General features: G+C 39.9%; 2 protein-coding genes and 1 long non-coding RNA gene across 17 annotated transcripts in view; 1 reads left to right on the top strand and 2 right to left on the bottom strand.

The window, feature by feature from the left end:
• Positions 1-12,878: 12,878 nt before the first annotated feature.
• Positions 12,879-70,208, bottom strand: SEPTIN10 (septin 10). Of its 15 annotated transcripts, none has more exons than XM_072844300.1 (13): positions 69,343-69,364; positions 52,913-52,981; positions 46,761-46,881; positions 46,161-46,356; positions 40,960-41,146; positions 37,331-37,492; positions 35,777-35,873; positions 34,414-34,582; positions 20,293-20,425; positions 16,262-16,449; positions 15,655-15,737; positions 14,446-14,519; positions 12,879-13,113 (listed from the first exon to the last, which is right to left on the bottom strand). In XM_072844300.1, exons 2-13 carry the CDS (start codon positions 52,964-52,966, stop codon positions 13,105-13,107), a joined length of 1,473 nt encoding a protein of 490 aa, XP_072700401.1. In that variant the 5' UTR covers positions 52,967-52,981; positions 69,343-69,364; the 3' UTR covers positions 12,879-13,104. The 15 variants fall into 15 exon arrangements, 14 of the variants coding, with proteins under 14 accessions (XP_072700401.1, XP_072700405.1, XP_072700403.1 ...); XM_072844306.1 differs by lacking the exons at positions 12,879-13,113; positions 69,343-69,364 and adding exons at positions 69,090-69,202; positions 70,057-70,195 and having other exon boundaries at positions 13,459-14,519; XR_012039388.1 differs by lacking the exon at positions 15,655-15,737 and having other exon boundaries at positions 69,343-69,363.
• Positions 70,209-70,585: 377 nt separating this feature from the next.
• SOWAHC (sosondowah ankyrin repeat domain family member C) lies at positions 70,586-74,987 on the top strand. The gene has a single exon (XM_072844298.1). The coding sequence runs from the start codon at positions 70,741-70,743 to the stop codon at positions 72,349-72,351; it is 1,611 nt and encodes a 536-aa protein (XP_072700399.1). The 5' UTR covers positions 70,586-70,740; the 3' UTR covers positions 72,352-74,987.
• A 40,557-nt stretch (positions 74,988-115,544) lies between these two features.
• The window catches only part of LOC140642250 (uncharacterized), a 6,976-nt gene continuing 624 nt past the window's right edge, over positions 115,545-121,896 (bottom strand). The window contains exons 2-3 of the long non-coding RNA XR_012038744.1: positions 121,245-121,471; positions 115,545-117,932 (exon numbers count right to left, since the gene is read on the bottom strand). This is a non-coding gene — a long non-coding RNA (uncharacterized lncRNA). The remainder of the gene's footprint in view (positions 117,933-121,244; positions 121,472-121,896) is intronic.

Genomic DNA, 121,896 nt, shown 5'->3' with positions numbered 1-121,896 from the left:
TATGCCAATTATAACTCAGTAAGACTGGAAAAAAGTAAAATATCTGAACAATGAAAACTATAAGACTTTGATAAAAGAAACTGAAGACAGATGAAATTTATTCCATGTTCATGGATCTCAAGATTGAATATTGTTAAAATGTCTATACTATCCAAAGCCATTTATAGATTCAACGAAAGCCCTACTAAAATTCCAATGGTATTTTACATGGAAATCGACAAAACAATTCTAAAATTTGTATGGAACCACAGAAGATCCCAAATAGCCAAAGCAGTCATGAGAAAGAGCACAGCTGAGGCATCGCACTTCCTGATTTTAAACTACTACAAAACTATAGCAATTGAAACAGTATAGTACCAGTATAAAAGAATACACACAGACCAATGAAACAGAATACAGAGCTCAGAAACAAACCCCTGCTTTTGATAATATTTGACAGGGAGTCAAGAACACTCAGTGTAGAAAAGATAACTTCTTTGACAATGGGGTTGGAAAAAACTGGATAACTGCATGCAGAAAAATGAAATTGGACACCTATCTTATTTACCCCACTCACAAAAATTAACTCAAAACTGATTAAACACTTAAACATACGACCTGAAACAATAAAACTCCTAGAATAAAACATAGGTAAGATGCTCCCTATGACTTTGATCGTGGCAATGATTTTTTAAGATATGACACCAAAAGCAAAGGCAACAACAGAAAAAGCCACCCAGTGGGACTACATCAAACTTTAAAACTTCTGCACAGCAAAATAAATGATCAACAAAATGAAAGGGCAGCCTCTGGAATAGGAAAAAATGTTTGCAAACTACATATGGGATAAGGTATTCATATTCAAAATATATAAAGAACTCCTAGAACTCAATAACCAAAAAAACCAAAATTACAATTAAAAACAGGAAGAACTAAAAAAAATTAAAAATAAAAAAGATAAAAACAGGCAGAACTAAGTAGATATTTCTCCAAAGAAGACAATTGAATGGCCAAAAAGTACATGAAACATCACTAATCATCAGGGAAATGAAAATCAAAACCACGATGAGATTTCAAGAAGACAAGACACAACAAATGTCGGTGAGGATGTGGAAATAAGAGAATCCTTGTACAGTGTTGGCGGGAATGTAAACTGGTTCACCCATTCCAGAAAACAGTATAAAGTTTCATCAAATAATTAAAAATAGGTCTACCATATGATCTAGCAAAAAATAAAACTACCATATGATCCAACAATCCTACTTTTGGGTGTCTATCCCAAGGAAATTAAAAGAGAATATTGAAGAGGTATCTGCAATCCCATGTTCACTACAGCATTGTTCACAATAGTCAAGATATGGAAACAACTTATGTGTCTGCCAGTGGGTGAAGGGATAAGGAAGATGTGATCTATGCCTATATACAATGGAATATTATTCAGATAAGTCAGGGAAAAACAAATACTGTATGACATCACTTACATGTGGAATCAAAAAGAGCTGACCTCCTAAACACAGAGAGTAGAATGATGGTTACCAGGGCCTGGGGAAACGGGGAGATACTGTTTTAGGATGAAACTTGCAACTAATAGTAGTCCGGGAGATCTCATGCACAGCATAGATTATACAGAATAATACCATATTATAAACTTCAAAGTTATAAGAAGACTAATTTATACTATGTCAATTATATCTCAATAAAATACATTTAAAAATAAATTTAAAAAATAAATTAAAAAGGAAAAAACATAATCATTTCAATAGAGAAAGCATTGAACAAAATCCCCAGCCTCCAGTCCTGATTAAAACAAAAGAAGGCTAATTCACCATCCTTTAGACTTCTGCATGGGTGTTAATTCCTCTGGAAAGATTGCTTGAGGCTCCACCAAGTTCAGATTGGGCATATGCCATTTTACGAGTTTTGGTAGCATCCTGAGCTTCCCCATCAGAGCCCTCAAACAGCGGAGCTCTGAGCTGTGCCTGCTGGCTGTGTTATCATGCCTCAAACTTTAGCCCACATAGATATCTGGAAACTGAATAAATGGATAAATAAAGTTATGGGCTAAGCTTTACAAAATATTCCTCAAAGTAGAAGAAAAAATAATTAGAAGACCCGTATAGGAACTATGTATGCTTGTTTAAAATGTATGGTCTGCCAAATTCGAAAACAAAAAAGAGATTTTGATAAGCTTTATAGTAAAAACATATACACAAGTAAACATGGCAGTTAGTTTTTTTTTTTTAAGCTATTAGAAACCTTACAGAGGAAGCAGGGAGGTAAATTTATCAGGAATTAAGAACAAACTTATTAATCTTATTGGGTGCTGAATTGATCTTTGAGCTCCCTAGTAGCCAAAGCAAAAAGAAGAAGATATCAGAAGGGACTGTAGAATTATCACTGGCTCAAAAGGAAGGCAGAGCCTAATTAGTAGCATAAATAAGCTGCTTATACAGATAAGAAGATGGGGACAAGTTAGTCAAGGAAGGCCATGACAAGGATTGCCATGTCAACAATTGGGGACTTTTCAGACAGTAACACTACCTACAGATCATTTATCTCTCCTGGGCCTCCAGGCCCCCATGTTAAAATCAAGATTCCACACGAGCTATCTATCCATCCCCTAGAATAAAAGATAAGCATTTTCTCTATTTAAATATCTTTTTTTTTTTTTCTGAAGAAATACAGAATGTATCTTGTGGAACTGTAGAGCCACTTAGTTGGACGTGGATGACTTTTGGTTGTTTTCTGTGAATCATCCATGTTGACTTGCTTCTGATCATGGCACATTAGCTCAGCACCCCCGTGAAGCTGGCATCAGTCTGCCCGTCCCTGGCTGTGTAGTGCTAAACCATGTCATGCTCATTAAGGAACCAGAGATAAATGATGTGTGAGTCTGCTGACCACACCTGCTTTTGTGTCTTGGATCTCTGCTAAAGGAGGATCAAGTTCCTTGCCTGGGCAAGGTGAAATTTGAGCAACTGCCACCTTCCTCTGAGAGGAGCAGGTGGGGTGACTCCATACTTCATGCAGGTACTTCATGGGGTGTAGCCCAGCTAGCTCAGGGAAACACTGGCAGAGGAAGACCCAAGTGCAAGGATCCTGTCTCACGGAGGAAAGAGGTCAACAACAAGGTCAGTTCTTCTGAAGGTAAATAAGTAAATAACAACAACAGCAAAGGCTACCTAACTGATAGATCTTGTGTACTTCTTGCTTAAATAATAGATACTGTGTCAACCATCAATAAACTGTCTCTCAACTTCAATTTCACCCTTCATCGCCTGTTCGTGAAAATTAAGATGATTCCTTTAAGTATTTTTTCTTTGCCGGCTGGTGCCACATTCATTTGTCAGTTGAGGGCATTGGGGAATGGTGCTGGTGCCGTGCAGTGCCTTTGCTGCAACACCTCCCTGAGAACAGCCTTCCTGGCACACTATCGGGTGGGTTTCCAGCAGGTTTCCCAGGGAAGCACCACAGAAGCCACTCCCTAAGCCTGGCAAGGACCCTGGGGTGGGAAGCTGGGTCAAATCTTGTCCTTGGCAAACAAGGAGATATCATGAATCTCATCTAAATTGTATGGGAAGGGGGATCTTGGCAGAAAGTCATTTCCGGGAACACAAAAAGCGGGGTTTTCCCAGTCTTCAGTCTTCACTTTTTCCAGGATCACAGGCTTGGATAAAGTTTGACTACCACTTTTATTTTTGATGTTCTCTTGGATTTTACCACACAAGGAGAGAGAGAGAGAGAGAGAGAGAGAGAGAGAAGGGTCAGTAGACTGGTGCTGACCTTACCCTGTCCTGATTTCTCAGGCCCTGCTGTGGCTGCTGACCACCACCAGCTTCACATTCAAACTCGTTGGGACAGTCTCACTGGTTTATAAGCCCAAGGCTCACACCATCCCTCCCTTCTCCTCCTTTGCAACTCCATAGCCCATATTTTAATTTTACAGCACCTTCTGATTAGGCTTTGCAGAGGGGAGCCAACGGAGCACTGCAGGGCGAGAGGGGGCAAAGGCAAAGCACCAGTCACTTGCCGTACTCATCAGCATGGCCCTTGGGCACGCTGGAGCTACCATTTCAATGTTACTCAGAGTCCTCCTGTGTTCTGCAACACCTATATAACCAGTTCCCTCTATGACATTCCTTCTGAGCTCCCGGGTTCCCCTCTTCCTGTCCTAACTGATCTGGACAGTTAAGTTGCTGTTAAATGCAATGTAAGGCCCTTATTTCATTCTCTCATCCCAGAGAGGTTAATCCCACAGGATACTAGTCAGCCTTGGCTGGTCAGGAGCCCTCCTGGGTTGAACCAGCTATGGTTACAAGACCATGTGGACCAGGAGGGGAATTCTCTGGGCACAGTGCTACCAGAGGCTGGTGGGTAGGTGCCCAGGGCCTCACAGCCTCCTTGGCACAAAACTGAGGTTCCCCAAGGACCAAGGGGATCCCATGTGGGAGCCTCTGGAGACAGGTTTGAACAACTGGACAGATGGTGTTCCATTAACCAGACTAGGGTACCCAGAAGGAAGAGCAGGGAGCGGATATGAGGAGGCCCACTTGGGACTGCTGAACCGTTGGTACTGGGTAGATATTTCCAGTACATGGTTAGAAATATCGATCCAGTGCTTAGACGAGAGATGAAGGCCACAGTACAAATATGGCACCATGGGCATGTGGCTGAAGTGAAAAGTGGAGGTGAGCACACACAGGAGGACCAAGGAGGGGAAGGAGAAGGAACGCTGAGGATGGAACACTGCTGACACCACTTCAACAGATGAAGGAAGCTGGTCCAACACAGAAGGGGGAGTAGAAGGGGAAGTAGGTGGAGAGGGAAGAGAAAAACAACTATCTTTTGGAGTATGCTGAGGATAAGTAAAATAATAATATAACAACATAATGCATCCACATGGTGCCTCACACATAGCATGTTAACCTCATTACATGAAGAAACACACAGGTCCAAGGCCCAGGAAAAGCAGGGGCTCCACTCATTCATATTGACAGTAGAGCCTCAGGAAGACCTCAGTGGACATGAGAAAGGATTAAGCCACTTAGCAGATGGGTCATAGTCCTGTCATCCAAAAGGAGAGATGGTAATCTGTCCATAGGAAGACATCAGAAAAACTATAAGGTCAACAACTTGTCTAACGCTAGAGATTATTTTTATGGTTGGTCTGTCATTACGTTTGCTTATGAACACCAGGCACTACTTAAGGTCATTTGTCGCACTTAAGTATAAAGAATCTCATATATTTACCCAAATGATAGATTTCTAAAAGGGATGGGAAGCTACTCAAATCAACCATCTCTGTGAATATCCCACTATACTTTGGCACACTCTTAAAAACCTCTCAGGTATTTCCTGGACAGCCTCAAGTGACTTACTAAATTCTTACCTCTCTCACAACCCACTTTGAGACTGGGTAAACCTTACATTTGTTCAGAAATTTGCACAAAATTAATGCTAGTCATCAAGAAGACAGCCATCCTAAACCACATGATTAAGACACGCAGCCACATACAACTCACAGTGATCACTTAGCAGCATCTGCTGGTGGAATCATAAACACTTGGATTTGAAAAGGAAATTATCTTACTTATGACAAACTGCCTATATATTTACTAGGAAAAGTCTAGCACCTCAGAAAGATTTTATTATTTTTTGTTGTTGAATGAGGAGGAAAAAAATAGAGAAAATGTTTCATGTTTAAATGGATGGTTCTTAAGATGTTAGCATTTGAAAAATCAATATACCAAGGTGCACTGTGAGTTGTGTGCAAACACGTGTGAACTGGAGCCCACAGGAGGACTAGCAAGACAGGGACTTCCTTTCTGTTACTGTGCTATTCTCTGTATTTTCAAAAGATATATTAGACACTGATTTTTCCCTTGGAAGACACAGATTTTTATCTGCATCTGCTACTCAAGAACAACAAAACATCCATCTTCTATGGCAGAAAATTTTTTAAGAATAAAGATTTTATTTATTTATTCATGAGAGACATAGAGACAGGCAGAGACACAGGCAGAGGAAGAAGCAGGCTCCCTCTGGGGAGCTGATGCAGAACACCATCTGGGGACCCCGGGGTCATGCCCTGAGCCAAAGGCAGGTGCTCAACCACTGAGCTACCCAGGTGTTCCATATGGTGGAAGTTTTGATGTGGAGTTCCATGGGAAATCTTGATCAAACTCAGGCTGTGCAATGGGATAACATGGGTGTGAGGTAATGTCTGCATTCCAATAATATTCTCCACTCATGTCACATTCGTGTATCATTTTTTCTTACAGAATAACCTTTAAAACATTTTTAAAAAGGAAATAGGCTCTTAGCAAATAGAGAAACAGCTAAGTATTAGAGTGATACAGTGCCATATGAACTATGAATCCACTAAATTCCTGTAAACACAGTTTCTAACCAGTAAAAAAACAGCCTTTACTATGATCATATTAGAGAATAGGAGATCTTGGGAGGTGCTTTAAATAATTTCCCATCTAGGGGCATCTGGGTGGCTCAGTAGGTGAGCGCCTGCCTTTGCTCAGGTCCTGATCTCAGGGTCCTGGGATTGAGCCCAGTGTCAGCTCTGTGCTCAGCAGGAGCCTGATTCTCCTTCTCCCTCCACCCCTCCCACTGCTCCTGTGTGCTCTCTCAAATAAATAAAATCTTCTTAAAAAAAATTTATCATCTACTGGTATTCCTGGAATCCCATCACTCAAACTTGTTCAAGTCTTGAAGATTCTTTCATTCTTAAAGCATCTTTTTAAAGCTAGCATTTCTCTCTATCTGGGGTAAGACCTTGAAACACTGAAGTTAACAACTCTGCCATAAGAAACTGGGACAAATAACTGAGGGATCCAGGGTCAAGCCCTGGAGAATGCTAGCAGGTGCTGGCAGGGGGAGGCAAGCTGCCCTCCCTCCTTTGGTGTCTAGCTTGAGGGACACTATAACTGCTTTCCAGATGCCCAAAAAGAAATCCTCTTCAGATCTCTGCTTCCTGGAGACATTCTTTCTTTGGACAAGACTGTTGGTATGACTGTCAGGGACAAGTTTTGTGGACAAACAGCTACACTATTAACTGAAAAGACTTGGAAATGCCTGGTTTCCTCAACCTGGAGTACAGGGCAATACAGCAGGAGACAAGGGCGGTCAGTAACAGGCACCCACCTGCTGCCTGAGTCACATAGGAGCACAGACATTAGAGCAGAGTCTGAAAACTACTAAGTGCTTTAAAAGCAGCTGAGAGGGCACCAGACTCTGCAACTGCTTAAGCCAATGCTACTGAAATGTCTGGGACCGAAAGTTTCTCATTTTTCTATTTTACCTGATTCAAGTCAGGCAGTTTAGGGGAGGTGATAGTGGATGTAACTCTGAGAAGGCCGGCATCATCCAGCACTGCCTGGGTGGGTGCAGGGAGGGGGATTCTCCCTGGTTGTGGGCTCCGTTTAACAAGCGCATCTGGCTCTCATAGTAGTAAGCTTAACCTTTGTCGGCAATAAAGGTGACATTCTGGCTTCCAGCTGCCTATTTTACTTTTCAATTTCTTTCAGAACTCTGGTGAGGAAACTGGGAGCTATTTATTAGCCCCTGGAAAACTTTAACTGGTCAGGAACGCTGAGAAATAACAGAGAATGGACTACGTGGACCAAAGGAACTCGTGAGGTTCTGTGGGACCAGGTGCATGGACTCCAGAATGCAGCACTTCCCCTCCTTCTCTTCTTCCTTACCACTTGCTAGAGTATTGCGGAAAGTGCACAAGTACAGCCTAACAAATTTTCATGAAACCCATGTAACCAACACCAAGATCAAGAAATGTTCCGGGACCCCAGTGTCCCTTCAAGCCCCCTCCAGTTACCACTCCTTGCCTGGAATGACTGTGACTCAGACTTCTAGCTGCACCCATATGATATGGGTGGGTGTTGTGGCGTGGTGTCCTGTGGGGTATTTCTGGCTGTGCACTTGACTTTACACTTCTAGACTTGGAAGAATCTAAGGTTTACAGCACCTGCTGCTTTGACCTTGTGGGCAACAGCTACTTGGAGCTAAGAGAAGCAGGAATTTAAGTAAAGGTCAGAAGTCTCACTTGTATCTCCTTGGGCTAAAATCAAAGAATCAAAAAACAAGCAAACAAACAAAAAACAAAGAGCACAGCTGAGTTCCTTCTGGAGGCTCCAGCGGAGAATCGTTCCTCACCTTCTCCAGCTTCTGGAGGCCTGGGCGTTCCCTGGCTGTGGCCCCTTCCTCCATCATCAGAGCCAGCAGGGCTGTGTCCCTCGGATCCACTCTCTGCCTACAGCCAGGAAAGGCTCTCAGCTCTAAGAAACTGAGTGATCAGATGGGGCCACTGGCACAATGCAGGCCCTCAGTCTCTTACAGCAGAAGAGGGGACAGCTTCCCAGGTTCAGGACATCAGGGCACAGACATCTTCAGTGGTGGGGAGAGGGGAGCGCCATCCTACCTACCACAGGGGGAGTACTGAAAGAATGCCCGCCTCTTTAAATGTCTGGTACGAGTCTTAGGTGAAGCTATCTTGGCCTAAACTTTATGAGGATTTTAATTATGGATTATCTGTTACTATGAGACTTCCTATTAATTTTTGTTAAGTTATTTTTAAAATGAATTTATCATTTCTTCTGTATTTTCACATTTATTTATGACATTTTAATGTCTAACAGGATCTGTATAGTGACACTTACTTTTTTTTCATTCCCATTGTTCCTGCCTCTTTAGAGTTTTAAGAAGAAAAATCAGGCTTAGTTGAGGTCTGTGGAGTTTTTCCGCCACTCCGAGAGGTTTCCCTGTGTGCCTTTGAAGTCAGTCTGCTCCCTCCCCTTCACCAAGCCCAGGAACCACAGCTCAGTTCTGTCCTGATAGTTTTGCTCTGACAAAAATGTCACATAAATGGAGTCACACAGACATCTGAGTCTGGCTTAGCATAATACTTTTAGGTTTATTCACGTGTCTACATGTATCAGTGTGCTCCTTTTCATCGTACGATGAACCACAACTTGTTTATGCATTTACCAGTTGATGGACATTTGGGTTGTTATATGAGTTTGGCAGATTATGGGAAAAGCTGCTATGAACATTTCAGGATAGGTCTTTGTATGGATAAATGTTTTCATGTATCTTGAATACATTTTTTAGGACTGGAATTGCTGGCTTGTACGATATGGCAGGCAGACCTCAATCTGGGAGGGAGACATGCCCTCCCCCTACCGCCCCAGACCTCAATCCCTGTGAATGTTAGGTTACATGGCAAAGGGAAAAACTCAGGTTGCTAGCCAGCAGACCCATGCTGTCACCAGGGTCTCTGAAAGCTGAAGAGAGAGGAAGAAGAAGAGGTCACACTGAGGCCCTGTGAGGATTCAACTCACCACTGCTGACTCTGAAGACGGAGGAAGCTTCATGAACCAAGGAATATGGGCAGCTTCCAGAAGCAGGAAAAGGAAGAGGGTTCTCCACTAGGGCTTCCAGGAATACAGCCCTGGCCACACCTTGATTTTAGCCCTGTGAGATCCATATCAGCTTTCTGTCCTCCTAAACTGTGGTTTTTAAGCCACTAAGTTTGTGGCAATTTGTTACAGTAGCTGTAGAAAACACACACATATGGTGAGGGAACGGGAAACCGCAGACATCCCACAATGGCTGAACATTTTGCATTCCCACCAGCAATGCTCTTCACAACCTTTCTCCCTCTCTCTCTCTTTTTTGTAATGTCAGATTTGTTGTTTTTAATTTTAGCCATTCTATGCCTCTTTCTTTTCTTCTTGGTCATTCTTCCCATGGTATATCAATTTTAATCATCTTTAAAAAATATAAGAACTTTTGATTTTTTTCCTACTTTATTAATTCCTGTTTTCATCTTTATTGTTTTGTTTTGGGTTGAATTTACAATTTTTTCCCCAACTTCTTGAGATGAATTTAAACAGCACTGGTTTTCAGTCTTCTTCCTCTGCTAATACTAGCATTCAAGATTATGAATTGTGACTCTAAGAGTGGCATTAGCTGCTTCTCACAAGTTACGACGTATGGTATTTTCATTATCATTCAGCTCAAAATATTTTTCTAATTTCCTTTTTTACTTCCTCTCTGAAGTAAGTAAGTCCCATGAGGGACTTAGAAGTATATTTTTAGTTTCCAAACAGGAGAATTTCTGTTATTCTCTGTTATAATAATTTATATATATTATATTTATAATTTAATTTTAATTTAATTAAAATTATATTTATAATTTTCTGTTATTCTCTGTTATTCTGTTATAATATTCTGTTATTTAGTATACTTAGAAGTATATTTTTTAGTTTCCAAACAGGAGAATTTCTGTTATTACTGATTTCTATCTTAATTATATTATGATCAGGGAACACAGTCTACATGATATAATTCCTTTAGAAGGTACTCAGGCTCACTTTGTAGTCAAAATGTCCTAGTAAGTTTTCATAAATGTTCCCTGTGAGCCTGAAAGCAGTGTGTGTTCTGTGATTTCGGGTACACTGCTCTGTAATTGTTCACCAGGCCAATGTGCTTGAATGTTTTCTTCAAGGCTCCCATAGCTGTACCAATATTGGCCCACTTAGTCTATCATATACAAGAGGTGTCTGAAAATCTCTCAGAGTATGGATTTGCATACTTTTCCATGTATTCTCATAATTTCTGCTAAAATATGCTAAAGTTGTTACGTATGTACAAATTTGGAGTTGTTACATATCCTTGTATTTGAAGTATCTATCTCCATTTCTAACAATGCCTTTGCCTTAGAGTTTTTTTTAATATATAGAAAATACAGCTATACATTAGCTTTTGGTTAGAGTCTACATGATGTATCTTTTTCTATCTTTTGTCTATGAAGACAGAGAAAGTGTCAGACCAGTAAGATGGTTAGAGCTGATTTTTTAAAGACTTTTATCTTTAAAAAAATTACAGCATGTAATCTATGTAATTACTTATTTATTTGGATCTAAATCTACCCATATTACTAAATGCTTCCTGGTTGTCATATCTGCTTTATCTCCTTTGTTTTCTTTTGGATGAGCATATTTTGGACTAGTAGTGTTCCTTCTACTGGCTTCAGAGTCAGACACTTTACCATGTCTGTGTGCACTCCAAGCCTCATGTTACCAGGCTAACTGGGACTCTCAGTTAACACAAGAACCTGAGATTACATGATTTACCCCTCCCCAATTTATATGCCACTCTAGTTTTGTATTTTAGTTCTCTCTATATTTCCATCTCCACAAGACATTGTTTTGCAGTCACTATCCATTTAGATTTAACCATATGGTTACCACTTCCATTACCATATATACCTTTCTGCATCCGTATTTTTTTAAACACTACTTATCTATTCTACTACACACTTATTAAGAACTGCTTGTCTGGACTGCAGTCTCCCTGAGTCAGCCAGCCTGGGTCAGCTCTAGCTCCACCAGTACATCTTTCCTGCAAACCCTGGAGGAGTATTATGTGAGGCCAACTCTTTTCATGGCTCCTACTGCCTGTGACACTGGGTTTATAAAGCTCTTTCACATAGACTATGATTTCAGCTTCAGAACAACACAAAGGGAAAAAAGTGCATATGGGGGTGAATTCTTTTTTTAAATGATTTTATTTATTTGAGAGAGAGAGAGAGAGAGCAAGTGCAAGAGAAAGAGAGAGCAAGCATGGGAGGAGGCAGAGGGATGGTTCTCTCTCCCACTGAGCAGAGAACCTGATATGGGGCTTGGTCCCAGGACCCCATGATCACGGCCTGGGCTTAAGAGAGATGCCTAACTGACTGAGCCACCCAGGTACCCCTATCCCATACCTAATTCTAAAATCTCATCCTTATTTATGCCCCACAGTGCCCCTATACTCTCTACTCATAGTTAGAGATTCTCTGGATTACCCGGATTTTATAAAAAAACTGCTGTTTTGTAACCTGGATTGCTCCATTCATGTGTCTGAAATACTGCTTCCAATCTTTTAAGACCCAGTCACTTCCCAGGATGCTTTCTTGTGCTGTGTGGGTGGAGGCTGAAGCCCTTCTGAGAGCTCTATACATAAATCTACTCTCTTATCTTGTTACCACTCTGGTTGCTCCATGAGGGCATGGCTAGCCTTAACAATGTGTATCTCTATTTCCTAGCCCAGTAGGAAAATGGAGCCAATATTGAGTTCATCCTCAAAAAAGGGATAATAGTCCCTGTAACGCATTTTGCCCCTTTGTGTTCTGAAGCTGAAATCATAGTCTATGTGAAAGAGCTCTTAAAATCAGATAAGTAGGGATCCCTGGGTGGCGCAGCGGTTTAGCGCCTGTCTTTGGCCCAGGGCGCGATCCTGGAGACCCGGGATCGAATCCCACATCGGGCTCCCGGTGCATGGAGCCTGCTTCTCCCTCTGCCTGTGTCTCTGCCTCTCTCTCTCTCTCTCTGTGTGTGTGACAATCATAAAAAAAAAAAAAAAAAAAAAAATTAAAAAAAAAAATCAGATAAGTATGTAGAGATTAATGGTTGGTAGTACGACAAAGTTGTTTCACATGCTTTATGCTTTATGAAAAAAAATCTAAATTAAATATGTCTAGATTTTGTTCCCAAGAAATTTATTAATTCCTGGATCATAATTACTTTGTAAACTTGTGCCTGAATAGTGAAGAATAAATCAGCTTTGTAAGGAGAATGTGAATGTTATACTTGTTCTGGAAATTTTTTTCCTTGCAGGATAACTCTTTTAAAATAAAATCTTACATGGAATCCCAAAAATATTAAGTAAATTAAAGATTCATGTTGTGACTGTGACTGAAGCACATGTGGTGAGTGTCTCTCACAGCAGAGTCACTAGTAGTACAAAATGATTACCCTTCTGGTAAGTTCAGAGTCATCTCTTCAACTAGAGAACTGAATAACTTTGTTTTAACATGCCAACAACCAATCTGGCATTTAAAAGTAACTTTATTAAAGTTGAGGATAGTTGTTGATACACAGTTGGATATAATAAATCTACAGATAACCACCATTCACATCACATAATTGAGCTTCTGAGATGACACTCTCCTCGGCTAACGCTCAGCGCTGTGGCAGTGGCTGGGCTCTGTACGACAGGCTACCTGCTCTCATGGACTCACGGGCTCTCCTGCTGCCAATTTCCAGAACTTGGACATTACTGATCCTGAGAAGAAAGTTCAGAGCTTTTTCTGTGATACTTATAACTTACTTTACTAAAGTTTTAAAAGGCTAGGAGACATTCATGAATTTCAAGTGTAAAGCTGGAATTTAAAGTGTTTGTCCAGATAAATTGTACTATGAAATGAAAGGTTTTATTTGCAACTTATACAACTTCATGAAAAACTACACTGCTCAGAATCTGACATAGGCTAAGTGAAACATTTTATTTTCTGAAAAATACTGGAAATATATATCTGTCTTAAAATAGTTCAAACACATGATTAAATGAACTAATTTTGATAAAATGTTTAAGATGACAGTTTGTAAAAAGAAAAATAATTTAACCACATATTAGTAAATATATTTTATTTGTCAAAAGTAAATGCCAAGTTTATTTAGGATATTCAAGTACAAAAAATGAAAAATTATATACCTATGACTGTTAAGAAAAAGTTAGAAGGCATTAAATTGTTATAAGAATACTACAAAGGCACTGAATTCAACTATAACTTAATATATGAATTATCTAAATTTTAATATCTTTAATGTTCAGTTGCTCACAGTTATTTTCTTAAGAAATATTTTTAATAAGATGATTCAACCTTATGATTTTTCCCCTGGAAGACAGAGTTTTAAACAACAAGTGTGTAAAACATCCTAATGAAATAGAGTGGGAATATCCCAGGCTCAAAGGTACTCATCACTAAAAAAAGGATTTATTATCCAGAAGCTTTTACTTTTAAACACATCTTTTTTTCATCACAATACATCTACCACAATAAGGCACTTCATTGTGCCTTATTGAATGCCTTATTGAATGCCTCAATGAAGTGCCTTATTGTGCCAATTTTACACAATTTGATAAAAAATGTTTAGGATTGTGTTACCAACTGGATAATGATATCAAAAATTTTTAAAGTTTCATGAAACTATTAAGAGGTTAGAGCTTCAGATACACAGTACATTTTAAAACATATCCCCCAAATTTTACCTTTAGTATGTACAAAAAAGGAGTTCATCTTGGAATATAAATGCAATCAGATAGCCATAAAATGAATGACTTCTGTATTTTCAATGGCACTGACACTTTGCTCTGTGGTACAATGCATATAAGTAATAATAACTGGGCAGCAGGAAAACAATCTAGATTCATCACAAACCAGCAACTTGGAAACTTCTAACAACAGTGAATATAAAAGTGGTATCATCCACTGTGGCTTATGTATTAACCTTATACTTAAAAATATTTTTCCATAAATGGCAGTAACTACAGCCATTTGCCAGATATAGAATAAGTGATACAGCAAATAAAAACAGCAAGAAAATCAAAGCATACTTCTAACATTTTAATAACTTTTGCTTGTGATGACCTTCTGTGATCTGGAACCTTTGTTTTACATAAAATTGGAGCTGGAAAGAGAAGAAAAAAACCTTTTGATTGATACAATTAAGAAACTATATAGGAAATAAAAATTACTAGAATCATTAGTTTTATAAAGCTTTTACAGAAAGAGTAAGTATATATCTAATATATAAAAGAATCTTTGGAAAATAAAAAACCATCAAACCCTATTTTCTTGTGTATGAATTTCTGAGCTCTCAATAAAACTATGGGCTTGGGCCTGACTTTATAAACGAGCATATGCTAATAATGGTCATGTTAAATGGAGTCAGGTGACCATTTTTACATAGCAAATGTAAACTGTCTTTCATATATGGAATAAACTTGAGGAATCCAATTTTAGTTAACACTGGATTAGGAGGAAAAGATAAGAATAGGTAAAAGGTCCCTCAGCTTTATAATTCAAAGCTTATCTTAAAGCAGTAATAAATTTTATTTATAGTTTATCTTTTAAAATTTAATGACTGAGTAAAACATAGCTATTAATAGTCATATTCATTCTTTTGACTAGTGGCTTGCCCACTACATAGCAAGCACTTTTGTAGGCTCTGGGGATAGATGCATCAATGAACAAAACAAAGATTGTAGAACTTATATTGAAAGATCATACATGAGAATTTATTCCTTCTTTCTTCCCCCAAACTATGAAATCCACAGGTCAGCTAAATCCACCAGAACCTTGTGGATTTACTTCTCCACAGTTCAAAAATGGAAAGCCGTCATGAACCAACATTATGTTTTCCTAATTATTTTGAAGTTAAATTATAGTATTCTGAAAATGCTGGGTTTGAAGGAAGATGTAATGATAAAACTGAACCAGAAATATTGCAGTGTGAGGAACAAAAGGAGAAGTGGATGCTGCCAAAGCAGAGATAGTTGGAGTAAACTAAGGCAGAGCCACCAAGAAGCACTGTCAACTGAACAAGTCAGTGATAAAGTTCAAGGACGGTCAAATAGGCAAAATGACAAGGACACTCTGAGTGGGAGAGATAAAGGACAGAAAGTATAGAAAAGGAAAAATAAAACTTATTTTCTAAAAATTTGGTAACTTTGATTTTTAACACATACCCCAAACCCTCAAGCCTCGAGATTATCATCCATATGCTACTCATGGCCGCCCCATTGTACCGAGGCCCTCTCTACCTTCCTCTGCATCTTTACGTCCACCATTGGTTTCACAAGCTCTGACATCAAAGCACAGGAGTTCGAATCGATAGCCTGGTTCCCTTATTAAAATAAAAATTCTCACAAAATTATCATCAGTAGAATTTATTTAAATAAAAGTAAACCTAAAAATTTGTTTTTTTATCAGATATTATTTTACTTCTAAGATTCCCCAACAAAGTATATAGCTTCTATTTAGACAAGAAATTCAGCATAGCTAATGGCAGGTCTGCAGTTACTAGTTATGCACTAGAAACAGGCTGGACAATGAAATAAGAGCAGTCATTTTTCCTCTCAGGTAACTGACCCTTTTTAAATTATGATGTATTTAGTTCATTCATTTATTTGCTCATTTGGCAAATATTCACTGAGCACCTAGTGTGTGCCCAGTGTTGTTCTAGATGCTGGGGAAACAGCAGTGAACAAGAGGGACAGGTCTCTGCTCTCAAGGAGCTGACATTTTAGTTGCAAGCAGCTGATAATAAACAAGGAAATAGACTGTTATAAGCACAAGATCAAACAGGGCAACAAGACAGACAGTAATGGGGAGGGGGCCACCAAAGTGGGGGCTTTGGGGGTAGCTTACTTCTTACGGTCCTTGTCTTTCCTCAGGTTGCTGCCTGATGCCATGTAGGACTGGCTTTGGTATATCTCTGAAGTAGCTTTCTTCTTTGAGAAAGCAATTATTTCTTCTTCCAAGAGTCTTCTCTTCTCTTCAAGCTTCATTCTCTCTTCTTGGTGAACTCTTTTAAGGTGCTCAAACTTGGCCTGTAGCTGTGAAACAAAGGTGCAATTCCCATCAACGACACAGTGTGGCAGCACATGCACAAGAACGTTCTCCAGTTTAGCAACCATTGCTGAGGCTAACCTACACAGTAATCTACAAATTATCTGGATGTTGCAAAAGTTCATGCTTAAAGTAAAAATGTACATATGAAATTGCCTTGGTAACGAGTTCCCATGCAAAAAGATGCATGAATAACAACAACAAAACAAACTATAGCCTCTAAAAATCTCCTTTTAAAACATTTGACCTTTTCTTAGTTTTTATTTTCTTGCTCTATATTTTCCTCACAAAGCCTCTTCAAATAAACTTTCTAAAATCCATGCTCAATAAAAGTGAGGGACACAAATACAAAATCAAGTTATCAAAAAAACACCTTATTTTTCAAATAAAGTTGCCAAGTATAGTGAAACAGTTAAAAGCTACATTGTAAACCTGGTTGGAAAGTGCCAGTTATCAATTTAAATCAAGAACCTGAAAAATCTATTAGATTTTTCCACATTCACCTTCTTGAAATCTAAACTAAATCAAGAAATCCTAAGTTAAATTTTATTCATAAAAATACTCACTGTAGTAGAATTTCACCATAGCCTGTGTCTAATGAAGTCAAAAAATAAATTTATGCGAAGTACACTCAATGCAGCCATTAAAATGAGTTTGTAAAAGGTGTTTTTTTTTTTGTAAAAGGTTATAACACTATAAGATGAAATTTCCCTTTGTTGTTTGTTGTTTATTGGGGAAATAAATCTAGAGACTTGAGCAGATTCTACATGAATCAGCTGCAAGCCTTGCCTGCCAAGAACACAAACACAGCATCCAGAATCTAGATCAAAAAAGGCAACTTCTAAAATTCTCTAGTCTAGTCAGATTAACTTCAGTATTTTCAGTTCTGTGCAGCATTCATATAAAAAAACAGGACTTGGTTTCTAGAAAAGATGGCATAAAATAATTGAAGAAATACTTTGCTAAAAATTAGAGGTTGAGGGTGGAAAGTGAAGAGCTAAACTCTATCCTAATAAAAGTTAATGGTTTCAAATATGGAAGAGGTTGTCTTGTGTGCCAGTAAAGCTTGACAGATGTATTGAAATGGAGACAGAAAAGAATTGAAACAGATTAAGTAAGACCCTTCTACCCTAAGATTCTTTTATTCCTGAGGATGGAATTTCAGAGAAGTATCAGTTCCTTAGTATTTATTTCAATAATTCCTGCTTTTAAAAAAAGCTATGTGAGTGTGTATGTATGTAAAGGGTGGGGTTCATCTAGCTGTCATTCAAATCAGTGGTATAAATAAAGGGAGTCACAACTCTCTGAGTCTGTGTGCATCTCCTACAAATGTGGGAGAGGAACTGAGTAAAGCCAGGAAAGACAGGATCTAGGAGTGAATTTATATGATGTGAATGAAGACATCTCTGATTACTTAAATGGAGGCTGCATACTCTATGTGCATAGTTAAATACCTTGAAAGGTTATAGGGTACTTTATATGTCATTCATGAGGTTGGCTAAAAATTGCAGAAATACTATAAAGAGAAAAATATTTTAAAAGGGGAGGCAAGGGGAGCCTGGGTGGCTCAGTGGGTTAAGCATCTGCCTTTGGCTCAGTTCATGATCCTGGGGTCTTGATCTCCTGATGCAGCCCAGTGTTGGGCTCCCTGCTCAACGGTGAGTCTGCTTCTGCCTCTGTCCCTCTACTCTGCTTGCGCTCTCTCTCACGTTCTTTCTTTCTCTCAAATAGATAAAATCTTTAAGAGGGGAAACAGGGGTAGGTGTGACTATTATTCACATTATGTGGAGTTCACATATACATACTTGTGGTTCCATGATTCAGTATAATAGGCATTTAATTCAAACATATTTTCAAATACTCTGAAGTAATGTTTACAAAAGATACAGCAGTGTGCCATATTGGTGATACTGTCTTAAGGGTGTGGTGAGAAGTTATCAACAGCACAGAGGTCTCCTGTTTTTCCGACTTTGACTCTTAAGTATTTAATGATACTGACTTTACAGTATAAAACCTGGTCATGAGGTTCCTGGTAATATTAATAAAAGAGGTCCGGAATCTACTGCCTCGAATGCTATATAACTAATATGTTTAGAACTCTTGTGAGAACTTTGGTTGTTGATGCCTCAGGCTTACATTAACTACATTTTTTGTGCTTCACAAAAAAGCACTTAACCATAAAAAATAAAAGTCTACAAAGGATCTGCTGACAAATAGTCTTTTTCTTTTTCTTTCAACCGTGTGGTCACTCTGAATTTTCTATATCCTTTTGAATAATACACATTTAAGAAAAATATTCTTATGTGGGATTTTAAAAATTAAAAACTCAACTATAAACCACTTCTACATCTTTTCTCCTCAGTGAAGAAACTAAAAATCATGATACGTGAGAGATAAACTCTTAAATAGTTTTACTCTACCATCTTAAAGATGAAATCTACTAATGAAAAAAATATCAGCAACCTTATTCCTTCTCATCACAACTCCTTCCTCAATATTCATAGAGACAAACAGACAGAATACCCAAATGTGACATGAGAATTGCGACTGAATTCCAGTTCAAAAACGAAAACAAAATCACCAAATTAAAAACAAACAATAAAAGGCCATATTTGGACAAGTGGGAAATGTGAATGTGATCAGGCATTCCCATTAATTTTCTTAGATGTAATACTGATACAATGGTTATGGAGGAGAATGTGCCTAAGCTTCAGAGATGCACACTGCAGGGCCTAGGGATAAAGTGTTGTCATGTCTACAACCAGTTTTCAGATGACCAGGGAAAAATATATATCCTCCCCTTGGATATGTACATACACATATATATAATACAGAGGGCAAATTCCTTTTTGAGCTCATCCTTTTTGACCATCATCCTGAATGTGACCATTGACTTAAAAGTAGCCATTGTGGTTAGGTCTATAGAAAATAGCTTAACTCAATAAAAGTAAAATTATGACTTGAAGAACTAGAAGCAATCCAAAGGTCATGTGACCACCAGACTCCTCTGGAAAGCCTGACTTCAAACTCAAAGTTACTTAATTGCTTTCATAGTTAGCCACTAGGTAGCAAGCATCAATCCCAACAATCTCCAGAACTCTCAAGAAAGGCTTTATGAAGCCACAGCTGAAACATTTCTGGTTTAAACTTAAGGCATTTATTTTTAATTTTTTTAAAGATTTTATTTATTTATTCATGAGAGACACAGAGAGAGGCAAAGACATATGCAGAGGGAGAAGCAGGTTCCCTGTGGGGAGCCCAATGTGGGACTTGATTGCAGGACCCTGGGATCAAGCCCTGAGCTGAAGGCAGATGCTCAACTGCTGAGCCACCCAGGAATCCCCTAAAATTAAGGCATTTAAAACCTAGTTCACCTAACTCTGGGAAACGAACAAGGGGTGGTAGAAAGGGAGGTGGGTGGGGGATGGGGTTGACTGGGTGACGGGCACTGAGGGGGGCACTTGATGGGATGAGCACTGGGTGTTATTCTATATGTTGGCAAATTGAACACCAATAAAAAATAAATTAAAAAAAAAAAAAAACCTAGTCCAACAAAACCTAGGTTAACTTAGTTAACCTAGTCCAATGTAAGTTGTTGGTGAACCACTTCAAATGGAAGACTAACATTTGCCAAAACGTTGACAAAAAGGCCAACGTTTTTATTTGAATTCAGATTTTTTAAAGTCTGTATGCAAAGACCGTATGTTAAAATAGCTACTTTTTAATGAACAAGTAGTCCCCAAAAGCATCTCAGCTAAATTCTTGAGATAAATCTCCCAAACAGGACACCTAAAAAACAAATGCAGATCACATTAAACCAGTGTACTTGCCTCTCTCTCAGCTTCTTTCAGTATGGCTTCTTTTTCCTTTACTCGCTGCACAAACATCTGCTTCATTTCTTCTTCCTTCCTCTGACGTTCACCATAAAATTCATGTCTTTTGGCTTCATAGGTCTCTTGAAGACTAAAAAGTTATTTGTGGTACTATCATGTTAAAAATGATGTAGGACACTTGCAAACACAAACTTCTCAGGTTAAGCCTCAGTGTTAACTATAACACCCTCTTACACAGAGCAAACATGACATTTCCATAACACAACATTTCCTACAGCACAAGACATAAAAAGCCACCAGTGCTGTAGTGCTATAATAAATAAAGAGTACTAGATTTCTGAAATCTCTGCTTTATCAAGTCCTTCACAAGAAGTATTCTCACTTTACTCCAGATAAATTCTTTCAGCCTTGGTTAATTAGCATCACTGTGTCTGGAAACCTTTGAGGTCTTGAAGTCATCCTTGACTCTTCCCTTACCTTCTCTCTGTATTTGATCACCAAGGTCTGGGAGTTCAGTTTGTGACCCTGACATCATTTTATTTTATTTTTTTAAAAGATTTTATTTATTTATGCTTGAGAGACAGAGAGAGAGAGAGAGAGGCAGAGACACAGGCAGAGGGAGAAGCAGGCTCCGCTCCATGCAGGGAGCCTGACATGGGACTCGATCCCGGGTCTCCAGGATCCCACCTTGGGCTGAAGGCGGCACTAAACCACTGAGCCACCAGGGCTGCCCTTCCCTTCCCTTCCCTTCCCTTCTTTTTCTTTTCTTTTCTTTTCTTTCTTTTTTCTTTTCTTCCCTTCCTTTCCCTTCCCTTCCCTTCCCTTCCTCCCTCCTTCCCTTCCCTTCCCTTCTTTCTTTTTCTTTCTTTTTTTTTTTTTTTTTTTTTTGTTTAGATTTTACCCTGACATCATTTTAATCCAGTCTTCTGATTTCTACAGATATCCTGATACAGCCCAATCCAGTCTTCGTGATTTTCTGCCCTCACTACTACAATAATAACCTAACTCATCTCTGGGCTTTTAGTTCCTCTCTCTCTCACTCTTACTTCTTGCCACTCCAAAGATTTTCTAAAATCCCCCACAGGTCTCATTATCTTTTTTCTACTGCATTAGTTATGTTCTACAAAATAAGGTCCCACCTCCTGTAAGAAGCAATTATGAAACATCACAATCTGGCCTAATTCTACCTTTCCAGATTCATCTCTTACCAAGCATATCCAATCCTCCTAAGGTTTCAGCCATATCAACCTATTCAGTGTTCCTAAAACTACACATTTCATGTGTTAGCTTGTGTATCTCCTGCGCTTCCAAAGCCACTGCCCACATGCCAACCCTCATTCTAACCAGCTGATCCTCTAATTCAAATGCAACTTCCTTTATAAAGCCTTCTCTGGTCTCCCCAGTTGGAACTAACTATGCCTTCTAAGTACTTTCGTGGCACTTTGTACCTCTTCTTTGGCATTTATATCCTACTTGTCTTACTCTTCTAATAGATCATTATCTTTGTAACCCAACTATCCAACAAAGCTCGCTAGCTTTTCAGGCTCTTCATAAATGTTTATTTAATGACAGAAATTCCCAGGAAATAGAGCCAGATTTAACCAAGCAGAGCAAGTACTGTCCTCAAGCACTGTGTCTAGCTGCCCTTTCTTATTTATTGCATTTCAGAGGTATAACAGACCTTATTCGGCAGAATTACCAAGCCCTTCCATTTCATCTTACTATGAGAGTATCCCAAAGATTTAACAAGAAACACAAATATACTTTCCAGCTATGTTGCAGTTAGGAATTTCTACTGCTTACAAAAGTACTTTATATTAAAATAGATACAAATGTGATGAATTAAGGAATTTTACAGTCTTAAATATTACAACTGGAGAAATAAACCTGGTAAGTATAGAATTCTAGAAGTTCACGGAGAATTAGAGTAAGAAATGTTGTGCAACAGCTATTACGGCTGATTGTGTAGGGTAGGTGTAGCAGGTTTTCTGAGGAGGAACAGATCCTAAACATTGTCTTAAGAGAAAAATGTACAAACTGCCATAGATAACCACATAAATGCCCTAAATCTCAAGGAAAAATTTCACTTTCTATCAGGCTTTGTTTTTCTGTGTTTGTTTTGGTCTTAAAGAAGCCTCTATATCTATCAGGCTTTTTTCATCATTTTCAGAAACCTCACTGCATTTTGCTGGTCCTATAGTGGATTGAAAGTCTTTATAAACAAACTTGATTTAATTAAAGTTTTGAATTCATATCAAATGTAAGTTTAAAGAAGTTCTCATTATCTGTTTATGTAAGCACTTGAGTTGCTTAAGAGGAAAATAAATCTAACTGGCAAAGAAAAGACCTAACATTTGTTTAATAGCTGCTACCAGCAAGGTACTTTTCTGGAATTCTTTCTCTACCCAATTCCCATAGCATCCGTGAAGAACAAGCACTAACACTCTGTTTTACAGATAAGAAAAGTAAACTCAGAGAGGTAAAGTAATCAAAGTAACGTAGTTGGTAAGTAAAAAGCTGGAATTTGAATCAGGTCAGAATTTTGTTTTATCAAAATAACCTTTTGATAAAAAGATTATTTTCCATCACGTCACATTGTTTTTCAACCTTGACAACCAAAAGTCAATTGTAAGTAATGTTTAGAAGATGTGTAAGGGAATAATTTATATAGTTAGTGTCATAAGACTAACACAACGATTGTTTACAATCATGGATTTATTCATTAAATGAAAATGAAAAATAGTTTTCTTGCTATTTTAATATAAAATTCTTGCTTTTTCTAGTATAAAAGTATCTTGTTGTCATGAATATTCAATGAAACACATTACTATACTTGCAAATATCAGTGATTTAAAGCAAAGTTGAAAATTAAAGAGGAAGAAAAAAGTTCTCAGATGCTCACGTTCATCAAGAAAATCACTACAGTCCATTCACTCAGGACTTCTTTGTTTCATATACAGTTCTAAAAAGCCTGTTGAACTGTTTCCATTTCTGCTGTAGACTAAATGTAGGAAGTTATTTATTTCTTGAGAGTTCCAAAGACACAAATTTTATTTTATTTTTATTTTTTAAAGATTTTATTTATTTATTCATGAGAGACAAGAGAGAGAGGCAGAGATATAGGCAGAGGGAGAAGCAGACTCCCTGCAGGGGGACTGATGTGGGACTGGATCCTAGGATTCCAAGATCATACCCTGAGCCCAAGGCAGATGCCCGACCGCTGAGCCACCCAGGCATCCCTAATGACACAAATTTTATGACAGAATAAAATTATGTAAAAAATGTAAGCAACTCTAAAATACTACAAAAATCTTCCTTTCAAAACTATATAGGTCCCTCAACACTTCAAATGGCAGTGATTTTGTACTCAAATGTTAAAGATGCCTAACTTGTGGGAATGAGAATGGTTATGTTAATCTAAAATAACTTGAGGATTTAAGAACATTTATAGGGGGAAGGGCAAGATGGCAGAATAGTAGGGTCTCCAAATCACCAGTCCCAACCAAATTACCTAGAAAACCTTCAAATTATCCTGAAAATCTATGAATTCGGCCTGAGAATTAAAGAGATAACACCTGGAATGCTACAGTGAGAAGAGTTTGCGCTTCTATCAAGGTGGGAAGAGAAGGAAAAAGAAATAAAGACACAAAAGGCATCCAAGGGGGAGGGGCCCTGCGAGGAGCCGGGCTGAGGCCGGGGCGAGTGTCCCCAGGTCAGGAGAGCCCCGTCCCGGAGAAGCAGGAGCTGCACCGACCTTCCCGGGCGGAAAGGGGCTCGCGGGGAGTTGGAGCAGGACCCAGGAGGGCGGGGATGCCCTCGGGCTCCCGGGGACACTAACAGACACCTGCGCCCCGGGAGAGTGTGCCGAGCTCCCTAAGGGCTGCAGCGCGCACGGCGGGACCCGGAGCAGCTCGGAGGGGCTCGGGCGGCGGCTCCGCGGAGGGGGCTGCGCGGAGGGGGTTGCGCGGCCCGGGAGCGCGAATCCAACAGCGCAGGCCCCGAGCACAGGGCGCTGGGACACAACCCAGGATCCGGCCTCCCCCGGGACAGGCAGAGGCCGGGAGGGCCCAGGACAGCAAGGACGCTCCTGCCCCGAGCTGAGCAGATCAGCGGCCCCGCCCCGGAGCCTCCAGGCCCTGCAGACGGAGAGCTCCGGAGTTACTGCGGGGGCTGAATCCAGGGCTCCAGGGCTCCAGGGCTCCAGGGCTGGCCCCGCCACTGCGGTTGTTCCTCCTGGGGCCTCACGGGGTAAACAACCCCCACTGAGCCCTGCACCAGGCAGGGGCAGAGCAGCTCCCCCAAGTGCTAACACCTGAAAATCAGCACAGCAGGCCCCTCCCCCAGAAGACCAGCTAGACGGACAACTTCCAGAGGAAGTCAAGGGACTTAAAGTACACAGAATCAGAAGATGCTCCCCTGTGAGTTTTTTTTTGTTTTGTTTTGTTTTGCTTTTTGATTTGTTTGCTTTCCCCACCCTTTTTTCCCCCTTTCTTTTTCTTTCTCTTTTTCTTCTTTTTTTTTCTTCCTTTTTTTTTCTCTTTCTCTTTTCTTTCCTTCTTTCTCTCTTCTCTTTTTCTCCTTTTCCCAATACAACTTGTTTTTTGGCCACTCTGCACTGAGCAAAATGACTAGTAGGAAAACCTCACCTCAAAAGAAAGAATCAGAAACAGTCCTCTCTCCCACAGAGTTACAAAATCTGGATTACAATTCAATGTCAGAAAGCCAATTCAGAAGCACTATTATACAGCTACTGGTGGCTCTAGAAAAAAGCATAAAGGACTCAAGAGACTTCATGACTGCAGAATTTAGAGCTAATCAGGCAGAAATTAAAAATCAATTGAATGAGATGCAATCAAAACTAGAAGTCCGAACGATGAGGGTTAACGAGGTGGAAGAACGAGTGAGTGACATAGAAGACAAGTTGATGGCAAAGAGGGAAACTGAGGAAAAAAGAGACAAACAATTAAAAGACCATGAAGATAGATTAAGGGAAATAAACGACAACCTGAGGAAGAAAAACCTACGTTTAATTGGGGTTCCCGAGGGTGCCGAAAGGGACAGAGGGCCTGAATATGTATTTGAACAAATTCTAGCTGAAAACTTTCCTAACCTGGGAAGGGAAACAGGCATTCAGATCCAGGAAATAGAGAGATTCCCCCCCTAAAATCAATAAAAACCGTTCAACACCTCGACATTTAATAGTGAAGCTTGCAAATTCCAAAGATAAAGAGAAGATCCTTAAAGCAGCAAGAGACAAGAAATCCCTGACTTTTATGGGGAGGAGTATTAGGGTAACAGCAGACCTCTCCACAGAGACCTGGCAGGCCAGAAAGGGCTGGCAGGATATATTCAAGGTCCTAAATGAGAAGAACATGCAACCAAGAATACTTTATCCAGCAAGGCTCTCATTCAAAATGGAAGGAGAGATAAAGAGCTTCCAAGACAGGCAGGAACCGAAAGAATATGTGACCTCCAAACCAGCTCTGCAAGAAATTTTAAGGGGGACTATTAAAATTCCCCTTTAAGAAGAAGTTGAGTGGAACAATCCACAAAAACAAGGACTGAATAAACATCATGACACTAAACTCATATCTCTCAATAGTAACTCTGAATGTGAACGGGCTTAAGGACCCCATCAAAAGGCGCAGGGTTTCAGACTGGATAAAAAAGCAGGACCCATCTATTTGCTGTCTACAAGAGACTCATTTTAGACAGAAGGACACCTACAGCCTGAAAATAAAAGGTTGGAGAACCATTTACCATTCGAATGGTCCTCAAAAGAAAGCAGGGGTAGCCATCCTTATATCAGATAAACTAAAATTTACCCTGAAGACTGTAGTGAGAGATGAAGAGGGACACTATTTCATACTTAAAGGATCTATCCAACAAGAGGACTTAACAATCCTCAATATATATGCCCCGAATCTAGCAGCTGCCAAATATATAAATCAATTAATAACCAAAGTGAAGAAATACTTAGATAATAATACACTTATACTTGGTGACTTCAATCTAGCTCTTTCTATACTCGAAGGTCTTCTAAGCACACATCTCCAAAGAAACGAGAGCTTTAAATGATACACTGGACCAGATGGATTTCACAGATATCTACAGAACTTTACATCCAAACTCAACTGAATACACATTCTTCTCAAGTGCACATGGAACTTTCTCCAGAATAGACCCCATACTGGATCACAAATCAGGTCTGAACCGATACCAAAAGATTGGGATCGTCCCCTGCATATTCTCAGACCATAATGCCTTGAAATTAGAACTAAATCACAACAAGAAGTTTGGAAGGACCAGAACACATGGAGGTTAAGGACCATCCTGCTAAAAGATGAAAGGGTCAACCAGGAAATTAAGGAAGAATTAAAAAGATTCATGGAAACTAATGAGAATGAAGATACAACCGTTCAAAATCTTTGGGATGCAGCAAAAGTCCTGAGGGGGAAATACATCGCAATACAAGCATCCATTCAAAAACTGGAAAGAACTCAAATACAGAAACTAACCTTACACATAAAGGAGCTAGAGAAAAACCAGCAGATAGATCCTACACCCAGGAGAAGACGAGAGTTAATAAAGATTCGAGCAGAACTCAATGAAATCGAGACCAGAACTGTGGAACAGATCAACAGAACCAGGAGTTGGTTCTTTGAAAGAATTAATAAGATAGATAAACCATTAGCCAGCCTTATTAAAAAGAAGACAGAGAAGACTCAAATTAATAAAATCATGAATGAGAAAGGAGAGATCACTACCAACACCAAGGAAATACAAACAATTTTAAAAACATATTATGAACAGCTATACTCCAATAAATTAGGCAATCTAGAAGAAATGGACGCATTCCTGGAAAGCCACAAACTACCAAAACTGGAACAGGAAGAAATAGAAAAACTGAACAGGCCAATAACCAGGGAGGAAATTGAAGCAGTCATCAAAAACCTCCCAAGACACAAGAGTCCAGGGCCAGATGGCTTCCCAGGGGAATTCTATCAAACGTTTAAAGAAGAAATCATACCTATTCTCCTAAAACTGTTTGGAAAGATAGAAAGAGATGGAGTACTTCCAAATTCCTTCTATGAGGCCAGCATCACCTTAATTCCAAAACCAAAGACCCCACCAAAAAGGAGAATTATAGACCAATATCCCTAATGAACATGGATGCAAAAATTCTCAACAAGATACTAGCCAATAGGATCCAACAGCACATTAAGAAAATTATTCACCACGACCAAGTAGGATTTATCCCCGGGACACAAGGCTGGTTCAACACCCGTAAAACAATCAATGTGATTCATCATATCAGCAAGCGAAAAACCAAGAACCATATGATCCTCTCATTAGATACAGAGAAAGCATTTGACAAAATACAGCATCCATTCCTGATCAAAACTCTTCAGAGTGTAGGGATAGAGGGAACATTCCTCAACATCTTAAAAGCCATCTACGAAAAGCCCACAGCAAATATCATTCTCAATGGGGAAGCACTGGGAGCCTTTCCCCTAAGATCAGGAACACGACAGGGATGTCCACTCTCACCACTGCTATTCAACATAGTACTGGAAGTCCTAGCATCAGCAATCAGACAACAAAAAGACATTAAAGGCATTCAAATTGGCAAAGAAGAAGTCAAACTCTCTCTCTTCGCCGATGACATGATACTGTACATAGAAAACCCAAAAGTCTCCACCCCAAGATTGCTAGAACTCATACAGCAATTTGGTAGCGTGGCAGGATACAAAATCAATGCCCAGAAATCAGTGGCATTTCTATACACTAACAATGAGACTGAAGAAAGAGAAATTAAGGAGTCAATCCCATTTACAATGGCACCCAAAAGCATAAGATACCTAGGAATAAACCTCACCAAAGATGTAAAGGATCTATACCCTAAAAACTATAGAACACTTCTGAGAGAAATTGAGGAAGACACAAAGAGATGGAAAAATATTCCATGCTCATGGATTGGCAGAATTAATATTGTGAAAATGTCAATGTTACCCAGGGCAATATACACGTTTAATGCAATCCCTATCAAAATACCATGGACTTTCTCCAGAGAGTTAGAACAAATTATTTTAAGATTTGTGTGGAATCAGAAAAGACCCCGAATAGCCAGGGGAATTTTAAAAAAGAAAACCATAGCTGGGGGCATCACATGCCAGATTTCAGGTTGTTCTACAAAGCTGTGGTCATCAAGGCAGTGTGGTACTGGCACAAAAACAGACACATAGATCAATGCAACAGAATAGAGAACCCAGAAGTGGACCCTGAACTTTATGGTCAACTAATATTCGATAAAGGAGGAAAGACTATCCATTGGAAGAAAGACAGTCTCTTCAATAAATGGTGCTGGGAAAATTGGACATCCACATGTAGAAGAATGAAACTAGACCACTCTCTTTCACCATACACAAAGATAAACTCAAAATGGATGAAAGATCTAAATGTGAGACAAGATTCCATCAAAATCCTAGAGGAGAACACAGGCAACACCCTTTCTGAACTCAGCCACAGCAACTTCTTGCAAGATACATCCACGAAGGCAAAAGAAACAAAAGCAAAAATGAACTATTGGGACTTCATCAAGATAAGAAGCTTTTGCACAGCAAAGGATACAGTCAACAAAACTAAAAGACAACCTACAGAATGGGAGAAGATATTTGCAAATGACATATCAGATAAAGGGCTAGTTTCCAAGATCTATAAAGAACTTATTAAACTCAACACCAAAGAAACAAACAATCCAATCATGAAATGGGCAAAAGACATGAACAGAAATCTCACAGAGGAAAACATAGGCATGGCCAACATGCACATGAGAAAATGCTCTGCATCACTTGCCATCAGGGAAATACAAATCAAAACCACGATGAGATACCACCTCACACCAGTGAGAATGGGGAAATTAATAAGGCAGGAAACCGCAAATGTTGGAGAGGATGCGGAGAAAAGGGAACCCTCTTACACTGTTGGTGGGAATGTGAACTGGTGCAGCCAACTCTGGAAAACTGTGTGGAGTTCCTCAAAAAGTTAAAAATAGATCTGCCCTATGACCCAGCAATTGCACTGTTGGGGATTTACCCCAAAGATACAGATGCAATGAAACGCCGGTACACCTGCACCCCGATGTTTATAGCAGCAATGTCCACAATAGCCAAGCTGTGGAAGGAGCCTCGGTGTCCATTGAAAGATGAATGGATAAAGAAGATGTGGTTTATGTATACAATGGAATATTACTCAGCTATTAGAAATGACAAATACCCACCATTTGCTTCAACGTGGATGGAACTGGAGGGTATTATGCTGAGTGAAGTAAGTCAATCAGAGAAGGACAAACATTATATGGTCTCATTCATTTGGGGAATATAAATAATAGTGAAAGGGAATATAAGGGAAGGGAGAAGAAATGTGTGGGAAATATCAGAAAGGGAGACAGAACGTAAAGACTGCTAACTCTGGGAAACGAACTAGGGGTGGTAGAAAGGGGGGGGGTGGGAGTGAATGGGTGACGGGCACTGGGGGTTATTCTGTATGTTGGTAAATTGAACACCAATAAAAAATAAATTAATAAAAAAGAACATTTATAAGCACTTCTGATCTAGCTTAAATAATTAAAGATCCATTAATTAAGACTAGAGGAGGGTATAATGCCATTTACTGGGACCTCATGACAAGCAAGTGAAAAGTGTTGAGAGATTAGGACACTATGACTCAGCTTAACTGTTCACAATAAAATATAAGTGGCAAACAAGCTAAAGGTCTGACAATGAAAAGGACTGGGTAGTAAAAAGAAATAAAGGTCATCTTCACAGGTTCATATAACTTTTTTAAATTGATATAATATTGAGGGATAGATTTTACATGCCAACCAAATCGTAGTGACTGTTGTTAGGTATACCCCAAATTAAATGGAAAATATTGCCCAGAAAATAGAATGTAACTTCTTGAAACCGTAAAACCGTCCTAAGACATCAAGCTACAACGAACTATAGAAGCTTTATCAAATAATTTATTCACAAGTGAGAAAACACCAAGAGAAGAAACATTCTGCTATTCCTGACTCAAGAAGAAGTAAGAAATGTCTTTTCTCTGAAGGAGAGCAGCCTACGAAGGGCAGAGGACTCAGGCAGCTTACACTGAGATCTAGTTCCCCATCCTTTCCTACTTGTTAACCTGGTGTAAACTGAAAAACCTCATTTTTCCAATTTTCCACTCTTCATTCGATCAGTGAACCAATGTTTCCTGAACTGAAGAAATGCTTAAAAAAAAAAAAAAAAAAAAAGGATGTAAGGATGTTCTAAACAATCTTTGATTCTGATTGCTCACCATCTATCTATACCTCCTTTTTGTACTGTTAACCTAATTACTTTTTGGAGAGCTACCTCTTCCCCCTAGGGATATAGTCTGGTGGGACAATTAATTAGATTCATGCCCACTCTGGCCAGGACAAGGGTACATGTCCTAAGCCAGGCCTGCTGGACTAGGTTATAAACTGTCAACCAGAGAATAAAAAGGCTGGAAATGGTTTTTGAGTTCATTTGCTCCACTCCCAGCATAGAATGAAACTGGTTTCTACCTGTTCTAAGTCTTCCCTTTGAACCTGTAATTCTTGGCTGATGTAGTCTTCCAACTATTGCCCTTTTTGTTTTAGATGGAGTGGTCTTCATTATTTTCAAAGAGCTGTAAAGGAAACAACTGGATTGTATTATTACACTGCTGTACTTCTATATCGAGAACCTGATCCTCAGCTTCAACACAGCTGACCTCTTCTTTCCTAAAACTTTTTTCACTTGGTTTCCAAGACATGACACTGCTGGCTTTTCTCCTTCCTCTACCCAAGGCTTCTCAATCTCTTCTATTTGCTTCTCTGGCTGACAAACAATAGAGTGACTCAAGTCTGATTCTAAGGCACCTTTCTTTCCAGATGTACTTCTGTCTCCCGGCAATCTCATCCATATTCATACATTTAGTTAGCCAACTAAATGCTGATGACTCTTAGGTTTATTCCTTTAGCCCAGCCCTTTCTTCTGAGCTCCAGAAAAATACCAAAATGCCTATTCGACATTGTCACTTGTATGTTTCAGAGGAAACTCAAGTCAGCAGGTCCCAAACCAAGCTTATGCTCTCTATTATGCCCATCACTGCTGCTCCATAAAAAAGGCCAATCCATCCAGAGATACTTATCTCATTGAAAGGTACAACCATCTACCTAGCCAATAAAACTATAATACTAGGAAACTAGAAATCTTCTTTTTAGCAGCGTCTTCTGCTTCTTTAGAACTCGTTATACCCAGTTACTAAGTTCTTTCATTTCATCTTTTAGATATGTCTCAAACATGTCCAGTTCTATTTTCACCACTTTTACTTTAGTCCAAGCAATATTCTCCCATTGGTCTCTCCTAAGCATCTTTGCACACCCCTTTAATGCCTTCTTTGCCTTACAGCTAAAAGTGATTTTTCAAATGCAAATATATGATAACTCCTTGAATGGTTTTGCCTTTCCCCTGGGACAAAGCCCAAATCCCAACCAGGTCCTCTGCAGTTGGACTCCTGCCTACCTGTTCTCTCAATCTTATGCCCCCCAACTTGTCTACTCTCCAGCTGCACTGACCTCCTGACAGAGCCTTAGAGATGTTATTTTCTCTCTGCTTGCAGTCTTTTCATGTCTTGCTCTGATTTCCCCAAATTATTAGCTCAAAACAGTAACTGCCTCAAGAAAGTCTTCTCTAATTTTCCAGAGTAAGTGAGGAAACCCTTCCCCATTATATACTATCTCTTCTCTAGTGTACATTTCACAGCAATGATTAATTGTGCAATTTTATTTTGGCCTCCCCTATAAGAATGTAAACTCCATGAGAGCCAGGTCTATAAGATCTTACACAGTATGATATCCCCAGCACTTAGCCTAGAGCCTTGCAAATATTAGACACATTTAAAATGTTTATGATTTTTCATATTATTCACTGTTGACTCCCAAATTATTAACCCAGCCTTAACTTCTCCCTAAGTGCCAGGTTCATTTATTTAATAACCTACTGAAGCTCTTCACTGGAATATTTATTTATTTAAAAGATAGATAAATTAATTGATTTTAGAGAGAGAGAAAGAGAACACATGTGCATGCATGAGTGGGCAGAGGGGCAGAGGGAGAGAATCATCAAGCAGACTCCCCACTGAGTATGGAGCCTGATGCAGGGCTTGATACCATGACCCATGAAATCATGACCTGACTTGAAACCACACATTGGATGTTTAACCTATGAGTCACCCAGACACCCCTTCACTGCAATATTTAATAAGCAACTTAAATTTAACATGTCTAAAACCTCTCAATTATGAACCATAACCCTTAAAATCTATCCCTTCCCCAGTCTTGCTCATATCAGTAAACATCACTACCATTCAGCCATTCTTCAGGTCAAACATAGTGACTGAAGTTATCATCCTTGATTCCTCTGTCCTTTACATCCCATATCCAAACCATCAATGAGTCCTATTAACTTTACCTTTGAAGTAGATGTCCTAAATGTGCTCCTGACCACTTCTATGCTACCACCCTAATCCAAGCCTTTATGGTCTCATCAGAACTACTGTAGCAGCACCTCTGACACTATTTTCCACGAAGGGCCAGAGTGTCCTCCTCCCACCTCTACCCCAGAAATTCTGTAAGGCAGGGTTTCTGTTTAATCCACAGTGCTTACATACCACTGACTAGCACTAGGTGAGTCAGATGAGATAAAGAGTAAATATCTGCTAAATGAATGGAAATTTTAACTCAAATGCAGATTCTTAGGCTCCATCCCTGGAAATTCTGAACCTGCATTTCTTAATCTTCAACAGATGTCTGATGACTGAACTATCAAGCAACCTGAATCCCTCTTCTTGGAGTACTTCAAGGTTGTCCAACTTGCTCTTACTCAGGATCCGTGTCTTAGTAACATACACTGAGGCCTCTGAATTGACCCTCAGACTTGAAAGAATGAGAAGTGAAGCCAAATCTTCAATAGAGAAAATAATTTCATTAGAACTGGCCCATAATCAAAAGCACAGCTTGCCTAAAATGGTGAGGAGGGGTTAAGTACATATAATTCTTTATTTCCCATACTTCTAGAGTGAAAACATTAATTAAATCCATAGACTGAAAAAAATTTAAAAATTTAACCTCAGCTACCATTAAACCTTCCCGAAGTTCATAGGCAATGGCAGCACTGTTAATGTTCTCCTCCTTCTTTTTGTGTTTACTCTAGTACAAATATTAACAGTCAGGGAAACACCAAACTGCAAATAATGAAATGGAAAATAAATCCTTAGTTGCACAGCAGAGTTTTAAAAAGTGTTTTTCCTAAAGATCTCATGCTTTCTGCCACACAAAAACTGTTCTGGAATGCTACACCAAATCTAATTTGATGTAGTAGGTTAAGGATTAGTCACATATTTACATATCTTAATAAGAAAATAAGTCAGGAATGTGGCTGCATATAAAATTACCCAGCAAGTTGATAACACTGAATGCTCTAATTACTGAGCAAGGAGGTCATCAGGCTCTAAAACTCTTATAACTATCCTGTAATATTTTAAGAAACAGTCTAATCCCTGACTCCCTACAAGCACTTTCATTCTTCCTTTGTAAGACATTTTCCTAAGTTTAAGTCATTCCAAACTTTCATCAGAATTAAAACCAAGGTTTTCTCGGTTTAATATGATTCACATTCCAACTTTTTTTTTTTTTTTTTTTTTTACATTCCAACTTTCTTTTAGAAGAACAGATAAATATACTTTCATCATTTTCAGGAAAATACAAACATAAAACCAAATAATTATAGTTCTTTCCTTTAGCTTTCATTTCAGCATGTACTGAGATCATGGGCTTCTGCCATACGTTTTTTCTTAAACTTTTGAGTCAGATGAGGTGTTAGAGGCCTTTCAAAAGCAAGAAGGCCTCAAGTGATTTGAGAAGTATAATAGTTAATCATAAGCAAATGATTCTACTTCATGATTTGCCCAATTTCTAAAAAACCACATTCTCCAACAGCCTAGCTACATAACAAGGTACTATCTTCTCTAACCTCCTCTTGGTTGGCTCCTCCCAGAAATCCCCATTACCTGAGCGGCTGGTTCTCTGGGCCCAGGTCTGTAAAGCCCATTTCCTCCAGTTTACACCGTCTATAAAGTTCATAATGCCTCATGTGGGTCTGTTCGCGCAGATCTTCCATGTTGGTACAAATGAGCATTTCCCGGAGCTTTACAAAGTCACAGTGGTTTTCATTTTCCACTAGCCAGAAAAATAAGAAAACAGCAACACCAATTTTTAATTCCTGGCACATAGTATTTGTTGAATGAAAGAATCTATAAAAACACATCTGAAATAACAGTGAAATGATCAGTCTAAAATCTATGATTGTTTTATACAAGTAACCAACAAAGAAACTCTTGAATTATACATGCTGAATTATAGGCAATGTAAATGAACAGATTAGGAGACTGCTTTAAATCTAGTAGGCAAGGTATAAATAGGTAAGAAATACACTATGTTACCATATGCTCCAGTTATTTCACTAATATTTTGTTTGCAGTTTACAAACCATCCTCAGGACATTTTACAAAGTGCTTAAAGAGTCTGTAACATTATTTTACTAAAACTTCAAAGTAGTAATTCTGCATACTCCAGATACCATCTGTACATGCTATAATTATCAAAATTTTTTAAACCATGCCACAGTTACAGTACTGTGTTTGACACCATTTAAATCAGTGAATAAATATATTTAGTTCTCCTTACACAGTCCTTCTTCTAGACTTATGATGACCAAAAGACTAGAAATAAATGTGTTACTATACCAATAGTTTTAAGCACGATTACTATTTTTATATTTTTTATACATTAAAAATGTTGTCAGTACTTCTTATTAACTACAAACTTGTCAATTTAAAAAAGCAGCAGCACTGGTAAACCAGTACCTAGTAGGGGTAACTCATTCCCCGTTATTTAGTACCACAAGTAAATGAACCAGACAATACTAATCACTTATTCATACAATGCTAGATAAATCTTAAAATTTTTTAATTGGTTGACTAGTTTGTTTTGGAAATAGTTGGCAATACTCTGATGACTAAAGATACTTTAATGTACAAGATGGTTTATTATGTCTAGAAGTACCTAGTATTTAGTTTATGCATCCTGTTTAAACACTAGTATTTATACTCAAATTCTGTTCAAAGTACTTGACTAGTGTTTCCTACTTTCTGATTGTCTTGTCACACCAGGCACAAAATGTGTGTAGTATAATGCAGAAAATGGGGAAGCTCTGCCCAGCCTCTATAGACTTGGCCAAAACAGAACACATTTCACTTTTCTGATGACTAAATCATAACCCAAAATAAGTATCACCTCAGAGAATGCACAGAAAGTAAACTTTCAGACTGTTAGGTGACATACATATTCCTAGGCATTATTCATGTCATTTACCTTGTACCACACCCCAAGGGTACTGGCGAGCTTTGACCATCTTATTTCCAACTTTTACCTCATCCATACTTCCTACAACAGCAAATGGCAAATGTCCCTGGAAAGGAACCATGATACCAAATCATATCTCACACCATTGTGATAAATGACTAAAAAAGTTTTATGAAAATAACAGAGAAAATTTACTAAATAACAAAGTTATTAACTGAAATGATCCGCTGTGCCTCTGATTTGTAAATTTGGCAGTGAATATGTGCCAACTGTTCTATAAGAGTACATTTTAGGCCCCATAAAGAAAATTATTTTTTGAGCATTCCCCACATGCAAGGTATTATGCTATAGGAATAAGGAAAAAAATCAGTATTATCTCCGCCCTAAAAGACAATGTTAAGGAAATTACACACATACATATACTCACAAACACAAAATAAATAACAAAACTATCTATCTATATTTAGTGTATGCATAGATATACGATATTAATACAATGTCCCAAGCCAGTGCTAAGTACAGTAAATGTTACATAAACTTGGATCACTGTGAGCAGGAAGACAACCCAAACTGGAGATGGATCAAGGACAGTAAGAACTTAGGTGAGGAAAAGATTTTGAACAAACACATAATAGTTAGCTTTAGGGCACAGTGAGTAGACCAGTCTGTCTGAAGCTGAGGATTAATACAGGACAAAAGTCTAATGTAAAACTACTAAGTATTATGTTTAGTAATTGACACTTAGTGTCTTAATTGTGCCTTTCTGAAAAATTATTCGAAGTGAGCACAAAAAATAAAATTAGATCTAAAGACAATATAACATATAGGTATTGAGATCACTTCTTTTCTATTAGTCAGCTTTATATATATTTAAATAAAGTATCTTAATGAAAAGTGAGAAAAGGAAAAGGAGAAGTGGCATGAACAGTTACTGAATGTTACTGTGTTAGGCAGTGAACAAACTATATCCTCACAATGACCCATTCGCAGGTATTAACCCAATTTTGTAGGTAAGTGAACAGTCTCAGGAAGGTTAATAACTCCCACAAGAACTATGGCTAAGTCAAAACCAATAACCCTTTAAAATATAACCAGATACTTAAGAAATTTAGTAGCCCGAAGAAAGTAACACAAAGAACTTAGCCAACTTCAATTATATTAAATGAAAGTTTATGTCAATGTTTAATACGTAAGTCTGACACTGTAAGGAAGGATGAGCTTAACTACCAGATTAGAAAGGTGTCCTTAAAGATTTTAAGATTCCAAAGCATTCCAAGGGAGAGTATAGACTTCCCATGTTTTTAAAGACAGGATAAAAAGCATCTTTCTAAGGCAATTAGTAAGTACAGTACCACAAAAGGAGTATCCCAGCCTTGCCAATGTATCATGTTATTTAGCTGAAAGTAGAGGAAAGAAAATATGCTCAAAAATATATTCTCATATATTTTTTCCAACTCTAGAAGTCTTTTTGGAAGATATAAATGAAAATGTGTTAGTAGGAAAGTCACTTATAAATTACTCTTTCCACATGTAAACAGAATTAACATTCAACTAGGAGCTTACATTCATTGAAGCATTGATTTTAGCAATAGTTTCATCATCTGTTGGGAACTGATATATCTGGACACCGTTGCTAACCAATTCACTCATGAGCTTAATCTTAAACTTCTGTAATTCAGCTTTAGAAATTGCATCTGCTTTGGCAATCACTGGTATAATGTTTACCTATCAATAATAAAGAAAAACAAAATATTGTAATTGAGGATTTACTTTTTAATTCTGTAGTTTTCGCATTCAAAACCACTCAATATCTGACAAACTTCCTTAACCTAGATCAGGGGATGAACACACTATGTATGGTCTAGCTCACTGCCTGTTGATATAAAGAAAGACTTACTAGAACACAGCTAGGCCCATGCATTTACATATCACCCATCGCCACTTTCATTCTCCAATAGCAGAGATAAGTAGTTAACCTCAGAGACCATATGGCCTGTAAAGCTTAAAGTATTCACTGCTTGGTTCTTCACAGAAAAAGCTTATCAATTCCTAACCTAGATAATCACTGGCTGTCAATGTCACCACATTCTCCTACACAATCATTCCTACAGATGCGGGCCGTAATAGTAACTGCTTTTAAAAACAGAGTTCTTATAATTAATCTTACATTTGAATTTAGGGTTAGAAATCTTACATTTTCTTCTCTTTCTCAAAGTCTCTTATAATTCTATCACATACCAAATATAAGCAGGAAGCTGAGATCATCTGCTTAATTCACTAAGTATTTTTTTTAATGTCTAGTTGTTTTTTTTTAAAGGATTTTATTTATTTACTCCTGAGAGGCACAGAGAGAGAGAGAGAGTGGCAGAGACACAGGCAGAGGGAGAAGCAGGCTCTACGCAGGGAGCCTGATGTGGGACTCGATCCCAGGTCTCCAGGATGAGGCCCTGGGCTGAAGGCGGCACTAAACTGCTGAGCCACCTGGGCTGCCCTCACTAAGTATTTTTTATGTCTTAATAATCTAAGCACTAAATAATCAGGGTAATTGATCCCTCGGCAAAACTATGAAGCAAGTGAGTTTCTTCTTTGCCTCTCATTTTGGCAGATCCCCTCCCCAATGGATCCATGTAATCTGCACTCTGTTGTGAGAGACTCCTACCTAGATGTTGAAGGAAGAAAATTTTATAAATACCAACTGAAAATGCTGATGACATTCCCAGCCTTAAAGTCCTATTACTGGCCAGAGAGGAAAAAATCCGGTGTCATGAAGACTAACTTTACAACATTAGTCCCATAGAAGATTAATGTCTCCACAAATGTAGGGGTTTAAAGGCTTTTTGTTTTCTTTTTTTTTTTTTTTAAGATTTCATTTATTTATTTGAGAGAGAGGAGGAGAATGAGCAGTGGGGAGGAGCAGAGAGAGAGGGAGAAGCAAACTCCCTGCTGAGCTGGGAGTCCGACATGGGGCTCAATCCCAGGACCCTGGAGATCATGACCCGAACCAAAGGCAGATATCTAACTGACTGAGTCACCCAAGAGCCCCTATTTAGTTGGTTTTAGTGAAAAACTTCAAGCTAACTAGTCATTGTATCATGAAAGTGAGATACCAATTTAATTTTCAGAATGAAAAGGAAAAGAAAAAAAATCAATCTTATTCTTAAATTTCTTGCTCTTCTCCAATTTCACACTGACTTACTGTGTATATTTGGATTTATTATCCTTATAAATATGCTTCACAGGAAATAAAGATTTTTTCTTTACCCATGAAGACTTACCAGCAATTGTGGGTAAACAGCTTTCATGCTAAATTAGTTAAAGTACATAAAAATTTGATGCTAAGTTCTTGGTTTCAGTATTATATACTTAGATTGTCAATAAATTATGCCAAGTTAATAACTTATAATTGATTCCACAGTGAATAGCAAAAGCACACTGTAGTTTAAGTGCCTGACATTAAGCTTTTCATTGCCAAGGTACTCACTTCAAAGACATGCATGTCGAACAAACATACTGCCAACCCTATGGCACAGCTATTATCAAAACTGAATAAGACACAAAGCCACCACCCCCCTTTTAGGAAACCAAGGTGACCTGGATAACTGAGCACTTGAGTGACCCTATTTCTTCCTCCCCATGCCCTAATCCCACTCTTACGCTTTAAATTTGCCAATAGAGTGTATCTGTGAAACCCTAGATATTTGACCCTCAACCCTAATAAAGGCAGAGCCCAGATTCACACTTGACCTCATCGTGTGGCCCTCCAGCATGTTATGTGCCCTCCAGGACCTGTGAGTAATAGATCTTGTTCTTCAGAGTTCTCTCATTGTATCTGGCTGAGTGCATCCTTGTGTAAGAGTGTAAGAGCCACAAGGGCTGGCCCAGCCATGACACTGGCCCTGGGGAGGATGTCTGTGGGGCTTGCCATGAGTAATATGGTTGGGGGCGTACCTCTGGCATTCCTAGCCAAGAATATCACTGTAATTAGGCTGGGAGGGTACACCACAGGCTGAAAGCTACACACATGTTTATTTGTACATTGGGGGTAGGTAAAGAGATGTTTCACACTGAGGGTAACTTGTCACTGTTTGCATAAGGTAACTTTTATGTGAAGCAGTGGAACATTCTGCTTTTAGGGACAAAAGATAAGCTATCAGTTTAATTAATCCTCACATCGGCCCCTTCATTTTTTATTTTAGAGTTGAGGAAATGGAGGCTCAAGAGGCTATAAAAACTTGCTGAAGAACACAAAGCTATTAAGTGACAGAGCTGATACATAAAACCAGTCTCCACTGACACCAAATTCTATGCTGTTTATAGAGATTATATTATGTTGCTTCTGTCTAGCTAAGACAAACTCACACATGCTTGATTTTATGTTATTTTATGAATTTCCATATAATCAGACTCAACTATGAAAATACTGGATAAATGGTTATAACATCTGATCAGATGAGTAGACTATCACATAATCTTCATCAAGTTTTGGCTAAAGCCAGGGGACTATGCAACTAGTCAAAAGTCAATCAACCTACATACCACAAATTCACTAGCAGCTTTATGCTTTCCATATCGATTTCTACATAGAAAGTAGTACTTGCCAGAATGCCCTTCTTCCTGAATCCTATCTCATAAAATCATTAGCCAGGATAATGAAAGCTGCATTTCTTATACCATCAGAGGTTACGGGAAAACTGTGTGGAGTCTTTTTAGTACAAGATCATAGTCTTCAACCACCTTTTACACAGATTTTTAAATCAAGTAAGTTAATTTGTAGATATTATTTTTCATAGCTCCCTGCATTTATATATAACTCCTTGGTTCAGAAATTAAAAAATAGGCTTTCTTGGTATAGTTCAAATCAAAGCGTAATATACTATAACACATGATGAAACATTAGACCTTCCTCTTTTTCAATGAACTTCTTTTTACTTAACAGCATCATAAAGTAAGATTAGTATCAAATAAATTCTGGCATGCAATTTAATTACTAAAAAACAGGACTAAAATTTTATGTTATTGTATTCTCTTTGCAGCTCATCTTTCAAACTGAGTTTCTCTGGAATAATCGAAGATTGAAACTTATCAAATGTTTTTAAAATGCACAGAATAAAAGTTAAAATATATTTACATGCTATAAAAATATTGTAAATAAATATTAAAGCATGATAAATTCATTCCTTTTCCAAGCCCACCTTGCTGTCAAGGCTCTTCATTGTTAAGAGATCCAGTGTCTTCAGAGAGTGACCTGTAGGTGAGATGAAATAGAGGCACACGTGGATTCGAGAATCATGGTAGTTAAAGAGAGAGCGCTTGATCTTCAGCTCCTCTTGGAGATAGGCCTCAAACTGAGCATCTATGTAGTCAACTATCGGTTGGTAGCTGAAAAAATAAACATTAAAATATTTAATCGAGCTTACTCATGCTACCTTAATAAGATATTTATGTAATTCTAAAGTGTGAGATCTATATTTTTAAGAATAAATAGCTACTATCTTTGCTAAACAGAGAACTTTAGTAATAAAACAAATTGCACAGAACATGCATGTACAAAGGTAGTATTTCAAAACCATCAGTACAACCTGTGCTTTAAATTGCTTTATAGAAACTGAATGTACATGTACTCATTCTTACATATACTGCACCCCTTACATATACTGCACCCCTTTCTGATAAAAGTTCCCATACTTGCCAGAGTGCTGAATGAGGCCAGGCACTGAACTATAACCAAAGTGGACATGACATGTTATTTAACCAACAAAAGTCATGAGTATTAATAACTGAAAAGATATTTAAGTCAAATTCTATGATTTCTTGTTTCTTAAATCAGATTCATAAGACATAAAGAACAGCAACAAAATAAAGATGAAAGAGGAATTTCATACATCAAATGAAAGTAACTAGTAATGCAGGCATGATTTTATCTTTAATTACAAAGAGAAAACACACACACTCTATGTTCTGAGTCCTTGCTTAGATCACTTCTCTCCCTGGCATGCCTTTTCCCACTAGCTACTTTATTCTGTTCATCCTCCAAGATGCGAATCACGTCACACTCCATGTGTATGGGCATTCACCTTAATTTGTGAATGTCCCACTTCATTCTGATATACTAAATCACTACCTACATAATTCAGTGTTCTACTCTTAATTATTCTCATTAAGTAAATCTGGTTTTCCAAGTGAAAATAATAGCAAACTGTTCCTCTGTCAAATTCCCTGGACACTTTTATAATTATTTTTGTAGCCCAAATGGAGCTGTGCTTTGTGCAGCTAAGGTACTCAGTACATGTGCACAGAACTGAATTCTTCCATAAATCTGCTTGATCCTTCTAGTCCTTAAGGATCCCATCACCTCTTTTACTCTCATTGACTACCATGTCCTTCCCATGCAGATGGTAAACAATGTGAGGACAGAGACAGTATCTTATACTTCTACGTTCTCCACAACACCTAGCATATGCTTTGAACATGATCAGAGAGAGTGTTAGGAACACGTGTATTCACTACCAGGAACACCATCCTTGGGAAATTTGTCTAAATATGATCCAACACAATTCCCTCCCCAAAATAATAAAACAGTTAAAATTAATCTATAAGTACATGTTTTTTTTTTATTTTTATTTATTTATGATAGTCACAGAGAGAGAGAGAGAGGCAGAGACACAGGCAGAGGGAGAAGCAGGCTCCATGCACCGGGAGCCCAACGTGGGATTCGATCCCAGGTCTCTGGGATCGCGCGCCCTGGGCCAAAGGCAGGCGCTAAACCACTGCGCCACCCAGGGATCTCTGTAAGTACACGTTTAACATAAAAAGTTCAAAGAGGTATTTATTAATGACTTGAAAGAGATTAGTAACATGACCCATTTTATGACCTAATGGCCATAGACAGTCCTCTACCTGACCATGCTGCATTATGCTTGTCATAAATGAAAATTGAAACATTTTCTGCTAAATAAATAGCGTACCATTAGGAATTCTTCGACAGTAATTTGCCCTAGATTTCCATTTCCAATACACTGCAACTCAGTCTTCCAATGAAACAAAGGATAATGGCTTAAAATATAAAAATCATTGATCTTAATAGCCTATACCTTCAGGCTAAGAATGAACTAGAAATTAACCTACAATTCCTCCCCACTCCCCAGGTTCTGTAGGAAAGGTTGCCCTGGCACTAAATGAAGCAGGGAAAATAAAAGGAAAGGGAAACAAAATAGTCCTTGAGAACTTAAAGCCACAGGGTCTCCCTCACACATGTACCGCAGCCCAGGCTCACAGTGCTCTTCTTTTTTTTTTTTTTTCCACAATGCCTCTTTGATGCTGAGAACCCCAAGACATGAAATGAGTTTAAGGATCCTCAGGGTTTTAATGCCAACAGGGACCTAATATAAACAAATCCAAATCTGTTCAAAGGAAGACAACTTCATCTTGGACCTCAAAGTATCTCTGCAAATAGTATTTCAAAGACCATGAGAACTACAATAAATATATAACCAAGCGTATAAGGGGAAAAAAGCACAATGAATGAGAACCAAAGGGAAAAACAAACATGGGTAAATAATTTATAATCTTATGTGCATAAGGCTGAGAATCAATGAGAAATTAGAGCAAATTAGATCAAAACCCAAAGAAATGTAAATTATAGGTGTAAGAGCAGAAATAAGTAGGAAAACAAACAATATAAAATTGAGAGGACCAATAATAAAGCCAAAATTTGTAAAAGCCAAATAGACCAATAAAGCTTTGTTGAGACCAATCAAAGGGAAAATAAGATAAGCATGAATAACTCAAATCAGAAAAGGAAATGCGGATATCATCATAGAAGATGTAAGCAATCAAAAGATATTAGGAATATATTATCAAATATTTTAAGTAAATATCTTTGAAAATTTGGATGAAATGGACAGATTCTTAGAAGAATGTAATATTACAACTGTCTCTAAATAAAACAACTCTAAATTGGCCTATAATCATTAAAGAAAATTAAATTAGTAATTAAAAATCTCAGAAAACTCCAGACTGAAATGGTTTTATTAGTGAGTCCCACCAATCACTTCAGGGAAAAATAATTGATTTTATACATAATATAAAAAGAATATAAAACTGTACAAGACTAATTTACCAATGAAAACTCAGTTACTATAATTCATCTTGTTAAAGATTAAAGAAGAAAATGTACAATCTTCTCTACAGAATGCAAAAACAAAAATATCTGATAATATTTATTCAAGATTAAAAAAAAACCTCTCACTAGTAATACAATGGAACTTCCTTAGGCCAACTTTAAGAAAAATGCAAATAAGCATTATAAATGGTAAAAATAAAACTCTCCCTTGCATTGAAACATGTCAAAGATAACCCATTAATACCACTGATTATCTAACATACTATAAGTCCTACCCACACATTCAGGTTTTAAAAATGGGAGACAGAAAAGTAAAAACTATCTTCAGCCATGATGAAGTAAACCAAGACTGGATTTACTCTCTCACTCTGAACAACTAGAAACTTGGATAAAATTAAAAAAAAAAAAATGCTTTCAGACACTAGACAACAGGCAATATATAAAAGTGTTTGTTGAGAAGGGAAATAAATGAGAAAAGCTTCATGACTCCTCCAGCTTACTGCCGGAGTTTCCAGGAACAGCACATAAGAGCACAGAGCCTAGCAAACTCACTGAGTTGAAACAGAAACAGGAGTTCAGGGAGGCCAAGGCAACTAGAATTTTAGGCAAGAACACTGAATAGAAGGCAGCTGCACCAACAGAAGATCTAGATAGACGGTGGTTCCCTCCAGTCTGTGGTGAAGCACTAATTTTCACATACATGTGAGGAAAGAACCCAAGACTATGGATATTTCCTATATTATAGTCATGATGGTAGTTACAAAACTATGTATTTGTCAAAATTAACTGAATTGTACACTAAACTCTGCATTTCATTTATTCTATGTAAATGATACATCGATAAAACTTATTTTAAAACAAACTGAGAACAGAAATATAAATTCATTACTTGTAGATTATACTATTATACATACATAGAAAATCTACACAAATTTGGAGATGAAATGTTGGAATTAATCAGAGAATTTACAAAAGTCACTATCTACAAAATCAACTATTTTTCTATACACCAAAACAGAAAATGAGGTATTTCTAAAAGATATCATCTACAGGAGCATCAAATATACCAAATACCTAAGAATAAATTTAAGTAAAGCTGTCTAAGACCTCTACATATAAAATTATAAAGAAATTATAGAGATTTATTTATTTATTTATAAAGATTTTATTTTATTTATTTATTCATGAGAGGCACAGAGAGAGGCAGAGACATAGGCAGAGGAAGAAGCATGCTCCCTGCAGGGAACCTGATGTGGAATTCGATTCTGGAACTCCAGGATCAGGCCTGAGCCAAAGGCAGATGCTCAACCACTGAGCCACCCAGGCATCCTGAAATTGTGAAGATTTAAAGTAACATGTCACAGGCTTTTGACTCTACAACTAACCTGCTTTTTCTAGAAAGTCCACATAAATGTGCTGAAAAGGCAAATATAAGTCACATTAAAGGGAGTCAATTATGCAACTCTTTCCTCTCTAAAGCAAACTTTAGGAAATTAGAAAATTAGCTCTAATAATGAAAATATTTCAAAAAGGAAAAATAAGAAGTTATTGCTTTACCCCAATCTATTTCCCTGTTTCATACTTTAAATTTCATACAGAATCTATAATCATTCTTTATAATACCACAGGAGAAATAATAACATAACATAAAATATAAACAATTTCACTATCAAACCTTTCCTGTAATGCTTAATAATAATGGACCTGGCTGATTTGCTTAGAATTCCACACACACAGAAAAATTCACGCACCATGGATTTGGCCATTATATATTTGCCGTTGTAGGTCTTGTTTGTTTTTTTCCCTCAACAAAGTTAAGTCCTGCCTCAAAATTAGTACATATCACTTATTTTTTTTTAAAGATTTTATTTATTTATTCATGAGAGACAGAGAGAGAGAGAGAGAGAGAGAGAGAGGCAGGTTCCATGCAGGGAGCCTGACATGGGACTCAATCCCAGGTCTCCAGAATCACACCCTGGGCTGAAGGTGGCGCTAAACCGCTGAGCCACCTGGACTGCCCCAAATCACTTATTATACACCAAATTGGCATATGAGAAAATAATTAAGACAATTTTTGCCAAAATATACATTTCTATAATGTGAAGTTAAATTATGCTAAAAAATTAAGACAACTAGATAGAAAAATGTCGATTTGTTAAGAACAAGACATTGCTGAATTATTAAAAAAGAAAAAGTAAAGTCTGGAAGGAAAGGAAGACAAATGTGTTGAAATAAGAAAAACCTGTTTTATTACAATAAGAAAATGTGTACCTCTCTTCTTTGTTTATTTGGTCACCAAATCCTACTGTATTCACGATGGTCAATTTCAATCGAACATTACTTTCATGGAGTTCATATGTCTGGGCTTTAAGTCTAACATGTGGGCAAAAATGTGAGGACTCGTGGTCTTCAAAATTAGTATTAAACAATGTGTCAATCAGAGTTGATTTTCCAATTCCAGTCTCTCCTGAAAGAAACAAAGGTACATCTTCACAGGTGCAGAGGACAAATGAGAAAAAATAGAACTCCTAGACTGGTTTCAAGGATCCCAAATATTTCAAACATTCCAAAGGCTGAGTTGTCTTTTAAAGACATACAAGTTAAGGCTCATCCACCAAGTCATTAGCAGAACATAAAGTGAGTATAGATACTAAGTTACTCAGAACTCTGAGGAAAGCACTAAAATATTCAAAGAACAAAAACGTTTAAAGCAGTACAACTAAAAAAACCAAAACTGATAGAATTTAAGTAACTGAAAAAAATCTGCAATCATGATCTCAAATTAATAGCATGAGCATCATACTGTTTCTAGGAGTGAAGAGAACAGAAGGAATGTAAAGGAATAATTTCAAGGAAGAGTCTGGCACTTACCCACACAGAGAATATTAAAACAGAAGCCTTGCTGAATGGATCTGTTGACCAGCTGATCAGGCAAACTCTCAAAGCCAACATGGCCAGACATAGTTAAAGAACGAATATTTCCCTTTTTTTGCTGAAGGAAAACAAAGACAACATCAATAATTTTAAAAAAATAAAGAAAAACAAAACAAAAAAAACTTTTACTGAAATAGGATACAGCACATCTGAAAGGATAAATACAATTTACCAAAGAAACTAAGGATTTTATGATCATTAGACCTTCACCAAGATACAACTATATTAAGTAAATTTGTGAGGAACCTGTTTCCAGACCCTGAAAACACATACACATTTCTTATTCTCTTCCTACAATGGGAGTCCAGCATTATTTGTAACATTCAAATGTTTTATTTCCAAAAAATAAGAAAATACTCAGGTAAGCTATGGCATATTTACTCACAAAATGGAATGTTTATAAAGTTATTATAGATGTTTATGATAAATATTTAGTAACTTAAGTTTTGCATCAAAATATCACATGAAAAAAGTACAATACAAAATTAAACAGTTTCAGCTCCCGGTAGTGGCAGAGTAACTTATGTCACATTAATGTCCCTACTAATAACAATCTATTCTTCCAAGTCAATGCAGTGCAACCAAAGGCCAACAGACATTAGAAGGAATGATACTCTTAGGAGGAAACCATGTAAGGTGAGATGCACATTTTCTCGGTCTTTCTGAGGGCACACCCCAATCACTGCTGTGCAAAAAAAGACCTCCAGATAGAAGTGGTAGTCTTACTGAGTTGAGAAGTTGGAAGTAAGGGAAGGCAGAAGAGCTGAAAATTGAAGAAGAAAATTCCAGAAACGAGGGAGTCCAAAATCTGCAAATTTTGAGGCACTTGCCTCAAATCTCTGGCTAATCACTGAACTGCACAAATACAGTGGGAACACAAAAGAGCCTAGCAAGGTGGAAATGGAAATTGGAAGGAGCTATGTAGAGTTTTCAAGAATGCCATCCTGGGGGGCTTGAATTTTAGCTCTGTAAATTAAAGGGGCTCAATAAACACTTCAGGCTTTCCACTAAAAACCTATATGGACCACATTTTAGGAGTAAGGGTCACATCCCAGGAAATCAGAAGTGTTCCCTAGTATACAACTGAAATAGACTTGCCCAAATAAAGCATATAACCACGGCTCAACATGAACAACGTAACAAGCTAGTATTTTACTACCTGCTAGAACCAAGGTCAACACTCTTCAGAAGAAGAAATCAGAATCCAGCACTCTGTAATGTACTATCCTCAACAACTACTATACAATAAAAAATTACTACAGAAGAAGCAGAAAGATGTGATTCATAGGGAAAAAAGTCAATAGAAAGAGATCCATAAATGAACCAGATATTGAATCAGCTGATAAGAACTTTAAAATAACTATGATAAATATGCTGAAGAAGAAAAATATGCTTTTTTTCTACAGAAAAAGAGATGGGTATAATGGGTGACAAATTACAAGGGAGATATAAAAGCTTTCAACAACAAAAGTCAACAAACGGAATTCCTAGAAGGAAAAATGCAACATCTGAAATAAAAAACATATTAAACAGTATTAACAAGAGATCAAACAATGGAGAAAAGATTTGTTCAATAGTGATTATCTAAGCTAAATATCCTTATCTATCCAAACTAAAAACCTTTTGTAGAAAAAATAAAACTTTAATAAAGTCCCCTCCAAACCCCCCCAAAAAACCTATGGGACAATATCAAATGATCTTACATACTTATAACTGGAATACCATTTAGAAAAGATGGGGAGAGACTGAGGGAGGGAAGAAGGAAACATCTAATATAGTAACCAAAATTTTTCCAATTTTCTAAACATGCACTCAGAGATCCAAAAATTTTAGCAATTACATGGGGATCCCTGGGTGGCTCAGCGGTTTAGCGCCTGACTTTGGCCCAGGGCATGATCCTGGAGACCTGGGATCGAGTCCCGCATCGGGCTCCCTGCATGGAGCCTGCTTCTCCCTCTGCCTGTGTCTCTGCCTCTTTCTCCCTCTATGTCTATCATGAATAAATAAATAAAATCTTAAAAAAAAAATTTAAATAAAAAAAAATTTTTAGCAATTACAGACAGGTAAAATCCAGGGCAACCCACAACTAGGCACAGTAGAGCAAAATGTTTCAAAACAAAGTTAAAGAAAAACTTTACCAGCAACCAGATGTGGAAAGACATATTACACAAAAGTAAAACTTATAAAATGACTACAGGTTTCTCATAAACTACAATGCAAAGCATAAGACAAGAGAACAACATCAATAAAATGCCAAAAGAAAAAAATGACAACCTAGAACTCTATATCCAATGAAAATATCATTCACAAATGAAAGTCAAAGGAAGATATTGTCAGACAAAAGATAAATTGGAGAAAATTCACTAAGAGTAGACTTACACTATGGGAAATGCTAAAAGTTCTTAAGAGACAGGAAAATGACAATATATAGAAAGGAAAATGACACCAGATCTACAAAAAGGAATGAAAACTAGGTAGATATGTAGGTAAATATAAGAGAATTTTTTTGTTGGTTTTATTTTCTTGAACATATAATTGCTTAAAGCAACAAAAACAACAATGTATTGCAGAATTTGTGATCATGGAGAAGTAGAATGTATGACAGTGACAGCACAACCAATGGGAGAGGGAATAGAGAGCAAGCAACTGTTGTCAGGTTTCTCTATTATACATAAAGTATTATAATATTGTTTGAAGATATGTGTGGTAAATTAAAGCCTATGCCAATTACTATTTTTAAAAAACAAAAGAGCAAAGAGGTATAGATGAAGTCAATAAAGATGAAATGCAATAATAAAAATATTGACCATAAAGCACAGAAAAAGAAAAATGAAAGAATAAGTGGGACAAAGAGAAAATAGCAGCATATTGGCAAACTTAAACCTAGCCAAATCTATAATTACATTAAATGTAAGTAGTCTAAACCAGTGATGGTGGAAGTATTTGGTATCTGAGCAGTACAACAGGAAAGAGCTGATTTTTAAAATTTTATTTTACTGATTTAAATTTAAACAGCCACATGCAGCTAGTGGCTACCATACTAGAGAGTGAAAGTCTAAATGTTTCAGTTAAAAAAAGGAAATTGTCAGACTGGATAAAAAAGCAAACTCAATTCTATGCTGTTAATATAGTAACTGATAAGCTGGTTCTAAAATCTATACGGAAATGCAGATGATTAAGAATAGCTACAACAATTATGCAAAAGAATTGTGGTCTTGTAACAATCTAGTTACTTATTTGTCTACTTCATCAAAATTTAAAAAGTGATCATCAAGGAATATGTAAGTTAGAGATTGAAAGAAAATATATATTTGACACATACATGACAAAGCACTTATATTCAGAATACATACAGAATTCAAATGGTTTAATGACAATCCATTTTTTTAAGTGGGTAAAGATTCAAACAGAACTTCAGAAAGAAGATAACAAAATACCCAATAAGCAAATGAGAGAGTGCTCAACATTACTGGTTATCAGGGAAATGTGAATTAAAACTAGAGTAAAATATCACTGAACACCCACTAAAATAGCTAAAATTTTAAGAAGCTGATAATGTCAAGTATTACAGATTATGAAGTGGAACTCTGATAAATTTGCTGGTGTGAAAGCAAAATGGCACAGTCACTTTGGGTAACAGGTGGGTAGTTTCTCATAAAGTAAAATACACATTACTATACAACCAAAAAACTATACCTGAAGGTACTCAAGATAAATAAAAACACATATGAATGTTCATGGTAGCTTTTTTTTTTTTTTAAGATTTGTTTATTTATTTATTTATGATAGACATAGAGAGAGAGAGAGAGGCAGAGACACAGGAGGAGGGAGAAGCAGGCTCCATGCCGGAAGCCTGACGTGGGACTCAATCCCGGGACTCCAGGATCACGCCCTGGACCAAAGGCAGGCGGCAAACCGCTGAGCCACCCAGGGATCCCCTGTTCATGGTAGCTTTAATCCAAACAGCCAAAAACTAGAAACAACCCAAATATCCAACAGTTGGTGAATGGAGAAATAAAATGTAGTATATCCATACAATGGAATACTAAACTACTGATATATGCCACGATATGGTTAAGTCTCAAAAAGTCTCAAAAATTAAGTGATTTACTTACCTTGATTTGACAAAGAAAATAAAAGTATATTTTTCATATGTTCTCATATACATGAATATGGATAAAAATCTTTCAAGGATAGTGACAGACTATGCACAGTGGTTATTACTAGGGAATGGTCTTGGAGGTGGAGGTGAGAAAGATTCACTTTTTATTTATATGATGGGTAGAATTCTAATACAGTCCCTGGTGTACCCACACCTTCTGTTTTTTTTTCAAACATTAAGTACTGCTATGAAGGGATTTTGCAGATGTAATTAAGGTTCCAGATCAGTTAACCTAAGAAAGGGAGATTATCCTCGGTGGGCATGAGCCCTTAAAAAGGACTGGGAACTTCCAGGTGAAAGAGATGTGAAGCCTGAAGGGGATCTGACATGGGCTTCTCCCCTGTTGTACGGACAACAGAGAGTTATATGGCAAGGATATAAGAATGCTCTTTAGGAGCTGATAGCAACCAGACAGCAAGAAACTGAATCCTGCCAACAGCCTGAAAGAGTTTGGAAGGGGAGCTTCAAATAAGAACCCAGCTAGCCAACATCCTGAGTGAGCCCTGAGCAGAGAAGCCAGCTATGCTGGCGTGGCTTTCTAACCTACAGCACTATGAGCTAATAAAGAGGTGTTATTTTAAGAAGCTAAATTCATGGCAATTTGTTATGGGGCAACAGAAAACGAGTACATTATATTCTCTTTTCTACTCTGTGAATCCCTTTTAGTCTTCTGTTTATTATTAAGAAAGTGAAGAAAAACTATGCTTCCCAGTCATGAAGGTATTCAAGAAGATTAGAGTAATACATGTCAGAGTTTTTACCTGATAAGCACATGCTTATCAGCTAAAAGCTGAACTAAACAGCATACAGAATCCCTTCTAGTTCTAAAGCTGTAAGATTTCAATATCATGGAAATAAAAAAGGCTTTTTTAAAAATGTGGTGGTGGTCACCATAATTTAATGAAGAAGAGGGGCTAGAGAAAATGAGGACTAAACGATGACCGTTCAGTGGATTACTAGTGACTGTGACAGCAGTTTCAGCAAAGCAATGTGTTAGAAGGCAGATAAAGAGTCATACCAAAGGTCTGCAAGGTGATAAAATAAAGATAGGGTAGGCTATTATTACCAATGAGAGAAAAAAGATAAAAAGGATGGTAGTTTGGTGGTCAAACTACAATTTATCAAAACACTGGGGCCCTTAGCATGTGTGAAGGAAGAGGGAAAAACAAGAGGCCTAATGGGCATAGAACTAAAGAAAATTATTTCATCTTACCAAATTACCCATGCTTATATTTGCAATTTTCTATTTAAAGAATCATCAACTCATCTTTTTCATCAAGTTAAATTCACTCCCCTTTAAAATGTAAGTTTTAACATGAGTTACCAAAACCTCCCTCCTATGCAGCCACACTTAGAAGAACCTTTAAGGGCTGATCTCACGCTCAGGAAAGCATCTGACAGCGCCATTCAGGGACTTCCTACACTCTGTCATTAAAGGAATTCTCTCCATCCACCAAGTTCTGCAAGCATGCCCAGCAAAAGCAGTGCTAGTCTTCCTACTCAATGCTGTGGGAGCAGTTAAAGTATTAATTTGCTTTATGTCCCATAGGAAAGAGACACCGTAAACACTTAATGATTATTCAATCCATTATTGATTTGTAATTTCAATCAACATCAAAGTTAATTTACATTCAAGATACAAACAGAAGTCTGTCGGGTCTCTGAATAGTTATTTTAAAATCCTAGAGGGGGGATCCCTGGGTGGCGCAGCGGTTTGGCGCCTGCCTTTGGCCCAGGGCGCGATCCTGGAGACCCAGGATCGAATCCCACGTCGGGCTCCTGGTGCATGGAGCCTGCTTCTCCCTCTGCTTGTGTCTCTGCCTCTCTCTCTCTCTCTCTGTGACTATCATAAATAAATAAAAATTAAAAAAAAAAATCCTAGAGGGGTGTAGAGTACATTACAGATCTATTTAAAAGATATACTCACTTTCTGTTCATCATCAGATACTTGTGAGGACAGACAAGTTGTTTTTGTTGGCATGTGAGACTGAAAGAGCTGGAAAATAAAATTAAAAGATATTACTCCAAAAAACCCTATATCTAAATAATATGTCTATATTAAAAGGAATTCCAGTATTATCATTAACACCAAGTTTTGACTTGCAATCTATACAACTTACTCATGCTTAACACCATGGTTTTCTTGATGGATAAATATATGCAAAAGTAAATATAATATTCAACATATAACATATATCAATATACTTACCCACATATGCAAAAATACTGTAAAAGAGTAAACTCTCTTTTACATCCAAGAAGACAAAGAACATTACTTTTATTTAAAAGACTAAATTTACAGTGGAACCAGAAAAGACCCTGAATAGCCAAGGGAATGTTCGCAATAGTGAGGAATGAAGGAAGACAAGAACAAGAGAAGTGGTAATTTCAAAGCAATCCTGCCTCAAAAACTGATACTTTTGAGTGTAACACAAATACTAAGGAAATGTGGCATTTTTTAAAAAAGTAGTATTAGTATGGATGTAGTAAGAAAAATGTAAACAGTGCCAGTAAGAAAATAATGCAAAATAAGTTCCTTTCCTACCCTTGATTTACTAGTACCTCAGCAGACCTACATATCCTTCCAGAGTCAGATCATGCATGTATGAGTACCTGTGAGTGTGCAGGTGTCTGAATTTATACAAGTGGTAGTCGCCTCTTTCTCTGCATTGTGGTTTCTCCCCTTAATCTCTCATGGAGACTGCTTCACTATTACACAGATCTACTTCATTCCTTTGGTAGTACAGTATTCTGTTTTATATACAACAATATATGTGGATCTCTATTTTTATTTAAGCAGTCCCTAGTCTTTAATTATAATAAACTATGCTGCAATGAACAGCTTTGATCACATGTACGATGAAAGGGAGAACTTTACTACTGCATCAAAAGAAGAGTGTTTTGGCACCCTAAAGTGCCCCCAACCATACACACACATGGATTGCGATGCAATGTCACAGATACACAGGTATGTATCATGCCTGAATTTACAGAATGCTGACAACAACCTCTCTCTGTACGTTCTGGGTAATATAATCTTTTGAAGCTGGCCTTGTGACTTAATTGCTATATATATATATATATATATATATAGAGAGAGAGAGAGAGAGAGAGAGAGAGAGATAGCTAACTGAACACATTGTTCCTTTTTTTTAAAAAAAAGATTTATGTATTTATTCATGAGAAACAGAGAGAGAGAGAGGAGGCACAGACACGGGCAGAGGGAGAAGCAGGCTCCATGCAAGGAGCCTGATGTGGGACTTGATCTCGGGTCTCCAAGATCACACCCTGGGCTGCAGGCGGCGCTAAACCGCTGCACCATCGGGGCTACCCTGAACACCTTGTTCCAACATGAAATGACTCGTCAGTTGGAAGATGTCCTTAGGATTAACACTTAGGTACAGGCTGTATTTTCACAATTTAAAAAAGTGAAAAATACATAATGACACAATGTACATCAAATAGACTTAAGGTTTTGTTTTTTAACTATATGTGCTTCATCCTCCTCCCCTCAGGCAGCTCCCTTGCCCCTAGTCATTGTGCAGCATGCATGCAGTAGCTCAGGTCCCTCTCCTATGCCAGAACATCAATTGGAGGAGGACAATCATCCTCTGGTTTCACTCATATGGGTAATATAAGAAATAATGAAAGGGATTATAAGGGAAAGGAGAGAAAATGAGTGGGAAAAAATCAGAGAGGGTGACAAAACATGAGAGACTCCTAACTCTGGGAAAAGAACAAGGGGTAGTGGAAGGGGAGGTGGGTGGGAGGATGGGGTGACTGACTGGGTGATGGGCACTGAGGAGGACACTTGATGGGATGAGGACTGGGTGTTATACTATATGTTGGCAAATCGAACTTCAATAAAAAAATAAATAAATAAACCCACAAACAATAAGTCTCACCAACTAGCAGAAGTAGCTGGAAAAAAAATAAAAAAAGAAAAACAACAAAAACCAAAAAAAAGAAAAGTGATAGCAGAGGGAAAAGAGCAGTGGTACTTACGGAGATGAAGAAAAAGAGATCATTAAAAGCCAGAACAGTTTTCAGAGAAGACAATGATATTGCAATGAGTCAGGAAAGTGGCATATATAGCAAGAGAGAAGGTGGCATTTAGGGTAGAAAAAGAAAAATCCCTGAGCCACAAGAGGGGGGTAGAATTTAGTATTTGGAAAAAGTAAATAGTGAATATGAGTTTGGTGGGGGGAGGGGGAGTTCATTGCTCTCCTGCTGCAGTAATGAATGAGGTTATGAATGAGGTAGAGAAACACATTAGGGAAAACAGATGAGTAGCTCACTGAGGAATTCTGAAGTGTCCATCTCAAGAATCTGACCTGTTGGTAAAGGCAAGTAAGTGCCACAGAAAATAACTGGGGGCCCTGTTCACAGCCTTGCCTTAGATAAACTAAGTAAGAGAGTAGAACATCTCATGCTCAGTGCTACTTTCTGATGTCAAAAAATTATGGTGAGAAAGAAGCTCCATGGTTTTTATATATAATGACTAGCATATTTTTGTTAAATACTTGCTCAGTAAGCAGTGTGGTTGATAAGTAAAATTTGCTTAAAAAACAGGATAGGTTTTATACTAGTTCATCATTAAATTTTGACTAATAAAACCTAGGTTGTATTTCTGTCATTTATGTAAGTTCATTTCAAAGATCTGCTTGCAATTGTTCATTTCATATGTTTTTGAATACCTGCCAAAAAAAAAGCTACTTAATATCTCTGTGGATAAATGTTTTGATCAGGAAGTATGAATGAGTCACATAAAAGTATTAAAAATAGGTTTTTTTGTTTTTGTTTTTTTTAATTTATGATAGTTACACAGAGAGAGAGAAAGAGAGAGAGAGGCAGAGACATAGGCAGAGGGAGAAGCAGGCCCCACGCACCGGGAGCCCGACATGGGATTCGATCCTGGGTCTCCAGGATCGCGCCCTGGGCCAAAGGCAGGCGCTAAACCGCTGCGCCACCCAGGGATCCCTAAAAATAGTTTTTAATTTTTGCACTGCTACTACCTGACTAGTTGAATTTCCAAACAAGTTTTAGAATAAAGTTTTTAACAAATTAACAAGACATTTTTGAAGGCAAAATAACAAGGGGACAATAGCTGAGCAAGTCCCTCTAGTGGCAAGCCCTAAATTAAAAAAAGACAAATTGGGGATCCCTGGGTGGCGCAGCAGTTTGGCCCCTGCCTTTGGCCCAGGGCGCGATCCTGGAGACCCAGGATCGAGTCCCATGTCGGGCTCCCGGTGCATGGAGCCTGCTTGTCCCTCTGCCTGTGTCTCTGCCTCTCTCTCTCTGTGTGACTATCATAGATAGATAGATAGATAGATAGATAGATAGATAGATAGATAGATAGATAGATAGATAAATAAGACAAATTGGAAGTGGAATTCCAGTCTGCAGTATCAGTGATCGCTTACTATGTGCAAATCACTGTGCTGGGTAATGAGGTCTCAGGGGGCGTAAGACAGAGCCCTTTATCTTAAGAACTTATATCAGGGATCCCTGGGTGGCGCAGCGGTTTGGCGCCTGCCTTTGGCCCAGGGCGCGATCCTGGAGACCCCGGATCGAATCCCACGTCGGGCTCCCGGTGCATGGAGCCTGCTTCTCCCTCTGCCTGTGTCTCTGCCTCTCTCTCTCTCTCTCTCTCTATGTGACTATCATAAATAAATAAAATAAAAAAAAAATTTTAAAAAAAAGATTTAAAAAAAAAAAAAGAAGAACTTATATCAGAGAAATACAAACTCATTGACCACTCTCATTCCAAGGAAAACTAACAAAATCGCCACCTACACTAGATTATGTAGTTTGCTTTTTCTACGGTTTTCATTTTAAATACATATACACATCACACACAATCACATATATATTTAAATCTATACACAAACTATCTAGAAGGAAAAGTAAACAGTACCTTTAACTCCTGACAAACTCTAACACATATTATTTAACTTGTAATTTATAATGAATCATAGAATAAAAAAGTGTCAGAACATTTTGGAGTAGCTGGAGGAAGACTGGGCACTCTTACCTTCTTCAAAATTTCAGTTTGGGAGTATGTGCAATACAACAGGGGGAGCACACAGTTTGTTCTGGGATCCTATGGTAGACATATAGTAGATGACCTTTTCCCTATCAGCCAATTATGGGGAAACATTTGGTGATTCTTTCACAATAGGACCTCAGATAACAAGTTTCCTTACTTGTAAACATTCTTGAAACTGCCCCTCTCTGTAGCTATAACAATGAGCCTTAGAGAAACAGAAAAGTGACTTAGCTTTAGCATAGCTTCATTTTAACTTTTCTGTCCCACAATTTTTTTCTTTATAAAATTAACCCAAGAAATAGAACCAAAATTTTCTAATTGTTCCCTGGTGTTTCCTGGGGTTCTTTAGGGGGGAAAAAAAAAAAAAAGAATGAAAAGCAGAGGGTAGTCAAAATAATTACCTGGGCCTATTTCATGGGTTTCAAGAAGACAGAGTTCTTTGGTTTAAAATAGTACTTTGAAAGATTCCACAAATTCGTTATTTAAAATCATTTTATTTAAAAAAATAATAATAAAATAAAATCATTTTATTAAATCTTCAGGTTAAGGAAACTTTAAAATAAACTTAAGAGTGCTGATCTAGGGATCCCTGGGTGGCGCAGCGGTTTAGCGCCTGCCTTTGGCCCAGGGCGCAATCCTGGAGATCCTGGATCGAATCCCACGTCGGGTTCCCGGTGCATGGAGCTTGCTTCTCCCTCTGCCTGTGTCTCTGCCTCTCTCTCTCTGTGACTATCATAAATAAATAAAAATTTAAAAATTAAAAAAAAAAAAGAGTGCTGATCTAGGGACGCCTGGGTGGCTCAGCAGTTGAGCGTCTGCCTTTGGCTCAAGGTGTGATCCTGGGGTCCTGGGATGGAGTCCCACATCGGGCTTCCTGTGGGGAGCCTGCTTCTCCCTCTGCCTGTGTCTCTGCCTCTTTGTGTGTCTCTCATGAATAAATAAATAAAATCTTAAAAAAAAAAAACAAAACTGCTGATCTATAATTTTCCTACAAACAGGTAATAACATTACCTAATTCTAGAAGTGGATGCTTAATTAGAACCCAGGGAAAAAAGAAAGAATTCAACTGAAACCAGTAAGACTGTGCGTGTCTTGCCTGGATCTCCCCCAGTGAAGTCTCTGTTTAGTTCAGCCTGGGGTAGTCCAAGTCTCATCAAAATATCCCCTCAATGTCACCATCATCTCTAATAAATAAAAAAGAGGATAACTACAAAGTCTAATATTCAGCCTCAAAAGATCAAGACATGGAAATTCTTGATAGTGGTTCATGTAATAAAGAGTTTGGGGTATCAAGCTTAACAAAAGCTTACTGTAACGGAAGCAGGCTTCTGTTAAATGCAATCTTATTTTGAAATTATTTTCCTCCCTTTAATTAGAAATGGGAGGATTTTATGTTTATTATAGGATAAAATACCATTTCTAATTGTGTCATTTTTTTAATAACACTGCAAACAAACATCCCTTTTGTGGTATGCTACTTGGATCTCCCTTCTAGCAAGAACTTGCCCTTTGGTTACAAAGAATGCAGTTGACAGCCTTCAGCTGCAGAGCCTTCACCATCTGTACAGTATTCCACCCAAGACCACTCCTCCCTGGCAGCCCCTAGTGCAGGACTGAGCAGTGAGGGCGTCAGGGCCTCGCCCCTTCTGTGCTATGTAGGCAGCCCTAACAGGCAGTCAGAGAGCTCTCTATTGGGTTGGCCCAGGCTCTACCAGACCCGCATGGCCTCTGAGGCTCTTTCCACCAGGTTCTAGCTTCCCAGCTACTTTCCTTTCATAATTGTCTCCAACTGCATCAGAGCCTGAAGGCTTTTCCTTTCCAGTCCTGCTTCCCCCCCTCTCTTTCACAGGCATTACCTCCACTCCCTACCTATACTACCCCTAATCTACCTCTAACACTCTTAACTTCACCATCTGCTTCCTGGAGGATCCAAAGGGACATACCTGTATAAGCATTAGTCATCTCATACATTTAATAATTTCCTCATGATAAATTCCTAAAATATAGAGTCACTGGTCAAAGGTATGAACATATTGCCAAACTGCCCCTTTAAAAGGCTATATCTATATGTTGGCAAATTGAACACCAATAAAAAATAAATTTACAAAGAAAATAAATAAAATAAAAGGCTATACCTGCTTACATTTCCAAAATCAGTCTGTTCAAAAAACAAAACAAAACAAAACAAAACAAAACAAAACAAAAAAAACCAAAATGTGTATGTTCATTTCATTATATAGTCATCAATACAGGGTATTAACACTTTTTAAGTGTCAATTTGATACGCAAACACTGGCATCTTAATTTGATGTCCAGTATTTTAAACATTTTTTTCAGCATATTTTCATAAACCCATCAGTTCATGTTTTCCCCCCAACTGCCCATCAGGGTATCCTGTTTTGGCTTCTCTTAACAAAAGCTGTTGGATATAACTCTGTGCTTGTCATGGGTATTACAAATATCTTTTCCTGATTTGTCATTGGCCTTTTCAATTTTCAAATAGTCCAATCTATCAATCCTTTCCTTTCGGGTTTCTTTCATAAATGTAAAGCTTAAATTTTTTTTTCACACCCTGAAGTTTAAAAAAATGGATCTAAATTTTTTCCAAGTTCTTTTAGGATTTTATGTCTTACATATAAGTTTCTAAGCCTTCTAAAAATTACTTTCTAACACTGTGTGAGTCAAAGCAATTGGGCTTTTCCCCAACATCCTTTTAGCCTACTGCTCCATCAAGGGACAGCAAAGTATATTCAAACATCTATAGTCTGTTTTAGAGAAATGCATCCCCAAGGGAAAAATTAGAATGCATGAATGGGCTAGAGAGACCAATCTGACACAGCGAGGAGAAATTCCTGAAGGACTAAGAGTGAGTGGCTTGCTCCCCCTGGGGGTGGGGTGGGGTGCGGGATGTCAAACAGTTACACAGTCATCAACTGGGCAGCCAATTCATGCGCTGAGTGGGAAGCAAAAATAATGATCTTCTAAGGTCTCTTTCAATTTAATTTTATGACTGTGTACCTATGAGCAGGCAATGAGGAAAAAGTATGTGATGTGTTGGAGAATGAAGAATGAGTCATGGAAACTGAACGCTCAGACAAAGGGAAGTAAGGAAAGGCACAACAAAACTGCTAGTTGATGTGAAAAGGCTTCTTGGAACAAAATTTCAAGGCTTAATTTAATGAAAAGTAGACAGCTCAAATTTCTGGGAGAGGGGGTATGTTCCATGCAGACTAGGTGATAAAAAAGCCAATCATATTTCAAAAATCATTTATTTAACCCAAGAAAAGCAAATAGAAAAGGAGCTGAAGAAGGAGGAAGGCAGAAGAAACTCATTAAAACAACTTAAAATTGGGATCCCTGGGTGGCGCAGTGGTTTAGCGCCTGCCTTTGGCCCAGGGCGCTGATCCTGGAGACCCGGGATCAAATCCCACGTCAGGCTCCCGGTGCATGGAGCCTGCTTCTCCCTCTGCCTATGTCTCTGCCTCTCTCTCTCTCTCTGTGACTATCATAAATAAATAAAAATTAAAAAAAAAATTGACAAGGAATATCTGAGGAAAAAAAGAATACTGAGGAATCAGTGTGAGGACTATCAATACAGTTTTTCATTTGTTCCACAAATACACGGAATACTTACTAAAAGGCCTTCCATTTTCAGGACAGAATAACAAACCTCAGGCACTGAGGATGATAGGTGAGTAAGTCAAGTATCTTTGCAATTTAAATTTTAGTACAGTGAAGAACAGATAGTCCTTCAACTTATAGACAGGACACAACAGTAGCTCAGGGTATAATGAACCCTGCATGGTCAGAGAAGACACTGCCAAGAGAAGGCTTGAGCAAAGACTTGAAGGAGAAATCTAAATATTCCTAGCAAATGGGAAAAGAAAGTAGAGGAACTGATGTGTGCAAAAGCATGCAAGTATACTTGGAATGACTGGAAAACTGCAGTAAGCTCATCATTTAAGCCATTAGGAGGCCTAAGGTTAAGTGTAAGGACAGAAGAGGTGAGCATAGACAGGGCAGCAGGGGGCTGGACATCCATTCTGCCTTAGAGTGAAGCCTTGCCCACTTTCAGATGTCTTGACCTAAGGTGATTTGGTGGATATTACTGTGAGGCAGGAAAGAAAATGAGATAAATCAGCACAGGTTTGATGCAATTTTGCAAATAGAGTTTAAGGTTCCCATGGGCACTCTGGATCTCTCAGGGAGAGAGAGACCTAATCACCCAAATCTTTAGTTTAAGTATATAACTAATCTTGGGTAACTTTTACATGATTATCAAAAATAAATACAGTGGTAAGTCCCATTTCTCTTGAAGTTTCCATTGATTCTCTATGACTGGAATTCATCCATTCTGGTAATTCTTCCACATTTTAGAGCACTAAAAATTTAGCCCTACTCAGCCATTTAGGCTTACTTTTTAGTCTGAATGTATTACCCATAACAGGCTCCAGTGTAGAAGGTAGTATCCTATTTTTTGTAAGTCAGAAAAGGCTGCAGTGTAGAAGGTAGTATCCTATTTTTTGTAAGTCAGAAAAAGAAATCTTTAAATAAAAAAGGAAAAAGTTGTGTATACATCTACATTGAAATACTATGGGGAATATTATTATAAAAATTGGAAGAAATTATGAAAATTAAGAGAAATAATATGTGATATTAAATGGCAAAATGAGACATTAAGACTGTACTGACACCATACTTGCAAGTTATTTATGCATATGAGCAAGCATACACAGAGTCTGATTCTTGGAAGGAAGAGAATATTACCTTTTTTTCTTGATATCAATATTATTACCTATGTGAATTTAACAAAGGCTAAAAGAAGAATATAAGTATTTTTCAAATATCTGTAAAAATGCATCTGTTCAACAGATATGTATTGAGTGACTACTATGTTCCAGGAAATGTCCTAGGTACGGGGGAAGGATAACTTAACAAAACAGAAAAAAGTCCTGGTTACCAGGAAGCTTCCATTCTAGTTAGGGGAAGACAGGCATAAAGCATATGCTGTGATAATAGAGAATAACACATGTAATAAAGAAAAACAAGGCAAGAGAAGGCAACAGGAAATGTGAAGGTGGTACAGGAGAGGAGGTGCCATTTTGGTTTTGTTTTTAAAGATTTTATTTTTTTATGTAATCTCTACACCCAACATGGGACTTGAACTCATAACCCTAAGATCAAGAGTTTCATGCTCTACTGACTGAGCCAGCCAGGTGCCCCAAGGAGTTGCCATTTTGAACAGGGTGGTTAGGGAAGGTCTAACTAGAAAGGTGATAGTCTCGACCTCAAGGAGTTAAGGGAGCAGAGCAGGAAGCATATTCCAAGCGGAGAGAATTAACCAGAGAATTAACCATTTCAAAGATCCTAAGGCAAGTGTTGCTCTTGTGTATGAGGAACAGCAAGGAGGCCAACCTGGCTGGTGGCTGGAGGGCTGGAAGGGAGATGCAGAGCAGTCACAGAGAAATGAAGTGCCAAATTATGTAAGGACTGGTTTTGAAGGGTTTTTAGCATACGAGAGATATTTCTTTTTGCATTAAAAAGTTTGCTTCAGCTATTATGTTGAAAGTAGACTGAAGAATGGCAAGACAGAAACAAATAGACTGGTTAAGATCCTAACTGTGTTAATCCAGGAAAAGAGATCATGGCAGAATACTACTGGTGGAAGAGGTAAAATGTGATTAAATTCTGGATCTACTTCAAAAGCAGAAGCAATAGGATTTGCTGAAAGTTCAATATAAGATGTGAGGAGATATGGAGAATGGTTTTAAAGTTTTTGACTTGAGCAACATTTTACTAGAACTGGGAAGACAACAGAATGAGAAGGACTGGGGAAGATCAGAGTTCTTTTTGGAACATAATAAATTGGAAATACGTTTTAGACACTTAAGTGAAGGTTCTAGGTAGGTAGCTAAATAGACAAAATGAGAGTGCAGGCATCTCTGGATCACAAATAAACATGCTGAAGTCATCAGGACATGGCTAGTAATCAATGCTGTGGGAAGAGATGAAATCACCCACAGAACAAAGGTATTTAGAAAAGAAAAAGGATCACAGAATTGACCCCTTAGGGAATTCCAACATTTAAAGGTTGGGAAAAAGAGGAGCAAGGAGTCTAAGTGATGGAGAAAGATCAGCCAAAGAGAATGAAAGAAATCCAGAAATGTGTGGAATCCTGGAAGATGTAAAGAAAGCCTTTTGGGGAGGAGAGAGTATGTCACTATCATTGTTTTATGTATTGTGTGTGGTTGTTTTCAGGCCACAACAGCAAGAACTGCAGAGTTGTGACAAAAACTATCCGGCTTAGAAAGCTGAAAATAGTTACTGTTTGACCCTTTAAAGAAAATGTTTGCCAACTCTTGATCTAGAAGAATTAGAGGGCAAATAATTTAATGAAGAAAATGCAGTACAATTTTCAGGCAGCACCAAGGCCTCCAGAGTTCAGTGGTCATGATGTTTAAGTGAGACCACTCAGCATGATTTCCCTCAATCTCATTCAGCTGTAAGGAGAGTGAAGTCTAGGGATAGTGTGTGTGGTTTTTGCCAGGGGAGAATGATGAAGCAAAGAATGGAACTGAGGCAAGGAAATGACTATACATGTTATGAGGAAGGACTTAACAGCTGGGCAAAAAGAGGAGAGGGCATGGGGGATATGAGGGAAGGGAAAAGGTAGTAAGTAGGAGCAGCAGATCCGGTCAAAGAATTGTGGGACTTGGTACCCAGGGGAGTAACCAGGCAAACTCCACAACCAAACAGGTATGGTTAGAGTAGAATGCCTGGAGGGGCTGCATTTACTGGTCATAACAAGGTCAAGGTTTTTAACCACAAGGAGAGGTGAAAGCAGGGGACTGAACATAAGATCATTGAAGAAGAGGCCAAAAACTGAAAGGCAAGGTACTGAAAGGATAATCTATGTGGAAACTGAAGTCACCATAATTACCAGACGTTTAATACTGGAGATCACATGGAGCCAGTAGGTACACCATCAGGCATAGAGGGAGATGAAGGTAACAAAGACAGGTGTGAGCACACCTGAGGACAGCTGAGAGTCAAAATGGAGACTATTTAGGGAGGAGAGGAGAATGATCTGGATGTGTCAAGAGGACTACTGGAGGAGTAAAATGCTCAACTATGACACCTCCAAGTTTCATACTACAAAGGGTGTCCATTAATGACAGGAAGCCTTGAAACACAGTTTCCACAGATCCCCTCTGGGAGAAGTTTGATCACATGTAAAATTTTAAAATATTATTACATTTTGACTAAAATAACAAATCCTAAGGAAGGCTTCATCCATCTTAACCCAAGAAGAGCAGTGGGTGGAACTCTCTAGGGAGCTGTGGAACAAGACAAAGGCAATAAATAAAAGAAATTTGTATTATTTTTTTTTTTTATCCACACTGATAAAGAGGAGTATCATATGTGAGGATGCCCTTTCTTCTCTAGGGTAATCCTTCTGCCCCGGGCCATACTCTCCTTTGGTACTATGGCCTCTCTCTGGCCCTGCAGGATTTGACCACCATCTATCCCTCTCTCCAGCTTCATCTTGATTTTGATGCCCTCCCTTTGGACATGTTTTCAGACATGCCAAAGCTCCACCCCCTCAGGCACTTTACAACTATCATTCCCTCTGCCTGGATACCCTTTCCATCCTCAGTCCCATAAAAAATAAGTTCCTCCTTTCTAAGAGCTTAGTGGAGAGGAGGCAGCTAAAGAAAGAAAGCCGAGTGTGGTCAATGTTTTGAAAGAACAGAGCGATGTGATCCAGAGCAGTCAAAGGGGCAATGGGGGGAGGAGGGAGGGGTAGAGTTCCAACAAGGTGCAAATGCAATTAAATGGAGAAAAGAGTCTTTTTAAAGAATGGTGCTGGAACAACTGGACTCTCATATGGAAAAAAAAAAAAAAAAAAGGAACCTTGTACCATACACAAAAATTAACTCAAAATAGATTGTAGACCTAAAACCTTGTGGCCTTAGCTTAGACAAAAATTTCTTAGCTACAACACCAAAAGTGTGATCCATAAAAGAAAAAATGATAAATTGAAATTAAAAAGCTTCTGCTCTTCAAAACACTATGAAGAGAACAAAAATACAAGACACATACTTTTTTTTTAAGATTTTATTTATTCATGAGAGACACACAGAGAGAGAGGCAGAGACACAGGCAGAGGGAGAAGCAGGCTCCCTGCAGGAAGCCTGATGCAAAACTCGATCCCAGGACCCCAGGATCACGCCCTGAGCCAAAGGCAGACACTCAACAACTGAGCTACCCAGGCACCCCACAAGACACATACTTTGATGAAACATTTGTAAGTCATTTACTCATAAAGGACTTATATGAGAAATATACATATACTTAAAACTTATACAACTCAATAATTACATAATTTAAAAAATGGGAAAAGTTTTGAACATATATTTCACCAGGAATATAAGGATGGCAAATAAGCACATGACAAGATGCTCAGTATCATCAGTCATTAGGTAAAGCCAAATAAATCACAAGATATCCCTACATACCTATCAAAATGACTTTTAAAAAAACTGACAACACCTGTAAAGATGCAAAGCAACAAGGGCTCTCAGTCACTACTGGTAGTAATGCAAATTGGTACAAACATTTGTTTGTTTCTTAAATTAAATACACATCTACCATTCTACTCAGCAATCTTACTCCTAGGTAACAACCCAGATGAAAAGAAAAAATATATTGACATATAACCCTGTATGTGAATATAACCAGTAACTTCATTCAAAACTGTTAAAACTAGAAACAGCCCAAATGTTCCTCAGATGGAGAAAGAATGAACAAACTCAATTATGACACATCTATACAATGGAACAGTACTCAGCAATAAAAAGGATCATGCAACATGGACAAATCTCAAAGATATTCCATTCAGTGAAAGAAGCCAGCTCAAAGGCTATGATAACTCCATACATAGGACACTCTGGTAAAAACAAAATAATAAGGGCAGAAAACTGACCAGTGATTGTCAGAGATAAGGAAGAGGACTACAAAGAAGCACAAAGGAATATGGGGTTGGATGGTGATAGAACTATTCTACATCTTTGTGGTTGTGGTTACACAACTGTTTGTGTTCATCAAAACTCTCAAAACTTTATACTACAAAAGTGTAAATTTCACTATACTAAATTATACCTTAACAAAAAAACATAATTCACAAAGATATAAAAAAATTTTCTAACTAAACGTAAGTAATCAATACATGGGAAAGTAGTAGCTAACAAAAACTTAGAACATCTGAGGATAGGATGATTATGACAACATATTAGTAAGCAGCAATAAAAAGTAAGTATACACCAAAACAAGCAAATGCGAAAGGAGATTAAAATATTTTCTCCAAGTTACAATTCAGCATTAGGTTCTTTTGGCTCTCAGAGTTATATAGAAATGATAGATTATATTTCTTTTCTATGCAACAGAATCTCTGTTATTATATGACAAACAGTCTATCTTCTCCCAAAACAGAGAGCCCTAGAAATGATCTCAAAGGCCCATGTCACAGTAGAGAAGAGCTAACATGACATCAGCATAAATGTATGGCTTAAGAAGGCTGTTCAAATTAAGTGCTTATGGTGGCAACAGATGCAAACTGCTGGCACACTAAGTAACTGCCAAAGCCCTGTACAGGGGCCTGGGACAAGGAGGTACAACGACAACATGAACAAAATGAGAAATCTGTGTCTCTCATGAATAAATAAATAAATCTTAAAAAAAAAGATAAAATAAAATAATAAAATAAAATAAAAAATAAAATAAATAAAATAAAATAAAATAAATAAAATAAATAAAATAAAATAAAATAAAATAAAATAAAATAAAATAAAATAAAATAAAATAAAAATAGTAGGAGATCCCTGGGTGGCTCAGCAGTTTAGCGCCTGCCTTCAGCCCAGGGTGTGATTCTGGGGTCCTGGGATTGAGTCTTGTGTTGAGCTCCCCGTATGGAGCCTGCTTCTCCCTCTGCCTGTGTCTCTGCCTCTCTGTGTATGTGTGTGTGCGTGTGTGTCTCTCATGAATGAATAAATAAATAATCTTAAAAAAAAAAGTCTGACTTCATTTCAGCTCAGGTCATGATCAGAGTGGTGAAATAAAGCCCCACAGCAAGCTCAGTGGGGAGTCTGCTTGTGACTCTTTCCCTCTCTCAGCCCCTCCCTCTGTTCACACTCTCTAAAATAAATAAAACCTTATTTTTTTTTAATGGGTCATAAGCTTAGATGTAAAACATAAACTATAAAATTATTAGGAAAAAACCTAGACTTATGCAGAGTTCTTAGACTTCAAACCAAAAGTATAATCCATAGGGAGGAAAACTGCTAAAACAGATTTTGTCAAAATTAAAAACTTTTGCTCTGCAAAAGAGTCTTTTAAGAGGATGGAGGGGAAAAAAAAACAGACTGAGAGAAAACATTTGCAAACTACATATCAAGAAAGGACTGGCATTCAGACATATTTTTTAAAAAGAATAAGAAACCCTCGGGAAACCTGGGTGGCTCAGCGGTTGAGCATGTGCCTTTGGCTCAAGGTGTGATCTCAGAGTTCAGGGATCGAGTCCCACATCGGGGTCCCTGCATGGAGCCTGCTTCTCCCTCTGCCTGTGTCTCTGCCTCACTCTCTGTGTCTCTCATGAATAAAATATTTTTAAAAACTATTTTAAAAACCCTCTAAAATCAACAATAAAAAATTCCAATTAGTAAATGGGCTAAAGAAATGAAGAGACATTTCGATGAAGAGAATATGCAGATGACAAGTCCATAAAATGATCCTTAGCATCATTAATCATAATGGAAATGCAAATTAAAACCACTATACTGGTCACACATACATACATACCTATCTGAATGTCTAAATAAAAAATAGGAACACTAAATGCTCATGAGGATATGGGGAGACTGATCCCATCTACATCGCTGACGGGAATGTAAAATGGTACAGAAACTCTGGAAAATAGTTTTTAAGTTTCTCATCAAAACTAAACATGTAACTGCCATGTGACCCAGCAACTTATCTCCTAGGCATTTATCCCAGAAAAAGGAAGACTTGTGTTACATTCCCTGTAGCTGTACTGGAATGTTTATAGCAATGTTATTCATAGTAGCCCAACAATGGAGACAACTAGGTGTCTTTGAAACAAAGTGTGGTACATCTATCTCATGGAAAACTATTCAGCAACTAAAAGGAGCAAACTAATGACACATGCAACCACCTGGATGAAATTCTTCAGAGAATTTTGCTCCGTGAAAAAAAATCCAATCCCCAAAGGTTATGTGATTATTAAATAACATTCCTGAAATGAGAAAATTATAGAATGAAAAACAGATTAGTGGTTATCAGGGGTTATGGAGGATGTCGGGTAAAAATGAAGTGAATGTGGATTAAGTGGCCACCTGAGGAACTCTGTGGTGATGGAAACTTCTCTCTCCTCCACGGTATCAATGGCAAAGTCTTGGTTGTGCTCTTGTAGTGCGGTTTTGCAGGGTGCTGTTACTGAAGAAAACTGGATAAAGGTTACAGGGGATGCCTGTTATTTACCAACTGCACCACTGCATCTGAATCCTCAATTACCCCAAAATAAAAAGGTTACAATTAAAGGTAGCCGTGCTATTGCAAAATGAGCACAGCGCTTAACAAGAAGGTCCAACACCAATTAGATGAAGTACTCTGCCCAGGTCTAATTCTGCAGATTACTCTGAATCCGTGTATGAAGCACATTTTCCTCTCCTACACACACGCAAAAGAAGTGTAACACAGTTCAGACACAAGCACTCGGATTTCTCCAAACACGGATTTCTCCAAACTCTGCATAAGTCTAGGTTTTTTCCTAATAGTTTTATAGTTTATGTTTTACATCTAAGCTTATGACCCATTAAAAAAAATATAAGGTTTTATTTATTTTAGAGAGTGTGAACAGAGGGAGGGGCTGAGAGAGCCAAAAGTAGAAAGTGACCTGGCCTGAATCAGGAGGAAAAACCCTGGTCCTGGCTCTACCGAGGAGGAAACCAACTGCGCTGACTTCCACAGGTCCTCTCACCTCTCAGGCTGCAGTCCCAGCTCCATCCTGCAGGCCAAACTAATCTAGGAAGACTGCTTACAGCAAGAGTGCCCAATCCTTGTGGTCTCAGGCCCCACAGAGCTCCCGCTAACCTGGAGTGGAACCAGCAATATTTACAGCATTAGTAAGTAAAGGACACACATCAGCCCTCCGAGAAGCGAGGTCCTTCCACATCGTGCAGTCCCTGGAGAGCTCCACGTCTACTTAGAAAGAGGGCGAAAAGGGCAAGTACCTGGCTGCTATTGTCATGAAAATAGTTGTGACCACAGTTTGAGAACCGATGGAATCTATGCATGTAAGCGGTTGTACAAGTATGAAACACTGAACACATCACTCCCATACGTTCTGTTAACGTCAGGGCGCCAAGGACACACACACACCGCGAATCCCACCGGCGGACACGCTGGACCCCGCAAGCGCGGTCCGGGAGAGCGTACGACTGCGCTCAAGGGCTCCGCGCGGCCAGGGCCGTTACCAGGAGGGACCACGCTCCCTGAGGAGCGGGGGAAGCCGTGCCGACCCCTCCGGGGACTGCAGACCGAGCCCCGGCTCCCGGCGGCCACCGACCGCCACGCTGCTGCGGGAGGAGGAGGAGGAGGAGGAGGAGGAGGAGGGGGGCCCCGCTCCCCGAGGGGTCCGCTCGGGCAGGGGCGCTCACCGGGCCGCGCTGCAGCCGGACGGGGGGGGAGGAGGAGGAGGAGGGACCCCGCGGGGTCCGCCGGGGCGGGGGGGCCCGGGAGGGACTGGGCAGCGCCAGGCCGCGGGGCAGAGCAGGGGCAGCCGAGCGCGGGCAAGCAGGGGCGCGGCCCGTCTGCGCGGCGGGCCCGAGCCTCGGCGGAGGAAGCGAAGTCGGGCCGGGCCGGGCCGGCGGGGCGGGGCGGGGCGCTGGGGGAGGGGCAGGGGCAGGCGGGGCGCGGAGGGGCGTGAGGGGTCGGCGGGGACTCACCGGGTGCCGCGCCACCTCAGAGGCCATGGTCCCGAGCGGGAGGGCTCAGCCCCGGGCCCGCGCGCCGAGCGTCCCGACCACGGAGGGAGCAGAGGGGGGCCGGGGAGGGTGGGACCCGCGGGGCGGAGGCCGGTGGGGCGGGCGGGGCGGGCGGGGCGGGCCTCCGGCGGGGGGAGAGGCGGCGCGGAATGTCCGGGGAAAGGGGAGGAGCCAAGCCCCGCGGCCTCCGAGACGCGGGGGCGCAGAGCCGGGGGGCGGCGGCCCGGCCGGGCAGGGCGCGCGCCGACAACCGCGCCGAGTCGCCGCGCGCGCGCCGCGAGCCTCCCCCGGGAGCGCCCGCCGACGTCTCAGAGAGCAGCAACCCCACGGCCGGCGCGGGGCCGCCGGAGGAAGCAAATCTCAGCCAGCGGGCAGCGGCGAGCGGGACCGGAAGGGGGCGGGGCGGGCGCGGGGCGTGAGGCGGCGGGCGGCCCGCGCGGGGACCGGAAGTGGGCGGGGCGGGGCGGGCGGGGGCGTGTCCGGCCGGGGTGCGGCCCCAGTCGGGCGGCGGCGGCGGCGCGTCCCGCCGCGGACGTCCGGGCGCGGAGCCTTAGGGCCCGGCGGATTGGACGGTGGGTGGGTGAGCCGCCCACGGAGATGGGGCCGGGTTGAGCCTCCGCCGCCGGACGAGCAGGGTGGCCAGGGATGGAGGGGCCCGCGGAGCTGAGCGTCGAAGCGGTGCTGCGCTTCCTCCGGGAGCGCGGGGGGCGGGCCCCGCACGCCGAGCTGGTGCAGCGCTTCAGGGGTGCCCTGGGCGGGGACCCCGAGCAACGCGCCCGCGCCCGCTTCAAGGAGCTGGTGAACGCCGTGGCCACGGTGCGCACCGACCCTGCCGACGGCTCCAAGTTCGTGCACCTCAAGAAGAGGTTCTTGGAGGGGGCCCCGCCGGACCTGCCCCGCGCCGCGGGGACCGCAGAGCCCGCAGAGCCCGCAGAGCCCGCAGAGCCCGAGGCCAGCCGCGGCGCCCCGCCGGAGGTCCCGGACGGCGGCCAGCGCTCCGAGGCGGCGTCCCCCGAGGCGTCCCCGCGTCCGGGCGGCGGGCCGGGCGATGGGGGGCCGCCGGGCGTGGACCGCGAGAGCGGCAGCGGGCCACCCCTGAGCGCCGGGGCCCGGCCCAGGCACCCGCGGCGGGACGCGCAGTCTCACCCCCGGGGGCCGGGCCCCGGGCCCAGCGAGGACCCCGCGCCCGCGCCCCCGCCCCCGCCCCACGGCTGCGCGGAGACGGACGCGGGAACCGCCCCCGGGGTAGTCGGCACCCCGAGGCCGCCCCGCCAGAGCCTCCGAGACCTCGTGATGGGCAGCTCCCCGCAGCTGAAGAGGAGCGTCTGTGCGGGGGGAAGCAGCCCCGGGAGCTCCTCTGGCGGAGGACGCGGCAAGGGCGGGGGCGACTCGGACAGCGCATCTGTCGCTTCTTCGTCTGCGGAGGAGGAGAGCGGCGGGGGCTCGGTGACGCTGGACCCTCTGGAACACGCCTGGATGCTTTCAGCCTCGGACGGCAAGTGGGACAGCCTCGAAGGCCTGCTCACTTGCGAGCCCGGCCTGCTGGCCAAGCGGGACTTCATCACCGGCTTCACCTGCCTGCACTGGGCCGCCAAACATGGCAGACAGGAGCTGCTGGCCATGCTGGTCAACTTCGCCAACAAACACCAGCTGCCAGTGAACATAAACGCCAGGACGAGCGGAGGCTACACGGCCCTGCACCTAGCTGCCATGCACGGGCACGTGGAGGTGGTCAAGTTGCTGGTGGGGGCTTACGACGCAGACGTGGACATCAGGGACTACAGTGGGAGAAAGGCCTCCCAGTATCTGAGCCCCAGCATCGCGGAGGAAATCAAGAACCTCGTGGGAGCCCTGGACGAGGACGATGGAGACTGTGCCGCAGGCGGCGGGGGTGGGCGCTGGAGGCTATCCAAGGTGCTCCCTTCACACCTCATCACCTACAAACTCTCACACGTCCTGGAGGATGGAGGAGACCACCACCACCACCACCACCACCACCACCACCACTTGACCGACGGATGGGCTGGAGGCAAAGTGAAGGATCCAGGTCGCAAGGCCCCTGGCAGCTCTAGTGGACGAATAAAACCCAGACTCAATAAAATACGCTTTCGGACTCAGATCATCCACACTACACCCTCTTTTAGAGACCCGGAGCAGCCACTGGAGGAGGAAGGAGAGGAGGAAGAGGAGGATCGGGCTCTTAAAGGACACTCATCCTCCTTCAAATTGAGGCCGAAGTCCAATGTATTTGGGTAAAAATAGTTTCTTTCAGAAAATACTAGGTTTATTGGTCTTCGGAAATATAATACCAAGTGTACAAGAAACTGAGACTAGAAAAGAAGGTAAATTCTGCATTCTCACTTGGGGCGTTTGAATGGGTGGGAAGAATTCCTTGAACAGCGTTCTGGGTTGTAGTAGGTTTACAGGTGGTTTCATCAAACCTTGCCCTAGGCCCCTTTTCCCCAGGCCACCCCTCTGCCCTGGAGTCCCTGTTTCTGAGGACTGAAAATGTATTTAAATTGGGTGTACAGAATGCATGATTGAGGGTTCCTTTGATTTTACCAATACTGGCTGCCATGCAAAATAAGGAATATTGCACTTTTATATTTCTATTTTTAAAAGTGGTTACTCTTCCAAGAGCAACAAAAAAATGCAAGTTGTAGTGAAATTATACATGTGAACAAAACTACATACTGCCCTGATTTTTGGTTTTTTACTTACTGCATTTACCTGCTAAAATACTACTGAAGGTCAAGTCAAAGTTGAAAAGCAAAAATACTATTTAGAAAATAATGTGAATGAAAATAGTATCCTGTTTGTATCGTAAATAGTGCTCAACTATTTTTTTAAAGGAAATTTCAACTTTAATCACTGAACTAAAGAAATAGGCAACATTCTTCATTTTTGAGGTAATCTGTACTGTGGTTTCCTCTTAACTATCTAGTATCAGTGCACTCAGTATTAAGGTACCTTATTAATAGCTACACACGTTTTTATTTAAAGAGAACACTTAACAATCTATGGTACTTCTACTTAAACATTGCCTCTGGTTCTGATTCTCACTAATTTGTTTTGCTATTCTAAAAGGCCAGTTTTAATTCTAGGAATCATATAACCATTGGTTCTATTTGACATTACCCTATTTGATGATGCTTAGATGTGAATTGCCTACAGAAGCTGTCTCTGGTTTAGATGATTAGCAAAAAGTGGCATAAATGTTAATGAGCCTATGCTTCTGTGAAGTAATTATTAAATCAATGATTCTTACATAAGGTACACTTTTATTTTACTAATAAAATACACTCATAGTCTGTGCTTTGTAGCAATTTTGCAAATGTTTCTAATACTAAAGACTTTCCATTTTCCAATGTTTCCTTGAATCTGTTAGAGATGTACAGTGAAGTTATTAAAAGGCTGGATAATAAATCTACCCAGTTAAAAATAGCACTTTATAAAAGGGGAAAAGAGAAGAGATGGGACCATTTCTTTATTTAAATGCTGCTGGCTATTGAATTATTTTGTATATAAATGAAAAAATACCTTTCATTAAAATTACAGAGTTTAAATGTAGTTCTTAATTATATTTCATTCAAATTTGTTAGGGTAAATGTTTATATAATTATTGTAGAATTTAACTCACAAGCATATTAAGTTGACTTGTAACAGATTCAAAACAACATTGTGGGAGATTAATTCTAACAAATCCTTCTCCCTTAGTCTTTTTGGTCTCCTAACTGCTGAAACCTAAGAATCTGCAGCCCATAAAGGTTAAAGAGTGAGTTAACAGCTTGCAGAGTGAATGAACCAATATATAAATCACACAGAACTGCAGAGTTTAGAGAGTTCTAGATCTTTACTTTCCCAAGTGGGAGAAATTTGTACGAAGTTTGTCACACCTTTCTAGAAAGCAATTGAATTTGTTTAAAGACATATCAAAAATATTCACATAAAATATGTAAACTATTATCCATTTGTGTGCCTTTTTGTTTTAGGATTATGGAAATGGGCTATGTACATTTGAGAAGCACCTTTATCCATACATGTGGGTAAGAACAGTCCAATTTTGTATAAACAGAGGTTCCTTGAAGGTGAAAAACGGTCGCTTGTTTGGAATCCTATACACTACCTGTATCTAGTACAGAACAAGCTATATAACTTCTCACTGAGGAATCTTACGTTTCATTGACATATAAAGCTAAAGAGAACTATAAAAAATAGGTACTTCAGAACCTTCTAAATGTTCTAATGGAGTCAATATTAATCTCAGAACATGTGTATTAGTAATAATTGCACAAAATCTATAATTTACTAGATCTTTAGAGATTGAGTCAATACTTCATTTAACCTGCTTTTCACACTAAAGATTTTTAACTTTTCCAATAAAATCTAAGTTTTCAAAAATCATTCCTGAGGGAAACTACTTCTAGCATTATTTGTCATGATGCGCTCGTGTGCAATAAGTATAGCATTTTTTTCTACTTAAACTCTACATTCTTCTTATTTTTCAATTTCCAAATTGAGATGATTAAAAGCAAAGGATTTGTGTAACTTGATTTTGTGGAGTTGTGTCTGCTGTTAATGGAAATATATATGTCAGTTACTTAGATGTTTGTTGATATGAAAATGTGTCGGGTAGAAAACCCAAGTATGTCCACATGTTTCTTATAGGTACACTTGAAACTATTGAATGTTTGGTCACAGTTCTCTTCACCTTTATGGTATATAAAATGCAGCTAGTTTATACAATGAAAATCTGGTACTATTTTATTCATGACTGAAATCTTAGGAGTCTAGGATGCTAGTCTTATTTTTTAAACAAGTGAAACTTTGGTAGTTTTAGAGTGTATAATTTGTAAAAGTTTGTTTTGTCAAAATAAAAGATTCACACTACATTTTTTTCTCTGAATTGTCTAAATAATTGTAGTCCTTTATGCTTCTTAGCTGTGGTGTTTTGTAGTTCACACAGTGCTTTTTGAAGTTTCCATTTATTTGATCCCTTTCCTGTCCCTTAAAGTTAATAAAGGAATGAAGTTCAATGGCTGTTCAGGGTCATGAAGTAAATGGCAGTTAGTAAGATTAAGATTTAGTGCTTTTCCACAATATATTTTCTGCACTTCAAATTGCCAGATTTTGGCAAAACTACTGTAGTTTGGCTTCAGTGATGGAAGAATCAACTTGGACACCACTACCTTTAAAAAAACAAAACAAAACAAAAAAAACCCTATCGTTCACTCACATACCAGCTAACTGAACCCTTCCTACCCAGACCAGATCTTAAGAAAGATATGGGAATGGAATGTGTTTTTCTATTCAATATCTATTAAGCTTTGGTCATTAAGGAGCTTTGGTTTCCTCACCAAAAAACAACAACAACAACAAAACCACAAAAACTTTTATCTTTATTTTAATGAAATTCACCTCTATTCATATGGTAAGGGAAAGTGTGGGAAGCCTTGATGCTCTCCTGGGAAGATCCAATTATTGCTGCTGGGGATTTTTGTTGTCACTCTTGCTTTATGACAACTTACAATATATTTTTCTGTACAACTGAAGGATTGAAGTCTAGTTTCTGTTTCTAGAATGACTTCAAAGTACGTATCTTAAAAGGATTAACTGAACAGTCCACTTGAAGGTATCTTTGTAATTTGTCCTAGTGAAAAACTATATTTTGCTAAATAAATGGCAATTATTTGGAGTTTCCTGGAAACTAAATCCTAAACAATTTTCCTTAATCCTAAAAAATAAATACTCTGGGAACTTGCTGCAAACCATTGTTCCTTTGGTGATGAGTCAGATTTTCATGAAATAATGTTAGAAGTTAGGTTGGAAAATGAAGAAATAAAATGACACTTTGTGAACTCCTTTATCAAGATTCAGCAGTAGAGTTGTTCGGGTCATCATATCCGATTATTTTACTCTATACTCTTCTCCCTAATCTCTTTAAATCTCAGTTTCATTTTAGGAGTGGCTTCCCCATTTAGTTAAAAAGAATTGTCTATTTTTCCACATTTAAATTGATGAGAAATATGGGACAAGTTGCCAGTCTCGCACAATGCCTGGCATGTTGACGATCGTTAAGTGGGTTTGGGTTTTGGGGGGGTTTTTTTAGTGGACAACACTAAAATATTTCATGTTGTTCCATCATATGGATAATTTGAATGGTACACATTTTTGCCAAATGAATAAGGTAAGTAATTTTCATAGGATCTGGTTCCTAAGTCCTGGCCAACCACTTCATTTACAGACCAGCCAAAAGAACAATCTTCCAACCAGGAGGTAAAATCAGCTTTAATAGGATTTTACTTTGGAGCAACTTAAAAGATTTTCATGAGTAAATTTGATTATCAGAAAGTTTTACCTTACAAGTTGAGATTCAAGTACATAATCCCTGAGAGAATCTACTTTCACTGGCTTTAAATATTCTAAGTATTAGCATGTATACAAATGACCACTTTGTGAAAACCCCAAAACCAAAAGAATAGAGAGGTGAAGTTTAGCTTAGAGAACTTTCTAATAAACATTTTAAACATACCATGGACTTCTCAGGAGACACATCACAGCCCTTGAAGATAATTGATCGAGGTTATATGAGCACCTGAGTAGTTAAAGCAGATCTACGCACATTTGTGACTGATCCTGTCTTTTTTTTTTTTTTAAGATTTATTTTTTTATTCATAAGAGACACAGAAAGAGAGAGAGAGAGAGGCAGAGACATAGGCAGAGGGAGAAGCAGGCTCCATGCAGGGAGCTGAAAGCGGGACTCAATACTGGATCCTGGGATCACACCCTGAGCCAAAGGCAGACGCTCAACCACTGAGCCACCCAGGCGTCCTGTGACTGATTCTGTCTTAATAAACATTGCTCTAGAATGTTAGAATCCTATTCATTCTGTCCAAAGGTTTAGTAAAACTGGCCTGACTTTTAAATAAGTTATCCAGTGAAGTAGCATTATACAATTTTTTAGCCCTAATTTATGCTGTTCTGATGAAAGAACCTGGAAGCAGGTGTTAGGATACTCATGGGTTTCTCAGAAGTTTTTTTTTTTTTTCTCAGAAGTTTTGAATTTAATTTCTATAAATATAATTGAGCTTTCCTGAGATTCATCCAGAAGTTTCAATATTGGTAAGTGTGATCCTTAAGTTTTGTCTCAGTCCATCTGGGCTGCTATAACAGAATACCATAGACTGAATAGTTTATAAACAGAAATTTATTTTTCACAATTATGGAGGCTAGGAAGTTCAAGACCCAGGTGCTGGCAGAGCCCGTGTCTGGTAAGAATCTGCTTCCTGCTTCATGGACAGTGGTCTAGGGGTCTCTTTTACAAAGGCACTAATCCCATTCATGAGGGCTTCATCACCAAATCACTTCATCACCAAATCACCTCCCAAAGGCCTTACCTCCTAAAATCCTGGGGAGGCGGGGGAGGCGGGGGGGGGGACAACATGAATTTTGGGAAGACACAAACATTCAGTCCATAAAAAGTACGTATTCAAGGGGCAATGGTCTGGCTGTGGTCAGCAGTTCAATCCTATGGCTGCATGCAGAGTCTGCACTGAGGAGATTCTAAACCCAGCTAAGAGTTTTCTTTGGCTGTGTGAAACAGTTATTATTTCCAGGAAGCTTACTGTGCAGGCCAGGCAAGGCTTTAAGCACTTTATAAAAAGTGAGCCGTTTTATTCTCCCTGCTCTGTCCCTCCTCATTAGATTCTAGTGTCTCCATTTTATTGATGGAAACACTGAGGTGCAGAAACTGACTATTTGTCCAAGTCTACAAAAGTAGCTGGGAGTAAAGCCTGGCCTTAACCTCAGGCGACTTGGTTCTAGGGCTTGTGGTAAGCACTAGACTCTGCCACTTCTCTGGGAACATAAATTATAGTCAACTGGCCATAAGCTTACAAGACTGCAACCTCATCATGCAGAAAAAAATTCACAGTTCCTGTATAAGAGACCAAACAAAACCACAAGCCCTGATGATTGAGGTGAATACTGACTTTCATATCTGATACTGCTGCACAACAATAAGATGGAAAGTAGATTTTTAGGTGTTTAGTTTTTTCTGTTTTACCTAGGATAAAATTCAGTTGGGTTGAGAAAGATCCTTTTCTTAGCTCAGGATGATAGAGTTGCTAAAATGTATATAGGGTATGGTTAGGTTTCTTTGTTTAGGCTCACCTCCCCTCTCCCCAGCCTCTCCTCCCACTTTGAGCACTAGGCTTTAATGGAAGGGCTCACCGCTTCCACAAAATCATAACATTAAAGGTCAGCCTGAAAGAAAACCAACACATCATCCATTTTCCTTGCCATAAAATTACCAATTTTTAAACAAATGAATCTGAATTTTGAGAACTCATCTTGGAATAGTCATAAACTTGTCTTTGCTATATTATAAAGGGTGATATTTAAATGTTTTAAAGAACGATCTTTAGGGATATTTGCCCTTTGTTTGTAAACTGCTTTTAAAAATGAGTCACTTGGGACGCCTGGGTGGCTCAGTGGTTGAGCACCTGCCTTGGGCTCAGAGCCTAATGCTAGGGTCCTAGGATCGAGTCCCGCATTGGGCTCCCTGCATGGAGCCTGCTTCTCTCTCTGCCTGTGTCTCTGCCTCTCTCTGCGTCTCTCATGAATAAATAAGTAAATAATAAAATCTTTAAAAAAAAATGAGTCACCTCCTACAACTTTGACACCCAGTTAACTACATATGTACTTCAAATGAATAAAAATACCTTGCTTTAATTTATTTCTAAACAAGATTTTATTCATTTATTTAAACAGAGACAGAGAGGGCACAAGCATGGGGAGTGTCAGGCAGAAGCAGAGAGAGAAGCAGGCTCCCTGCTGAGCCAAGAGTCCCCTAAGATGAGAGGCTCCATCCCAGAACCCTAGAATCATGACCTGAGCTGAAGGCAGATATTTAAATGACTGAGCAACCTAGACACCCCATAATTTATTAACTATTTTTATATAAAAATGTAATGTATGCTCATGGATTTAAACAAATGACAGAATAGAACTAGGTAAGGTAAAAAGTAAAAACTACTCATTTCTTCCCATTTGTATTACCCAGTGTAACTCCAACTTAATGGTTCCTTCTATGCTTTCGAGTATTTGACTTTATACTAGCCTCTCTCCTTGGTCTAAAATAGTTCATTCAGTTTTCACTAGATTATATCTAATACAGATATTGAAAAAGTGAAAAAAAAGCTAGTAAACTTTTTTTTCACTCTTAGACTGTTCCTTCAGGTTTCCATCTGAAATCATCTGCAGGTTGCCTGAGAAATGTTACTTGAGATCTCTTCTTTTCCTTTCCTGTTGGGTTGGAGGGGAGTTAGTGTAGTCTAGCCACATTAATTCTCATATTGACTGCTCAGATTCGCTCTTTCCTTATGTCCTTTCATACGTTGCTATCTCTTCTGTTTACACAGAAAATCTTTTTTAAAAAAAAAGATTTTATTTATTTATGAGAGTGTGTGTGCACACGTGCTCTCACATGAGCAGAAGGGAGGGGCAGAAGGAAAGGCAGGAGCAGACCCCCCACTGAGCAGGGAGCCCAATGTAGGGCTTGATCCCAGGCCCCGGATTGTTACCTGAGCCAGAGGCAGAGGTTCAACTGACTTAGCCACCAAAGCACCCCTATATAAGGAAAATCTGTTCAAATTTGGGCTGCATTGAAATTATGCTCTTAACTATGAAGAGATAGTGATTATGAAGTGATAATTATAAAGTGATATTTCGGTAAGTAAATGAAGAGAATAAGGAGTATTTAAGGGAAATGTTGGTAGGTGAAGACTGTAAACCACCGCCACATGTCTTTCATTTAAGGCTAATACTACTATTAGTGTAGGATATTGAAGAGAGAATTCCTGAACTAAGTGGAAAGGTGGACAGGATAAACTTTGAAGTCATTTTAACAAGAAAATTCTGTAATACAGATGCTTTTTCTCAAGCTCCAGCCTAGCTACAGGTCATTCCAGGCATTCATTAATACTGGGACCTATGTTGAAGCAGAAATTTGTTAGCCTAATTTGAGTTTATAAATGGAAATGGATTATATTTGTAACATCTTATAATTCAGATTTTTCTTCAGTTCATGTTATCTGAATGAAAATAGTCAATCACTCAAATCAAACTAGAAATATAGTAAACTTAAAAATGGTGATAAGAAATTATACAAAAACAATATAGTAACTTTACAATAACAACTCGAGAAATAATATTAAATAATGTTTTAAGGGAAAAAGACTTAAAATAGAACATATTTTTAATTTATTTTTTTAAAGATTTTATGTATTTATTCATGAGAGACACACTGAGAGAGAGGCAGAGATACAGGCAGAGGGAGAAGCAGGCTCCAGGCAGGAAACCCGATGTGGGTGAGACTCCATCCTGGGACCCCAGGATCACACCCTGAGCCCAAGTCAGATGCTCAGCCACTGAACCACCCAGGCATCCCTAGAAAAAAATTTTTTAAGATTTTACTTATTATTTTGAGGGAGGGAGGGAGAGAAAGAAAGAGAGAGCATGAGCAGGGGGAAGAGCAGACGGAGAAGGAGAAGCAGACTCCCCACTGAGCAGGGAGCCTGACCTGAGGCCTGATCCCAGGACCCTGAACCCATAACCTGGGTTCAAGGCAGATGCTTAACCAACTGAGCTCCCTAGGCACTCCCCAAAATAGAAAATCTTCAAAAACCAAGTAACTATTCAAGAAATTGAGTTGTTAATAAAAAATTATCCTTTCCCTAAAACACCATAATCTCTCAAAATAAACAAAATGTACACAGACACTTCCTAACATATACTGTTTCAGAGAATATAAAAAGAAACACTCACTTTATGAATTTAATGCAATCTTGATACCAAAATCAAACTGGTAAAGTACAAGAAAAGAAAACTGTAGGCTGGTTTCACTTATTAGAGTGAAAAATCCTTAATAATTGCTTAACAAATTCAGCAAATTCAAATAAGGTCCTTCTCTCAGCAGTGAAAGGTTGGTTCAAAATCTGAAAATCTGTTTGATATGATACACCACAATCTGGTATGGAGAAAAACTGTATAGTCATCTAAACAACTTAAATTCTTATAAAATCAAGTGTTAGTAAAAATGTAGAGTAAAGGGAACCGTCATATGCAGAGAGGGTATAAAGTAGAACCACTGTGCAGAGTAATTTGGAAAAGTGTTATGAAGTTGAAGATACCTATACTCTTTAAGGCAACCATTCCACTTCTTAATACATACTCTACTTAAGAGGTAGCCTCTATTTTTTTTTTTTTTTGAGATTTATTTATTTATTTGAGAGAGAGGGAAAGAGAGAGAGAATGAGAGAAAGAACACAAGCACAGGGAGGGGCAGAGGGAGAAAGAGTGTGGTTTGATCTCATGATCAAGACCTGAGCCAAAATTAAGATTTCGAAGCTTAATTCACTGCACCCCTGGTATCCCTGCAGGCTGTCATTACACCAACAGCATCACCATCACTTTGGAACTTATTAGAACTCCAGAATCTCAGGCCCCACCTAGACTTCCTGAATCAGAATTTGCATTTCAACAAGATCCTGGGAATTGGCTAGCATTGGCTGTAAGGAACTCAAACAAGGGTACTTGTATGTTGTCTGCAGCATTGTTTCTAATAACAACCCAAGAGGGAAAAACCCAAATTTCCAACACAATGAGAACAGATACATTGTAGTACTACCATACAATGACATATTATAAAGCAGTTAAAAGTAAATGAAGTAAAGCCGTATGTACCAACATGGATTAAATTCCAAATTGTAGGGATTCCTGGGTGGCGCAGCGGTTTAGCGCCTTCCTTTGGTCCAGGGCGTGATCCTGGAGACCCGGGATCGAATCCCACGTCAGGCTCCTGGTGCATGGAGCCTGCTTCTCCCTCTGCCTATGTCTCTGCCTCTTTCTCTGTGTGACTATCATAAATAAATAAAAATTTAAAAAAAAAAAGGGAAAAAAAATCCAAATTGTAGTGTTAAGTGAAGAAAGCAAATTTCAGACTGAAATGTAGAGTATGATACAGTTTATATGATTTGAAAATAAAACAATATTCTGTTTCATTTGGGGTTACAAACATATGTCACACAAAAGACTACAAAGAAGGCATGGGGGATCCCTGGGTGGCGCAGCGGTTTAGCGCCTGCCATTGGCCCAGGGCGTGATCCTGGAGACCCCGGATCGAATTCCACATCGGGCTCCCGGTGCATGGAGCCTGCTTCTCCCTCTGCCTGTGTCTCTGCCTCTCTCTCTCTCTCTGTGTGACTATCATAAATTTAAAAAAATAAATAATAAATAAATAAATAAATAAATAAATAAATAAATAAATAGATAAATAAAAAGAAGGCATGGGTGTTATGTACCAAATTTAATACAGTTGTTACCTCTGCAGAGGAAGGAGAATGGAGAAATAACTATATCTGTGGTGTTCTGTTTCTTAAAAAAGAAAATCAGAATCAAACATAGCAAGATGATTAAATATGGTACAGCTAGGTGACAGGTATATATTTTTTTATCATTTTAAAAATATGTTTGAAATATTGCAAGAGAAGAAAAGAAGTACAAAAAAAAAAAAAAAAAGATAGGCATACTTTGATCTCCTGTCATGACTTTTCCATTCTTCCTTGTTTGCTGTTTATCTGAACTCATTCTCAGTAAAATCTAAACAGTAGAATATAGTCCCTGAGAAGGCTACAGCATCAAGCTATTAACAGATGAGGCAGTATTAAACTAAAGAGGCAAGTACCAAGAACATCAGCTAGTGGATGGGAAAGTGAGTTTGATCTGCAGACCCATCACACAACTCCATCCCAACCCCCTGTCCTGTGCTTTGCTCTGGAAACTGGAATATTTCAGAATTGCAGGTATACCTCTAAGACCCTCAAATTTGAGAAATTTTATTTAACCTGACTTCCATCAAATTACTGCTCTGCAGCTTAGGAAGGTCAGGTGAGATGCAGGGTCTTCTGACCCTGTCATTCCACAGTCAAGTTGGGGATGGAGATCTTTCCAGGGGCATGGTCCAGGGGTCCTTAGATTCATCAAAGTCCAGAGCAGTGTGCAGGCAGCCAGTCTGCTCCTGTGGACTGGAGCTAGGACAGTGAGGGCCTAGATTCACAGTTGAGGCAGTGACTTAAAAAAAATTTTGTGGGAGTATATAAAATACTCCATAGATTAATTTTGACTATCTTTGTATGTTATATGGATGGAATTATACAATATAAACTCCTTTTGTCTGTCTTTTTTTGCTGAACAGTGTTTATAAGATTCATCCATAGTATTGATTGCAGATTGGTTCTTTATTCTCATTGCTATATAGTTGTGTGACTGTAACACAATTTATGTATTTTGATGATCAATTGAGTAGTCTCATTCTGGGGGCTATTATGAGTGTGCTATCCTGATGAAAGGCTTTTGGGTGAGCATATGCTGGGCGTCAGGGCATGCATATCTCTAACTCTGGTCCATCTAGGACAGTGACTGCTTGATTCTCCGTTTTCCAGACAGTAACAGGTGGCAGCTCCAGTGGTCTTCTGTGGTGGTATTCTGGGAGGGTCTTAGAAGCTCAGCCTAGCCTTCTCTCTAACACAAAGATCTTCCAGACACCTAAAAGACTGCAATAAATATCCCTTTCCTGATTCCTGTTTCAAACAACTGATCATGAGCCATTAAAGAATATATTTCCTGTTATTCCCATGATAGCCACATTTGGTTTACTGGGGTGATCTCTCTCCTTCATATGCTTATTTATGTTCTCATGTTTTCTAGGTGGGTGCATTTTTCTGCTCCCAATGCTGTCTGCTTGTTTTATATCTTTTAAAATCTATCCACATTTCATTTCAAGATATTTCACCAATATGACATGCTACATTTTCAAAGCAACACATCTCAGGTAATACATTTAATTTACTATTAAATGACAAATTTTATTAACCTTACAAAAGTACCTAAAGAGTTCTGGTTGCTGTGCCTTTTCTTCTTAAAAAATCTCATGTTTTTGGCAAGCAAGCTGGCAATCATTTAATCAGAAGTATCTGACTAAACACAAAATACTTCCGAATGTTTAAATACTACTGAATAGCCACCAGCAAGTACAAATATTACTTGGCCTAAAGTAGTTTTCTCAAAATAAATTATATGGATCTTTCATTTTTCTGGGCCTCATTTTCACAAACTTGAAAAATGATAAATTTCTACCTTAATATAAAAATTAATTTTATATATGTTTACTAAATTGAGAATTGATTTTTAAATCTCAATACCATATTATAATGATAGAAAGTTTCTAAGATAAAAGCCTGAAAATTACATATTAACAATATTCTAAGAGTGATAGTTATTCGAAGCTTAAATGCATGATGCCCTCATTGTATGAACTGGCTGTTGACTTGTGGCAGGCGTAGGGTGGCAGATATGATCATGTCCTGCTCTTGGTTGTATACAGAGTAGAAGAGATAAGGCAAGAGTAACATTGTGGCTGAGCTAGGACTTGGATCTAAGCCCACAGAGTCCCAGCTCAGTACTATTGCCACCACTTAAACTATTTTTATAGTTTGGGTGAATTATACTTTCTTATCATAGGATATTTTGAAAAGAAGTCTTGTTCATAGTCCCAAATCTTTTTGGAAAGTGAGCTAAGTATGTAGATATCAATTCATAAGTTTAAAGGACAACATCTGGGATCCCTGGGTGGTGCAGCGGTTTAGCGCCTGCCTTTGGCCCAGGGCCCGATCCTGGAGACCCGGGATCGAATCCCACGTCGGGCTCCCGGTGCATGGAGCCTGCTTCTCCCTCTGCCTGTGTCTCTCTCTCTCTCTCTCTCTCTCTCTCTCTCTCTCTCTGTGTGTGTGTGTGACTATCATAAATAAATAAAAAAAAAATAAATAAAAAATAAAGGACAACATCTGTCATAACTTGCCAAATCCTTAATTTAGGAAAGCCTGGTTGCAAATAACATCCGAATTTAAGTTGTATGCTGATTTGTGTCCTAAGTCACTTCCCACTACTAATGTGACTTTTGAAAATCTTGTGCTCTGGGAGAAGCTACAAGTTCATTAAGCCATCTCATGATCACTGTTGTATAATAAAGAATGTTTTTGGTCTCTGTCTTGGCTTCCTGACACAGCAGAGTCTCTAAAATGTCTAAATTTCCTAAATGATAGGAGTGTCTTTGTTATACTAATGAGGTGACTCAGAATAGGTCCCTACATAGCTTTAGGATGGGGGCTGCTCACTAAACAAAAAGCCAACCAAGTAATTAGAGGGCTGGGACTTAGAGCCACACCTTTGGGGAGGAGAATGGACCTGGAAATGATTAACCATGTCCATGTGATGAAATTCCAATAGTGTCCCGCCCTGATTTCACAAGGAGAGGGCACAGAAACAGTGCATTTGGGACCCTCCCAGGTCTTGCCTTATGTATATCCTTCACAGTAAACTTATACTCATAAGTATAGTGCTTTCTGGAGTTCTGTTAGTTGTTCCAGTGAGGCATTAAACCCCACTGGGCAGGGAGGAGCCTGCTTCTCCCTCTGCCTGTGTCTCTGTCTCTGTCTCTCTCTCTGTATGACTATCACAAAAAAAAAAAAAAAAAGTTCCAGCTGAACATGCCTTATATTTCTCCAGCTGAACATGCCTTATATTTCTCATCAGAACCCTGCCTAATACAATTCCTCAAAATCCTTTTCTGTAGAGCATGAGTGTAGCAAAAATGGAGTAACAACGCTGATGGTACCATATCAGATTTGAGAGCCAGAAAGGAATTCAAAAGGAAAGAACTCTACATGATAATTGTGTATTTCATCTTGGACATCAAGTCTTGAATAGATAAGATGGTATTGTTTCCACCAAAACTGGTCCAATACCAGTTGGGTACACTGTAATTCAATTCCAACGCTAGCCCCCTGCAGTTCTAGCGTAGGCCCCACCCACAGGTTGAGGACACAACTCTCCACAGGCTGCCCTCATGTTAGAGGAGAGCTGAGAGTCTCAGGGGGTCCCCCTGGGGACCCAGGGATCCCCTCAGCTGGAAATTTTAAAAAGGCTTTTGAATGAAGGTACTCTCAACAAAAATTCCTGGAATGCAAAGATTAGTTATAGGGAAGGAGAAAGCTTTATCGCCCTGCAGTTTACAAACTGGGGAGACACAGCCTCTGTTGAAAAACCAAAAACAGGGATCCTTGGGTGGCGCAGCGGTTTGACGCTTGCCTTCGCCCCAGGGCGCGATCCTGGAGACCCGGGATCGAATCCCACGTCGGGCTCCCGGTGCATGGAGCCTGCTTCTCCCTTTGCCTGTGTCCCTGCCTCTCTCTCTGTGTGACTATCATAAATAAACTTAAAAAAAAAAAAAAAAGAAAAGAAAAACCAAAAACATACCCCGAAATTGATCAGACTCAGGTGCCAAACTACAAACTTCAGAAGCAGAGTGACCAGCAGAGTACAGCCTGCCACTTCTGGTAACAGTTTCAGGATGTGGCAGCAGTCGCTGAAGAGCATGATAAGATATGTTTGCAGGGATCTTTCTGCAAATTTTGATGAATTTTGTGCAAACTTGTTATCTTGGTGCTGACTGGTTTTGTTCCTCATGGTCATTCAGCCTGAGTAAAATTTTATTTTTTTCCCCCTTGACATGAAGGAATGTTGTGCCCAAGATTGCGAATCCGAGAAACCACCAAGGAGCCGACACCGATGCAAACACACGAGGGTTTATTTGCAAGCTCGAGCTTGGGTCCAAGTGTACCCGACACAGCAGAGCAGGGACTTGGACCCCGAGGTGGGTTTCAGCTTAGTTTTTTATAGGCTGGTCTAGGGATTTTCTGAAGGGGTGGAGGAATTTCTCAAGTTCTGTTTACGTTTTGATATGGGGCTTTCAAGGGCATTGAGCTCTGTTCTCATTCTAATAGGGGCTTCCTGCCCTTGGCTTGGGCTCTGTTCTTATTCTAATATGGGGCTTTCTAGGACGTCAAGCTGTAGGCTGTTTTCTTCCTGTAAGTGAAGTAAGGTAAAGTTCAGCTCTTATTCACAGGGGCCTGGGATGGCTGCACTTGTGCTAACGCTAAACTTGAGGTGGAATGGCCTTGAGTTTTCTCGGCCTCCACAGGAACGCATCTTGTCTGTTAACTCTTGCTAATTATTGGGGTGTATTGTTTTCAGAACAATTTAAAAAAGAGTAGATAGGATTAAGGAACCAGCAGGGAAGGCTGAGGCACCCAGGGAAGCTGTTACTACCTTCCTGCCTGAGATATTACCAGTGCCTGTTGAGAGCTGGAGAAAGGGGCTGTCTAGCAAGTCCTTCAGCCCAGAAGGATGCATCCACTGCAGAACCATAGCCTGGGGCAAGAAGCAGGCCGGCCTCCCTCCTGCTATGCTCCTCAGAAATTGACTGGAACTGAAGCAAAATAAAACCCAGATGATCTGTCCCCCAAGTAGAGAATGAATCTGGGGGTGAATGGAGGATATCTAAGCACAGAGAATGACCATAGGACTCAAAATAAGAAACTGCGGGATTCCAAAACTATCACAGATTGGTTCATTTTCAAAAAGTCAGTGGATATTTGTTTTCTCCTATAACACAGTGTTGATACTATAATTCTGTTAAAAACTAATTTGTGCAACAGCTGGTGTCATTTGAATGCTACTACTCAAGAGAAATATGGATTAACTGGTAACTTCACTTGCATTTTGTAGCTAATCATTTTCTTCAGGAAGCCTTTGATGAGTTTGCTACATTTATTTGTAGGTTGTGCTCCCTGTTGCATTTTCCCCCATGCTGCTGTAATTTAATTTTCTACCTGATTATTTTCTGTACTACATAGTGAGCTTTTTCTGGGCATAGAGTTTTTCATATTCCTTTCTGAACACTCAGTACAAAAATGTGAGCAACTAACGAGAGACTATATATTGAATAAGCTTATTTGAAAAAAATTAAAACTTTTATAAATAAAATGTATAGCAATTGAAATTTAAAATGAACAAACCTAATGGACAGTCTGCCTTACACCAGATTAGACATTTCAGAAGAAGAAGAAAAAAATCAACTAGAAGATACATTTGAAGAAATTACCCAAGTGCAGCTCAGAGAGAGATATTTTTTTTATGTAAAAAAGAAGGCAAAACACATAAAGGATAGGATGAGATGTAACATACGTGCATTTAGGATTCCAGTAGGAGATAAAGAAATAATGGTGGAATTTCCTCAAATGATGAAAAATACCAATCATTGATTAGGCAGTCCAACAAATCACAAGCAGAATACATGAGTACAAAACTAATACCTAGGTATATTCACTTAGAGTGAAGTACAAAGACAGAACATTAAAATAAGCCAGAGAGAAAAGGCACATTATCTCCCAAAAATGGACAGCTAGGCTGAGAGCTTAACTCTTCACAGCAATAAGAGCCTTGAGGCCACGGGGATGATGGCTTTAAAGATTTTATTTATTTATTCATGAGAGACACACAGAGAGGCACAGACACAGGCAGAGGGAGAAGCAGGCTCCCCACAGGGAGCCCAATGTGAGACCCAGTCCCAGGCAGGGATCATACCCTGAGCCGAAGGCAGATGCTCAACCACTGAGCCACCCAGGTGCCCCAGGCGATGATAGCTTTAATGCACTGACAAAAATAACAGTCATAACATAATTGAAGATGAAGCGAAGAGCCTTTCAAGACTGACAGCACAATAAGGTTGTTTGCGGATAGGTAAAAATTGAGAGAATTTTACTGTTGTTCTTAAAGAACCATACTGAGAAAAAACCACAATAATGAAAGTTCTGAGACATATGTGGTTCGGTGTGTGTTAATGTGCATATGTTGGCAGATCAAAAGATTATTGACTGCATAATACAGTAATAACAATCACTTATGATGTTAAAAATTAGAACTCACATAGAAAGGAGTTCTATACAAAACAAAAAAAGATCAATGTTCACTATAATACAATTTTCAAGTAATATAAAGTCAAACTAAAAAGGAGTATCTATGAAGACAATGTCTTCAAAAATATCATCAAAGATAAAAAGGGTCTGAAGAACTGTTTCAGATTAAAAGAGATTAGAGAAATGTGACAACTACATGCAACACATGATCCAGACTTTCTTCTGCTATAAAGGACATTATTAAAATAATTGGCAAAATCTGAATAAGGTCTGTAGATTATAATGGTATTGTTTTGATGCTAATTTTCTGATTTTATTATTGTCATTGTGTAAAAGGATGTCTTTCCTCCCCGGAAATACACACTAACTATCCGGGCTAAGGAGCATCATGTCTGCAACTTACTCTCAAATGGTTCAAGAAGAAAAATAGTGAGAGAGAAAGTTAAAGTAAATGTGGCAAAATATTAACATTTGGGGAATCACAATAAAACACATGGGAATTCTATGTGTTCTTAAGGCAACTTACATTAAAAATTAGGTAAAAGAACAAAACTCTCATGCAAGAGTCAAGAGGTAAGATGTAGCACTCACTAGAAGATTAAGTTCATTCAAAGATGGAGTAAACACTAGGTTTGCTCTCAGAAAGTAGTTTCCATATCAGATTTAACCCTTTTCCCTGAAACTTTCATTTTATGTTCCATAAAAGCAAACCCAAGTTCCAAGTTCCCCACCAGATGTGCACGTTACATGTTTGGACTGGTGTGTGTGGTTCTTATTTGTCCTGTACCTAGTTTTGAAAACGATGTTGAAGAGTGGCACTGAGCCATCTGCAAAAAGGTAATCATGATCTAATTGCTGGTCTTTTGTGTGACCTCTTTCCATTGACCAACTTAAAAACCAATCCAGTTCAATTTAGCTTTCACACATATGTTAAGAAAATCAATTTCTGGTTCCCCATCTAATGTCTTAGTAATACACAGTAATACAAAGAGTAGGTGTGCACAGTAATAAAAAATTTAAATGGAGCCTCAGCAACAGGGCTCCCATTATTCAATTTTTAAAAAAAATCTTTTAAAATAAGTTTTATTAATTAATTTTTTAAAGATTTTATTTATTCACGAGAGACACACAGAGAGAGAGAAAGAGAGAGAGTCAGAGACACAGGCAGAGAGCCACCCAGGTGTCCCAGTTTTATTTATTTTTAATTGAAAATTTTGGGGGGCACCCTGGGGGGCTCAGCGGGGCAACCTGGGTGGCTCAGCGGTTTAGCGCCGCCTTCAGCCCAGGGTGTGATCCTGGAGACCTGGGATCGAGTCCCACATCAGGCTCCCTGCATGGAGCCTGCTTCTCCCTCTGCCTGTGTCTCTGCCTCTCTCTCAGTCTCTCTCTCTCTCTCTGTCTCTCATGAATAAATAAATAAAATCTTAAAAAAAAAAAAAACCACTAAACTGTTAAAAAAATCACTGTTAAAAACTAGTTTCAAATGCCTAAGAAGTAGCATTGTTGAAATGATGCTCTTGTAAGATTCCCTTGTTCTTCCGCCAATACTCTGAGATGATGTTTCTTGAAATAGGGGCTGGATACTTTCTACCTCCAGAAGAGTTCTGGCCATGCTCCAAAACAGAGCCTGGATCCAGCAGATGTTGCTACTGGCCAAACCCCTTTATGGCAAATGTGGGAGCAGTTTAAAAGAGGTGTCACCTGGCTTTTCTAGCCAATAATCTTGGAAAGAAGGAGCTGGTTTGCCTAATGCTTAGAATGGTTTTTATGGTCAGACCTTTCACATGTTAAAGTAGTTTTAATCTGCCGCACCTCCTCATTTGCAAAGATTCACTGAGATTTTTTTTCATAATGCTTTTATTCTCTACTTTTTGAATTGAGGAATTAATCGTAGTGATGGATTTAAGCATTAGGTGAAATTTATGCTACAAAAATAAAGCAGCTGTTTCTCCATCTCACTGGACATTGTGGTAAAGAGAATCCCTCCTGAATCTTCGGCAGGTTTTAATTAAGTAGTTATTGAACTCTAGGGGATCCCTGAGTGGCTCAGCAGTTTGGCGCCTGCCTTCGGCCCAGGGTGTAATCTTGGAGACCTGGGATCGAGTCCCACATCGGGCTCCCTGCATGGAGCCTGCTTCTCTCTCTGCCTGTGTCTCTGCCTGCCTCTCTCTCTCTCTCATGAATATATAAATAAAAATATCTCAAAAAAAAAAGTAGTTATTGAACTCTAGAAATCACGTGAGGAAATGGATTGTCAGGTAGAGGCTTAAAGGAGCCTTTTACAAAAGGTTACTACAGGTCACTCCTGTTTTCTAACAGTACTGGATTAGAAAAGAATCCACAGAACTTTCTGGTCAGAAAGGGCTGGGGATTTCCTCTCTTTCTTCATTCTGCTATTTTTTCCTGAAGGAGTGCATTAACCATAGTGGGGCACTCACAGGAATACTTAGAAATTATATGATTTCTTTTTTTTCCAAGCCTGAATCTCTTGTATTTTTTTAAAAGATTTTATTTATTTGAGAGACAAAGTATGAGAGCGCACATGAGCAGGGAGAGGGGCAGAGGGAGAGGGAGAAGCAGACTTGCCCTAAGTAGGGAGCCTGGACTTGGGACCCAGGGCCCTGGGGTCATGACCTGAGCCCAAGGCAGATGGCAGACACTTAACCAAGGAGCCACCCAGGCGCCCCTAAATCTCTTTTAATATTTAATCTTTCCTCACAATGGCTCTGAACAGTAAACATGTTTTACAAGATCCCTTTTCTAAAAGCTGGTAAAGTCAAGCCAGGGAAGGGCAGAGTGGATTAGTCACTGAGGGCCTTCGTGATGCTGCATTAGCACAGTATGTCACTGCAGCCCTTAACTCTGGGTGGCCAGCCTCCCGCTCCTGTGAATCACAGCCACACTCAGCCATTTTTCAAGCAGAGGCTCACATTCCTGGGCTCTGTTTTTACCCTGTCCTACTGCTGTTTACTGAACAGTCATTCCAAATCCTCAAGCCTGGAGACTGAAGCATCTGTTATTCTAAATCAGGCCCAGGTGAAGCAGGAAGGACTGAATCAGATGGCTCAGCACCCATCCATACTTGCCTGGCTCCTGTTTCCAAAACAACTCCAACAATCTTCTGACATTTAGAGACTGTTGCTTTTTATATGGGGCTTACCAAAAGCTAGAGATTGAGGATAAATCCTCTAGAATAACTGAAAAAATAAGAGAAGGGAGAAGGGAAATATTCCTTAGGATGCCTAAGAAGTATAACTGCAAACAGTTTGCTTCCAAACATGGATTGGGCTGGGTATACATGCAAAAGAATTGAAAAATAGGAACTTGAACAGATATTTCTACACCAATGTTCATAGTGTCATTATTCACAATAGTTAAAAGGTACAAATACCCCAAATGGCGTTGGTAAATGAATGGGTAAACAACATGTAATATATTCAAACAATGGACTATTATTCAACCTAAAAAGGAGTGAGATTCTGACATACATTATAACCTAGATTAACCTTGAAGACACTATGCTAAGTGAAATAAGCCAGGCACAGAGAAATATTGTAAAATTCCACTTATGTGAGGTGCCTAGAGTAGTCAAGTTCACAGAGACAGCAAGTAGAATGGTGGCTGCCAGGAGGTTAAGGGATAGAGAATGGGGTGTAATGAATGGGTAATAGAGTGTCTGTTTTGCAAAATGAAGAAGTTCTAGAGATGAATGGTAGTGATAGTTGCACAGCAATGGAATGTACTTAATGCCACTGAACTGATCTAAAAATGACTAAAATAGTAAATTTTATGTTTTTGTGTATTTGCCGCGTTACAAAAAATGAATTAGAGAACAAAGGGATAGTATATCCTAGCCAGTCATATAAATGGCAGAGGCGGGCTTTCTGTTTCTCATATAATCTTTCTTTATTTTCCTTTGGCTATTTGAGATACATTTTAGAAAGAAATTAGGATTAATAAAAGGAACTGAGTAATGTCCATTTAATGAGTGGTTCAGGGTGTTTTAGCCAGATTGTATACTTTGGCAGACAGAAGTGTTATGCTGTAAGCAGGAAATAAAAGTCCCTTGTGTGTGCATAAAATGATACTTTACTTAGAGCACTAGGGGAAATCTGCTAAGATTATCTCTAAGGGCAAAAGACAAATCTTCCCACGCTAAGCTCAAAGTATTCAGAAGGCCGTCACCAGGTAAATTTTTTCCTCTTCTGGGCAGATTGCCTCACTTCTTGCTTTTCTTTTTCCTAACTTTGCTTTCAGATATCACCATCTTTTTCCTTTCAAAGGCTCTACCTCTAGCATCTGAGCCATTACAGCTATTTAACTAAGTCATATTTATTTTTAATCACTTACTATGGACCATAGTGCTAAGTCTTCGGTGTATACCAAAAGTACAAGACAAGGTTTTGGGCTCAGGGACTTATATCCTAGATATGGAGGAAAGTCACATGTATACAGAAAGGTAACTAACACTGTCAGTGCTAAAGGTGAGATACACATATTAATGTGTTACTGATGTTACCAGAAGAAAAAGTGTATTGTAAAATGGGAAGCATTAGAGGAGACAGACTGTGGAACCATGTACACGGTTGGGTCGGTTCCAGCAACAGGACAATATAATGCATGTCCTCAAAGTCTGGGGTCTGTGCCTAACATTGGGAGACAATGAATAGCCCGCTTTGCTTAGAAAAAAGCATACTTCTGAGAAGTAGAAGATAAGGCAGGAAATAGGAATTGCTGTCAAAATACTGTATGTCCTAAGAACCAAGAATACTATAACCCATCCTGGTTAGCTCTTGTTATTATTCCTAACTTTTCATTTTGGAACATGTAAAAAATATGGAAAAGTATATAAGCCCCAATGAACCCACAAGCCAAGCTCCATAGTTATCAGCCTTTGTGTCAAATCCTCTTTCATTTATTTTCCTACCACTTTCCCTTGTCTCATGTTATTTTGAGGCAAATCTCATATGTCAGAAAAAGTAGAGTTCATGAGCATTATTGAAATTGCTTAAAACTGCTGATGGTAATTTAGGAATACAAATTTTGAAATATAAAAGGCTGTTTTCTACTAACTGTAAAAATAGAGACACAGTGCTGCCAAGTTGCATGTCATCAGGGTGTGTCTCAGTGAGGTATGTGGACGTATTATTATTTCTTTAAAATTTTTATTTATTTATGATAGTCACACAGAGAGAGAGAAAGAGAGAGGCAGAGACATAGGCAGAGGGAGAAGCAGGCCCCATGCACCGGGAGCCTAACGTGGGATTCGATCCTGGGTCTCCAGGATCACGCCCTGGGCTAAAGGCAGGCGCTAAACCGCTGCGCCACTCAGGGATCCCTATGTGGACGTATTAAATGCAGAAGGGTGTAGTGCCCAGGAAGCCTTCTCAGTCTTCTACGAAATATTTAGATATGTTTAAAGATTTATTTATTTATTTTAGAGAGAGAGAAAGCTTGACCAGGAGGGGGCAGGGGGAGAAGGAGAGAGAATCCTTAAGCAGACTCCCCGCTGAATGTGGAGCTGGATGTGGGGCTTGGTCCCAGGACCCCTGAGATCATGCATGACCTGAGCTGACATCAAACGTTGAATGTTTGGTTAAGTAATCTTTAAGTTATCTTAACCAACTGAGCTATCCAGGTGCCCCAAAATATTTAGATTTTTAAATTCTTAATAAAACTTAAAATTAAAGAAAAGCTTCTTTGTGTCCCTAAAAGGTAAATGTGTGTATGTGCACACACACACACACACACACAATCACATAGTCACAATATCATTATCACATCTAAGTATCAGCAATCATTCCTTAATATCATCAAATATTCAGAGTGTTCAAATTTCCCTCTTTTTCTCTGATTTCTAAATAGTTTGTTTTTTCAAAACAGAGTCCTAATTAGGGTCATGAATTTCAATTGGTCAATATGTGTTAAGTCTCTTAATTGATAAGTTTCTCTCCCAATTACTGCATCAAAAAAAATTTTTTTTTATAGCTTCTATTTGTTTGCTGAAGAAATTGGGCTATTTTTCCTGTAGAGTTCCTACTGTAAAGATCTTGCCACCTGCATCCCAGTGGTGTCATTTATTTCCTGTCTCCTTATTTTCTGGAAAGTGGTATTCATATTGACAGTCTTGGTTATATTCAAGTTCCATTTTACTGAGAACACTTCATAAGCTGTATTCTCTACTTTTATCAGGAAATATAATATAATCTATTATCTGTACCTATAAGTGTGCAGTTTCCAGGTATTGAAGATGCATGCCCAGATCTGCTATTTCATTAAGTGTTGCCAAATGATTATCTTCTAATTCTATCATTCCTTCTTCAATTATTAGCTGGAATACTTCAGCAAAGAGAAATTTCTTCTCAATAACTATTCAGTTACACTGAAATGTAATTTATATAAGAAAAGAAGGATGGGTTTTATCCCTTTATTTGCCAGTTTTTCCAAACAAAATAGTTTCCTAGAATCTTCCAAAAGTGCCCAGGGAATAGAATTTTAATGATATCTTCATGAATTGTGAACTGTGAGCTTTCACAGTTTCACTGTGGGTTTCACAGGTTTATGAACCTCCCTAATTATTTTTTGATGCTCTAACTTTCATAGCCATCTTGAGAGGGTCCTTCTGACTCTCAAGTTGGCTAACAAACTCACTTTAACAAACCTCTAGTAGTCCCCTGTTGCTTCTGACCTTTGTTTGGCTCTCAAGTTGGCTAACCACTCACTTTAACACACCTCTAGTAGTCCCCTGTTGCTTCTTTGCTTTCTAATATGACAATATGTTCAAATTCTTTTGTTCATTTCCTTCCCCACACCTGGAATTGGACACTTCTCTAGAAACCTCATTTTTGTTTTGTTTTGTTTTTAGTGAGAAACGCCATAGAGACATCTAGGTTCCACACAGCTATTGGGTCTATCATTGTTTCTAGGCCTTTCAGAGGACAGCGCTACAATATCCATTTAAAAAATTAAAACATATTACTAGCGTGAGACTTAAATCAGTTTGATTCACTTCTCTGAGCTCATCAGCAAAATAAAGATGAATAATATCTGCCATCTCATAGGTTTGTTATGGGAATTCAACAAGGTAGTATGTGCTAAGTTTAACTTGATGTCTTTCTGCACAACTTGTAATGCAATTTATAGGTCCACTTAATCTTAGGGCAATTATATGCTATTGGGAGTTGGCAGCCTCGAGGTTTAGTCTATTCCCTTCCAAAGTACTATCCCTTCCTCTTGATACTCATAGATTATCCCTTATTATATGGGGGTCAAGGGAATGTATCTTTGACCTTATCCTCTTTTCGGGTATGACCTGCAGTGAATGGATGGGTTGGGTTGTTAAGAAGACACTAAAGCTAAAAAGACTTAACTCTAGTATCTGCCTCTTCCTAAGAGCCTAGAACTGTCAGCTCCCCTTCATCCTCAACTTCTTGATGACTAACATTCTTTTGACCAATTTTTCTTAAACTCTCAGAACTCAAAACATCTTGTTTCATCATTCTTCTAAAGCATTCAAGAGATGACTGGCCCACTCTTAACAAGACTGAGTTTTTTAGTACTGACTATCCTGTGACGTAGCTGGCATTTTCTCTGTAAAGTAGAATGTAAAAGTCACTGTAACATCAGCAAAATCCCCTTTCTGGCAAAGTGCCCTGCTCCCCCAGTCTAGACATAACAGAGGGCTGGTACAGTAGGGGTGAGGGTCATACCCGGGAGAAAGAAAAGGATGCATGCCAAGGTCAGGAGCCCGTCTCAAGATGGCATCCATTCAGTATCTGACCCCAGTGGTGAGGCAGGTGGCCTGTGATTTTTGAATGCCTTGTTGCTATGTCCTTATCCCTATTCCTTATCTTTAACCAGTCACAACTAATCACGTTGCTTCGCTCTTCCCACTTACTGTGTAGACTCTGGGTTTGGATCACCAAATAGGATTCTCACCGAATTTTAAAAATTATAGCATCATTCCATTAATTTCGTTTTGAAGGCATTCTGAATTATAGCTTATATAAAAATAAATCAGACACTTGAACCTACAGTTCAATCATAGATGCACTAAAACTGGAACTATGGACATTATACCCCCTGGCATATGCAGAAAGAAGTTTTCAGCACCACTTATGTAGTATTCTGGCTGTAAAAATATAACCTAAACTTAATAAAACCTGTAGAACTAGCTACCATCTTTCCTGTAGGAAATAGCAGGAACAGTGAGACAATTTCAATGACATCATGAGGATGTCATCAATCAATTCAGAATGTGGAAAATTTCACGGGACAAATGACTAGGGGACCCCCCCATATTAATGGCATAAAAAGGGATGGGAGATGATTATTAAAAAGATTTAAGGAACAAATTAGCCAAATGCAATATGTAGAATTTGTTTAGATCTTGATTTCACCAAAATATTTGTAAAAATAGGTTTTTAAGATAATACGTACAGTATGAAAGGAGTATGGCTAATTTTGCTAGATATGATAGCACTATGGTAATTGTTTCTTAATTTTACAGATGCATACTAAAGTATTTACAGAAAAAAAAGTGGCATGATAGGAGAGATTTGCTTTTAAGTGTTCTGAAATAAAACAAAATACTGGTGTTTGTGTAAAAAAAAATAAAAATAATATGAGCAAAATGCTGATATTTTGAAGCTGGGTGATGGGTTTATGGAGGTTTATTATGTTATTCTCTCTACTTCTTAGATGTCTAAAATTTTCCATAGTAAAGAGGGTTTTTTTAAAATTTTTTTAAAAATTTATTTATGATAGTCACAGAGAGAGAGAGAGAGAGAGAGGCAGAGAGAGAAGCAGGCTCCATGCACCGGGAGCCCGACGTGGGATTCGATTCGATCCCGGGTCTCCAGGATCGCGACCTGGGCCAAAGGCAGGCACCAAACCGCTGCGCCACCCAGGGATCCCCAGTAAAGAGTTTTAAACATAAAAAAGAGTAAAAATAAGTGAGAGAGAAGGAGGGAGGAAAGCTTTCACAATATGTTAATTTAGGTGAGAAGTGAAGGTGCCTTGCACTCTGGTTCTGTCAGTGAGTTAGTGAGAACTGAATGATCAGAATATATTTTGGAGGAGTAGAGAATTGTTTTCTAGTGGTATTAGGAAAAAAACCAATTATGATTCCTAGGTTTTTGGCTTTGAGCAACTGGGAGGATGGCTATGAACCTGTTGAGAAGAAAACTGGGAGAGGTGCTCTCAGAAGTTGAGATTTGGCCATACTGAGGTTTGAGGTGGTGCTTAGAAGTGTCAATCCACAGTTGGACATTCAGTTCTGGAGCTCAGAGGAGATGATGGAGCTGGGAGTACACAGTAGGATTCATCAGCCAAAGGATGGTATTTAAGACCACAGGATTGGGGATCCCTGGATGGCGCAGCAGTTTAGCGCCTGCCTTTGGCCCAGGGCGCTATCCTGGAGACCCGGGATCGAATCTCACGTCGGGCTCCTGGTGCATGGAGCCTGCTTCTCCCTCTGCCTGTCTCTGCCTCTCTCTCTCTCTCTCTCTCTGTGTGTGACTATCATAAATAAATAAAAATTAAAAAAAAATTTAAGACCACAGGATCAAATAAGGTCACTAGGGGAGAGAGCATGGTTGAAGGAAGGTAGTCTATATTAAGTTAGAATGTTCCAGAATCTAAGATGGGTACTAAGAAATCATCTGCAAAATTTCTGTAAGGCAGAAAAAGAAAATCAGGCTTTTGCAGTAACCATATTCAAACGACAGGAGCTTTGGATTGGTTCCAGTGTTTACCCCAAGAACATTGCTGGGAAAGTTGCAGCAATGCTGCCTCATTGCAACCTTGGACTGGAATTTAAAGCTGAGGCCAGCACTCCACTTTCCAAAGAAGTGGAACTGTTATCCAAACCTGGACTCTGTTTCCTGCCCTGTTTCCTCAGCTGCTTGTCAATATTTGATTTCTAGATCACAGGACCCTATCCACTGCCAAGGTCCGAACCTGTCACTTAGAATAAAGAGAAGAGGAAGTCAGTAGAAACCACTCTGTGCACACTGTCTACTTTTAGGGACTTTTCCCTGGGTGGTTTGTTCGTATTCTTTCCCACCCCCAGGAATAGCAATGCAAGGCTAACTCTGGGTAGCTTTTGTTCACTTCCCGGACTGTGTGGCCCCAAACGACAATGCCTTGATTCAAAAGCCAGTGGGATCCTAAATGTCAGAGTGAATGCTAGTGGCGAAGTTACTGTTCAGTCCACTGGCAAAATTCTTCCACAGGCCTTTGATTTGTACTGCATGCCTTCATGGGCTCAGGGCATTTAATTCCCTGCACACTGTTTTTAAGCCTCCCTTACCAAGTGAGTGCAGGGGTAATCTTGCAAAGTAAAGGAGTTTAGAGACAGATAGGAAGAATGCAGTGGGAGTGGGGCTGGCATTGCAAATCCTTCACCTGAGCCCCACTAGCCTGACGTGGGACTTGATCTGGGGTCTCCAGGATCATGCCCTGGGCTGAAGGTGGCGCTAAACCACTGAGCCACCCAGGCTGCCCCTATATTCATGTTTTTATGTATTTTTAAATGGCTAACAATTTTGATAAAATATTATTAAAGAGATTATTTCTATCAAAGCCTGGAAAGGAAAATGATAATTCTGCTTTGAGTATAAGTAAAATATTGATTTTTTAAAGATTTTATTTATTTATTCATGAGAAACACAGAGAGGGAGAGAGAGAGGCAGAGACACAGGCAGAGGGAGAAGCAGGCTCCATGCAGGGAGCCCGACTTAGGACTCGATCCTGGGTGTCCAGGATCACGCCCTGGGCTGAAGGCGGCGCTAAACTGCTGAGCCACTGGGGCTGCCCTAAGTAAAATATTTAAACTTAAAATAACATTGGGAGTTTTAACAAACCTGTTTCAAAATTTTCAATATTTTTTTTTAACTACTTTAATATTCTGGGGAAAAAGTCCTTACAAAATGCATAAAAACCTGAAGGGGGCACCAACCTTTTCAACTCTTTGCCTCAGGTTCCATTATGGCTGCTCAGCAGGGCCCCGGGCTTGCCTTCCATGCCTTGTGATCTTCGAATATGTGTGTGCATGCGCCTGTGGAGGTGTCAGCCCAACCAAAGGCTCTCCTTACTTAAACACCATTCCTCCACCCCAGCAGCGATCCCTGCAGGTCACAGCTGTCCCAAGTGACCCCCACAAGCACACATCTGAACACACAGCCCACACTGCACCGAGCACAGTAGATATTGCCTGAGTCTCTGCTGGCCACTGCCCAGGGGATATGCCAGCGTGGAGACAGGGGATGGCTGTGGCTGTGTATGCAGAAAGAGTTAGGGGTCCTCAGAAAAAGAAAGATGAGACTCAGCTCTTGTGACAGAAGAGAAGCCCTTTTAGGTCCCTGGCTGTTTTCCATGATCTATCTGCCCTACCTATCTGCTCTACTGGCCCTAGCTGATTCTTGGGGAACTTCCTAGGAGGTGTCAGAGTTACAAAGAAATGCAAAAATCTCAATAGTTAAGGATTTTAAGGGAACAGAGGGAGTGCAAAAACTAACAGCTTCTATGAGGCTTGACACTCACTTGGTAAGGGAGGCTTAAAAACAGTGTGCAGGGAATTAAATGCCCTGAGCCCATGAAGGCACGAAGTACAAATCAAATGAACATGAGTTCACACCTTGGTAAGTTAGAGGTAGAGACTACACCAGGTGGAATTGTCACACAATAGGAACTTTATTTGCAGCAAATAAGGAGATTACAGGGAGTAACGTCCCAACTGTGACTCACCCTTTGAACAGGGGTGAGCAGGTTCTTTTTATTTAGGATTTAGGATGCATATTCAGAGGAGCTTTGTCATCACATGTAAAGGCAGGCGTAAAGTTGCACAGGAGTACTTAGAAAACCCATGCATACATATGTCAATGAAGGTAGTGCTCCTTAGAGGAGCACTAGGGGGTGGTGACTAACACTATAATGAAGTAGGGGTAAGCAGGCAAGGGGCAGGGGCTATGGGCATGCTCCCAGAGCTGGTATAAACTGGATGGGGTCTTGGGCTCCTTATCTCTGTAAGGAATGCAGGGCATTCGGAGTTTCACTACTGATTTATCATCTCTGATATTCTTAAGCTATTTCCTGGTCTGATAAAGCTGTTAGTTTTTGCACTCCCTCTGTTCCCTTAAAGTCCTTAACTATTGAGATTTTTGCATTTCTTTGTAACTCTGACACCTCCTAGGAAGTTCCCCAAGAATCAGCTAGGGCCAGTAGAGCAGATAGGTAGGGCAGATAGATCATGGAAAACAGCCAGGGACCTAAAAGGGCTTCTCTTCTGTCACAAGAGCTGAGTCTCATCTTTCTTTTTCTGAGGACCCCTAACTCTTTCTGCATACACAGCCACAGCCTGTGTCTCACAGCCCTGTCTCCACGCTGGCATATCCCCTGGGCAGTGGCCAGCAGAGACTCAGGCAATATCTACTGTGCTCGGTGCAGTGTGGGCTGTGTGTTCAGATGTGTGCTTGTGGGGGTCACTTGGGACAGCTGTGACCTGCAGGGATCGCTGCTGGGGTGGAGGAATGGTGTTTAAGTAAGGAGAGCCTTTGGTTGGGCTGACACCTCCACAGGCGCATGCACACACATATTCGAAGATCACAAGGCATGGAAGGCAAGCCCGGGGCCCTGCTGAGCAGCCATAATGGAACCTGAGGCAAAGAGTTGAAAAGGTTGGTGCCCCCTTATAGGTCAACAGTTTGCAAAGACACAAAATGGGCCATGTACTGATGGAAATGGGACAAGGCAGACCATGTGGCTGGGAGCAGTACTTGGAAACAGCTTTCTAGGTTCTGGATATTTCCCCATGAAGCTGTGGTGAGTTTCATGATCTACAATGCACATCCTTATCACTCAGTCCTCTTTTATCCCTTTTGCTAGGGTAGGTGGTTTTCCATCCCTTAGAATAAAAAAAAATACTCCGAGGCAAATTAGTAAGGCAAATAGGATAGCGGAGCCCTAATAACACGGCTTCACTTTGTGCAGCTGTCAGGAACAATGACCACAGATTCATGAAGACAATATATAAGGAAGGTCAGAGAGGGAAAACTATTAACAAACCAGTTAGCAGGTGGAAAGTCATACAGAGCAGTTCCAGGAGTGGCTACTTTGAGCCACTGCAGAAAGCCTGACTGGCTAACTATCACCTCTTCAGAGAATATTTCCCTGATTTCCTAGACTGAGATGGATCTGTCTAAAATTACAGAATCAAGTATTTGTGGGAATGTTTTATTGTCTGTCTCCTCTGCTGGAATGTAAACTCCCTGGGGGGGTGGGGGTGGGTGTCTACATCAGTTTAGTCACTATTCTGTCTCCAGTACCTAATACAGTTGGTGACTATGCCAGGTGCTTACTACTAGTTTATTAATGTAAACAAGCACATGCATTGGGTAAAACAGTATCTTACTGTGATATCATGACTCAAGAGGAACCCTTGAACTTTCAAATGCTTGTTACAAGAGACTCCCATTCTTCACAAGTAAATATTTGTTCTTAGAATGAATACTCACAACCAGTACTAAGTAGTACTTCTGTACCAGTGCTATTAGCAGCACTTACCTGAGTTACCATTTTGATCCTGACAGTTTTAAGTGGCAGTTCAGGGGAGGGGTGGGCTTTGAATCAGCCCTCTAGCCTCAGGACTACTCTCTTGGATGGAGTGAATGAGCTGGATGAATGAATTCTGAAACAGAAATGATTCCATTTCAGTGTCATTAGTAACTCATATCTTATGAATAGAACACCTGGGAAAATACAACAGGGAGACCAGAAGAGGATTAGCAGGCCTTGGCACCTGGAGGGGGGAGGAACAGAAATATGGAAGTCACTTATACAACTCACCAGGTTTGCAGTGCTAAAGCCTAAGAACAAAACAAGACTTGCTTTTATGCCCTTCCCTCTCAGAAGACTTTGGAGCATAGGTGTGACTCAGACTTTGAAAACAAGTATCATTCCACAAACCCTCCTTGGTCATCTTACTGCACTCCGTTTCCCATGCAAAGCCCTGTGGCCATGACAAGGGACCCCTGTCCCTGCCCTGGAGTTGCTTACAGTCTGTTAGGGGAGGCAGACAATAAGCAATAAGTGGGCAAATAAGCAAGAATCACACATCAGAGGAATCTAGGGAAGGAAGCAGAGAAGATAAAATAATAGACTGACCAGGGTTGACTTCTGAGGGAAGGCTGACAGGAATCTGTGGATAAATATTTTCCATGCAGTGGAAAGCCTCTGGAAGATTTTAAGTAGCAAAATGACATCATCTTACTTACATCTTTTAAAAGCATTTTTGTGGAGAATGGACCCATGGGTTGGAGGACAAGAGGCAGAGGTAAGACACCAGGTAGCAATCCCAGCAACAATGGAGTCCTGGACCAGGAGAAGGTGTAGAGGCCAAGAGCAAGGCCCAAGCTGGAGATTCATTTTGGGGTTAGCATCCTCAGGCTTACTGATGAAGTGGATGGAGGATGCTAGGGAACACAGTCAGGAATGAATCCCTATTACATTTTCAAAGAGTTCCTATTTTTTAGACATAAACACTAGAATATATTTAGATGAAATGGTAGTATGTCTGGCTGGGCAGGGGAAGCAGATAGAAGTCTCGATGAAAAAAAGCCCAGCCCTGTGTTGATAATCACTGAAGCCTGGTTTTGGATGTGTGGGATTCAGTATGCCATACCTTCTTCTTTTGAATATGAATGAAATTTTTCATAGAGAATTTTTTTTTTTTAAAAAAAGAGTGAGTTAATGTTATATGTCCTGCCAGACACCATTCCGAATGTACAGTATTGCATTTGAATGCTGTATTTATAATCACCATGCCCGTTTTACAGATCAGGAAGCTAAGATCCAATTTAAAACTTAATGGCAGAACCAGGGTTCAAATTCAGGCCACCTGGCAAAAGAGCCACCACAGTGCCTCAATTTCTGTCCTGTCTGAAGGATTATGTTCCAAGTCATTTCACATGACATGCTAATATTTTTGGGACAATCAATAATAGAAATATTAATATGTAACAATCTCAAAGAATATTAAAATAAAGTTTAAAAATAACATATACAAGTAGGTTCAACATTTAAAAATCTAAGAGTAACATATAAATATAAGATACTATCAATACCAATAAGTTTCAGGATGCCTGGGTGGCTCAGAGGTTTAGCACCTCCCTTCTGCCTAGGGCATGATCCTAGAGTCCGGGGATCCAGTCCCACATCGGGCTCCCTGCATGGAGCCTGCTTCTCCCTCTGCCTATGTTTCTGCCTCTCTCTGTGTGTATCTCAAGAATAATAAATAAAATCTTTAAAAAAAAGAAACCAATATGTTTCAAACAAGGCAAATATCCTTGGTCTTGTCTGCTCCTCTGACAGGAGAGTAGGGGGTGAGCTACTGCTGCTCAATGAATCATTGCAATGTGAACACACCGGATGATCACTGTCCACACCAAGAAAGAAAACCTCACCAGGTCCCAGAGCCCCTCTGTGCCCCTCCCAAGCCCTGCCCCATCCACCCCCTCAGCAAGAGCCATGGCTTGCTTTCCAACATCACCAGTTAATTTTGTCTGGTTTGCTTCATGGAGTATGTTAACAAACAAATGATCCCCAGCTTTTTACTCGAACAACTTGTCTTTATGGAGATGATCAGGTAGGAGAAACAAGTTTTATGGGAGAAACCAAGGATTATATTTTAGGATGGGTTAAGTTTGAGATGCTTATCCAAATAGAAAGGTGAGGTAGCCAGTTGGAAATTAAAGCCTAGGGAGGGGTCTGGGTCCGGCCTGAGTGCTCATAGATGACCTGAAAAGCCAGTTTGAGTTCACCTGGCTGGAGTGCAGTCACTGGGTCAGACCACACCCTCCAGCCCTCTGGTAGACGTAATCTGGGGAGGCGGGCAGTGGTGTAGCCGTGAAAGCATGTCCTTTGTTCTCACTGGCAGTAACTGCATGTCACCTGCAAATGCTTGGAGGAGTCAGGCTCTCATGTGTCACCATTTCCTGGGGTCAGGATGGGTGTGTTACAAACGCAATCCTCTCAAAAGCTCAGAGAGATATATGATCCAACTGCTGTAGGGAGGTTGCTGTCCTAACTAGAACACCCTCTTCATCTCTGAGCGAATATCAGAAGATGGACGAATGAGTGCTCCCTCCCTCTGCTAACCCCCAAACACACTAGCAGGTAAGTAGAGGTTGTGACCATGTGCATTGACAAATAACATACAGATGCAAGACAATGTTGATAACCTGGCCACAGGGCAAAACCGTTGCTTTTTCAGTGTGAGTAGCATGGCTAGTCTGTTATTAGGAGGACTTCAGACTCTCATCAGCTTTAAGTTACCAAAAATTCCCAACCAAGTTTTCTTAGGAAGAGTATTTATTATCTCTTATCACATGACTTTCCAGAGGTGTGATGGTCATTTAGTGATGTCACCAGGGATCCAGGTTCATTCTATCACTGCACTCTGCCATCCTTAGACTGCTATGTTCAGATGGATCTCCTCTAGGACTGCAGGTGTGGGCACAGACACTGAAACTGCCTGTGGTAGGAGACCCAGTTTCTCCCTGGAGCTTCCTTTCAAGAGGGAGGAGATTTTTCCTCTGGCCCCTACACCATCCCTACATGCCTCACCAGAAGTGGATCAGTGAGCCCTGGTTTGGGAAAGGGCCTTTATGGTGGCTGTATTTAATAGTCACCTTGAGTCCCTGGTAAGAGAGGGCACACGAGGATAGCTTCTGATCTCAACCACAGAGTACACCAGGCCTGTTGTGCCCTCAAGCCTTCTCTGTTGAGGCTGGCTGCGTCAATTAGAGGGCAATGCTCTTCAGCCATCTGAGGGAGCTCCATCAGGTTGAGTCTGTTTTTCTGCCTATTGTTCTTCTTACTGGGGCCATGAGAAATAATCGTGCAGAACAAAAAGTGCTTCTCCAATGTGCTTGAGGAAGCAAACACGAATTTCCACAGCCTGGTTTTCCTGCACCCATGCCTAGGAATGCCTCCAACAAACTACTGGCCTGTGGTCTTTGGGGGCAGAGGGCAAAACCGGAGAAGAGGAAATAGAAACATTTCTTATGCCCCTCCACATCCTTACCCCTCGAAGCCTCTGGGAAAGAGGAATAACTGGTTTCTGGTCCTGTGGACTTGGGGAATGATAATTACCTCAACCAGAATGATGCAAACTGCTTCCTCTGGACTCTGGTCGGGCAGGAAATGTTTCCTGAGGCTCCCACCTCCCCAGAAAGCAGCAGACAGGTAGGCTACGGGCCCTGAGAGTGCACAGCTGGGGTAAGATGGGGCCCTGGATTCCCCCTACTCCTCTGCTTCTCATCCCTGCCCCTTTCAGCTGGCCTGGAAGACCCCCCGTGCACCCTGACATCAGAGTGCTTTACCTCTGCTAGCAGGTATGTGGCTGCCTTCCCATGTGCAGAGCCACTTCTTCCCAGTTATGCTCAGGAATCCACTCTTTGGAAAGGTGACCTTTCCCTGGTGGAGAAATCTTGGTCTGTCTTAGCCTGTTGTTGTGCTTATTGCCTCACCAGGCAAGTTCTGCAAGGGCCAGCAACTGATCCCAGCTAATGGGCTATACTGAGGAGGCTGCTGGAGACCTCTGGGGAAGGGTCCCCCCTTCTTTAAGGAAGGAGCACACAGGCCTTCAGCTGACCAGGGTCTCCCTACAGCTGAGGTTATGGTTGCCTCCTGGGGTGGTGCCTTGTTGGAAAGGAAGCAGGAGGGAATGGGTGTCTGTGCTGGTATTTCTGGTTTCTGAAGGACCGTGGTGGTCTCTGTGCTTACAGGGTTTGGGGGGAAGAGGAGACACCCTGATTCAAAATAAGCTGTGTGCCCTCCCTATGCAGCTGCTCTCCCAGGTCTGCATGGGGCCCACAGCACCAGAACTCCCTTCTGCTCTTCCATTAGAGCCATGACCTGCCCAAGACAGTCAGTGCTGGAATCCAGACTCAAACCTCAACAGTCTGAATGCTTAGCCATGACCATTGTCACGTTTTTAAATTGCTCTAGTAAAAACCTCTCTACCACAGAACCATGCTTCTCCAGACTTGAAGGCAAATGTGAACCAACTGGATGGAAACTATGTTGAAATTCAAATCCCTGGCTCGGTGGGTCTGAGTTTTTTTTAAGCTAATTTCTAGAACACAATTTTCCTTTAAGGAAGATTCTCCTTCCTGTGTGTTTAAGGGAAAAGAATGGCTACTTCAGCAGAGATCAACTTGGAAAAGCCACCACACTGATAATTAGCTCCTTGGAGGCCATGACCCCTCCCTCATTAGCATGTCATACTAGACATGATTAAAGGACAATTCTAGAATGCAGCCATTTGTTACAAGACAGTTGTGATCTTTTGTTTGGGCAAGCCTGCAATAGTCCTAAAGCTTCCCAAAGCAAGCTTGGTTCTGGATGTTCTTCGCAGGGCGCTGATGTGTGTGAATTTGATTTTTTTTTTAACCAGTTTACAAATGCATGTACTCATTTGGATTTTGTGGGAAACAAAAGTCAAACAGATGATAGAAATTCACAAGACTTAACACAGTACATTCTAGTGATGTGACAGCACACATAGGCTTGGCAAAGAGCCTAAATCACACAGATCAACAGGGAGAATTTAATCTGGGGAATTAGGAGCAACGGGTTAGGGAGCTGATAGAGCAGAGTGAAGGGCGACGTATCCCAGACATTAGTAATTTCAGGAAGCACTACTTCCCTAGGGCAGAAAGGACAAAGAAACAACAAGAAGCCTGATCTCCAAAAGCCAGGACCACCTGTATGTGCGGAACTGAGATTATGGGGGAGAAGCCACCTAATTAGAATTTAGGAGGAGACACTTCAGGAGCAAGGAAAATGGAGAAGAAGTACCCTGATTCTCTCCTTTTCCTTCCTGCCAATCTCTGGCCAGTTCCCATGGGCCAATCCTAACTGGAGGTCTGCAAGGGAGTCTGGGAAATGAAGTCTCATAGAGTGGACCCCGCTGGAGGCTGGGAAGGTATGAAAGCAGATGAAAAATTACTGACACAACCACTCCTCCTGTGGCTCACTCTATTCTCATATATCTAGACATATTTAACTCCCATTCAATAATGTCATTAAATGCAACCACCAGGATCAGGCTCTCCTTAAGATATTTTCTCCCTTCAAAGAGAGAGACACAAAGCCCCAGCGATCTCTGGATCCATCTCAATGTGCATATATAGTTCCATTGGTCAGATCCAGATATGGCTTCAGAGGGGCTCGATGAACTATACAGGCTAAGTACCACCAATTCTCCTTGTCTAAAATAATAGGCAACAGATAAAGTGGACTTGTGTGTATATATAATTTAAAACTTATTTGTGTATGTTTTTATTTGTATTTACAACATTTTCATTGCATTTTATTATTTAAGACTATTATAGTTCTCATCTCTGTAACTGTCACGAGGTCCATGTTATCACTTTCTTTTTTTACCTTCCTTTCCAAATTCCCTTTGCCATCATGTGGTTGGCATTCTTTACCTGTTAGAATGACATAAGCCTTTCTTTCTGAGTCCCCTGAGTCCTCAGTGGTCCTACCTTTAATGGACAGCTGCAGTTTTCTATTAGATTTAATTTTGGACATAGAAGTACTAAGAAGAGCCCACTAAATCCTCTGGGTGCCAAACCTGGTCCTCTCTTATCCCTACTATACAGCACCAACCTAACATCCCCTTGGAATTCAGAATACATTACTCAGACAGCTCATGAAGTTCCCTTTTGTATCTGCCTATTGTTATGAGGCAGTGGTATAAGGAGGCCCCAAATTGCCACATTTCAGCCTGCATACAGTTGGAATATTGTGTATCCCCTGGTAAAGCATTCCCTCCTCTCTCCCCCCCGACAACGCAAAACTCTAAACCTTCAGAGCAAGTTTTCAAGGATGGTGATAGAATATCAGGTAATGGTGAGAGGGTTCTTTAACATTTTCAACCATTGATCCCTGGACCTGTGAATTCCTGCTGTGGAAAAAAAAATAGCCCCATATATCTCTCCCCAGATGAGAGTGTTTTGTAGGATAGCTCCTCTCTTCCAATTTTGTTTTCCACCTCGTCTAATATATATGTATGTATATATATATGACTGGGCTTAAGCAGATTGAGAAGGCACAGTGTCTCATGATGCCTACTTTTGCTGCACTGCTGCCCCTTCCTCCCTGCAAACTTAAGCCTCATAGAAACACCTCATATGACCATATGAGAGGGACACAAAAACTTAGATCTGGTTTACAGATATATCCACAGAACTTGGTGGCACCAACAAGAAATTGACTGCTGATGCATTCAGCCCCTTTCAAGGTGGGCCTGGAGGACAGAGTGGTAAAGAGAAGTCTTCCCAATGGACAGGATTTTTAGCTCTTTGCTGGACAGGAGAGATAGCCAGAGGTAAGGATCGTTAGACAGTGGCTAATGCTTTGGCTGGTTGACTGGGGACTTAGAACAAAATTGGAAGATTTTTGACAAGGAGATCTAGAGAAGAGGTCTGATCTCTCCGAATGGATGGAACATGATGATGTTTGTGTCTCGTTTGATAACTTCTCAATGGCATCTATTGCAGAGGAGACTTTGAAAAGTCAGCTAGACGTAATGATATTAATATGTGCATATTAGCTTTCTCCTCAGCTTGTTCACCGGTCCAGGTACAAAATGGCCATAGCAACAGGGATGATGGCCCAACAAAGAGGACTATCCTTTACCAAGGTTGATCTGCCTACTGCCACTGCTGAGTGTCCAATCTGCTGATGGGAGAAGTCAACACTTCTTCCCCAATAGAGCACCATTTCCAAGAGGGGGTTGGTGACAGCCCAACATGGTGATATGTTGATTATATTAAATCCCTTTCCAGCATGGAGGGGGAAGAAATTTGTTCTCAAGACAACAGAAAACTATTTCTAACTCTGTACTTGCTTTCCCTGACTGCAATGCTTCTGTTAGTCCCACTATTCATGGGCTCAAAGAATGCTCTTTTTACCATCATGGTATCTTGTAAAACTTTACTCTGACCAAGAGACTCTTATGCATCAAAAGAAGTAAGGCATTTCTCACGTGATAAATGAATTCCTGCTATGCATGCACAGCTGTATGACTTTGTGGCTCAGATAGCACCCAGTTCATGATGGGAAGTTGTGCTGCCTACTAACCTGGTGTCCTGTGGTCAAATTTTCAGTCTCTACGAGAGCTCAGTAGGAGACCAGCAGCTGTTTCTCAAAAGCAGAAATTAACAGTTTGTGAGTAGAATATGTTGCAGATTTGCTCTGAATGGTAGAACATGGGGATATTTTGGCTTTCCAGAGATTAATATCAACATATATTTGGTACTTAGTAAACCCTCAAAACTCTCATTTTTTCTCTTTCCTTGATGCTCAGTCACTCTGATAAATGACTTTGGGTCCCTTTGGGGATGGCTTGGAGGCAGACTTATATTATTGTATCTCTGATAGTTCTGAAGTTTCCTTCTTGAGGAGACTTGTCTTCTCTTCATCAAGGGATTGGAGCTCCTGTGAGCTGGCAAAGGTCTGGGAATTGAAAGAGAAGTAAGTTCCTTTTATGGTTACTTGAATTATATTTCTGCTGACCTAGAATTTTTCTGCTTATGTAATGTAATGTTTTAGTAGGGTGCCCATGCTTCTTTTCAAAGAAAAGATCCCAGCAGTTCAAATTTAAAACCGTCTTCTTTCCTTTTGCACATTATAGTTAATTGTACCCAACTTGTCTGCTGGTTAAGCACTCTCAGTTGGACTCATTGCCCTAGGGCCCCATCATTCCCACTGAACCAGAAAGCCCATTTCACTGGAAATTTTCCCACTGTCATTCTCACAGGGCTGTTCAAGGCTTCTGGTCTTCTCCTTACCAGAGCATTTCTCAAAGCCTTAACCAGACTCTGGTCAGTCTCTGGGTCCTCTTGGGAGACATAGTCAGGTGGTAGGTAAGTGAGTTGCACAAAATAATTTCCTTTCAGCTTTCTCATATTTCTAAGTCTTTGACATTATTCCGGGGAAGTTTGAGCCCCTCCACTTTGTTAAATAGAGACTGCTATTGGGCTGACAGTCAACCAACAGTTAACCAACTAATCAAACTGGTAGAGCTAATTCCAGCTTCCAAACTAGTACACGAAGCCCAGAACATTGGATAATAGTACCCACTTTAATAAATGTAGTCCAGTCCCATATATTGTCCATCTCATATTCTTTTGGATATAAACTTAGCAAAATCTTGCTGTTGTTTTGCTGTATAAGATATGTCTAGGAATATACCAAGGATGCATGGCTCTTAATCTAACTATAGGTTTGAAGAGAATGAGCAGAGTGATGGCAAATCTTCAGAACAGACTTTTCCTTGAAAGCCTATTATGTCAGATGAGTGGTCTCAAATGGCATAGAAGGAGGTGTTTGTACAGGTAAGAAAGGCTTAGTGGATTTTGGGGTGCAAGATTCTTAGACTTTTGCAAACCTGTCCAAATTTCTTCACCTCAGTTTCAAGGTCCCACATGCCATACTAACATAACCTAACCTTAATATAAGTCTTGACATCACTGAAAGTTGCACTTGTCTTTTAATTCAGAAGCCTGTACAACAAGATTTTGATCTAGTGTTTAGCGTGTGATATAAAAATAGAAAGTTCTATTAGCACCATCATGGAAATTCTCCATTTCTTTGACAATGTTCTGACTTGAGCCAAGAGTTTAAAGCCCTGAGCTTAGCACTTTCTTCTATATAAGCTCTCCAGTGCCACATGAAGAAGTCAGTCCTTCATTATTAACACAACCATTGTTACTACCAAAACTATCAAGTATAGTAGCTCCTTTATGTCTCAAAGTCTTATTCTCCAATGGCCTTTTACCTCAAGTCAGCATGGATTATAATATACGTCGTTGTGATATCAAAGAATTGGTAAAGCTTATAGCTGCTTTCAAGATCAAATAGGCAAGCATTCTCAGAATCCCTGAATCTCTAAATTTCTGGGACCACTTCTGGGATCAGTCAGGAGTAGTCCGGGTAGGGAATGCACCCCTACCACAGTGTTCTATCACACACTGCCCAGTGGCCATGAACCATAATTCTCTACTCCACTGCTGCTTCCAGTTGTAGTTCTTTGGAACTAAGGAGGACATCATATCAGCAGCTTACAAATGACTGGCAATGAAGGGCTCTACCTAGAAAAAAGAATTGCTCCAATCAAGTCTCTCATTTGAAAAGGAAAATGGATAAGATTCGGAAGCTCTTCAGGTTTGGGAAAGTTGAAGGCCATAGATACACTGATGAAGAAGCAAAAATGACTCCTTCAGAGGAAGAGAAGAATGGAGGAAGAATAGAGCAAATGAGGAGAAGCAGACTAGGGAGACTGTAAGGAGAGAGTGAAAAGGGCCTTCACTGGGTGTCAGCACCTATCCTTTAGGCTTTTCTTGGGTGTCAGCACATGTAATGTTCTGCTTATTTTCCCACATTGGTTCCTCAAGAGGCCCCTATATCTTTATTTTTAAATAAACGAGGAAAAGAAAATCCAGCAAAACAAAACCCTCTTTTTCACTTAAACTGTTTACATGGTCTTTCTTCCTTAAAACCAAAATATCCTAGCCCGAGGAAGAAAAAAACGTCTCTAATACATCATTGCATTAAATGAGGTAATTTGAGTGAAAGCCTGGATATACTGGAAAAAAACCCAACAATTTTGTTTTCAGAATCAGCTTGGAGTTCCAATTCTGGGCCTACCATTTATTATTTGCATGACCTTGGGTCGCCTGACTTCCTTGGTACCTCAGTTTTCTCAACTGTAAAATGAAGATATTTCCATTTGGAATGCCCTTCCAGACCTACCGATTTCCATTTGTGAATACATTCTTCAAAGTCAGGTTCAAGTGAAATCTCCACAAGCCCTTCCTAAGTCCCTAAGGGGAGTCATCTTCCTTCTGTGCCTCAGTAGAGTGATCCTATTCTGCTTAATATACTTTCTTTATATACCGACTTCATCTCTGCTACCATGCCATGAGCATCCTGTAGGTATAGGCCATGTGCTTTCACCCTCTATTCCTCATAGGACACAGTAGAGAGGAGGTGCAGAACAAATGTTTCTGGAGTGAGAGAAGTATCTACTGTCCGTTAGAACCACTTTCTCTCTTTCTTTTATTTTTCAACCCCTTTTCTTAAAAATAAAATTCCAAAGCAAGCCCAGCTTCATTTGCTCAGGTCCTTATCATTATACAGTCATTTCTGAAATATATTTCATATGATAACTAGATAGCAATTATAGAATTAACTAGTCCTTTTCCACTAATTAATATCATGTGAGTATTCTGGGTTTTCTTCGCTTGGATTTTAATGAATGCAGGTACTACCTCAAGGGAATGGAAAAACATAAAAAATTATCTACTATGATTCTGTTAGGATAATGCAAAGAATTTAGAAATGTAGAAAAATTGTAGGAAAAATCAAGATCTCCAGTGAAGAACAAAAAAGACAGATGGTAAAAGTTAATTATAGAATGGGGATGATCTTACAACCAATCATTTCAACACTGGGGACAAGAAAATCCATGATATGATTTGAAAGATGAGGTCATTTCAGGTAACTTAGAAACAATCTCTGGATACTCTGCTTTCATGAATAGTACAAACCTAGACATTACCTAACTGCTAAATGGTTAACGATCATCCTCTGTGGGTACACACAGACATCCCTGCATTTTAACATGCCAAACAGCTGCTAGTTAAGCAGACACTCCCAACCATGTTCTTTCTCTATATTGCCATAGAAAGAAAATCCAAGAAGTGTGCAGAGTGAAGTTCAACTTGAGATAAATATTTACATTGGTTATAAATTCTTGGTCAGTATGTTTAGCTATTAGTAATTAAGAATGGTGTCATTATTGAGGGAGAGGAAGAGTATGTTCTTATAAAAGGGAACGTAAGTTAACTGAAATCTCCAAAGGCATAAATTAGCTGAGTTTGTCATTAGTTACCTAATGTGGAACATTTACCTCAACTTCACAACTCTGAAAATAGCACAGATTGAAATTGATGGTATATAAGCTAATTCTCACTTTTTCTCCCTGAATAAAATAATTTCATTTCTAACAAATATAAATCAGAATCACAACATTCTCTCCTCGTTTAAATAGACTACCATGATATCTCTAGTGATGAGATCCTTTTAGAACAATGTTGAGTTGTAATGAAAGAATCTTTTTATTTTTTAATTTATTTTATTTTTTAAAAAAGATTTTATTTATCTATTCATGAGAGACACACACACACAGAGAGGCAGAGACGTGGGACTCATTCCCAGGTCTCCAGGATCACACCCTGGGCTGAAAGCAGCACTAAACCACTGAGCCACCCGGCTGCCCAAAAGAATCTTTTAAAAACTATTCAGAGACTGACAGATGACATCAGTGATATCCCAGGAAGAAAACTAGCACCCCAGTGGCCTGGGCTCCATTTCAATAGTGAATGCTGGTGACTATTAGAGCCCTGTCTTCTGATGAGGAATGTTCTAATTTATCCTTAGATGGCTGTGAGTGTGGTCTGGGACTTGCTGCTGGGTTGACAGTGGCAGTAATGCGTGGGACATAGCCACTGCAGCAGGGACTGAGTACAAAGATTTTGTCTGGCAGACAAAGTGTGAAAGCCCAGGGCTGAGGGTTAGGCTACAGATGAGGTGGAGGAGAGGGCCCAGGAAACCTGGATATAGGGTCTGTCTGCAGTGGCCCAGTTCTTGAAGCCTAGGAAGAGAACAAAAAGGTAGTATGAGTGGGGACTGATATTCTTGGTGGATTAGGTGGACGAGGCTCTTGAGGCCAAGGGCCAAACCACAGCCCAGTGGCTGTGAGAATTGAGGCACAAGGTGGGGCTGAGTCTCAGGCACAAGTGGACGTCCAGATGGCTAAACTGGAACACAAGATGGGGGCACAGAATAAGCAGCAGGAGCTTAGCTCTTGTCTCAAGTCAGGATTAGCATAGGGAAATTGAAGTCCAGAAGAGCAGAGCCTACAGGGAGGGATCGAGCAGTCACCATAGCCAGGAGGCAGTGGGGGGAACCAGAGGATGAGCAGTCAGCTGGCCAGGCTGCCCAGTGTTGTCCCAGGCACGCTAACACAGGCTGTTGAGAGCCTGAGGAGCAGAGTGCTGGTTCTGGTTCTGCCACCAAATGATCTTAGACAAATCTCTCAGAACCTCATTTTACTCTTTTGAAAAACAGTGGTAATAACACTGGTTCTCCTCACAGTCTGGGTTGACATCTTGTTCTCCTTCCCTGGCTCCTTGTCATCTACCTTGGCCTTTGGATTTAGAGAAGATATTAGCCTGGTGTCTGTCTTCAGCTCTCTTTCATTTTTATTCTCTCCCTATAACTACATCTTTAACTTTGGCCTCTTCTTGGACCTCAGTATACTAGTAAGGATTCATTAGGTTGGTTAGGGCTGGTTTATCTGCTGTAGTAAATATATGATAAATAGGTAATGGCTGAAACATGATAGAAATGTATTTCTTGCTCAAGGAAACACCCATGCCCATGCTAAGGGAGCAGAAGGGCTCCATTCCATGGAGTCATTCAGTGACCCACATTGATGGAAGCTCTGCCACCTTCAACATGTAGCTTCATGGCTGTCCTCGAAGGGGATGCCAATATTGGAAGGAGAAGGGGCATGAGGGAGTGGGAAGAAGCTTATCAGGGCTAGGAATGAAAGTGACACATACTTTTGTTTATATTCCACTGTCTAGAACTCACTCACATTGCTACACTTAACTGCAGGGAAAGCTAGGAAATGTAGTCAGGTCATGAGCCCAGGAAGTAGGGACATAGGGTTTATTGAACAGCTGTAAGTTATTGCCACATTCATCCTTAATTTCCAAGTATCTTCAGGATATATCCCTTGGATGCCCCATAGGAACCTCAAACTAAACCTATTCAAAGTTCAAACTCACTAACATCCCTAATGAAACTTGCTCCTTCTACTATGTTCCTTCCTCTGTATTATCACCCACTTAGAAACCTACCTACAAATTTCTGAGTAAGCTTCTTCTTCTTCAAGTAAGGCTTGGTGGTAGCCATGGAAATGCACTGCTCCTATTTTCTGCTTCAGGGAACATGATTGACTAAAGATCCCAGCTGCTGAAGACCCCTTCTGGGGCCATGTCTGTGTTTGTACTGAGCCCACACTGCCTATGGGCCACTCTACCTGTGACTGAGCATGCACGGCCCATTCCTGCAAGTTGTGGGGCTCTCTAGAGGGCAGCTTTGGCTCAAGGACTTCCCATCAGTACTGCACAAACTTTCTTAGATCTCTACTGAATCTAAGACTCTCCTCCCCAGCCCTCCTTCTTTTCTCTTCTTCACTGAGATAGGATCTGTTCTATGGTCTAAAGTTTCACCCCACCTTTAGTTTTCACACATGTCTCCCCCAGTAAATCTCTTGCAGATAAGTTTAATGCAATGTTGGCATCTACTTTTCAGAGGACTTGAACTAAAGTAGTTTTCAAAACTGTGCTTTTTCACATTCCACTGCCTAGTTCAGTTGTGTCCTCTCTCTCGTACCAATGGAAAAGCTCCTGATGGTTCCCTGCTTCCTGTCTCATTCTCTTCAAGCAACGCATCTACAGTGCCACAGCATTCCATTTCCAAAATATAAATATTAACCAATTACTCCTTTGATAAGTGCTTTCAATTGTTCCCATCTGCCACTTATGAATCCACCTAAATTTCTTAGAACATGGTTCAAAATCCTTCACAATCTCTCCTCTGTCTCACCTCCTCCCACTGTCCTTTCTGTACAGGGAACATTTGCCTTTCCCTATTGTTCTCCCCTTATGTGGCCTCCTCCCTTTACCTGAAATGGCTTCCATTCATTTCTCATTCTATCAAAGTTTTATTCATTCATTAGAATCCAGCTCAAAAGTCTTCCTAATCCTCAAAGACCTACTGTTTCCCTCTTTTTGGTTCTCAACAGCACTTTGCACATAATCCCTCACCCTGCTTATTTATTTAAGTGTATTTCAACCTCCTCCACTAGCTGGAGATCCTTGACGGCAAGGATGGTGATTCATTCATTCAGCAAACAGTTATTTTAGCGCCTACTGTGCTTTAGTTCCTGTCCTGGGTGTTGGGGATAAATCAGCAAAACAGATTTAAGAAATCCTTCCTATGGAGCTTCATTCTAGAGTATAACAGTGTTGAGTGGTGCTCTTGTATATAGCAAGTGCCTCATTGTTTGTTAAATACTGAAAAGGAGATCATTTAAAATACTCTACTGACCTAATGTGTAGCTAATGGCAATGCTGAAACTCACACCTATTTAAGGAGAGAAAAGTGAAATTGTGGCTCAGAATGTCTGCAGAACTTATAGAAGTACTACACAGACAGAAGAGAAATCAGCCACAAATTTAGGCCAGGAACACCTGAGGCAAAAGGTAAAAAGGCTGACAGAACGTCCAAATTAAGGAACAGCTTTTGCGTTAAAGCTAACAAGAATCCACATCAGCAAAGAGACCAGGCATATCTAGGAGTCATTTCCAAAATTAGCTCCTCTTTCAATTGGCTTTGTGGAAAATGCTCCTGTGACACTGAGATGCCTCCCATATATCACTGGGCAGTCACAGTCATCACCTCAAATGTATTAACTCTGAGATCTGGGAGGCATATAGGTGATGAAGACCCTTCATCTTCTGTGTGGACACAAAGTGAGAAAGTGGCTTTTTTGCAGACCAGACCATTCTGTTCTGTTGCTGGGCAGTCCTCATTACATTTATTCCTCTTCTAATACATCTTGGTTTTTGTCCATCCTTCCACTGGGTAAAATGTCTGCTTGTGGGATCCCTGGGTGGTGCAGCGGTTTGGCGCCTGCCTTTGGCCCAAGGCGTGATCCTGGAGTCCCGGGATCGAATCCCACGTCGGGCTCCCGGTGCATGGAGCCTGCTTCTCCCTCTGCCTGTGTCTCTGCCTCTCTCTCTCTCTGTGTGACTATCATAAATAAATAAAAATTTTAAAAAAAATGTCTGCTTGTAACAAAATGGCATTATATTTCTCAGAAATGATGAATGCATTATAGAATTCCAAGCAATAGTACAAAACATTTTAAATCACCCCAAATCCCAAAACCCAGAAAGAACTATCAAGACTATTGAGTCAACATTCTTACAGAAATCTCTTAATACCTAAACATAGATAAAAATAAGTATACCAAAATGAGATACTACAATCTTATTTTTAATTTTAATTTTATTTGAAAGCATTGTTTTGAAGTATAGCATACATACAGAAAAGGGAACAAATTAAAATAATAAATGCAACGAGTTATCACAAAATGATATGTTTGTGTTACCTCCACTTATGTTAAAATATAGAACCTCATCAGCATCCTAAAAGTTCCACTCCTGTCTCCCTGCTAACAGTCCTTCAAATCACACTGTTCTCTCCTTCCCCAGAGTACTCCTATCCTGACTTCTTACACTATAGATTAGTTTTGCCCTTTCTTTTTAACTTTTTTAATAAAAGGAATCATACATTAAGTATTATTTTGTGTCTGGCTTCTTTGGCTCAAAATTATATTTGTGAGCATCATGAACATCATTGCATATATTTATAATTTATCTTCATTCCTGTATAGTATTCCTTTCCATTCCAAAATTGTGTATGCATCAATGGTTGATGGACAGTTGGTTTATTTCAGTTTGGGATTATTATAAATACTAGTAAGATATTCTTGTCATTATTTTAGCAAGCATGTGTGTACATTTGTTAGGTATTCCCCAGGAATAGAATATTTGTTTCACGAAGCATGCATATGCCCAACTTAATCAGAAAAAGCCAAAAGTTTTGCAAGGCACTTGTATCAGTTTACCCTTATGAACAATGTCTGAGAATTCCAGTGATCTCTAACCTTGTCTACAATTGACATTGCAAAGGTTTTTTTATTTCCTTTCTTTCTTCATTGTAGCTCTCCTGGAGTAATGTTACTACATTTCTCAGTTGGTTTTAATTTGCATTTCTCTGAATACTAATAAGGTTGTACACCTTCCCATGTATTTTATTGTCCATTTGGCATATCTGTTTTGTAAAGTGCCTGTTTCAGTCTTTTGCCCATTTTTAAAAAATTGGGTGGTCTGTCTTTTTCTCATTAATTTGTTGGGATTATGTTGCAAATACCTCCTCATGTCCTGTGTGAAGAAATAACTTTCACTCTTACTACTACCTTGTTGGCAGCTCTTCATTGTGTTAGTTTTTACAGTTAATGCATACATCCTATTCTAAACAATAAGCATCGAATGTAAGTGTACTTGAATTTAGCAGAAAAAAAATGAAGTAAAATTGAAGGAATTACTGAATTTCAGATAAATGTTTTCTCACTTTAAAAAGAATACTAGTTTCTAAAATAAACCCACTAAAATTAAGGAAAGGGTTTATTAAAAGCATTTTTAAGAAAGCATTTCTTTTAAATGTAGTATCTGTGAACTCCTTGTTATGAATATTATGAAATTAATATTTGTAGATTTCCTCTTCCCTTCTCTCTCCTATCCTCCAGAGTTTGCCAGCCTTATACTGTTGAGATTTACATTTTATTCTGAAACCACCATTTCTACCACAGCATAATCTTAACCCTGTTTATATGGGGGTCATCTTTCTTTAACAGTCTTTTTATAATGCCTTCTCTCTCCCTTAATTTTTACTTTTAATTTATCTCTTGGTTGCCTGGACTTCATTTTCAACTACATTTATAAAGGCCCTCAAGTGCTTATTTCCTCTGATACTGAAGAGCATCTGTAACCTTCCGAACTCAAAAGGAAAACTTGGCAAAGTGGAAAGTGGTCAGGTGGGCCCCTCGATAAGATCATCCATATACCTCTCACAGCACTCTGCTCTGTAAGTCCAGGGAATGTGAACTAAATTTCCACTCTGTGTTCTTCCTTGGTGCACTGAGAATACTAGGTTCCCAAGTTCCTATACCAATTGGCAGAAGCCAGATTCTAAGTGGAGCAAGAAGCCACAGCAATCTAAGTGGCTCTGTTAATCCCTGCCCCCTTGCTTGCTGTGTCTTTCTTTCTCTAGGGTGGGATCTGCTTGAAAGTGTGCATTGAGACAACCCCAGGTGGATTTCTGGTCTTATAACATGCTCAGTGATCTGTGAGGCCTCTACAGATCAGTTGTTAATGTTTCACCGTGAAGTGAACTGTTTGGTTCCTATGGGAACACAGGCACATGTGCGGATTAGTGAGATTACAATGGCCATTGAGGAAGACTGAATCTATTTATCCAAGTTGTCCATGCATTTATTCTTCCCACAAACATTTATATACAAGGAAGTCCCTCCAGTGTAACATCCACCACAATCTTGCTTTGTGTGTGAGGAACTCAAGAGATGTCTTTTACAACAAACTGGAGGGACCAGTGCCAGCTAATATGATGTCACTCTGCCTGGCCCTTGTCCTCCTGACCTTGCACTCTGTGCTTCTCTACTTCCACTCACATGACCCTGGAAAGCACAGGTAACAATGGGGCCAGACTCTTCCTCAGCGTCTTCATAACCCCTTTATAGGGCAGCCTTTGCCAGCACCATCCTCCACCATCATACTGGACGTGTTCCCACCCGCCCTTCCTTTCCACTGACTAAATAACTTTGCTGAATGCAGTTTAACTGTTGCTCTTAAAGGGAAGCAGCAGACATGTGCAGACACATTGAACACACCCAGAGTCTTGGCCACGCAATATTATCAAGTAAATTTTCTATCTATTCAGCATTGTCAGGTAGAAAACACTGGTTTTGCCCTAAGCATCGGGATTACCTTTGTCAGAGCAGAAGCCATAGAGCTGACAGGATATGACAAGCTCAGGAAATTCCAGCTGAAGGAGGGGTTGTAAACCCAACCATGCAAAGAAAAGGAAGCATTTTTTTTTTTTTGACCCCAGTATACGGAGGCAAGCAAGATATTATAACACAAGTACTTTGCAAACTCTGAGTTTGCAAGGCAAGATAGCACAGTGTGTTCATTCACACAGTAGTGGAATTCTTCCCTGAGCAATGGGCACATCCACAGTCAGAGGCTGATCACAGTTTTGGGATTTGGGGGTGGGATGGGGATCTGCGGATACATGGGGAGAGAGACAGTAGTGGGCTTTTCTTTGGCGTCTGAATCTATATATCTATTTACCTGTCCATCATCTACCTACCTATCTTTAGACACCATGACACTCTTGAAGGTGGACAGGATTATACATGCTGTGAGATTTAAATTTGAGTAAAAATAATAGTAGTCATTTCAGAAGCTGGGATATTACCTCAGGTTTCCATCTCTGTTCCACTCCTTACTGCATGAGACACCACTGCTTTGTGACAAGTTCTCCATTTTCTGAGGTTTGATACCCCAATTTGCAGGTGGCCCTTTGCTCCTGCTGCTTCTCCTCAGCACCTCCTCATCTTCTCCTCCTTCAGCTCTCTTGGGAGCCCCATCCTCTGGATTCCCCTTCCCCTGACTCTCCAAGCCAATCAGAAGCTTCTCCCCTACCTGTGATAAAGGACAGCTCCATCTGGGCCAGTCTCCCCCCACCCCTTAAGATCTGTTGAGGACTGACTCAGGTCCCCTTGCCCAGCTTGTCAGACTGGAAGTGTGTGTCCTGTCCAAAATTCTCTGAATTTGCGTTCTCAAAGTTACAACTGTGCTAATTTCCAGCCTTGGCCAAACTGTTCTTTTCTCTATATGTTGCAGCTATTTTGGTACCTCTGCCCTGATGTCAATTCAATATGGGTTGAGGCCTTCTCTCTTTGATCATTCCCTTCACAGTAACAGTGAACTGAATTCTGTTATGAGCAGCAGAATGTTTATTGAAGGTTTATGGGTCACGGGAAGTGCCTTTAAAAGCAAAGCACTTGGGACACCTGGGTGGTTCAGTGGTTGAGCATCTGCCTTAGGCCCAGGTCGTGATCCTGGGG

The sequence above is a fragment of the Canis lupus genome, chromosome 11, assembly GCF_048164855.1.
Source record: "Canis lupus baileyi chromosome 11, mCanLup2.hap1, whole genome shotgun sequence".
In the NCBI taxonomy this organism is placed as follows: domain Eukaryota; kingdom Metazoa; phylum Chordata; class Mammalia; order Carnivora; family Canidae; genus Canis; species Canis lupus.
Note: the sequence above shows the minus strand (reverse complement) of the source record. Positions and strands in the feature narration are given on the sequence as shown.

Bases quoted from the DNA above. Each gene is read 5' to 3' on its own strand.
- SEPTIN10 (XM_072844301.1), bottom strand. From the start codon at position 70,083: ATGGCCTCTGAGGTGGCGCGGCACCCG. The intron at 34,583-35,776 runs GTAAATGACATG...TTTTCTGGCTAG, and splicing joins CCCTTGGGGTGTGGTACAAG to TGGAAAATGAAAACCACTGT. The intron at 15,738-16,261 runs GTAAGCTACCCC...TATTTTAATAAG, and splicing joins AAAGACAAGGACCGTAAGAA to GGAACCAGGCTATCGATTCG.
- SOWAHC (XM_072844298.1), top strand. From the start codon at position 70,741: ATGGAGGGGCCCGCGGAGCTGAGCGTCGAAGCGGTGCTGCGCTTCCTC.